Source organism: Panthera leo, chromosome B3 (genome assembly GCF_018350215.1).
Source record: "Panthera leo isolate Ple1 chromosome B3, P.leo_Ple1_pat1.1, whole genome shotgun sequence".
In the NCBI taxonomy this organism is placed as follows: Eukaryota; Metazoa; Chordata; class Mammalia; order Carnivora; family Felidae; genus Panthera; species Panthera leo.
In genome coordinates, this window is record NC_056684.1 from 76843968 (window position 1) to 76988146 (window position 144179).

Consider the following 144179-nt stretch of genomic DNA (forward strand, 5'->3'; position numbering starts at 1 on the left):
GAATAGAACTATTTCTTTCTCCTATCATTAGGGCATCACTCTATCCCTAGTAGTTTTCCTACATGATATCTTTATAGATAATCTCTCCATTGAACCCTTCTGTATTATACTAATTGTATTGTGCCATCGTTTTCCTGATTGGGAATTGTTTTTAAGTCCTGGCCTTGCCACTTATTACTGGACAAACTTGGGGAATTTATTTAATGTTTCGGAGTCTTACTTGGTCATCTGAAATGTGCATTAAGTAATTTCCTGGAAAAGTTGTGTCATATACAATATTCAGTGAATAATATATTATTATTTATAAAATATAAATTCTTTAGCTTTTGATTAAAGATACATCAGAGGGAAATGAAAGGTAAAAAATACTCTCCTATTTCAAAAAATAATATCCAATTCTGGGACACATCCCACAGAGCTGCACAGTACCTCTCCAGTGGAATTGAGCCACAGTTGTCCACAATGAAAACCAGCTCAACAAAGGACCCTTGAACTGGCTCTCCTCTTTGCCTGCTTTGCTATTCTGTATTCCCACTCCTCTATATTTGATCACTTCCCCAAAGAAACACTTTGTATCTGAACCCTTACTTCAGGCTCTTTTGTCGAGGGAATCCCAAACTAGCACAATATACTGGGATTACTTTTTGGATAACATGGTCAAAAGAGTTTTTGGTTGTAAGGTAAAGATCAAGCTCTAGTCACTAACATAGTGTCTGAGAATTGCTGAAGCTAATATTTTACTGTTCTGCAAAAGCATTTCTTGTTCCTTAAACTTTTATAACCAACATTTTATCAACATTTATTACCAATGTTTGGGACTGGGAGAAAATAAAAACTATATGTCTATATGTAATGGTATTGACTCTGTGGTAAAGGTAAAGGTAGTAAAGATGTAAAACTCAGTGTGCAACTTTACCAGGTAAATGATGGAATATTTTGGTATTGGATGTTAATGTTTATTTCTGTTGACATAAATATAGTTGTTTCATTTAGAAATATCTAATTTGTGGTGGTATCAAGCCAGTTTTATATGATTTCATTTATTATGTGGCACACATTTTCCATTACTGTATGAATTTTTATATATACTAAAAAGCAGAGTGCTCTAAATCACAGCAAAAAATCCATAATAAAATGTTACTCTTTTTGAAATTTATACCTCATTTTTGCTAGTTTTGACTGGATTACACTCTAATATGCATTCAGTGTAATTTAACAAATATTTACGGAGTGACAGTGCAGTGTAACTGGATGCCCATACTTCAACAATTCTTTATCCCTGAGCTCAGTATCTGGTTCACGAAGACTGAGCATCTGATTTAAAAATACCATTAAATATATGAAAAGCATAAAGTTCTAACAGACCAGGACCTGTTTTTTTAGTCTGTTAATGCAATAACAAGAGAGTATCAGTGTTACACAGCACAATATATATTATATATTTTTGTGTTTGTGTGTGTGAGATAGACCTCAAGGACTTACATTTCCTTTCCAAAGCCTAATAAAGCACTCTGGGATCCTCCAGTGTGCCACCTATCCTATTCTGTACAGACTACATTTCTCACCAAACTGTTAACACACCTCCATAAACAACTAGACAGTCAATGAGAAGCTATGTTTATTTACTCATTGATAGCCTTTTGTAGTGTACCTTTTTCAGAGCTTCTTTGCTGGTTCAACAGCAAATCAGAGTGAAAACAAGAAATAATTTTTCCTGCTGGTCTTCAGAATGGTGATTACCTCTGGAGAAGGAGAGAGGAAAATATGAAGAGTGAGAGAAGAATAATTCAGTAGTATCTATAGCATTTATTTTGTTAATAAAAATATGAAGCAAATATGGTAAAAGTTAATGCCTAACAGTTTAGCATTGAGTTTTTAAGGGTAAAAATTAGGATATAAGCTAAAAATGTTTTTAGCAAACATTTTTTAAAATGTTTTAGCAAATGGATCCTGAAGACAGAAGCTAAAAAACAGGATGGAAATTTATTTTCCCTACACTACATGACAGTGTAGAGGTAGGCAGTTCTGCTTCACAAACAAGATCAAGAGATAATCTGAATTTCTTAATGTTTTAAGTTCTACCATTCAAATGGGTGCTTGCCTAAATTGCATTGTTGGGGCTGGCACATCAATATCACTTCCATCTCTAGCCTAGGAGAAGACAACTAGAGAGGCAGTGGAAAGCAGGCAATTGTCTTTTAGAGAAATTAAAAGGAAGTTGTACACATCTCTTTTACTCATTCTATTTGTAAAGACTGAGTCCTTGATCACATGCATTACAACCAGATTTTTGCCTGGGCAGCTAGGTATATGTGCACTGCTAAAGCTCTGAGAACAGGACTTGTTTTCTATTATGAAAAGAAAGGTCAGAATGAAATCTGGAGGGAAATTAGTTATTCCCACAATGCATGCCTGTTACATTATGTGTTGTTAGGCTTTTATAGGTTATACATTTCTCTCAATTTTTCTTATGTTTGAACTTTAAAACTTAAAAGATAAACAGTTTGTTAATCATTTAGGGATCTGAATTAATTTACTAAGAACATATCTTGCCATCTAATATGCTTTGTGGTTGTTGCCTTTCATTGCTAAAGCTTTGAAGGAGTGAACATAATATATCTGAATTTCTGGAAGGTGTTAAACAATAGATTTAAAACAATATGGGACTATTGTCCAAATGAATTATAGGTTGGCATATCAAGAGTTAATTAATCACCACTCCCAAGTATATTATTAATAGATCATAGTGAATCTAGAGGACAATTATTGATGGTATCTTATAAAGTTTCATCTTGAATTATTTAATAAATGTTGCAGAGGTGAAAGTGAGGTGGGAAGAGAAAAGTGAAGTGATAGCTGTTAAGGGTCTGCTGTGTAGGCACTGCTGAAATTTAAATGTGTGATACAAGCTATTACACATATAACTTATTAAATTTTACTATTAAGGGCAGACAAATGTTATTATAATTTTATAGGTAAAAGGGATTACATAACTGTCATAAATTTTTTTTGAATCTATGGAAAACAAAGTTTAGGAGAGCCAAAATATTGGTAATCAGAATTATGAACTGAAAGTAGCATATGAATTTAGGTAGATAATTAAATAAGACACTACATTTATATAAAGATCTTTATGTAAAAGATCTTACTGCAATAGGATTTTGAGATATGTATTGTGCGAGAAAAGTATACGTTTTAAAATCAGTTGATAACTCAGTTAACAGTTGTACTTGCCCAAAATAACAGAAGCTTCTGCAAATGTTATCTGTAGAAACCCTGATACTATCCAAAACATGGGGGTTAATATCCTCGTAATTATCTGTGTTAGTCACATAGCTTGACCTATTGCATTCACTTTGAGAGTCTGCGTTATTAAGAGACATGTTAACTGTCTGTAGTGTGTCTGGGCTAAAGGGATCAGAATTGAGAAATATTTGGAAATTATGCTATATGTAGAATGATAGGACCAAGAACATTTAGTATGTAAAAATCTTAATTTTTTAAGTATTTAGTCCTTTAAGTCTTAAAATTTTCAAGGATTTTCCTGGAAAATATGCAGTATATTATTTGTATCCTGTGTCCCTTGGATGTCAAAATTAAAGCCATTTGCTTATAAGTAAGCAGATAATGACTCATATAATGAAAACAATTCTACCAACTTTACAATTATTGTTGTTCAGAAGTGTAAAGTTACTTCCTATCAAGAAAAGAGTTTGAACAGAGAATAAATCCCTCTCCAAAGTGTATCTGAATTTACTCATAAGTGAAAATGGTGGTAGGTGTGTATCCTTTTAACTTCAAATCATAGGAAATATATCCAATTCCATTTGTCTGATATCTGTCATACACTGTTCATTGTTATATATAATCTTATTTCATACATATCATACATATATGATATGTATATTTACACATATACAATATGGTCATGTCATACATATGTGGTATATAATAGATAAACATTAATCCTCTAGACATTTGTTTTTAGATAATTTTGCAGAAGGGAAAAATGGAAAAAGATGATTACAGGAACTACTGTAGCATCTTTTCAATAAAACTTGAAGACACAAAAACTGATTTTTCCCCCCAAAACATTTGATGCAAGAAGAATTCTCAGGCTCCCCACTCTATGGGTGGAAACTTGGACATTTGTAAATGTAAGGAAGGCACTTTTGGTTGCACAATGACCAAGAGATAGCACTAGAATTTATTGGGTAGGAGCCAGGGATGCTGGCTATCCTGTTCCAAATGCTAATGGTGCCATCCAACCCATTAAGAAACACAAGTAGGGCATGTTCCACCTTTGCAACTGACTTTTGTTTCACTTAGTTGTTCAGGGGAAAAAATTGTGGCTGGTTTTGTTCTAGTTACATGTAGTGATAAGCAAGCAAGCACATAGCCAGTGCCCAGGACAGATGTCGTAAAGGTGGAGAGGACTTGGGAGCAGAACATAAAATCCTTTGGCAATGGCAGAGCTGCGCCTTTTCACATCCAGCAAAAGGTGTCCTTTTATCAGTAGTTGTATGCTTAAAAACAAAAATAGCTCTAAGCTTTTTTGAGGAACTTTGAGAGGACTGGGAAATTTGTACTTTCAGGTGGCAATACGCTGCATCACCTCCTTATCTATTTAATCATTTTTCTAAGTTTCTTTATACTTTTCTTTTAAAAAAATGTAAATCCCTTAATTGTGTCTGCTAGTGTCTTTCCATTGTCACACCACTGTTTCTCTGGATTACCCAAATCACTCAGGAAAGGAACTATAAGAAACAGTGTAAAGACATTTTAAAAATCATACTTTTCTTTGAAAAGATAGTCTGTGAAATTATCGTTAGAATTATTAATTGAGGAAATACCAGTTATTTATTCTACCTTGTTGTTCATTTGAATAGAGACCAGGGCTGAGATTCAGGAGAAATGTGTCCTATCAATTCAATTTGATCTCTGAAAAAATATTTTAATACCTCTTTGACTCATATCATTGGAAGGTAGAGAAAATAATTGTTAAATATTGTTTTTATTTAAATAAGATACTTTATGATTGGATTTTTAAGTGCTATATAAAAGTAAGACTTTGTTATTGAAGACAATTTTAGATTGTTCAGAATAACTTAACAGGTGTTTGGTAGTTTTGCTTTCTCATATCAAGATACCAAATGTGTAACTAAAACTCCTTGGAATTATAGGATTATTTTATAATAATGTCAGATATCATAAAGACATACATATCTGTGATAATGCACATTAACTAGCCCAGTAAAAGAAACTAAAGAATAATGGATATTAAACCCACCAACATTGGTCTTTCTCCCCTCAGAAGCAACACACACACACACACACACACACACACACACATGCACACACACAACAGAGCTTGTGACACTTCAAAATTCTCATTGAAATTCAGACTATAATAGTAAATTGTACAGAACAAACCACTGAAATCCATTCAGAGCACAGAAAAACAAATAAACAAAACACCAGGCTCCAGCATTGTCAAAACTGTACTGCTGAGTTAAGAAGTCAGGCAAGAAAATCAATTTTCTCTAACACATGAATTAAATGAATAAAAACTCAATATGAAGACAGAGGAAAAATAACCCAGCATTCCTAAGCCAACCTCAAAATGCCCATATAAAGGGAGGGAGAAACAGTGTTCATCTGCATGTCTTCATTCATTCATTCATTCATTCAATAGACATTTATTAAGCAACTATTAATGGCTAGAAATAGTATTGGGCATTTGAAAAACAGCGCTACCTCCAGTATGTGGCTTCTGTTTTACTGGAAGTGCAAACATATGAGCAAATACAATGTGACAAAGGTTTTGATAAAGGATAAGGTGCATAGGAAACACTTTTAAGAGGCACCTAGTCTAGATTGGGGGCCTAGGAAAGGATTCTTTGACAAGGTGACATCTGTGTTAAACTGTTAAAGTTGAGAATGTATTAATCAGATGAAGTGGTATAAGAGCATCAAGCAGACAAAGTAACAGGTGCACAGATGGGAGGTGAGAACCTGGGCTTGTAACACAAAGATGGAATAATTCAATATGGTCAAAGCATAGGATGATGGAAGCCAAACAAGAGGTGAAGTTGGAAGTGAGCATGGATCATGATGTGTGCCTTTCTGCAGATTGTGAAGGTGATGGAGAGTCAGACGTTTAAGGATCTTTGGCAGGGAGTTGATGTGTGTTAGATAAAGCACTGGTCACCATCTTGGTACAATTGATGAGGATTTTCCAGGTATTGCATGCAAATCTTATTTTTCTTAACTTTTTTTAAAAGTTTATTTGTGAGGAGGAAAGAGAGGGAGAGAGAGAACACATACTCATAAGCAGGGAAGGGGCAGAGAAATAGAGGGAGAGAGAGAATCCCATGTAGGCTGTGCTCTGTCAGCCTATAAAATGTGCTGCATTATCCACATGTGAAATGTGGAATACAAAAAGAAGTCATAACTGCTTTCTATCAATCCACAGAAGTAGTAAGATTAGTATGATAGTAATATACATCTCAGAACTGATGGGCAGCATGTTTACTTAGATGTAGAATATTGATAACCTTACAACTGGATGCGTGTTATTAAGTATACAAATATAACCTACTTCCCCTACCTATTAGATAGAATGCATGGTAAGCTTATGTGTTCTTCTTTTGGGGCCAGTGATTTACAATAAGGATTTGCAACTGTTACTTTGGATTTCTGAATTAAAAAAATTTTAACCACTGGCTTTGTAACAAGATTTTTGTAGTTAAAGTTAATTACTGAAACTGTATGGATACCTCAAATAATAGAAATTATATTTAAAGACAGTTTTTTAAGAGGTAGAAATAAACAACAAAAGCAGTCTGTAAATTCACCTCAGCCTATGGAGTTCACACCAGTCTGTCTTTTCTCTCACATCACAACCTTTCCATGTGTCCATTCTGCCTGGCCCATTTGTCTTCACCTCACTCAGGAAGCTTTGTTTATCCTCTAAGACATCATCAGATGTCCTTTTCTTTGTCCCAGTCTTCTTATAAGACCTGTTTCTCATCACTCTTTAGACAGTGAACTTCTTAAGAAGCCTGTGCATTGTGAAAGAAAGAATAATCAGAACATATATGTGCTTAAAAATATTTGTAGAGTTGAATTGGATTAAGACATATGTCTTTTTATTACCAATAGTTGCCAGCAGTATTCCTCCTTTCCATGTTATTTATCAGAGACAAACCACAACTTGTCAATGTTGAAATCATAAAATGAGAGACTTATTCTATATACTGTACTATTTTAGTAGTTTTAAGGAATATTTTGTGCTTTGAGAGAAAGATGCTGCATGCAGTAAATCATGGCTAGAATATTTAAGGGAGATTATTTTAATTATAGGAACTCTTGCTTCTTCCATCCGCAGATGATGCACATATTTCTTTTTATTTAAAGCCTTATTACAAATGATGTGAACTTTATCTGCCAACTTTTCTCGTCCGTCTGTACAGGGTGGGAATGCTATCACTATGGAGTGAAGCATTCCTTGTGTGTTCACCATCTGGTAAATTTCATGGTCTGTACCTCATAGATTAGGCTAAATCACGCTGAACCTAAGACGTAAACCGAATCCTTCCTCATAAGGGGGGCGCTATTGATTTTTCTGCCATTTTTTTTGTTGTTGGCTCTAACTTTAGCTGTTATTATTCCTTTCATCATTTTGAATATTACTTACAGGTTTTAAGTATATTCGTTGCTATGCTATATAGATTTGATACTCAAAATAATAGAAACACAGCTTGCTTGTCTTCATAGAAGGAATTTAAAGATAGTGTGGTAGTCATGTTTCAGAAATGCTGATGGCAACCACTTAAAGTAAAGAGATGGTTTGCTTTCATAGTTCTTTGGATGTGAAGAGGTCTGTTTCTCCTAAATTTGAGAATTGTCTTTTCTTGGTCAGAGGAAGGGTATGTCTAGGAAGGTCTTTTGTGGAATAAAAGAAATTATGTTTCCTCTTTAGAAAGGACCATTTTTGAATCAACTATAAACTGTTCTCCAGAACTTCCTGCCTCGGTATGCTGACATAGAATATAGAACATCTGCGTAGTTGTTATGTGAGAGTTTCTGATCTCCCTATGTGATACTCACTTCTGTGTTTGCAAGCAGTTTGGAGCAAGTTGAATACTTTTCATGGAAATGTAGTTTATTTACAATCATCAGCACTCGTGCTGTGACATCTCATAGCATCTTACAACCTTTGTACGTGTATTTTGCCTTATTTTTAATTCCAGCCATTAGGATCTAGATTTTCCTATTGCACTACCATTCTACCATGACTAGTTATTTAACTTAAAAATGAAGTAAATGAAGAAAAGAAAGAAAGCATTTAGGCTAAATCAAACCGGAGTATCTTGCAATCTTAAAGTCATATAAAAATGCCAGTAGGGATTTTGAGAACAAATGAATTTTTTTTGAGACAAATGATAACTTAAAAATATTCCTAGGTAGAAACATCCCCCATGCACCCCCATCTTATTAGAATGAGTGTCCTAGTTACTTTGATTTGTGGGAATTTGGGGAGCTTATCCATGGACAGATTGAATATTCTCTTCTATAGTATTTCTTACATATACATGTGCTAACTGATGCAGTGCCTTATGTCAGAAGATAATAGAGCTCAGAGGATTCATAATTTAAGTAAGCAAATTTAGTGTTTTTTTTAAGGAAAAGAGAATCTTGCCCTACGCAAAAACTAGTTCATCCTGGAAAATGTGGGCATTTTTTACTTTACTCACATAAACAAATTTTATCATTCATAATAAAATATGCAGAAAATATATGATGAGAGCTGGCCCGTTTTGAAAGAGCAATAAGTAACCCAACATTGTACAATAAAAAAATGAGGACAGTTCATCAGGAAGAGGTATTTTCAATGGCATATTGTGGGGAAAAAAAACACACTTCATTTCTAAAGCTACTCCACATGCTACAGACTAATTTATTATTACATTGTTATTTCCCTCTAAAATTTGAAATAGTGTGGTTGGTAAAGATTTTATACTTATCAGGAGTTCTAAATCCTTAAATTTTCATTGCTTTGCATTTTCAATTCTTTATATACTAAAAGGAACAAAATGTTCCAAGCTCTCTTTATTTTTATTTCTGTTCGGAGATGCTGCAGAAGCTGTCACAAAGAGGATTATCTAAACATGTCCTGAATTTAAAGCATGTATATGGATAAAGAGATATATGATTCAAGAGGAAAGAACAATACCTCCTGTATGAAAGTGCTTTTATCACTATAACTGATTCCATGCAGTCATTATTATGCAGATAAGTTGGAAGCAGCTAAATATTGTGAGCTCCTAGCACAACATAATTAAATAAACACATTGTTCTTTGTGTTTCCAGGAAAGTGCCTATAGAACTTGCAGCCTTTGGCAGGTCTCCAGGGCTGGTGGGCATCTGTGGCAGGGTATTTTTGTTCTCTGACAAATGAAAACTACAATTAACAAATGGTCTCACACTCTGAAGTGTGAGGGGTAAAAAAAGATATGGTTCAGCGTGCATTAGTTCCCATTAGTTCTTTGGTAAGTATTGATACATTATTCCAACAACATTTTGTAAAATATCCCAGCTGTATAGTGAGGTACGTGTTTGCAGTTGGCACACTATTCCTTGGGATATAGTAAGAACATAGCACAAGGGTGTCCAGATCAAAGTCATTTGCTTGTGTCTGAGGGTACAACAGTGGGACAAAGTGTGAAGTTAGATAAGAAGAGATGGAGGTGGGCTGTGTTGGAAGTAGGAGGCAGGCTATAACATTTTGTAGGGAGAGAGCAGAGTGAGTTCCAGAGAGAGACCAATGATATGACCAAAAAGTGTTATCAGTCCTCAGATAAGAGGAAAGAGAGAACATTTTAAATAATGACTAAAAATCCACATGAATTCAAGGTTGTGTCTCCGTGGTTTATTTGAGGACATTCAAAATGCAACATAAAGAAGAATAACCCTGAATACATGGGAATGGTAAATCCTGTACCCACTCTTCAGTCTTCTTACAAGTGTGGCCACTTGGTTATTATTGAAAACAGAGCTCCTCAGTCTCAGTGATATTGACATTTTGGACCAGATAATCGTTTGTTGTGAGGGTCTCTCCTGTGTTTGATAGGTTGTTTAGTGGAATTTAGAGGGTCTACCCAGTAGATGCCTGGTGCACACCCCCTAGTTATGGTAACAAAAAAACAAAACAAAACAACACATCTGTTTCTGGAGGACAGCTGCTGAATTACAGTTTGTATCTCAAATGCTACACATTTCCTAGGACAGAAAGGCTTAAGGGATTGTATATCAGCATTATTGGTTTTAGCATCAAATGATGCTTCCTCATAGACTGGTCTTCAGCATGCTTTAACTTCATGAGAATCAGACCCCAACCAGTGCTTCAATTTTTTTTTTTTTTAAGTAGATGTCTTTAGTATCCTTTATAACTAAGTATGTGTATTGTTAATTTGAAAATGACTCTACCATTCGAATAAACAGATCACTCCCTTGCTCTTACCAAGGGTTGTTCTACTTTCTTTCCAGAAATACAGTAGATTTTTTTCTCCTCTTGTACTTCAGTGCAGTAATCACCATTTAAATATTCATGATAATTTTTGCTGATATATCTGGCTTGTTTACCTAGGATCCAAAGTAGGATATATATTCCACTGATATGACTGTGAGTAGAGTTTTATGTTTTCTCCAGTGAGAAAAATAGATTTATTGTCAAGGACCAAATGAACAATGAGAACATCCACATCTAGCCTGGCCAAGGCAAAGTCATAAGGCACTCAAGGCAGAGATTGCATCAGAATGCAGATGCTTCCTTTTGGAACCAGAAATAAAATTACTGAGAAAATTTGAGACAGATATATTGGAAGTAGTTTGACATACAATTTTCTTGGGGTAACTTTTTGGTACAAAGACTAGTGGAGAACCATGTGTATGTTTTCACCATGATTCCTTAACAATATCATCTGCAGTTACTCCTGCCCTTCTACATCTTCTGAAAGAACATTTGCTGGTCAGGGTGGATTTTCAGAGCATTTCTTATCTGACTTGAATTAGAATGGGTACAAGAAAAGGTTGGTTTTATATCTATAAGGTTCATTGCTGTGTGCCTTGTCTAAAACATCTGATAGGCTTCACAGCAAGCATTGATATCATATTATTTCCCCTGTATGTTCTATTAGAACCTCCCTCTCTGTTTTTCTCTCCACTGATGACCAAACTTTGTACTTAATTTGAAAAATCAGGAATAATCATGGGTCATGATCTCCTGGTTCTTGGGTTTGAGCCCTGTTCTGGGCTCTGCACTTTGAGCAGAACTTTCGGCGTAGAACCTGCTTGGGATTCTCTCTCTCTCTCCCTCTTTCTCTTTCTGCTCTCTCTCTCAAAATAAATAAATAAGCTTTAAAAAAAAAAGAAATCAGAAATAATCAGACATGTACCTTTTTTACCCTCCATCACAGAACTTTGAACTCACCTGCATCATCTGTAACTACCTACACTGTTTGATTTTTCCACTGTTACTTTGGACAAAGAATCCCTCTTCCAATTAAACATGTCACTCCACCTTCCCAAATGTGACTTCTGTAATTACCCACCTCTCTCCTATTCCTCTAGGGAAGTAAAGGCAGCTTGAACTAAGGTTGTTTGTGGGATCAGAAAGAGCATATAGATAAGAGATGTGGTGAAGTGAATATTGCAGCACATTTTCTAAACAAGTAGATGCCTTGGATCGGACCTGGGGAAATAAGAGAAGGAACATTAATCTTATGATCTTTGATTCATACGCGCACACACACACACACACACACACACACACACACACACACTTACTTCCTATCTTTCCCTCGTAGAGAGAGCTGTTGTGGCTATGTACTTATGAACTTTCTAATATATCCATGAACTCTCCAAAGATGTTATTTCTAGAAGGATCTGATTACTTTTTACCTCTCACCTTTGGCAGAAGCTTTTTTGTATTCTAGTTAAAATTGTACTCTTTGCATAAAGGTGATTCATATATTCACCTCGATAATGAAATCTCTCAGTGTTTTCTCTTTGTGATGGTGGAGCTTCTATTTTCTTAAAATTTTATTCACCTATTCATTCATTCATCCATTCATCTATCTATCTATCTATCTATCTATCTATCTAATCTATCTATCTTTCTGTCTGTAGAGAAAGAACAAGAGCATGCACACCAGTGGGGGAGGGGCAGGGAGAGAGAGAGAGCGAGGGAGGGAGAGGGAGAGAGAATCTCAAGCAGGCTCTACACTCAGCGTGGAGCCTGATGCAGGGCTTGATCCTATGACCCTCATAGCATAACCTGAGTGGAAATCAAGAGTCGAACGCTTAAGAACCTGAGACTGAGGCACCCAGGTGCCCCTGGAGGTTTTATTTTCTTACACTATATTACTACAATAACTGTAAGGGCCTTGGAGGGAGAAATATAAAAAAGAACTCTAAAATGATGGGTGTGACTCAATTTCACATGTTCCAGTGATTATTAATTTTTGCAATATATAGTTTGATAATACTTATTCCTCTCCCCACTGAGTTACTGTATCAAAATATTAAACTTGGTTTTCTTTTTTATAAAGCTTTTTTTTTTCATTTTTGGCAAAATTCACTTACTAGTACATAATATTTGTTTAAGAGATTCTAAGTGTTATAATTGATATAATCTACATTGGTTCTTCTCTGAAATTGATAGCCATTATCTCTATCCCAATTTGAAGCAAAGCATATAAGCAGAATTTAAATCTGTTGGTTTCCACCAGCTGTCAATATCTATTGATTTAATAAATTGAACATACAGCATTGCTTCCACACAAACACTAACATACACATACAATGATTATGCACTTTTGTAACTGTCACAAAATGACAAGATTTCTAAGGTAAATCCCATGAGATCACTTCTTTAGAAGTATCATGAATCGTGTTTACACACATCTTTTTCTCTCAGCTCTACATCATAGACTTGGAAGAGGGCAGCGAAAAAGAACCAATGAAAGGTACAATGGAGGCAAGCCAGTAATATTGCAGTAAGGCAGCAGTGTAAAAAGAAATATTAAAAATTTAGTATCCACTATTTGATCTCTTTGGTTGAATGAGCATATATCAATTTCTTGGGACAGTATTGGTTTCAAATTGTGTGTCATTTTCCCCATGAGCACACTTAAATCGAATTATTAGTTGAAAGTTAGATTTAGAATATATTGCTACTCTATCTCAAATGAACTCAAATTTTAAAGATTTTTATAATCAAATGTGTACTGAATCTATGTTCTAAAACAAGTAGAGGTAAGCACTTTAATGGAGACCCCAAGGTTTGGTGAGTGCACTATGTTTCTTACATTGATTTATTATAACATCCATGTACACTATTCTCAGTGAAACCTGAGTATAAAATGTGAATAATTCTATTTGTAAAAATCATAGAGAAAAGTGAGAAGACTTGAGATTACCAAAATTATTAGCCTTTAGATCTGTCTAGAGATGATCACATCATGGCTAGCAAAGTTTTCTAGGTTTTGTACTGTGTCTTAAGTCTTCATCTGAGCTTTTCTTTTATTCTTCACCTCTATATTCAGGAAAATTTATATATATGAACTATCAAAGTCCTGAACTGTCCCAGTGAGTTTTTAAAAATTAATTTTAATTTTTCTTTGGAAGATTCATAGTAGCAAAACAATTATTGTAAAACTATATTCTGTCTTAAATTTTGGCTCTTGGTTTGACATAGAAACTTCCTGGAATAAGTTCTCTTTAAAACATGCATTCTTTGAAAGTTTCCTTATACAATGAATTATATCAATAATCTCAAATCATGCCATAACCAATTTTTTTCAGTAATAAAATATTCAGATTAGTTATAATCACATAAGGTTCTGCTGTAATAATATGTTGCATCACATACCTATTAAAATGGGTCAAAATTGAATTTTTCTATTTCCTTTGCAACTATTTAGAGGCCTAGTGACTGTGGCTCTTAGTATTGATCGCTATGCAGAGTAATTTCTTGGACCCCCAATTTCAGGTATAAAAAGCATCAAGAATAGAAATCCTATTCATTTTCATTCTCTCAGTCATCCTGTTAAAATAGCATGAACTCTCTTTTTCCAAGGATTATCAGGTATACCTGTTGGGCCAGCAGTGCAACAAAACAGGCATTAGCGTGAAGCAGTGATCTGGCAATTAGAAGATACGGATTTTGTTTCTGCCTTCATCACTTGTTCATTTTGTCACTTGAGCATTGCTTCTCTATGAGCCTGAGCTCTTATGTCTACAAAATACTTTGTGTTGCATACTATATCCAGGGGATCCTCAGGAAATATTAAAAGATGATTACTTATTGACGACAGTATGCTTTGTGACTGAATAAAAAGGCTTTGAAATTGTGGATGGGCTTTTTTTTTTTCCTAGTAGTATTCAGCGCATTATTCTCTGCTTTTTTATGAGTTGGACATAGAAGGAAATATACTTAGAAACAGTGGACATCTAGATCTTTCTTTGATGTGCTTACTATTTCAAGCAGTTTCTCAGTCTCTTCTGCCATTCCTACCCTTCTTAAAGGTTTATGGAAAATAGCAGATATGAAGTTAAATATTTTGTAACTTTTCCTATAGTATAAGATTATTCTAAAGTTGGCTCTCTCCAATAATAGTATTCTTTGAACTTGAATAATTTTCATTTCATTTCCCTGCAGATGTGTGCCTTATATATTGCATGTATTTTATGAGTGGTTTTATCTATTTCTTTGTTTATTTTTGGCATTTGTCTTACGGCACACAAAATAGTATTGTAAATGGGCTGAAAAGGATAATGCATCTTCCCAAAACAAGAATTAAGTTCATACCTGATGAATATGGTTGGCTTTTTCAGATGTAAAATAATTTCATAGATGGGTTGATAGGGAAGCTCTTAAACTTAGTTACTTCTCAAAAATTCAACCTACATTTTAAAATAAATGTACTTACTTTAAAATTTGAAGAGATTTAAATCTCTGTTAAATTAACCATCTATAGAATTTTCTTTTAAATGGCTCTGTTATTTTGCTCTGTTTTATGTGAAGCAATTTCTTAGCCTTACTTTATACTCTCAGGTTATCAAGATAATGGGTTCCATCCTTCTAATTTATCTCACTTCTTACCTTTTTATAGGAATTCATTATTTTTCCAACAATAGGGGGAGAGTCATTCTTTATCAAAATGCCACTGTCTGATATTTATTGAAATAAACATGTATTTTTTGATGCCCTTTCTCAGAATCTAAGAAAAAGAATTGCAATCACTGTGTAGATGTTTTTCCTTTTTTGTTTGTGTTTAATTGTGCTAACTTTGTTTTTGGCATATATTTTCTCATTTTTAAATCAGTTTTATGTTTCTTTATTGACTGGTAATGCTTGTACACAAAAGCAGAACACTGCAAAAATATTCAGCAGATAGTGAAAAGATCTGAAAGTCTTCCTGGAAAGTCAATAGTTGGAATTCAAAAATAGTTAGGTCCTGCATATAACAGGCATTTTTCCTATCTCTAGTATACCTGAGAAAAAATTTCATTTTATATGCATAGAACAAAGCCTACTGTATGTATTAAACCAACTTTATGACAGCAGGGAGTCTTTGTGGGTCTGAAAAATCAATAAAATATTTATAAGAAAAAATAGCTACTGAGAACATGCAGTCCCTGGTTATCATCCCATGCTATAGGTGATGGCTTCGGCCATTTTTGAGTTAGAAAATACAATTTATTACTATAAAATCTTCCTCATCACAAAGCTGAGCTCTTTCCAAATTGATACAAGTTATTGCCCTGCAAGGAGGTAATGCCCATCTCCACTCACAGCTCAAATAGTTAACGTTCAGCACTTGGGACCAATTTGGCTGACATGAACGAGCCCCCGGAGCAGTAATGACTCTACTCTGGTGATCTGTATATCACCGCCCTCAAGTTCTAGAATTCCCAGAGTGCTTCAGATGTGTGTTTATTTTGTTACTGGGCTTAATGCAGCCACTTGAATATTTAGATGAATCACTTTTCTGTCAAACAAATTTGTCTTTTGAATATCGAGCACTTAAAAATAATGCTGATAAATAGGCAATGGATAAAATTGTTTCCTGCTTGATCAGTTTTTATTTTTTCCACTTACCCTGGAACCACTAAGATCTATATAATTCTTCACATCCATTTTGAACTGGAGCAGGTATAGATAAATATGAAATATATAGATAAGAGGGACAAATTGACTTTGGTTTTACATGGCTGGGTTTACACAGCTGTCATGTATGGCCATACAGCTCGGGTATTGCATAACTCTAGAGAGCTCTGGTCACCTCTAGTCTTTGCAGAGGATGTACCCTGTACCTGGATAGTGCACAATGGGCACAACAATAGGTGGAGACATTGACACAGATAAAAAGCAAGGGAGAGTCTGATTAAACCATTATTATGAAATTGCATAACGGTTCCATGGTTGGTTACATGAGTAAATCAGGCCCTTGCCTGATCTGAATTGCTTTCTTAATGGCATTTGATCTTAGACTACAAATACGAGAATTAAGACTTCTAGTCCAGGGACGCCTGAGTGGCTCAGTCAGTTAAGTATCCGACTTCGGCTCAGGTCATGATCTCAGTTTGTGAGTTCAAGCCCACATCAGGCTCTGTGCTGACTGCTCGGAGCCTGGAGCCTGCTTCAGATTCTGTGTTCCCCTGTCTCTGCCCCTCCCCTGCTCTCTCTCTGTCTCTCTCAAAAATAAATACAACATTTTAAAAAATTACTTAAAAAAAAAGAGTTCTCCTAGTCCAAACTTCTTACTATATAGGAATAAACTAAAACTCCTATCATCCAGGGACTGAACTAAGTCATATAACTAGTTAGTGGTTGTCAAAGCTAGATCTAAAATTCAAGTCTATAGACTTCCTTTCCAGTGATCTGATTTCAAAATTCTATGCTCTCTTTAGCTTATTAATGTGTTGACAGCCACCTCTCACCTGAAGATTATAAAAGACATCACAGGGAAGTGACCTTACAATAATAAAATCCTGATTTTATTCTCTTTTCAAGTCCATTCTGCTATAGGGATTCCACAGTTTTGATCTTGGCTTGTTAACCTCATTAGCATTGATTCTCAACACCTGTGCCTGTAGTTAGTTGGGGACCTAGGGTATATGACTTCTTTGTATCAGAGCCCACAACCAATAATCATTTCTCTTGTGACCTCATGGAATATGAATTGCCAGAAATAGTCTGGAATCAGTTATGGATTTTGAACAGGTTATAAAATTTTTGTATGTAAGTGTGTGTGTGTATATATATATATGTGTATATATATAATTATAAGGTATATAATATGTATATATATGTGTATATATATGTGTATATATATGTGTGTGTGTATATATATATATATATATATATATATATATATATATATATATAATATTTCACACAACAGAGGTTTTGGACAATAGATGAAGGCATGGCAAAATAATTTAATTTCTCTTTTCCTTTTTTTTTCTTACTGAGGCCGATTTACCTGTTTTGGAGAACCACTTACTCTGTGTTCTCTGGGTGTGGTTTCACTGTTGCAGAACAGAATTGGAGGCATGAATGAGTCCAGAGCAGATGCGTGCAACTGGGCAAACCATTTTGCCATTGCTCTTCCTTGGAATGATATTCCACATGCCGGGATTTCAAATGAGTTTAATACACATTTTCTTGATTAATGGAAGATGGCAGAGTGTAGGAGACTGAAACAGTTCGTGCTTTGCTTGATTAATTAATAAGGGACTCTCTTTTCCCAGCTTCGACTCATTATGCTAATGAAGTGTCATCAATTAAGGCTTTCCCTTGATTATTGAATCTGTCAGGTAGCGCTCAGTGAAAATGCTGCATTCCTTTGCTGTCTGGGTGGAATTGCCATTATAGCTTTTTATGAACTGCTCCTTCCATTAGCTGCTGTTTGTTCTATTTTCTCATTATTGTGTCCTTTTTTTTTTTTGACCTCAAGAAAGGTGATTATGGAAACCTTGGAATGAACTGGAAAATGTTATCTCTGGGAATATGGATAAAGAAAATGTGGTAACAGAAACATATACACCATTCTTCATTCAGAACTCACTTGTAATTATTAATGATATAGTAAAAAATGAATCAAAAGAATACGGTGAACTTTCTGAAGTAAGTCTTTGACATTAGATTAGATAAGCAGTTCAGAAATAAGTGGTCATTAACAATTTCTCACCCTACTATTCAAATTAAACTTTGAGAGAAAGGGTTTTTCCTAAGGGAAATATCCTGAGAACAAAAAAGTGTGTATTTAAATATTTTATTATCTTCATGTAAAGTTCTAATTTGTTGACAAATATTACTTAGATTTGGGTCTGAGGAAAGGTGACAAAATGTAAACAGAATAGAATATAACCAAGTACTGCCTCTAGGTTAAGTTTAGGAAACAAACATTTTTATGTCTTAGTGGCCTTTGCTCTTCAGCACTGAAGATGAGGCCTTTGGTATGAATGAATTCTGGGTACTCATGTTGCTGAATCCACTCATTAGGGAACATCGTACTTTAAGTTAGGTAGTACCCATTAATGAGTGACTATTAAGCCATCTATAAAGGTTGTAAGTAATGAAAGACCTCAGTAATGCATTTACAATCACCCATTCCATCTCTGTTTTGGTAACTGACATCTTGAGGGAACAAGAGTAATGGATTTGTCTAATTTTCTCATTTCACTTAACCTAAAGTAAGAAACAGTTTTATAGTTTTATGAAACATCTCTGGCCTTGGGGGAAAAATTTAAGCCAGTAGGTGTCATCTGTTTAATTAATCCGTCAATGTCTCAGTTTCCCTAACGGTAGAATGAGGAGATAATGTTCATTCATGGGTAGTTTCCTAGAGATTTGGGGTATAAATAAATGAGAAAGAAAATGGCACACTTTACTACTTGCTTTTAGGGAACACATTTATATTCTGGTGTTGTGAGTTTTAAAATTAGAGGAAGACATTTGATAGAGTTTATTGCAGAGTGTATTGATGCTTAGTTACCCACATCAGTTATACTAAAGTTTAATTCTCTTTGCAGAGAGCACTCTTTTTCTCTGCTTTCAGGAATAATGTTTCCACTTCAGTGGAACTCTACACGTGCTGTCTTCGGGTCACAGCTTTTAACTCCCTCCTGTGTCCCAAACCTGCAACAGTGCTGAGGAAAGACCGATTCATAAAGAGAATGAAGTATGCAGCTGAGCAGAAGCAGTATTGACCGCCTCAACATGGAGTACCTGTATTATCTTCTCAGATTCTGGTAAGAAATATATCTACATCTAAGGGTAGACAAGTGGGGGGTTGGTAATCAGCAGAGTTCAGGCCTGACATTGTAGCAGCACTACTTCTTTAGAGGACCAGTCCCAAACAGCAAATCCTCCACATGCAGTCCTGGGTGAGGGCCATCTGCGCAGCCCTCATGGCCAGTATTTTGTTTGATAGTCAGACTGGCACTTGCGCCATATGGTGTAGAGACATGGTAAAACAACCTTCTAAAACAGAAACTAGCGGAAGAGCAAATCACTCAGGTAAAGAAAAATTGGCTTAACTTTTAAAATACAAGCTGCAATGCATATATTCGTTGGTATCATTTTGATCTTCTATTCATTCTGTTTTGTTTTGATATCCAACTCATGATGATTGACTGGGAAGGATGAGATAGTCTGAAAGAGGTCTATTAGAATACGTTACTTTTCATAAGTTTCTTCTTTTTAACAGTGAAACTTTACTTGCATTGTGAAAAACAACCTAATTTCAACTTTTCAACGAAGGTAGGTGCGTGCTCATGCTGTCATTAAATTTGAAGTTATTTGTAACACTGCAATGTTGGTTGAGTGAGAAAAATAGAAAAGTATCATAGGTTTGAGGATATGAGATATGGCTGTCATTCGTAACTAAAGTCATGCTGCGTGTACAACATAATCTCATTGTGTCTTGCCTGGTTTGAAATACAAACTAAAATCCATGTAGAGAGGAATGCCGTATTTATGAATTTTAATTATTTCTAATGTAATAGACTTTGAGCCTGAATATATATGAAATTTGCAGAGCAACAGATAAACAAAAAGTATTTTTTAGATGGACAATGTTATGTGTTTAGTCAATAACCAACAGTTAACCAAGAGGAAATAGGATATAATCAGTTTAATAGACATGTATTATAAGAAACCACATTACTCTGGATGCCAGTAGGTAATTTGTTCCTCTAGTAAATTTTGTTCTTCATGGGAGTTGAGCAATATGTGAGACAAAGCACAGATAAATGGTTAAATAGCCCCTGGAGCCAAACAGCCATTCTTTTATTTTTTGTTTTTGGGTCTTGGGTAAGTACTAATACTATTGAGCCTCGATTTTCTTATCTGTAAAATAGGCACAATTCTACCATATGTTTCATGAAGATTCAACATATTCTGTTACTCACTGCTTAATAAATATAATCATTATCTTTAATGTTTATGTACACATGGAATATCATTGCCACACTATAGTTTACCCTTGACCACATTCAGGATATATTAAAATCCCTTTTAAATATGTATAAGTTAGAACTAAGTAATATACTCTAGATTCGATATTATATACATATATATACGTGTATATGTATATATGTGTATATATACATGTGTATACGTGTATATACGTACGTATATATACGTGTGTGTATATATATATATACACATGTATATATATATACGTGTATACGGTATTTAGTTTTTATTTTGCAGTCCAGTGCTCTCCTTTGCCACAACAAAATCCTGAATTATATCAGAAAAACAAACATGACAACCCTAACAGAAATGAATTATGTAGACACAGAAAATCCTTTCCACTGTTAAAAGATACTAGTTTTCTTAAAAAATAAAGTAATATTTGCCTTGTGATTGGCATAATTGTATCTAAGTCAGAGTGATCAGAAATTACAGCTTTATTGAAACTTGAAAGTTTTCTTTGTCCTTTTTTTTTTTGTCAAATGCACATTTATCTATGAAACAAAATATAAAAGCTCACAACCTAATAATAATTTCATCATCACTGATATCAAAACATGTATAAGCAAAGAGACAGTGACTAGAGGAATATATATATATATATATATATATATATATATATATATATATGAAAGAAGAAACCTTTCCTCTCAAAGTATAAAGTGCAAATTATGAATGACTATAAATTCCGTGGTTACTGTTGCTTTTTCCATTCAACATATTTTACTTTTCTTTACCCTTACATGCCTTTATATTTTTATATATACTTGATTCCTCATGAGTTATGCAACTACTTTTGAGAAATTCACAAGTGAGGTGAAGACTACCACCTGCTCACCTGCTCTTTTTTTTTTACTGGGTACAAAACTAAGGCTGTTTCCTTGATTTCCTGTGCAGATTGCTGTGAATGTAATCAAGTATCCTCTGGTAGAATGTGAGGAAAGTGATAGGCACATTTCTGGGACCGTCTTATATAAAAAAAAAATCACCAATGAGCACTGCTTCATACTTTTTTTTCCCTTCTGCCCTAAATAGAAATTCCTAGAGTGCCCATATCCTACCACCATGATTGGTCATTGACTTGGAATGTCCCTGGACAGTTTGCATGAGAGTGATACTATTTTACATCATTATATGTGTAGCTCCATTGTGTATAACCCAGCTACCCTAACTCATAGAAAAATGGTAATATTGAAATGGAGTGCTGCTGTAAAACATTAAAATGTGTTGTAAAATTTAGCTGTAACAACAAAAAAGCAAATGGATGTCCTGTGGTAGGTGGTGAGAAAAATGTATACAGTGAGTGACAAAGTGGAATTGGGAGCTATGCGGTAGCAAAACTTCTTGAAAACTGTCACCTGTAATTATTTGGGAGGTAGAACAAACGCCTACTTGACCTGTAGCTCTAGGGTAAGTGATGAGAAAAAGCTAGAAAGTTAATAAATGTGTGACTGTTACTTGCTACACTGAACCATAGATTATGAGAAAGAGCTGAGATCAGGCAAAAATTAGCTAGTTTTAAAGAGAGATTGAAGGGAATAGAGAAAGCTATATTAGAAGCATTTGAAAATGGATTTGAAAATGCAACTGCTCTGAACTCTGAACAGTAAGACAGTAAGACAGTAGACAGCTGTACAGAGCTGTCAGGTAGGACCGAAAAAGGCTATGAGAAGCAAAGGCACATTAGGATAGTATAATCAAAGAGCTTCAGCTTGTGCAAAAATCAGCTTGAGAAGAACTGTCTTCTCATGCACTCCTACTGTTTCAGATGACCTTAAAGCAATATCAACAGGGGAGAGAGGGAGGCAGAGGGAGAGAGATTGAGGAAGAAGAAGAGCAAAGAAATAAAGCCAACTTAATAGAACTGACTTAAAAATTATGGCTAGGAAAAATCTTTGGCAGCATTTACTGGAACATGGAAATGACTGGGACATGGAGCTTATCAGAAGCATACACATTTTTAATGAATTATATTGTCTCGGAAAGCACCAGTCCATAAAGTTATTAATGATTTGGGAATGTCAGTGATATGGATATGGGTATTTTAGCAGTATTCTTTTAACTTTGCTGTAAGTCTGATGTTTTATGAGAAAGTTTAAAAGAAGCCCTCATGTCCCAATAAGGTGGGGTAGGGTAGAATGTGATCATCAATCCAGTGAATGCCAGAAATTTCCCCATCAGGAAAATAATTATCTGAACTGTGAAATTTCCAGGTAAGGTATACTTGACTCCAGCCACTTCAGATGTAGCCATTGAAGACAGCAAGGAGGGACTTCTCAAAGGGCAGAGCCAAGGGCCACAGGATATACTGAAAAGGAAGGGAATATCCATCCAGAGAACAGTCTCTGGATATAGTCAAAAACATTCTCCAGGTCCCTGGGAACGGGCTTTCCACAGTGCCTGCCTTGTAGGATTTTATCCTGCCATGAACTAAGGACAGTGATGTGTTTCTCATTTTTCCCTCTCCAAAACGGGAGTTTTCATACAACAGTCCTACTCTCGCCCTAATGTTGAGTGTGGAGGGACAGCAGTCATAACTTCTCTTTTAATTCAGAGGTCATTAGAGTACGAGAAACCAAATTCAAACCTAACAGACTTCGAACAGACTTCCCTAACGAGCGGATTATGTTGTCTCCTTTGGGAAGAAGTATACGCGGGTGGAGGGACCAACTTGGTAGCAGCTATTTTCAGGCTTCCAAGAAATGTTCTTTCTCCTGAACTCTATTTTCCAGATTCTCTTTCAGACATATATGTACATGTGATTATATTCTCTTCTGTGGAATAGGAATCTCCACCCCTCACACACACCTGATCTCTTTCAAGTCCTCCTCCAAGCTCACTTCCTGTTCTGACAGAGTATAGTCTCCAAGGCAACCTTGCACACTGCATATTGAAGTGAGACAAGTTGCTCTCAGTTTGGATTCTCAAGTGATTTGGGGAAGGAAACATTCCCTGTACTCTAAAAACTTGGAAATTCCATACAGCAAGAAATAACTTCTCATTGCGCTGATCTTTTATGTATCTGGGTCCAGTTGTGTTTTTAGTCTGTCCTATACTGATTAATACAAAGGATAAAATCAATAAAATTTAATTGGAACTGTAAGGATCTAAGAAATGTTTTAATCAAAATTTGTCTAAACTAGTGAGAGGATTAATTGAAAACTCTCAAACTATCTCCAAAATGTTTCAAATTTTAAATAGGAAATGAGAGGTAAAATTAGGCCACAACACCTGTAAAAATGATAGGTTGTTTAGATTTCCTAACACTCTACTGATGGCAGTTAAAACACATCGTTGAGTTGGTCTTTGTCATAATTTTAAATAAGAAAAGCTGAAAGATGTCCCCAAATTAATTTGTGACTATATGTAGAAAGAGCCGAAGACGCTATCACTACTTGTCACCTTGCTATAGTATTCTAGGATACTGAAGTGTTAGAAGTCTATTATGTCACTTGCAAATAATTTTTTTTTGCTGCTGAATCTTCATATACCTGGAAGCAGAATTTTGTCACTGTGATCCAAAATGTATTATAGCAAAGTACTTTTGGCAAACCAAAAAAAAAATGTAATAGAGTTTACCATTCATATTTATGCCTGCTAGATGCACTTGTCCCTTATAAACTTCATTACAGAGAATCAGTAACATGAAAAGGAGGTAAGTCTACCCAAATATTCGCTATTATTCTCATATAGAAATAAAGATATTTAAAACTGAAGTTTTATGTCAGCAAATTGCACTTTTAAAATTTCAATTTCTGATCTATTAAAATTGTTTTTGTTTTCATGGAGAAACTCTTTTACATTTCTCATTGTATTTTTAGGTGATCTGAATTGGAGTCTCAGGTGTCAGGTTTTTTTTTTCTTTTAACTCATTTTATTTTTCTTGATATATCCAGGAAATTGAAAAGTAAATTATGAAACATAATGTTCTGATGAAAAACAACAGGGCTTCTTGTGCTGAGGTAAATGCAAGCAGTAATTCTGCATTGCACTTATTACTACAGAATCAGTAAGTGTAGAACTAGAAAAGAAATGTATCTTGCTGGAGGCTTAATCAACCAGCAATCTCCAGTAGGGTCTTTCTGAGAAATAGTGTCATTTTCATGAAGAATTTATTAACTTACATTTTATTTCTGAAACCGTGCATGCAATAGCACTGTCATTATTTAATAGTTATACTCTGCTAATTTCTATATAGATCATGTTCTAAAGGTACATCCACAAATGAGTAGGCAAAATGGAGAAGGCACCAGATTTCCCCAAAATGTTTATTAAACTTTAAAGAGTTTAATAACTCTTTTAAACAATTAAACTGTGATAAATTATGCAATAAAGTGTATCTCCTAGGGATTTACAACATGTTCTTTTTTAAAAATAATAAACTAATACATATTCATCCTAGGAAGGTTAAAATAAAAGATGAAAAGAAAATTTACCCAGAATTCTACCAAGGTATAACCACTGTCTGTCTGACTACTTTCTATTTGTCTATCTATATCTATTATCTATCTATCTATCTATCTATCTGTCTACCTATTTATCATGTATCCATCTATCATCTATCTCATCTATTCTTTCAGACTTTCTAAGCTTGTATAAGTATATATGTATATATATGATTTATTTTTCTTTATTTTTACCAAATTAGATAATACAATTTATACATTGTTTTTTATTTACTTCACATATATTGTGAGCATTGTTATATCATTACAATATTCTTACAAAATAGAATTTTAGGTAGCTTCATGTAATTTTTTATACAGACATGTACTTACCTGTTACCTATAGTTAAACATTTATGATTTCTAGTTTTGTCTATTACTAATATTATTTCTATAAACATCTTTTTTTTTCACAATACTATGGCTCAGTTTTTACTATTTTATGATTACAGCTCCTTAGAGATGAGATTCCTTGGTCACAAAGGAACAGCTTCTTTTGCTTGTTTTCTTTCAAGTTTTTGTTTAAATTCTAGTTAGTTAACACATGGTGTAATACCAGCACTAGGAGGAGAATTCAGTGATTCGTTACCCACACACAACACCCAGTGTTCATCACAAGTGCCCTCCTTAATACCCATCACCGATTTAACCCATCCCCCTGACATCTCCCCTCCAGCAACCCTCAGTTTATTCTCTATAGTTAAGAGTCTATTTAATGGTTTGCTTCTCTCTCTGTCTCTCTCTCTGTCTCTGTCTCTGTCTCTCTCTTTTTTTTTCTTTTCCCTATGTTCATCTTTTTTTGTTTCTAAATTCCACATATGAGTGAAATCATGTAATATTTGTCTTTCTCTGACTTATTTATTTTGCTTAACATAATTCACTCTAGCTTCATCCACATTGCTGCAAATGGCATGATTTCATTATTTTTATGGCTAAGTAATATTCCATTATATATACACATAATGTATATGTATGTATGTATGTATACATACTTATAGACATACATGTCTATAAGTATGTATACATATATATAGACATACATGTCTATATATATGTACACACACACACACACACACGCACGCACGCACCGCTTCTTCTTTATCCATTTATCAGTTGATGGGCATTTGGGCCCTTTCCATATGGCTATTGTTAATAATGCTGCTGTAACATTGTGTGCATGTACCCCTTTGAATCAATACTTTTGTATCCTTTGGGTAATTACCTAGTAGCGCAGTTGCTTGATTGTAGGGCAGTTCTATTTTTTAACTTTTTGAGGAAACTCCATATTGTTTTCCAGAGTGGCTACACCAGTTTGCATTCCCACCAACAGTGTAAGAGGGTTCCCCTTTCTCCGCATCCTCACCAACATCCATTGTTTCCTGTTTTGTTAATTTTAGAGCAACAGCCTCATTTAAAGCCTCTTGCCATTAACTGCCAAAGTGACTTCAGACTAGATGTACTAATTTAATTCCAACTTACAGTGCCTAAGAGAATTTGTTCACTGTACCCTAGCCAAAATTAAGTATTCTCATTATTAATATATTTGATAATTCATCATTTAAACTGTGTTTTATTACTTTTTAATTGCCTGTTTAACTTAGAGATATTTAACATATATTCATATTTATGTCTTTGTATTTTTTTTTTACAATTTATATTTACATTAGTAAATGTAAATTTACCAAAATAAACCAGAATGATGTTTGGAAATAGAAGTCATACCAGATATATATTTCCTTTGTTTCTGATTTAATGGAACTACCCTAACAGTTTAGCAGTAATGTGTTTTGACTAAAATCAAAGGATTTTAAACATAGCCTTTAACTGAAGAGCAAAGGGAAAATCATATGCTTATTTTACCTGTTTTTCTTTTAGTTGTTTTACTGTTATTTCAGTGTCTCATTTGTTTCAAAGGAAAATGTTCAAAGAATAATTTATATAGAAATTGAAATTTTCTTTTCTATAATGTACAGCTGTATGGAACAAAATACCATCAGGAATATTTTTCCTCACTAAAACATATGTATTTGGTTTGATATAACAAAAATTATCTAAGTTAGATCTCAGTAAACTAAAGTGTAGAATTAATTACTCATTTACAGGATGGACCAAGTTTAATGTTTCATTATCAGTTTTAAAGGTCTGGATATGCAAATTGATTTTATAAATTTTAAGGAGGGTATTCTTAATCTACCTAAAATAAACTATTTTTAAGTATTTTAGAAATACAATTTACATGCAAATGTATTATATGCTAGGTTCAGCTCTTTCTTGTCTGTTTAATAAGCAAATCTGACAGAAGAGGCCTATTCAGCAACTTATTAGCTGCTAGTTTGGTGTATGCTATCAATTTTATTTCTAAATAAATTATACTAAAAAAAACTACAGCAAACATGATGGAACATGTTCAAGTAAGTATTATATTCTTTAATATTGTAATTCTGAAAGTTTCTATGCTGACTCCAATAACACTATCACTGTTTAAAGCATTTTAAAATCTCCTTTGGCACTATCTTCACTTCTCCTAAAATACTCTTCTGAATATCTTTATTAGTTGCAATTTTATTTTGATTTTGCAAATCACAAAACCTTTTGGAGCCATGTAGCTATATTAGGATGTATGGGTGTGTTCAAACACTGTTTCAAAAAAGGTGCAAGAGGAACAAATGACTTTTTGATGAAGAATACTGTCATGAGACATTGCTATACACTTCATTAATTTGCATCAAATGTAATTTTTCAAAGTCCTCAAAATTTAAATGTTACAAACTTGACTGATCATTTGACATTTTTCAGCTTTTTAATGGTATAATTGGCAGATAGAAATTGTGATTTGATATATGTACATATAGTGAAATGATCATCACAATGAAGTTAATTAATATAATTATCACCTCACATAGTTTACCCTTTCTTTTTCTTTCCTTGTTTGTGGTGAGAACATTTGAGATTATCCTCTTAGCAAATTTTTTTTCTCAACACCACCTCTCTTTTATTTTATTATTTATTTTTAAATTTATATCCAAGTTAGCATATAGTGCAACAATGATTTCAGGAGTAGATTCCTTAATGCCCCTTACCTATTTAGCTCATGCCCTCTCCCACAACCCCTCCAGTAACCCTCTGTTTGTTCTTTTTATTTAAGAGTCTCTTATGTTTTGTCCCCCTCCCTGTTTTTATATTATTTTTGCTTCCCTTCCCTTATGTTCATCTGTTTTGTATCTTAAAGTCCTCATGTGAGTGCAGTCATATGATATTTGTCTTTCTCTGACTAATTTCGCTTAGCATAATACCCTCTAGTTCTATCCACGTAATTGCAAATGGCAAGATTTCATTCTTTTTGATGGCTGAGTAATACTCCATTGTGTGTATACCACATCTTCTTTATCCATTCATCCATCAATGGACATTTGGGCTCTATCCATACTCTGGCTATTGTTGATAGCCCTGCTATAACCATAGGGGGTGCATGTGCCCCTTTGAAACAGCATATCTGTATCCCTTGGATAAATACCTAGTAGTGCAATTGCTGGGTCATAGGGTAGTTCTATTTTTAATTTTTGGAGGAAACTCCATACTGTTTTCCAGAGTGGCTGCACCAGTTTGCATTCCCACCAGCAGTGCAAAAAAGATCCTCTTTCTCCACATCCTCACCAACATCTGTCATTGCCTGAGTTGTTAATGTTAGCCATTCTGACTGGAGTAAGGTGGTACCTCACTGTGGTTTTGTTTTGTATTTCCCTGATGATGAGTGATGTTGAGCGTTTTCTCATGTGTCTGTTAGCCATCTCGATGTCTTCTTTGGAAAATTGTCTATTCATGTCTTTTGCCCATGTCTTCACTGGATATTTGTTTTTTTGGTATTGAGTTTGATAAGTTCTTTATAGATTTTGGATACTAACCCTTTATCTGATATGTCATTTGCAAATATCTTCTCCCATTCTGTTGGTTGCCTTTTAGTTTTGCTGATGGTTTCCTTCACTGTGCAGAAGCTTTTTATTTTGATGAGGTGCCAGTAGTTCATTTTTGCTTTTGTTTCCCTTGCCTCTGGAGATGTGTTGAGTAAGAAGTTATTGTGGCCAAGGACAAAGAGGTTTTTTGCCTGTTTTCTCCTGTAGGCTTTTGATGGCTTCCTGTCTTACATTTAGGTCTTTCATCCGTTTTGAGTTTATTTTTGTGTATGGTGTAAGAAAGTGGTCCAGGTTCATTTTTCTCCATGTCACTGTCCAGTTTTCCCAGCACCATTTGCTAAAGAGCCTGTCTTTATTCCATTGTATATTCTTTCCTGCTTTGTCAAAGATGAGTTGGCCATACATTTGTGGGTCCATTTCCAGGTTCTCTAATCTGTTCCCTTGGCTTACGTGTCTGTTTTTGTGCCAGTACCATACTGTCTTGATGATTATAGCTTTGTAATACATCTTTAAGTCCAGGATTGTGATGCCTCAAGCTTTGGTTTTCTTCTTCAGGATTGCTTTGGCTATTTGAGGTCTGTTTTGGTTCCATACAAATTTTAGGATTGTTTGTTCTAGCTCTGTCAAGAATGCTGGTGTTATTTTCATAGGGATCGCTCTTCACAAATTTCAAAAACACAACAAAGCATTATTAACTATATTCACCGTAATGTACATTAGATCTTCAGAACTACTCGACTTGAATTACTGAAACTGTACTCCTAACCAGCATCTCCCCATTCTCTGCAAACCCTGCAGTTGGGAACCACCATGCTGCTGTCTGTTCCTATGAGTTTGACTGTTTTAGATTCCACATGTATAAGTGAGATCATGTACTATTTGTCTTTCTGTATCTGGCTTATTTCACTTAACATAAAGTCTTTTGGATTCATCGATGTCACAAATGGAAAAATTGTCTTCTTTTTTAAGGTTGAATAATTTTCCATTGTATGTATATGTATATATATATCACATTTTCTTTACCCATTCATATTTTGGATATTGAAAATAGAGCTGCTGTGAACATGGGAGTGCAGATATCACTTCATGGTCCTGATTTCAATTCTTGTGAATATGTATGCAGAAGTGGGATTGCTGGGTCATATGGTAGTTCTATTTTTAATTTTTTGAGGAATCTCCATACTATTTTTCATAGCAGCTGTGCCATTTTACATTTCTATCAACAGTGTACAAGGGTGCCAATTTCTTCACATCTTCACCAACACTTGTCATCTGTTACATTTTTTTATAATAGCCATCCTAACAGATAACAGGTGATATCTCATTATAGTTTTGATTTGATATCCAGCATGGCTTGATCCTTAGAGTTTTTGCTCAGTGTTCAAAACATATATCATAATCTTAGCAGAAACTTTGTTCTTATTCAAATGAATTTATATTCTCAAAATGTTTCCATCCTGCCTTTTATGCCTAACTTGGTTTAAAAATATAATTGAGCATAATATGAAAAATAATACAAAATAGTATGTGACTCTTTTTCAAGTGGATGTGGAAATCTTTGGTTACAATTGAGTACTTTTCTTTATGTAATTTAGTGACTTTGGCAGCAACATTGAAAATATGCTAATTTTTAAAATGATCAAATGGCCAGTTAATCACCAATTATCTGCTTAGATGTATAAACAACAGTAAAGATTTGAAAAATGTCCTTAGGAGGTGTAGACTGGAAATTTTTGATAATTTAATAATATCTGGCTTTTTAGGTTGGATAGTTTTATGTAATGATCACTTATTAGGATGATTTAAAGCCGTGATATTATGACAGGGAAGAACATATATTTAGAGTCTTGTACTCATGTTTACCCGACCTTACTCTAATAAAAAGGTTGATACTAATATGTGTATAATATCAAGTGGAATCTTCAAAGCCCACTGATGGTCTTGATAATGATAGAATAGTGGAGTCTTCAGTGAGAGAAATAAGAGGTCAAAGTTACCTCCCTTGACTAGCCATTAGAAAATTAGTATTATTGACTTCAGATTTTTTCTTTAGAGTTAACTTTTCTTTCAAACACCAGACTTCTGAATCAAATTTCTACTGGATATCTTCATAAGAACGTTCCACAATCACCTTCATAAAACTCAGCATCTTTTATTTTTCAAAAATATTTTCTATTACTGTTGACTCTACCTTAGTCTAGATACTTGTCATTATCCATATCCAAAATTACTCAGTGGAATTGTTGGAATTGTCTCGTAACCGATTTCCCTGCTTCTTGCTCTCTGATCAGTTTAAAATCTATACTGAGTTATGCTTCTGACAGACAAATAAAATTGTACCATTTCTGTTTTCAATTGCTTATGTGGCCTCTCAGCTCAGTATGACAAATAATGACAAGTGATATTCATGTCATCCTATAGAGGACTATCTCAACTAGGTACTCTATACTCACGTTTTGGTCAAAGTAGTTGCTCTGCTCAAAACTTGCCAGCTTTCTGATGCCACTTTGCTTTTGCAGATGCCTTTCTTCATGACTGCAAGCTCTCCAACAGTTGTCTGATGAGGAATCCAAGAAATATTTTTTATCTCAGTCAAAACTCATCAGTACCATCATATCTGACTCCTCAAGGTAAGCTTACACTTCTTTCCACACATCAAGAATGCCATTAATTACATATAAATTTGTTATCTCAGCTTTCTTCTCTCAAGATTTAAGTCCTTTTGAAGTAAAAGATCACGTTTTGTTATCTTATATTTTATATCAGGAAGCATAGTGCTTAGCCTGTGCCAGAATTTGGTGCAATGATAGCAGTCTCTTTGGGGACCACTGTGGAATTGGATTTTTTCCCATCATTGGTGGGATCTGAGTTACCCATCGCAGATTCAGTTTGAGAAATTGTCCATTTACCTGCTTTGCTTGTTGGTCTATGGCATAATTTGGGGTATTGGGGGGAAGAAGAGCTATTAAAAAAAATTTTTTTTAAATGTAAAAGGTACAATGTTTAGACTGAAGCCAACTTTGCTATAAATCCTTCTATAGCGTGTTGTCATTATTCTTGGGCAAGTTAATGAATGCTGAATCTTTAAAATAAGACTCACCATCTGTAGGGGCACCTCGGGGCTCAGTCGGTTGAGCATCTGACTTCAGCTCAGGTCATGATCTTATGGTTCTTGAGTTGGAGCCTTGCCTTCAGCTCGGCTTGCTGCTGTCAGTGTGGAGCCAGCTTCAGATCCTCTGTCCCCTCTCTCTCTCTCTCTGCCCCTCCCCCACTCATTTTCTCTCTCTCTCTCTCTCAAAAAAAAAAGAAAGACTCCACATCTGTATACTGAATAATTGTGAAAAGTAAAATGAAAAAGGTACCGTTATTATCATAAGCTGATAGTTATATAACTCATTCATTCTTATTAAGTCATAACTTGAGAACAAAACCAACTTTACAAGTTATATGAATAAATTTACACATAATGAGATATGGATTTATAGGTTTAAGATTCATACCGTAAGATTTTTCTGTATTTTCTTGGATATTAAAATCACTGGAGAAGTCTAAGAAAAAAAATTGTCTTTTTGAACATTTGTGTAAGAAAAGTTGAGCTTGTATATTTACGCCAGAATTTTTCAGTGTCATTTCAAATACACTAATGTACAATATTCTGTGAAACTAATGTGGGCCACTGCATGAAATATTTTCCCAAGATATTTTACTGTAGAACTTTTACCACTTATTTTTCATGGAACTTCTTTTCACATTTCTCAGAACTTATTTTCCTATGAAATTGGGTTTGGAACATCATATTTAACACCAGAATTTCTTTTTAGTGAGATGTAAAATACAATATTGTAACATGAGAGGTATTGAAACAGGACATTTTACCAGCACTGCAAAATAGGACTTCCTCTGGTAATGGAAATGGTCTATAAACTGTTCTGTCCAATATCGCATCTACCGACATCATGAAGCTGTTAAGAACTTGAAATGTGGGGGCGCCTGGGTGGCGCAGTCGGTTAAGCGTCCGACTTCAGCCAGGTCACGATCTCGCGGTCCGTGAGTTCGAGCCCCGCGTCAGGCTCTGGGCTGATGGCTCGGAGCCTGGAGCCTGTTTCCAATTCTGTGTCTCCCTCTCTCTCTGCCCCTCCCCCGTTCATGCTCTGTCTCTCTCTGTCCCAAAAATAAATAAAAAACGTTGGGAAAAAAAATTAAAAAAAAAAAAAAAAAAAAAAAAAAACTTGAAATGTGTATGTTACAAATGAAGAACTGAATATTTTATTTTATTTTGATTGATTTAAATTTAAATTTAAACAGCCATATGTGGCTGGTGACTTTCTAGTAGACATCTCAGTTCCAAGCAATTATTCTGTTGTGAACAATTAACAAGTTACGTCATTAAGTGGTATGGATTAGTTTTCCTTACTCGAACTGAAAGTTTAATCATGCCCCGGTTTTTCTTAGTAACTTTGTATAGTTCTATCCTTAATCAATTTGATGAAAATCATTTTGAATCCAGTTGAATTTCCTGCCACTGCCACTTCTTGAAACAAATAGTTCTTTAAATTTACTACCCACTATGAGTAAGGGCTTCCTGATCCTTATTCTAAGGTAATTTTACTCAATTTCAGTGGTTTACCTTTTACCCACTGTATCACAATTAGGCAAATAAATGCACTGATAGCTTATCATATTCCTGTTTACATAGATTTTGATCTTATTTTTCTGTACCTTCACCTTTTGAATTGAAGGATTACCATCATTATGATTGTACCTAACATTAAGAGGACCATAAGGGAAGGGGAAAGAAAAAGTTACAGAGAGGGAGGGAGGCAAACCATTGAATGCAAAGAACAAAGATGGGGGTTGGGAGAGAGGGGAAGGTGGGTGACGGGCATTGAGGAGGGCACTTGTTGGGATGAGCATTGGGTGTTGCATGGAAGCCAATTTGTCAGTAAATTATATTTTAAAAAATAAAAATAAAAACATATTTTTTTATAAATTTATTTCCTATTATTTTCTTCTTTCTAGTACAGAGGAAGGAGAATAACAAACAACCAAACAAACCTAACAACTATTCTCCCTCTCCCTTCTTAACAACCATCTTATCTCTGTTTTACCAAGGTTGTTTTTCCATCTTTGCAAGGGTCATCCATTCAGGAGTTTGAAAGATGACAAATGGCTAATCTGGTTGTTCATGCTCTATGCTGCTGAGACTGAGCTTTTGAGTGATAATACAGGGAAGCAGAAAGCTACTCTCTACAACATGAACCTTGTTCTTTCCTTGTTCTTTAGAAGCATATTGTTTTATGTTCATTCAGGACATTGTATTTTGGGGTGTTTCTTGCTGTTATCATTAAATACGTAAGAACTTTTTAAATATTTTGGTTGTGACAGCACAGCCTTCAGCCTGAGGGTGAGAGAAGGAATGGCAAACAAAACAAACAGCAATGGCAATTAAAATCTACTACTACAATTCTTTTTTCTGGGTTATAGACAGTTACACACAAATTGAATTGTGTACTTTTGTAATTTTTTTTCTCTGACCTTCCCTGTTCTGGCTTCCCTTTTTCTGCTTATTTTCATTTAATCATGAGGTTTTATAATTTATTTCATTAGTGTCTTCACTTATCAAAAATATTTTATGTTATCCAGCAACTTTAAGATTTCAAATCTTAGAGACTATGAGTTAAAGAGACTATGATGCACCCTGATCTCCATTTGTAATCCCTAATAAAAGCAATAGAAACATGTTTTAAGTGGCTCTACCAAAGCAAATTTCTTTTTTGCAATTGTTCCATAATCCTGAATTTATACAGTGTATTTAACCGACTTTTTAAAAAAAAGACTTTTGAAAGAATTTTTTTAAAAAATTATAAAACTTTGGGGCGCCTGTGTGACTCAGTTGGATAAGCGTCCAACTTTGGCTCAGGTCATGATCTCACGGTTTGTGGGTTTGAGTCGCATGTCAGGATCTGTGCTGACAGCTCAGAGCCTGGAGCCTGCTTCTGACTCTCTGTCTCCCTCTTTTTTCCCTGCTCTTCTCTCTCAAAAATAAATAAACATTAAAAAAAACCCAAAAACTTTAAGTTGGTTAAATTGACCCCTTTCCCTATGATCATTCCCTCTCTCTGATTACAAATTAATAATAAATTAATCCAACATGGTTTAATCTGGTTTTGCAAAGGACTAGATATGTTGCTTTTTTTTTAAAGTTTATTTATTTATTTTGAGAGACAGAGAGAGGAGGGACAGAGAGAGAATCCCAAGCAGACTCCCTGTTGTCAACACAGAGCCTGGCTCAGGGCTCAGTGTCTCTAACTGTGAGAGATCATGACTCAAACCAAAATCAAGAATCAGACCTTTAACCAACTGAGCCAACCAGGTGCCCCTAGATATGTTGCTTTTTGTCAGATCACCATATGTAATTCTAAAACTCATCCATGTCTGGCTCTTCCTTTTTTTCTTGGCACAACCCCAGCCCAATAAATGACTTAGGCACCAATAAATGACTGAATATGTTTAAGATGTTTTGGAGTTCAAGTTTTGCTTGCACCTTGCAGTTACCTCTAGCCTTTGAATTATTAGTAACTTTTGATACTGGGTAAGATCTCTGATATTGAGAGTGTCATATAACTATTCTATCCAGTGTGTCATCTCAGGTAAAAAGCAGAGTTGAGTTCCATGGTCTAAAGGCATAGGTATGTTCAACTTTTTTAGTGGATAATGCCAAACAATTTTCCAAAATGGTTTTATCACCTCATACCCCCACCAGCAGTCCATGAGAGTTCCGTTTGCCCTACATCTCAAAAACGCTTGGTTTTGTTTAAAAACATTAGCCATTTAGTGGGTTTGCAGTAGTGTGGAATTTTGTTTATAATTTACATTTTTGTAAGTCTATATGTGATTTGAAATACCCTCTTTTGAGAATTGCCTAAGTCATTTTCCTCCCCCCCCTTTATTTGGGTTGTCTGACTTTTTCCAATAAATGTATGTAAGTCTCTTGTGGGATGCAGGTATCGAAAAATATCTTCTCCTAATTTGTGGAGTTATCTTTTGATAATTTTAATGAAGTCCAATTAAAATTTTACCTTACAGTTATTGTTTTCAGTGCCCTGTTTAAGAAATCTTTAGCTACTCCAAAGTCATGAAGATTTTCTCCTGTAATAAAGTATTCGTTTCTAATACACATAGCTTAGCTCTGCTTTAGCTTTATTTGGAATTTTGAGTCTGACTTAGATTTCATTATCTTTTATTCCGTATCGTATCATGACACTTTAAGTATTATGGTAATTAAGGGTTTAATATAGCAATTACAACCCACGTGGATATGGGAAGAGATGGAGAAGTGTAAGCCCAGGAGGTTGCAATTGAGGTATTGAAGAAATAGTCACTAAATGGCTCTCACTGGAATATCTGGCTCTATTGGAAAAGCCAAAGCTTGAAGGAAATCCCAGAAGTCTTCACATTTAGCTTTTGAGTTGTATATAATATGCTTCATCTAGAAGCAGAAGCTTCCTTCTAAGTGGTAGAATGCACGAATGTTGATAATCTATTCTTTACTTTGCAGGCATTGTATCAGCAGGTCCCAGACCACTAGACACCTAAAAACTGTACTCATATAGTGGACTCCAGAATTAATGTAATTCTTTTCTGCTACCCTCACAAGTTCATGTGTCTCACCAAGGCCATCAGTGTACTTAGCATTTCTTCTTCATCTGGTTTGATTAACATGATGCCCTCATTGTATAGTGAATCAATATGACCCTATATTGTGACCCTGTGTTCAGTTATCTTTACAATGTTGGGTATTCAATTTTTCTACTGTATCTGAGTAAGTGGCTGTAGGTCCCTTTGGAGGAAATAATGGGAAAGTCACTATTCTATTCACCTGCTCTGGTGTTACAGAGACCTTCCTCTTAGGACTCCATCTTCCTGTGTCCATGAGTTTCAAGGTTGAAACTGGCTCAAGTCAAAGAATTGGGCAAGAGAGTATTTTTGTTGTTGTTATTTTGTTTCTTGTTTTTGTTTATTTAGTAGCTTCAAAACTTATTTAATCATTCTTCTAATTTTAGACATGTATAATTTTTATTTTGAGGGAGATTTTTTTTATTGAAATATAATTAACATAAAGTTTTATGTTAGTTTCAGATGTACAACATAATGATTCAACAATTCTTCTGTACATTACTCAGTGTTCACTATGATAAGGGTAGTCATCATCTGTCACCAAACAACATTATTACAATCTTGTTGACTGCATTTCCTATGCTGTACTTTTCATACCTGTAATTGGAAAATTTTTAAGTTTATTTATTTTGTACTTCATAATCCTCTTTATCTATTTCACCCATTTTCCCACCCAACTGTCTTCTGACAACCACCAGTTTTTTCACAAAAGTCTGTTTTTTATAGGGGCAACTGCCTTCAGTATTTTGGCAGTGTATATTTAATTTTTTTGAATATTTAGATTGAGCAGTTTATTGGCAGCTCATTTTTTCTGCTCAGGGACACAGTGATCTATTAACCATTTCCTTCATTCTAGAAAGGTCATGTTCTGTTGGCTGCTACTTCAACTTTCACACTAATTTAAGCACTGCCATCTGGCCTCTATTACTTAGGGATCCTATCAATCACGCAGCTCTCAGGGATCCCTGTTCTGAAACAGCATTTCTTATTATGTCCTACACCCATGAGTTACCACTGAGCTTTTCAGTGATGGTGGTGCCCCTTTCCCTAGAACATTCATTATTGCTTTGGTTAAAAAGGAAAGTGTCTTTTTTTTAAATGTATTTTTTAGTTACATCCAAGTTAGTTAGCATATAGTGCAACAGTGATTCAGGAGTAGATTCCCTAATGCTCCTTACCCATTTAGCCCATGCCCCTTCCCACAATTCTTCCAGCAACCATCTGTTTGTTTTCTATGTTTAAGAGTCTCTTATGTTTTGTCCCTCTCCCTGTTTTTTATATTATTTTTGCTTCCCTTCCCTTATGTTCATCTGTTTTGTGTCTTAAAGTCCTCATATGAGTGAAGTCATATGATATTTGTCTTTCTCTGACTAATTTCGCTTAGCATAATACCCTCTAGTTCTATCAACGTAGTTGCAAATGGCAAGATTTCATTCTTGTTGATTGCTGAGTAATACTCCATTGTATATGTATACCACATCTTTTTTATCCATTCATCCATCAATGGACATTTGGGCTCTATCCATACTCTGGCTATTGTTGATAGCCCTGCTATAACCATAGGGGGTGCATGTGCCCCTTTGAAACAGCATATCTGTATCCCTTGGATAAATACCTAGTAGTGCAATTGCTGGGTCATAGGGTAGTTCTATTTTTAATTTTTGGAGGAAACTCCATACTGTTTTCCAGAGTGGCTGCACCAGTTTGCATTCCCACCAGCAGTGCAAAAAAGATCCTCTTTCTCCACATCCTCACCAACATCTGTCGTTGCCTGAGTTGTTAATGTTAGCCATTCTGACTGGAGTAAGGTGGTACCTCACTGTGGTTTTGTTTTGTATTTCCCTGATGATGAGTGATGTTGAGCATTTTCTCATGTGTCTGTTAGCCATCTCGATGTCTTCTATGGAAAATTGTCTATTCATGTCTTTTGCCCATGTCTTCACTGGATATTTGTTTTTTTTGGTATTGAGTTTGATAAGTTCTTTATAGATTTTGGATACTAACCCTTTATCTGATATGTCATTTGCAAATATCTTCTCCCATTCTGTTGGTTGCCTTTTAGTTTTGCTGATGGTTTCCTTCACTGTGCAGAAGCTTTTTATTTTGATGAGGTGCCAGTAGTTCATTTTTGCTTTTGTTTCCCTTGCCTCTGGAGATGTGTTGAGTAAGAAGTTATTGTGGCCAAGGACAAAGAGGTTTTTTGCCTGTTTTCTCCTGTAGGCTTTTGATGGCTTCCTGTCTTACATTTAGGTCTTTCATCCGTTTTGAGTTTATTTTTGTGTATGGTGTAAGAAAGTGGTCCAGGTTCATTTTTCTCCATGTCACTGTCCAGTTTTCCCAGCACCATTTGCTAAAGAGCCTGTCTTTATTCCATTGTATATTCTTTCCTGCTTTGTCAAAGATGAGTTGGCCATACATTTGTGGGTCCATTTCCGGGTTCTCTAATCCGTTCCCTTGGCTTACGTGTCTGTTTTTGTGCCAGTACCATACTGTCTTGATGATTATAGCTTTGTAGTACATCTTGAAGTCCAGGATTGTGATGCCTCCAGCTTTGGTTTTCCTTTTCAGGATTGCTTTGGCTATTTGAGGTCTTTTTTGGTTCCATACAAATTTTAGGATTGTTTGTTCTAGCTCTGTGAAGAATGCTGGTGTTATTTTGATAGGGATTGCATTGAATATGTAGATTGCTTTGGGTAATATCAACATTTTAACAATATTTGTTCTTCCAATCCAGGAGAATGGGATATTTTGCCATTTTTTGTGTCGTCTTCAATTTAAAAAGGAAAGTGTCTTTTGAGCCACCTTACACCTTAGACAGCTGATGAGGTTTTTTGCCTCAGGTAGCATATTTATTAAAGTATGTCCATTTCTCTGAGAATTTTAATCTCTTCTTTCACTGTCTTTTATGGAAAATTTGGCATTTCTATTTACTCTTAGCCATCACTTTATCCAACAATCAAGAGCTTTCCCATTTCCAAGAACAGAATATTAATACTATATTCTGGAGGATGTCTTGCTAAGACGATAAAACTTGTATCACGAGAGTGTCTCATATCTATAAATTCCCCATTATGCAACTAAAAATTCTTTCCTTGCTTGCTCAGACCATGTACATTCCCTAGGATCCTGCCAGTATTTGATGGCTACATCTTAAATATTATTTCAGCTATACTTCCTTTGCTCTCTCAGTAGGTCCAACACTTCCCTGTCATGCTCTGTTGTAGCTTCCTTGTACTTACAGGCCTGGTGATCAATAAGAGTAGTGAGGGTAAACCCTGTGGAAGAGACATGCTTTCGTGAAAATCAGAGGCCTCTATTTTGTCTTCAAGCAAGAAGGTACACTCACCTTTAACATGGAGAAATATACCATTTCTGAGCACCACACAGTTCAGACGAATTGGAAGATTCAGAATTTATGAAAGATCAATGTAAATAACTTCCAATTCATTCCTTAATGTCCCTCTCTCTTCCAATCAATGACCGGAATTTGTTAAAACATACTAAATGAGGTTGGTAATTCACACTCTCTTGTAGCTCTTCTTATAAATAAGTTTATAGATAATTCCTGGTTCAAATCTTTATCTTCTCATGCCCTCTGGCTGCTAAAGTTGAGAGTCTCCACATGTTGCTAAGAAAGTTCTTTAGTTTTCACACTAAGACTTTAATTGATAAATAATCATCTTCGGCCTTTCATCCACTTTCTTTAATGCACTAGAACCTAGAGAAAGCCAGTCAATTCCATAAATACTGTGTTACTTACCCATTTTCTTAAATGCCTGTTTTTTGCCCCCACCAGTATCTTTCCTTCCCTGGTATTCCTTATCAAGTCACCATCAATGAGAATTTTAAAAATTGCATGGATACTATATTTTGTTGGCTCTCTATGTTATATCTATTCCCAGCGATGGAGTCTTACTTGCTAGCTGGTCATACAGCACCAAAATCCCAGGTTTTTTTCAGGCTACTTCTGGTACCATTTGTTTTATGTTGCCTTTCAGAGATTGAGATTAAGGTTTTCATTCAGTAAATTAATTGAGTAAATACCCTTGGGGGCATATGTGAGGGAGTAAAGGAGGTAAGATTGAATGGAAGAGAAAATGAATTGTGATTCTGTCTCAACAGAGGTCTTAGCTAGTTCAGGGGGGTATCTAGAGTTTTCCCAACTTTCAGCAAAGTTTATAGCTCTGCTTTAGCTAGTCACTGGATACGGACTCCAGGAGGGACTATGGCCTAGGGCAAGGTTGCATACTTTCACTGAGAGAAATTTTTGGAAAGTCATTCAGCTGTGAGATTTTGGCTATAGAAATGTTCAGCAGCTGGACAATGAGTGTTAGTTCCCAAAGGGTACCTGAGAAGCACACACGGCAACCACTATAAGGCATTTAGGAAAACTAATGGGATTGGGCCAACAGTTTTAGATTTTTTTTATCTTTTCTAATTCTCATCAGAAAGATACCCACCCCAGAGGAAATACTCAAATATCAGATGGAAAGAATGACTTGTCAGTTGGACATAAGATAGGCTGTCTTCTTAGCCACTTTAGTGCGTGCCCAATGACCCCATGAAGAGAGTGTCATTGGTGGCAGGGATGGAGGTTATACATGGACCCAGTGGCCTATGCCCCTTCTTAGTAAAACTGATCCACATACTGTCCTTGGTGAAATAGATGAGAACTAATAGATGAGAACATAACCCTTTCTCCTGTCAATAGCACACCATTGTTTAGGGATGACCAGGTGGCTACTTAGTGGAAAATTAATTGCATGAGTCTCTTTCCACCCTGGAGAGGGTCATGATTCAGACTTAATGGACTGTATACCAATTCTGAAAATGGGTTATTTTCCCAGCCCATAAAATTGCTACCAGCACCACCTTCTGAGGACTTAGAGAATGCCAGATTTGCTGACCTAGGATTCCTATATAATATTGCCAAAGCGAAAAGGGATTATTTTACTGCAAGAGACATGGAATAATGGGCACTTGGTCATAAAATGAACAAAGTTTACTCTATGAAGAATCATCCAGGAGCAGCCAGTGTAATATAATAATTTAATAGCCTATTAAAGGCTCAGTGGATGAGCCAACCTGAGAACATCTATTGGAACACTATATTAAAGTTTTTAGTGGATACATTCAATTAATGGCAAATACATAGTGCTCTGTCTCCACTTTCTAGAATCAACAGTCTATAAATCAAATGACATTGGGATTAATTCCCTTCACCATCACTCCCAATAACCCACTTATGTTATTCAGGTTTTCTATCCTTTTAACTTTAAGTTTTGACCGATTAGAGATCCTGGATAAAACAGTTTGATCAGGTTACATGTATGCGTTCTTCATTTTGGTGGACAAGAAGTCAACTAGGGTCCTGTTTCAAGATTGAAACATACAGAATTATGTCCGGACAAGAGTGTACTCACTCTTACCACTCCTATTCAACATAGTTTAGAAGCCTAGCTAAAGCAATCAGGCAAGAAAAAGAAACAAAAGATAGTGGAATTGGAAAGGAAGAAATAAAATTGTCTCTATTTGCAGATGACATAATTTTATATATAGAAAATTCTAAAGACTCAACCAAAAAACTGTTAAATATAATCAATGAATTCAGTATTTGCAGGATGCCAAATTAACATGCAAACATCAGTAGCATTTCTATGCACTAACAACTAATTTTCTGAAAAAGAAATAAAATCAATCTCATCTGCAATAGAATCAAACACAATAAAATACTTAGGAATAAATTTAACTACGGAGGTGAAAGATTTCTACTCTGAAAACTACAAGACATTGATGAAAAAAAATTGAAGAAGACAAAAATAGATAGAAAGATATTCTATGTTAATGAGCTGGAAAAATTAATATTGTTAAAATGTCAATGCTACCAAAAGTAGGAAAAAAACATTCCTAAAGTGCATGTGGAACCACAAAAGACCCCAAATAGCCAAAGAAATCCTGAGAAATAACAAAGCAGGCAGCATCACACTTCTGGATTTTGATCTATACGGTAAAGCTATAGTCATCAAAATAGTATGAGCCTGGCATAAAAACAGCCACATAGAACAATGGGACAGTATCAAGAGCCCAGAAATAAACTCAAGCATATAAGGTCAAGCATATAAACAAGGATACTCAGTGGAGAAAAGGTAGTCTTTTCAATAAATGGTGCTGGCATAATTGGATATTTATGTGTAAAAAAATGAAGATGGACACATATCTTACACTCCAAAAATTATCTCAAAATGGAGTAAAGACTTAAATGTAAGGCCTGAAATCATGAAACTCCTAAAAGAAAACATAGGAATGAAGCTCCTTGACATGAGTCTTGGTAATGAGGTTTTGGATACAACACCTAAAGCATAAGCAACAAAATAAAAAATAAACATGAGATTACATCCAACTGAAAAGCTTCTGGAGAGCAAAATAAGCCACCAACAATATAAAAAGCTAACCTATGGAATGGGAGGGGCACCTGGGTGGTTCAGTCAGTTAGGCATCTGACTCCTGATTTTGGTTCAGGTTATGATCTCATGGTCATGAGATTGAGCCCCATCTCAGGCTCTGCACTGTTAGCATGGAGCTTGGGATTCTCTGTCTCCCTCTCTCTCTGCCCCTCATGTGGTTGTGTGCATGTGCTCTCTCTCTCACTCAAAATAAGTAAATAAACTAAAAAAAAAAACTATGGAAAGGGAAAAAACATTTGTAATCTATATATCTGATAATGGGTTAATATCCAAAACATATAAAGAGCTCATACAGCTCAATAGCAGAAACAAAACAAACAAACAAACAAACAAAAAACAAATAATGGACAAAGGACCAGAATAGACATTTCTCCAAAGAAGATACACAAAAGGCTACAGGGACATGAAAAAATATTCAACATCACTAGTCATTAGTGAAATGCAAATTAAAACCACAATGAGATAAGGACCTAAGACCTGTTAGAATGGCCATCATGAAAAAGAATAAAAGATAACAAGGACTGCCGTGGATGTGGAAAAAAGAGAACCCTTGTTCACTGTTAGTGGGATTGTAAGTTGGTACACCCACTATTCAAAACAGTATGGACAAAATTTAAAATTAAAAAGTTAAAAATTAACTTTTTAACCCAAAAAGTTAAAATGAATGGGGCACCTGGGTGACTCAGTTGGTTAAGCGTCTGACTTTGGCTCAGGTCATGATCTTGCTGATCCTGTGTTTGAGCCCTGTGGCGGGCTCTGTGCTGACAGCTCAGAGCCTGGAGCCTGTTTCAGATTCTGTGTCTCCCTCTCTCTCTCTACCCCTCCCCTGCTTGCACTCTGTCTCTCTCCCTCTCAAAAATAAATAAACATTTTTTTAAAAAAGTTAAAAAGTTAAAATTAAAACTACCATACAATCCAGTAATTCCACTTTGTGGAATATATCCAAAGGTAATATAAACATTAACTGGAAAATATATCTGCACCCTCGTGTTTATAACAGTATTTATAATAGCCAAGACATGGCTAACCTAAGTGTCCATCAGTGGATGAATGGAAAAAGAAGTTGTAGTATATATTTACAATGGAATATTATTCAGCCATTAAAAATGAGAAAGTCATACCATTTGTGACAACACGGACAGACCTTGAAGGTGTTATGCCAAGTGAAACAAGTCAGATGGAGAAAGATGAACACTGTATGGTCTAATGTATATTTGGAATTAAAAAAAAAAAAAAAAAAAAAAAAAAAAAAAAACCTCTCCAAAAGAGAGATAAGACTTGTGGTTACCAGAGGCACATGGTGAGAGAGGTGGGATTGGAGAAAGTGGTCAAAAGGTACAAACATCCAGTTATGAGATAAATAAGTACTAGGGATGTGATGTACAACATGATGACTATAGCTGTGTGATATATAGGAAAATTGTTAAGAGCTTAAACCCTGAGAGTTCTCATCATAAAGAAATTTTTTTTGTGTGTTTTATTGTTTTCTCTTAATCTGTTTGAGAAAATGGATGTTAGCCAAACCTATTATAATTATTTCACAATATATGCAAATAAAGCCATTGTGCTGTCCTCTTTATTTTTTTTTTAACATTTTTTAAAAAGTTTATTTATTTTGAGAGAGACAGAGACAGTGCAAGTAGGGGAGGGGCAGAAAGAGAGGGAAAGAGAGAGAATCCCAAGTAGGCTCCAAGCTGTGAACACAGAGCCTGATGTGGGGCTGGAACTCTTGAACCTGTGAGATCATCACCTGAGTCGAAATCAAGAGTCAGATGCTTAACCGACTGAGCTACCCAGGCTTTAAACTTATGTAGTGATGTATGCCGGTAATTTCTCAAACTGAAATATATATATATATGGAACTCAGAGGATTTGCTGGTATATTTTTTTTCTTTCTTGTCAAATGATAACAGTGAATGGGCAATTTCATATACCACAGGATGACAGTAAGGGTTCATACCCCTTAGGAATAAAGGTATGAACTTTCCGCTCAGAAAATGTTGGCTATCTAAAATTCTGGCCAAGGATGAAGGAAATATGTGTGAGGGAAATCAGAACTGTGTAAGCACATTGTTTAGTTTCTATCCCAGGGCTTCTCTGATGACATGAAAATCTAAATATTCATTTTTATCTCATTTTGGAAAAGTAAAACATTTCCAGGAGCAGCCCTCAAATAGATGAGAACCTTTGGATAAGTACTTCTTACAATTGATCCTCAGATGGATAGTATTAAGAGACATTACATATACTCTTTGGAAAGTCTCAGGGGGAACTAAGTCACAGCTACCCACAACTGCAACTTTGATAAGTTATTTTTGGCTGTTTTGGGTTACCATTACAAATGCCTAGCTAGTTAAGATTCTTTTTCAGTGAGAACAGATTATGATGCTATTCATAATAGAAAGGATTTAATTTCAACCTGCCATCAGGTGGGTGGAAGATTTCCTACTGTTGGTGCCATGTGTGGAGCTCAGCATTGATGTCTGCTTAAAACAGAGTATAATGAGGACAATTCTAAGGTATTAAGCTTGTTCGTAAACTCTATTATTGCAGCCCTGAGATTTTATACTTGAGTTCATTAAATAAGAAAGGTAGTGCCTGATAAAGTGGTTGTCTGTCCTGTATGGATTGTTTTATCTCATCCACCTGATTATGGAAAGTTTCGTCTTCAGTGGATGCCCTTTGATGAATATTCACATGAGAAACAAATATTTTCACAAACTGTACTCATTTTGAGCAGGATACCATCATACCCCTACTCTAGGCTTTCTAATCTCAGTCTTGCAAACATTCTCTTCATTTTCCTGACTAATTTTAAAAACAAAATGTTAAACACTACCATAAATCAGTATATATACACTTTTATTTAATTATCCTTAACACTGAGTGTGGACAATCAGGAATACCATCTCATATTTTGTCTGCTTGTAGGATCTCTTTACCACTATCCTTCCTACTCATACAGAAAGTGTATGGTGGTAACATATTATATACAACCATCTGTGAATAAGGCCTGGTTTTTTTTTTTTCACTCCATAGACTTGTCATAGGGAACCCTCCATGAGGCCATTGGTGTAAGAAAGAAGAAAAGTGGCAACACAGTAGTGTCTGAGCTGTGTGAACTTGCCATGTCTTCTGGACCTATTGAAGTCTAATTTCACTTATGCTGTATTTTCAAATAATGGATTGTTTCTATACACTTCCCATTTTATGTCCTGGTGGAACGGAAAGCTAGCAGTTCATAATGGATAGCTCATTTTTCAAAAAGAAATGAAAAATCAATTTACAATAAAATTATGATATTTCAATACATAATTATGTATTTCAATACATAAATACTCAGACACAACTGTGCTGGAAGGCATAACAAAGTAGAGATGCTCTGTCTGTGTCTGCCACAGATCTAAACTAATTCGAGGGTATTGTGTGGGTGACTCAAATATCACTAGTAAAATTACCATTGGTGAAGAAATTTTCTGTAATAGTAAACAATTATTGGTACATTCAGAACAAAATAGCGCATAATTTTCTCATGATTTATTTTGGTGTTTTTTTTAAATGTAAGACATAGTTAGATTTTGTCTTTAATTTTTAACCTACAACTGACTCTTAAAGGCAGGAGTTCATTGTTGGAGTTGGGAGAAGTTGAAGAAATAGAAAACCATGTTTCAAAAAATAGCCTGAGTGTGCCTGAGAAAGTTCTGCTTATAAGACAGTATACTGAGGCCCATTGTTTACAAACTTAATTCTCTTCATGCAAAAAATCTCTGTTACTAGTCCATATTTTAATAAAACGTCATACTATCTGGAGCCCAAGAAGCAGATAAATTATGATGTTAAGCCATTCATAACTCAATTTTCTCTGCCAATAATTAGCTTGAGAAAGGAAACGGGGTCAATACTGGCCAATGATAAAATAGTTGAAATTTGATAAAGTTGGGAGTTTCCACTGGTGTAAAAGTTGTCAAGAAGAAACACCCCTTCCTTATTCATTGGAAGTTGTTGGCTCTGTATGGAATTGCAGTAGCCATCGTGATAATACAGAAAACAGGTATACACACTCTTTTTTATAAACAAAAGAAACTGGGACCCTTGATCCTGACACTGAGTATAAATTAACCAATGTTGTAATATTCCTGACATCTGGATTTCTTTTTTCTTGAGATAATATATACTCTCATTATTTAAGCTATTTTATTTAGAATTTCTGTACCTTGATATCATTCTAATTGGTATAGCAAGTATTGAAGAGTTGTTTTAGCATTACATTTATATTTATTGTGTAACCTAGAATCTAACATCAAAAAGTGCTCAAGAACTATATTCAAATTAACCAATAAATGAAATATTTTCACTATTGAACCTAAGCAATCACTTGATATTATTAATAAACATATGAAAGAAGAATTTTTATTTCTTTTTTCCCCAAAGTACTCAGTAGTCCAATAGGGAAAAGAAAGGAGTGACCTATTCTATTTAATATATATAAAATTAAATACTTTTCTAGTATAAAGGTGAATGAAAAATCACGTCTGTTATTCACAATATGTGTAATGCTATTTTTAAAGTGATATTAATGCAGATTACACATTAGTATTTTACCTAAGGATTTGCATAGCATTAGCTTATGTTTCTGGTAATAGTGAATATTGATTTCCCGGCTTTTTCAGGAGTTTTTCAAAAGGTTTTACATACACTCACACACACACACACACACACACACACACACACACACACACACACACTAAAAATCCTCATTTCTAGCTGTCTTTTACTTTGTGGTGAAAAATGAAAGTGTGCTACTTTAAAAATTATCTGAGGGTGCCTGGGTGGCTCAGTCATTTAAACATCTGGCTCTTGATTTCCACTCTGGTCATGATCTAACAGCTCGTGGGGTGGGGCCTTGTGTCGGGCTAGGGGGGGGGGGGGCTGAAAGCAAAGAGCCTGCTTGGGATTCTCTCTTTCCCTCTCTCTCTGCCCCTCTCTCGCTCTCTTGCATGCCTACATATTCTTTCTCTCTCTCTCTCTCTCCCTCCCTCCCTCCCTCTCTCTCTCTCTTAAAATAAACTTAAAAAATGATCTGGGGTAGCCTTATATTAATTTCTGGTAGGTAGCCAATATAAAGAAATTTTAGAGAAAACATAATTATAAAGAATATAGGAGAGTGATAGATCCAGGTTTCCAGTTATGGCAAGAATGAATCTGGAGGATAAAAGGTACAGCATAGGGAATACAGTCAGTGGCATTGTAATAGTATCGTATGGTGACAGATGGTAGCTACTCTTGTGCTGAGCATAGATTAACATATAGACTTGTCAAATTACTATGTTGTACACCTGAAACTAATGTAACATTGTGTGTTAACTATAATTTAAAAGTTTTGCAGTTAAAAAAATAATGAAGTAAGAGCTTTATAGAACTATATGTGCAGCTGTCTTTGCTCTTGCCTACTGTAGGATGATCAGCAAGTGTTTTCATTAAAGCAATTAGATGAATACTCTAAATACTTAAAATTATTAGGTCTACTGTATACATGAAATGATGAGCAAAGCGGGAAAAAAAAAAAAAAAAAACTCAGGAAAGAACTCAGAATTTCCTTCAAAGAAGCCTTATCACAAAAAGATTAGATGGATGGGCCAATTGTCAGTTAAAAGGCAGAGGATGTATAAGGCATAAGGAAATTTTTTTCTGCATCGTATGATTCAGTTCTGTGTTTATTCAAAAGTGTTAAAGCAATAAAGGCTAAACATGTTTTCAAACTTTAATTACTAATGATATGTGTTAAGTGCCAACCCTCTGTCAAATTTGGCATCATCCCTTATACTGGGTAAATGCAGCTTATTTCTTGGATGTATTTCATGTACTTCATATTAGATGTAATATTAATATTTCTAGAAGCACTTGGAAAGAGGTAATTTATATGATGATTAGGAGAAAACTTAAGCATCAGGAGACAGATTTCTCAAAGGACTTTTGTTTTGGGTATAAGTGTGAATCAGGCATTAAGTTGTAAATGCATGCTTCTTAGAAACTTAAGAGAATCGGGGCACCTGGTTAAAGCATCAGTTAAGCGTCTAACTCTTGGTTTTGGCTCAGGTCATGATCTCACAGTTTGTGAGTTCAGGCCGCACATGGGGATCCATGCTGAAAGTGGGAAGCCTGCTTGAGATTCTCACTCTCCCTCTCTATACCCCTCCCCTGTGCACTCTCTTTGTCTCTCAAAAATGAATAAACTTAAAAAAAAACAAACCTTAGAGAATCTTCTATGAGAGAAATAACAACAACAAAACTGACCATTTCTTCTACAGAAGATTAGAATCTAAACCTGAAGAGTACAACATATTAATTGACCTTTTAAATAATTAATTATTTTTAAAGCTTAGTGAGCCATCTTGCTTTGGAAATGAAGGAGACAATATATTTTTTGTTTTTGTTTTTAAAAGTAATTTGTTATGCTTTCTTGCATACTGAAGTCTTCTATTTCTCTTTCTTCAGTTCAGGTAGTAAATAGTAAACCAGAATATTAACTGAATTCTCATAAAACACGTACAATGATGTTTGGACTTGTTTTTATTTGTTTTTTGTTTTGAGTTGAGTTTGTAACACTTTGTATGATCTTATGTGATTTCTGATTGCTAAGTTGATATAAAATAGTAGAAAATGACTTATCATACTAACATTGCCTTTATATCTATATATTATTGCCAGCTGTTAGTTCCAACAGGAAGTTGGAAACTTCCATTTTTAAGTGAATTCATTTTATTTAATACAGTAATTAAATAATAATTCACATATACCTAAATTTCTCGTCAAGTAAAGGAATACTATGTAATATATTAAAAATATAAAACTTTCACATATATATATATATATATATATATATATATATATATGATATGTATATCCCCTTTGCCATTTCTTTATTTTCATTTAGAATGAAAAGGCTTAGAGACTGAAAATAATTTAGTCAAGTTCTTCTCATTTGATCTCATATAATGATCTGAGAGTTTTAAAATTGTAGAGAACTATCATACACATCATATAGTGTCTAAATGGTAATAAGTCTTAATACCAATAATTTGACAACTATATGTAATGCACATATTTCTTAAAAATGCATTACATAAAAACTGACACAAGATAAAATAGAAATCAGAATAGTTCTATAGGTATAATAAAAATTGCATTAATTATCAAAAAACTTTCCAAAGAACTCCAGTCCTAGATGCTTTCACTGAACTGTACTGAACTTTTAAGGAATACATAATAGCAATTTTATATAAGCTTTTTCAGAAAATGGAGAAGAACAAAATAACTTCCAACTCATTTTATGAAGTCATTGGAGTCCTAATAGTAAAACTTGATAAGGATGTTGCCAATTTAAGACTATACAAAAAATTAGAGGGTGGTAATCAAAAACACTTTCTTTTGTTATTAAAATAATGAGATATTTAACTAAGTAAAATCAAGTTTTACTAAAAATACACCTCCATGTCCTGTGACATGATTCAAATTATTTTAAAATCTCCTGACCTTAGGAGGAAAAAAGTGGGAATTTTGATAATCCCATATAAAAGTGCAAATTCTCTATTCTTACTTCCTCTGCTGTTTTAAGTGAGCATTGAGTATTTGCAACACTCTAATTTTAACAATAAAGGACAAGAGATATCTATAGTAATCATCATACAATGTCATTATTTTTATGTTGTAAAGTGTATAATTAGGTGCTACTTACCTGGAAGTTAAATTGCTGATCACTTTGATCATTCAGAGAATATCTTCTACCTTGAAATATGTGAAAAGCCTTCCTAGCAGGACAAGATTATTTAGTGTAGTTAAGGAGAGCTAAAGATAGTTGTGTAGAGTGACATTTGCCTAGAATGTTAATTGGTCTTGTAACAGAAGAAGAGTTTATTTCAAATTAGTTATTTAATAAATATATTGAGAATATGTTATATTCTACAGTTTTGGGAAATGATTGGTTAAAAACAATGAAATTATGTTTATTAAAGCTTCTAAATATTCTTTGTGCTCTATTGTGCTTTGTGAATCACCAAGAAGACAATAAAATATGCAACTAAGGACAGTATATGACTGTGTATTTTTTCAGTGCACAAAATTGTCCAGCTGAGTTTTTAAGTTGTTGCTGAAATCCAATTGTGCTCCATTTAGCAATCATGCGGTGCTTTTTTGAAAGGGAATATCTTTTCTACGTAGTTCAAGTTTGCCTGATTTGCCTTTCTAGAGTGAAGACATTTTTTTTGTCTAATTGGTTAATCTGGAATATTTTTCCAGTTTTACTGAGATACAATTGACATATAACCTTGTATTAGTTTAAAGTGTACAACATGATATATGTGTATATTGCAAAATAATTGATTACCTCAACTAAGTAAACATTCATCACCTTACATAGTTATAATTTTTTTCTTCTGATGAAATCTTTTAAGATCTGTTCTCTGTAATTTTATAATACACAATACAGTATTGTTAACTCTAGTAACTGTCATGTACATGACATCCTCAGAACTTACTTATCTTATAGCCAGAAGTTTGTACCTTTTGACCACCTTCACCTCTTTCCCCCACCTTCCCCAAGTATACAGAAGGTAATTCCTCTTTAAAATTTTTCATTTCCTTTCTTCTCTTTGTCCTCTACCACCCAACCCCCCGCCCCCAACACATGCTTTATTTTCCCCAGTTTTAGAGGAAAACCTTGGTGTTTCACCATTAAGAATGATTTTAGTTCTAGATTTTTTTTTGTAGATGCCTTTTATCAGGTTGAAGAAATTCTCTTCTACTTTTATTTTGTTGAGATGTTTTATCAGGAAAGAATGTGTTGGACTTTGTTAAATGGTTCTTCTGTGTCTATTGAGATAATTATGTGGTTTTCCTTTCTTATTTCATTCATATAATGAATTATATTAAGTTTTGGGTATGAAATCATAATTGCATTGTAATCAACTTTATTGAGATATACTTTACATACAAGAATATACATTCATTTTAAGTTAACAGTTCCATGAATTTTTCAAATATATTCTAATATATTCTTTGTGCCCAATAATTTTAGAATATTTTAGAATATTTTTATTTAGAATATTTTAGAATATTATTGTTACCCCCAAATTTCCTTCATAACTCTTGGTGATTATCTCTTCATAGCCAGCCCTTGCCAGTGCAGTATTTAATGTAATTGCTATTACTGTAGAATCATTTCACCTGTCCTAAAAATTTATGTAAATAGAATCATGCAATTTATACTCTCTTGTATCTTATTTCTTTTACTCACATAATGTTTTAGGATCATGAAATGTTTTGCTTATCTGTAGTTCATTTATTTTCCTACTATCATTTTATTGTATGAATACACCATAATTTATCATTTTGCCTGGCAATGGACATTTGTGTTGTTTTTATGTGGGAGCAATAATTATTTAAATGACTTGCTGTACAAGTCTTTGTATGGCTATGTATTTTTATTTTTCTTCTGAAAATACCTAGGAGTGGAATTTCTGGGTTGTTTGTGTTTTGTATATTAATTAATTAATAATAACTTTCAAGCTGTTTTTTAAAATGGTTGCCATTTAATATTCCCACTAGCAATGTATGAAAATTTCAGTTTCACATCTGCACTAGTTATTGTCAGTCGTTTTAGTTCTCTGTTACTGAATGTATAGAGCTATTTCATTATGATTTTAATTTGGACTTCTTTGATACCTAGGCATGTCAGGCATTTTAACATCTACCTGTAGGCCATTTTTCTATCAATCTATCTATCTATCTATCTATCTATATTTATTTTGTGAATTATCTGTTTAAATGTCACATTTTTCACATTAGTTGAAATGTTCTTTATGTGTTCTGGATACATACCCTTTATCAAGCATTTGTATTGCTAATAATTTCTCCCAGTGTGTGGCGTACATATTCATTATTTTAATGTTGTATTTTGAAGCACATTTTTCAAATCAATTCCAAATTATCATTTTTTTCTTATGATTTGTGCTTCATGTACTCTTAGAAATATTGTTCTATCGTAGATAAAAAAGAATTTCTTCTATGTCTCCTTCTGTACATTTTATTTGTTATTTCTAGAATTTCCACTTGATTCTCTTTTTGTTTCTGTTTCTCTGCTGGAATTTTCCATTTCTTGGCTGAAATATTCAATCTCTAAATACATGGTATTTTATTTCACTGAGGTTGTAGTAGCCACTTCTAAATTCTTGTCTGCTAGTACTAACATCTGGTTTCTCTTAGTTTGGGATTTAATTGATTTTCTTTTCTCTAGTCCTGTGTCCCATTTTTTTTTTTTTTTATTCTTGGTATATCATGACATTTTGGTTTGTATATTAGACATTATGAATATTACATTATGTGGATTCTTGATTCTGTTATTATCCTGTAATGATTACTGTTTCCTTTCTTTTAGTAGGTATTGTTCTTGATCGTACCTGACCTTTACATTTTGGTTCTTGGGGGACAAATCTGGCCTTGATTCAGATATTTTTTCCTTAGTTAACTCTTGTTGAATCTCTTTCGCATGTGGATTCATGAGGGGTCAGTCACAGTCACGGGGAGAAAGTTTGAATACTCCCTTCTCTGGCTGTTTCCTAGTTTTGATTCCACTGCTATCCTTGTAGTTCCAACATTGCTGGCTTCTCTTTTCAAGTTTCTCCAGACCAGAAAAACTATGGCCTTTTCCATGTGTGCATCCTGCTGCCCGTGTGTATGTCTTTCAGACTGTACTTAAGGCTGCAGTATAACCTGAGCTGAAACCAAGAGTCAGATACTTAATTGACTGAGTCACTCAGTTGCCCCAACAGTCTTTTTGCTTCTGTCCACACTGCAGAACAATAAAATATTTGTTTTTTAATTGTATTATGTCTCTGCTAGATTCGCCCAACTTTTGCAGGGTTAGACAGTGTAATGGACAGGTAACTCATCCCTGATGAAATACTTTCATCCATTGAGACAGAAGTGTAATCACTCTCTATTCCCTCATTGAATTATACTAGGTAACTGCACATCAGGGTAAATAGAAGTGGGAGATATTACTTGTACTAAAGAAGGAAAATTGTGTAGAGGATTTCTTTTTCTGCCATTGTGTCAAATTTGTGATGTCACTGATTATCTGGTCCCCAACTGTAACATTTCCTTCTGTGGGTGTGAATTTTCGTCACTTTATTATGTACAAGTCATCATCTTACTTAGAAACTGATAGAATGTACCTTTATTTTTCTTAAAGTTATCTTGAAGTCTGGGCAGTCTGTTTTTAATGTTTATTTTTGAGAGAGAGAGCAAATATGCATGTGCACATGCATGCATGGGGGAGGGGCAGAGAGAGAGAGAGTGAGAATCCCAAGTACCCTTGGTATTGTCGTGACCTAAGCTGAAACCAAGAGTCCAATGTCCCTGAACAGTTTTGTATTCACAAAATTATCTGGTATTATTTAAACCTTTATTATTGTTGATTTTCATTGTGGTTACAATTCAGTTTATTGATTCTTCTGAATTTAGTTTTCATAGTTAAGTGGTAAGTACATTTAAATTTCCATTAGCAATTTTCATTTTTCTCTTGTTTTCCACAAAATATGTTTTTAGTGATAACAGACATTTTTATTTTCCCTTTCTGTTCCTTTCATTTTCCAGCTGCCATTTGCTTTTCATTTTCCATGTTAAATTGTGCTAATAATTAAAGCTGGACTTTTAATTTTCTTTTCTGGGCATGATTCCATTGTTTTATTTTATGAATGCTCAGAGTGGTAAATGTGGACAAAATATCCCTACAGTCTAAAAATTAAAGGCAGACAAATCCTATCCATCTTGTGCTCTAATCAAGCCTTGAACTCTGGCAGTTTACTCCCTCCTAGTAGCAGCCTGCTGTATATCAGGTGTATGTATGTCAGGTGTATGTATGTCAGGTCACAAATTTGCTTTCTCCCTTTTCAACTTTGACAGATAACCAAACTGCATACTTATGTTTTCAGCAAATTATGTATTCTTCATGGGAGCCACTAAAAAATTGCCGGTGTTATTACCAGGTGATAATTTCCACTTAAAGTGTAAGCACAATGCAACTGTTAAATAGAGTCAAAACTATTTGATTCTATATAAACCTGTTTAAAATACTGTGAAGTATTCCAAATGCAGTATTATCCAGTTGGAAGTCACCAAAATGCTTTAAATACTACCATTTGAATATTATAATTGATATTCACTCCTTGTGTTTATTAATCACAGGTAAAGTAAATTTAAATTTAGTTGAAAGTTTATAAAATTATGGGCTGTGATATCTGTACTTGAAAATTAGTTCAGGCCTCCAATGGGGCAGTAAAATACTCAATACCTTGGAAACACAGGGGAGATTAATAATCTGATCTGAATTTGAAATAGTTATAAAGATATGGAACATTTTCAGAGGTACTGAGCAGATGATCTGAGTGACAAATCATTTATAAAACGTAACTTTTTTTCTTATTTTTTTTTTAATGTTCATTTATTTTTGAGAGAGAGAGAGAGAGAGAGACAGCATGAGCAGGGGAGAGGCAGAGAGAGAGGGAGACACAGAATCAGAAACAGGCTCCAGGCTCTGAGCTGTCAGCACAGAGCCCGATGTGGCGCTAGAACTCACTAGACCGTGAGATCATGACCTGAGCTGAAGTTGGAAGCCCAACTGACTGAGCCACCCAGGCGCCCCGTATAGAATATAACTTCTGAAAATATTTAGTAAAGGGGAGCGTTATGCATCAGTTAAGTTGTCGGTTAAGCGTCCAACACTTGATTTTGGCTGAGGTCTTGATCTCGTGGTTTGAGAGATGGAGCCCTGTGTCCAGCTCTGTGCTGACAGCACAGAGCCTGGTTGGGATTCTTTCTCTCCCCCTCTCTCTGCCCTTTGCCCTTCTCATGCATATGCATTATTGGTGTCTCTCTCTCTATCTCAAAATATAAAAACTTTTGGGGTGCCTGGGTGGCTCAGTCAGTTAAGCGTCCGACTTCAGCTCAGGTCATGATCTCGCAGTTTGTGAGTTCGAGTCCCGCGTTGGGCTCTGTGCTGACAGCTCACAGCTCGCAGCTGGGAGTCTGGAGCCTGGAGCCTGTTTCAGATTCTGTGCCTCCATCTCTCTCTGCCCCTCCCCCACTTGTGCTCTGCCTCTGTCTCTCAAAAATGAATAGATGAAAAAAAACATAAAAAAATAAATACATAAAAACTTTAAAAAATATTTAGTAAAGTTCTAAAGTGCAGTCTTACCAGCAAGATTCTTCAGTTATATCAAGTGAGCTGAAATATAATCACCAGCCTCAATTTTTTCCTTTCTAATAGACTGTATTTTGTAACAGACTTTTTTTCACTCTTGATATTGACAAATGTATAATGACATGTAGCTACCATAATAGCATACAGCATACTTTCTCTGACCAAAATCCTATGTGTTTTGCTTGTTTACCCCTCCTTTTCTCCCCTGGCAACCACTGATTTTTACTGTCTCCAGTTTTGAATATCATATGCTTGGAATTATATACTATGTAGCCGTTTCAGGTTGGCTGCTTTCGCTCAGTAAAATTTATTTAACATTTTTCCATGTCTTTTCATGGCCTAAAAACCCATTCTCCTTTATCACCATGTCTGGATATAACACAATTTATCTATTCACCTACTGAAGGACATCTGGTTTATCCAGGTTTTAGATAAAAGCTAAATAATAAAGCTCCTATAAACATCCTTGTGCAGGTTTTTTGGGTGCCTGGGTGGCTCAGTTGGTTAAGTAGGACTTTTGAATTTGGCTCAGGTCATGATCTCACAGTTCATGAATTCAAGCCCCATATCAGACTTTTTGCTGATACTGTGGAGTCCTTTTGGGATCCCCCTCTCTTTCTCCCTCTCCACTGCTTGCTCTCTCTCTCTCCAAAATAAATACATAAACTAAACAAATCCTTGTACAGGTTTTTGTACGGACATAAAATTTCAACTCCTTTGGGTAAATACCAGGGACCATAATTCCTGGATTGCATGGACAGACTGTGTTGAGTTATATAAGAAATAGCCCAACTGTGTTCCAGAGCGTCTGTGCCTTTTTGCAATTCCCACTAGAAATGAATGAGAGTTTGTGTTGCCTCACATTTACACCGGCATTTGATATTATCATTGTCCTGGATTTTGACCGTTCTAGTGTGTAGTGATATGTCATTGTTGTTTTAATTTGCATTTCCCTAATGGCATATAATGTGGAGTATCTTTTCATATGCTTATTTGCCATCTCTGTATCTCCTTTGGCGAAGTGTCTGTTAAAGTCTTTGTCTCATTTTCTAATCAAGTATTTTCTTATTGTTGAGATTTAAGAGTTCTGTGTATATTTTGGATAATAGTCCTTTATCAGATGTGTCTTTGTGAATATTTGCTTCCATTGTGTATCTTGTATATTCATATTCTGGATGGTGTCTTTTACAGAGTAGAAAATTTTAATTTTATTGATCAACTTCAATTTAAAGTTAAAGCATAAGGAAGGTTCAAATTCAGCAGTTCCATACAATTTAACATATCTTTATTTTTGTGTGTTGAGAGTATTATTGCTAGGAGTGAATCCTCAATTCCTTGAACACTGTTTTTATTCCTATCATAAAATTAACAGATTATTTTTGTACCTTCTGGAAAAAGGTAAAAAGCATAAAGTTAGCTGATTCACATATATATCTTTTAAAAATCAACTTATTGGCATAGTTTTCATATAATAAAATGTACCTATTTTAACTGTAAGCTCAGTCAGTGTTGATATATATGTATGTATACATCGTTTAATCATCATTATAATCCATTCTAGGTAATTTCCACCATTCCAAAATGCTTTATCTTGTCCCTTTAACTCTCTCTTTGACCTCTTTTCCCTACTCCCCTCTGCACTAAACAACCATTTGTCTACTATCTCTCAGTATAGATTTTACCTATTTATAGTCACATACACAGAATCCTAATATTGTGATTTGTGTCTGGCTACTTTTGCTTAGCACAACATTTTGAAGACTCACCCATGTTTTTGCATGTACTAAATATTTGTTCCTTTTAATTATTGAGTAGTGTAAATATACAACAGTTTGATTTTTCGTGTTTTTTTTTTGTTTCATATATATAGCTTTTTTTCTCTCAACTTCCTCATTTCTCCTTGGAATCTGAAAGTGAACATGTTTTAAACTTGATTTCTAATATTTCAGAAATATCAAAAATGTGTATCCACTTTCTCATACCAAAACATTTGAGTTTATTCTTGACTCCTCTAGCTCAAATCTTACTATAAATGACCAAGTGTAGATTCCTAAACATGTGTGTTTATTTCACCATATCCACTGATGTAGTTCTAATTTTAACTACCAGCATTTATTGCCTAAGATTTTATAACTTTTGCATAACTCATGTCCTCATATATAGTCTTAGCGTCTCCAATCAATTCTTTCCCCATTTACTGGTGTGTGTTTTTAAACAGAAAATCCTTTCCTGGTTACAATCTTCAATTGCTTCTTTCCATTTTAGAAGAAAATGAATATCATAAATAAGGCATACATGGCTCTTAATTTACCTCAGGAGCCTAGTGGACTCTAATCCTTCTTCACAAAACGTTAGCCCCACTATCTTAATTCAGTACCTTCCTGCCTCAGGGCCTTAAGTTCCCTCCCCTATTCATATGCATAATTCATACTCACATTTCAAATTTCAGCTAAAAATTACTTCATCAGGGAGACCTTTCTTGAGTTTACTGGTTACATGAACCTCTCTTATTAAAGGTCCCATATCATCATGAATCCTACTTTTTTTTTCCCTACTGCTTTTTGACCATTATTTAATTATTAATGCATTTGCTTAATGTCAATGTCTTTATATAAGTGCCTTTATCTGTAAGGGGAGATGCCATGTTTATTTCACCCATTGCTGTATTCATAGCACTTAATAAAGTATTCCAGTATTTCAAGTTCTTAACGTTTGTTGAACTAACTGTGATGGAAATGAGTCTTTGAAATTAGATATAGCAATGATCTGGACTGAGAGATAATGGGAAAGAGAAAGAAGTCAAGACCTAGGGAAATGCAAGGAAAAATACAGAGAGAATAAAACGTATGGCACTGGAGAAGAAAATGTTCTCCTGCTAAAGGAAAAAAAAAATACAGAGAGAATAAAACGTATGGCACTGGAGAAGAAAATGTTCTCCTGCTTAAGGAAAAAAGAAAGTATTCATTTGTTAATATGATCAGAGGAGGAGATGCTCCAAAGCAACTATATCAAACCACCCCAAAAATCCTCATACTAATGAAGGTAAATACTTTTTATATGATATTTAAAGAATAGTAAGATTTTAAATTAGAAAATTATAAAATAATAATTCATGTCTTAAGTACAATATAGACTTTATTATAATATGAACAGTATAATTAGAGGAGACCGGTACCCAGGCTATTTCTAAACTGTGTCTTTTATAGGCAATGTTACCTTGAGAAGAATCTAAGTTAATTTTACTCTGATATTTATGAGCTCTATCATGTAGGAAAGTTATTGAAACCTCTCCCTGCCTCAGTTTCCTGATTTAAGATAAAATTTATTTCATAGCACTGTTATAAGGATTAGATGAGGTGATATATAATCATTAAGTGCACACCATAGGGAGTTTTACATCCATGCTTGGGAACTCAAGATATAAATATTGGTACTGTATTGTTGTAGATGTACTTATTTTATCATCACTGCCATTATTGCTAGAAGAACATTTGGCTAAGGGTAAGGAAATTGTATCTTTTCTCAATAATGGAAAGAAGAATCTTTGGGCAGATGCATTAACTTCAAATTCAATTCTATTATCTCAAAAAATGGGATAATGGCATTCACCTTGTCAGCAGGAAAGGGTTCTTATGAGGCCCAAATGAATAAATGAATGTGAAGGCAATTTGAACATTGTAAATTACTATCATTAAGATTATACCATAACTTGGAAGCACTGATTTGAAGCAAAGTTCTAATGAAGACAAGTTTGTACATTTAATTCCTTTATGGAGAAGTTGATTTTTTGTTTTGTTTTGTTTTTTGTTTTTGTTCAGTGGCATTGAAGGGCGTTCCTTACTGGAGACTAGCCAGTGTTCCTATGTTCTCTCTAGATTACAGAGCAATGGTGATCATTTAAAAATGCATTGTTTGGGGTACCTGGGTGGTTCAGTCAATTAAGTGTCTTGCCTCTTGATTACAGCTCAAGTCATGATCTCATAGTTGTGAGAGGGAGCCTGAGTCAGGCTCTGAACTGGGCAGGGAGCCAGCTTGGGACTTTCTCTCCTTCTCCCACTGCTTCTCCCCCACATGCCCTTGCTCTCTCTCTCGGGGGGAGGGGAAAAAAAGCATTGTTTGACCAGCCAAATGTACAACCATTTTGAGCACAAACAGTATTCTAATTAGAGGTCTGAAAGTATTTAGTCTCCTTGGCTTTAATGTGCTAATTTGATCAACTACATTATTTTATGTAAATTTTCTTGTGTTGTCATATCTGTTCATTCTAAAGTGTTTGCTGGTCTACCTCTGCTTGATGATACCTTTGAAATTATGTCAACAGTTATTATGTTTTACATTAAATATACATACATATATATATATATATATATATATATATACACATATATATGTGTGTATGTATATGGTTTTATATATGGTTTATTTATATGGTTACATTTATTTATATGGTTACGTTTATTTATTTTTGAGAGACAGAGAACTAGCACGAATGAATGTGGGAAGGGCAGAGAGAGGGAGACAGATGATACGAAGCGCACTATGTGTTATGAGCACAGAGTGCAGTAGTACAGGGCTCAAACTCACGAATCCGAGATTATGACCTAAGCAGAAATCAGGAGTGATTTCTGAGCCACCCAGGAGCCCCAACAGTTGCTGTGTTTTACATTTTAACATGCTGCTCAATATAGTATTAGATTAGCATTAGATTCTGTGAACATAGGCTTTTTTTCTTGTAGAAAACAACAACAAAAAAAAGAATTTGGTTTAGTTAAGACCTTTGCAGAATTTAACCTGTTTCATACAAAATCTCTGTACTTAGTCATGGAAGACAATGTAATATGGTGGAAAAACCTAGATTTTAGTGCTAGCTCTGTCACTTAATAGTTTTGTGACCTTTAAGAAGTTATCTATGCTTTTTAAGCTTCTGATCCTTTTTCTGTAATATGGGCATAATAATAGCCACCTTACACATGGATATTGTGGAAATAAATAAGATAATATGAGACACTCAAACAGTGCTATGCAGGAACTAAGACTACTTAGAGAATAAGATAATGGGTTTCCATTTCATTATGTCTTCATGTTATACGCATATATAAGGGAACGGTGGACCCAATTTCCGCCTCTTACCCCCATTTTTTACAAAGCAGTTAAATGCAAGCACAGTTGGCTGTTTAGTTCTGGGGATAAGGGAGTGACATATCATTTTATTGGGCACAGCTGAATCTGTACTGCAAAGAGAAAGAAGAGGGTTAACTGTCATGCATGTAAGTTTTCTGCATGTAATTCAGACAATTGTACTACTTGATATATGTAAATTAATTTTTATATAGAGCTTATTAGTAGACATATGGGGTCTTTGAGTTTGAGTCTGCAATGTGAAAGTTATTGGCAACTTACTGCCTCTAAATGGGAAGGGTCTAATCATTTTAGAGGAATACCCCATTGTGACAAGACCCATCTACTCATTGTAGCTATGCAGATATTAGGAAATTCCCACCACTCTGTGAATCAGCATGTGTCAGGACCAGGGCTATGGATACTTTTGGAGGATATATTTAAAGCTTCCTATGTAGTGATGATTCTACCTTCTATCCCAGAAGGCCTCTGGGCATAAGGGTATCAATACCTATACTGTTTATTCATAAAGCACTTAACAGTATGCCAGGGACTGTACTATGTATGTTTCATGAATTTTATGCTTTATAAAACTTATGAGAAATTATATATTTTTACAGAAGTATAAGCTGAGACTTAGATAAGTTCAATAATATAGCTAAATATCATATGGTGAAAAATGGTGGAGACAAAATTTGAACTCAAGCAACCTTACATGAGATCCCTTTCTTTTGTGCATGGCTACAGGGAAGGTCTTAAAGAGGAAATTCTCTGTAAGAAATAACAGAAGGGGATCAACATCAGGACATAGCTATTTCTGGACACCTAAGTAGCAATTTAAACAAATTATGAAAGACTGACACAGAATAACATACCAACACTATACATATGTGTATGGATCAATATATAAACTATGTTTTCCATGAAAAAAATACAAGATGCCGCTTCATGTTAAAATTTCTATAAGGCAATATTTGTGTAGCATAGAATATTTTTGGAAGTCCATATATGAAATTGATGTGGTTACCTGATTGGAGCAGTGCTTAGTAGATAATAGTGATGGGGTAGGGAGCACTGACTCTTCTCAGATTATGTTTCATATTTGAAATAGTTTAGCTTAAAATAGGTTAACAATGAGAGTGAGAGCACACATTAAACCTTATCTCAAAGTGGTCTACATTAAAAAAAAAACAAAACAACTTTGTGCTTTATGTCCCAAAGAAGATTAGTAATATAGGTAGAGGCAGTATTGATTTATGCATACTGCTATCCCCTTAGTATTCTAGATAATCTCCTGGTTTATTCTGTCTTTGTCAGCAGAAAGTATGATTAACATTCAGTCAAAGTATTATTTTTCATCTAGAAATTGAAAATGTGAATTCTTTAAAAAGGGAAAGGACAGAGCATTCACCTATTTTACTCAAGCAGTTTACACTTTCGAAGTGGTGAACAGATTGATAACACTGAACTGGTATATCAAAATAATTAAGCTTTAATCTCCCATTCAAAGACTTCAGCTTAGGGGTCACAAGGAATCAAGAAAACTTTTTTTCTTTTTAATCAGTCTTGGATGATTAGTGACTTTGTTTGTGGAATGATCATTTTCCAAGTACAGCAATGCAGTGTTAGAGTAAAATAGGGGGAAAAGATTAAGGAGTTTAATTTACTTGGCATGTTATAACTATGATTATTAAAACACTAAGAATTACAGGAAAACTTTATCATTTGTTAATATTACTTTTGCCTCAATGGGGGTTATATTGAGAAAGCAATATTCTAGACATAAAGGCCACTGCCAAGCTGTATTTTTTTAAAAACTTTATACTTTCTTGTAAAATAACCCCCTGGGTACTTAAAATGAAATCTATTTCTTTGTTGGAATGTAATTCCTCCCCCTCCCTCAATAAACTTTCCATCTCTGGTTATTATTGCAATGTTGTTCAAATAAAAAGACAGGTTCAGAATACTAATACATTGATCAGCATGTCTTATACCATAAGAAATAGGATAAAGGGGGCTGTGTATTATTCCTCAATAAGAGTTTTGTTGTATAATACCACACTTGGGATCCTCCTTTTGGTTTTATCATGAGATTGATTGAATTTAGAAAGTATATGCAGGAACTGTATTAAATGTAGAAGATCCATGTCAAAGAAAATGAAAAAAAAATTCCCCAAAATAGAACTGAAGCTTTTATAAAAGAGGTCAATAATTTCATCTTATAATTTGTGCCTGTTTTAGTAGTCAGACCTGTCTTTTTCAGAATCAATAGGTATTCCTTGGTTTCTAAGCATGAATGTTGTCAGAAAGTTGGTTTTGATAGGGTTGAGATGTTCAAAATAAAGACTAAGGAAAATATAGGCAGGTTTCTAAGCATCTGTCATGACAGAGTTGTATTATTTAATAATATTTTGTGATGGAAACCATCTTTTCCATGAGAAAAGTAGTATTGCAGTTAGAAAGGACAAGATCATATTTATCAGGGTCAGAATAGTATTTGGTAGGGTTTCCTGAGAATTTAAAGAAAAAAAAATGATACTAAAAATTTGGACCAAGAAGTATGCTATTTTTCAAACAGCAGCTTGTCTTACTAGCCTGCTTTGAGATCTGTGTCCTGTGTAGTAGAAGTCATAACGTTTTTTTCTGTATTGAAAATTTCATGTTATGTATAAAGTCTTTGAGACACACATCTTTTAGTGGATTAATCACTGTTTATTAGACCTTTTAGGGCACCTGGGTAGCTCAGTTAGTTCAGTGTCTGACTCTGGACTCCAACTCAAGTCATGATCTCACGGTTCTTGAGTTTGAGCCCCAAGTTGGGCTCTATGCTGACAGCACTGAGCCTGCTTGGGATTCTCTGTTTGCCCCTCTCCTGCTTGCGCTTTCTCTCTCTCTTAAAATAAATAAATAAACATTTTAAAAACAAACAAACTTTTAGAATTGCCTAGTACCCTCATGGATGACTTTCTGACAAAAAATAAGGTTAAGATATGGGTATATAAAGAATGTTGCTCAAATTGTCTGTTTGCGTTATGTATAAGATTCATAAATAATTGTTATTTGGGGTCTAACAGATTCAGAAATCAACTTTGAATACCCCCCGACCAATGGCTTATCTTCACATATTGTGAAGGCATCGGAAGGATTATATAAATATTACTAGATTCACATCATTAAATAAGATCAATTTGCTATGTATTCTCATCTTAATACAGTTACTATAAACATTCAAAAAATGTAAATGCTATATAGTTCATTTTTATAAAAAGATATACATATACACTTAAAAAAATCAATAAGGTAAGTGTAAAACTCACCCTATTCCCACAGCAGTTTTCTTGCTCTTTAACCCTATTATTGATAATGTTTAAAAATTTAAATAATATAGGGGCGCCTGGGTGGCTCAGTAGGTTGAGCACCCGACTTCAGCTCAGGTCATGATCTCACAGTTCGTGGGTTCAAGCCCCACGTCAGGCTCTGTGCTGACAGCTTGTAGCCTGGAGGCTGGAGCCTGCTTCAGATTCTTTGTCTTCCTCTCTTTCTCTGCCCCTCTCCTGCTCACACTCTGTCAATCTCTCTCTCAAAAGATAAATAAACATATTTTTAAGTAACATAGTTCAAAATTTCCTTGTTAGTTTTTACACACACATTTTAAATTTATAGATAATAAAATTTACCTTTTTGGTATACAGTTCTTCTGTGAATTTGGACAAATGTACGGAGTTGTGTAACTACCACAATGAGCAACTTATAGGGCAGTCCCATCACCCAGAGTATTCCCCAGTGGTGGCCATTTTTATTCATCCTTTTGCAATTCCTGAAACCTAGCATCTACCATCTTTTCTTATTCGCTACAGTTTTGCCTTTTCCAGTATGTCATACAGATGGAAGCACGAAGTACAAAGCCTTTGGAGACTGGCTTCTTTCCCTTGTTATAATGCATTTGAAATATGGACATACTGTTGCTTGTATCAATAATGCGTTCCCTTTTATTGTCGAGTAATATTGCATTGTATGGATTCACCACAGTCTTTTTATCCTTTTAGTAGCTGAAGGCCATTTAGGTTGTTTTCAGTTTTTGGAGCATATGAATAAAGCTACTGTAAACATCCAGGTACAGGATTTTTATGAATATAAGTTTTATCTCTCTTGGGTGAAAACTAGGTAAGGGATTGTTGAGTCATATGGTAAATACGTGTTTAATTTTATAAGAAAATACTAAATTCTTGACTGTACCAGTTTTGCATTGCTATCATCAGTGTGTGAACTTTATGATTGCCCTGCAAACTGGACAGTGCCTGTGGCTTTATCGGGTTATTGTTTGCCAATCCAGTAGAGGTTCTTTGCCAATCTGTTTCTCTTTGTGGTTTTAACTCATATACCTAATGACTACTAATTTTCATATACTTATTTACCATTCCTATTTCCTTTGGTGAAGTGTCTTTTCAAATATTTTCCTCATTTTTTTTTCCACCGGGTTGTTTTCCTGTTTTTGGGTTTTAAGAGTTCTTTATGTTCTATGGATTCAAGTTCCTTATGAGACCTCACCTTTGCAGATATTTTTCCTAGTCAATAGTTTGCCTTTTAATTCTTTTAAAGTGTCATTCACAGAAAAAAAAAAAAGTTTTAATTTTGATGAAGTAACATCTATCAATACATTCTTTGGAACTCGTTCTCTTCATGTTATATTTAAGAACCCTTGCCTATTTTAAGGGTCACAAAAATGATCACTGTTTTCCTTTAGAAGTTTTAGAGTTTAACATTTTAGGTTTATGATCTGTTTGAGTTCATTATTATACGAGATACCTGGTCAAAGCTTCATTATTTTTTCTTGCATGTGGATATGCAAATGTTCCAGCACCTTTGTTAAAAGGCATGCTTTGCATATTTGACAAAAGTCAATTGATCATAGTTGTGTGGATATTTGTGGATATTTTGTTTTGTCCTATTTATTTATGTGTCTGTCCCTTCACTGATGACACACTGTTTTGATTATTGTAGCTTTATATCAGATAGAATGAGTCTTCCAACTTCCAAAAAACTAGTTGTCAAAAATAAATAAATAAAGTAGAATTAAATAAAAAGTGGAAAAATTCTGCCATGCTAATACCTACGCTAGAACCCCTAGTCCTCCTTGTTAGATTGTTCAGTTTTTTTAGGCTTTTTTAGTTTGGGTCTGGAGGTAACCAGCACTTCTGCTAAGGCAGGGCTTACCTGTGGACGGTGAAGGAGGTCTAGTCATGCAATTTCATAGGAAGACTTTAAGATATTAAAGTGATTTCTGTCCTATTCAGACTCTTAGAACATGAACCACTGTTATTAGGCTTGTACCCTGTTTGAACCTCTTACTCTCCACTGAAGGGTATTGTCCTCATGCCTATTGTTGTGTTCACTTGCTCCTTTTTGAGGATTATGGCTTTTTTTCACTCTGTTTCATCTGTTATTAAGACCATGTCTACTGATCTTCCTATTCACAGTGCTTATGTATGAAATATATATGCTTATTTTCAAAATAGGTATCTTTCACCTCAGTGGGCTTTTAGTAAGGAAGAGGAAAAAACCTATGTGCTGAGTTCCTCATCCTGAACCAGAAATATATAGGGAAGTTCTGATATGAACTCATAACCACTCTTTAATAAGGAATTAGTGCAAATCTTTGGACACTTTTGGCAGATGAAAATCCTTTCGCCCATGTCTGGTGGGTGAACTTTCTTAATTTATTTTTATTAATTTTTTCTTTGTCTCTCATCAAGTTTCCCACCTGTCAGAACTAGTATGTTAATTATGTTGATTCCTCCTATCAAGATTCCTATTGCTAATTGCATACACATTTAATATTTTTCCTAGTTATCATTTCTTATTTTCATTTCAGATAACAAATTTGCTTCTTAATTATCTCAACAATATTCCTATTTGTATGGAATGGAGCAGTGAAATAACTTAAGGCAGAAAGTCAACTTGGAGCTTGCATTATTATTATTATTATTTTTTTTTCTTTAAACCATTTAAATATTTAAAAACAGAGAGTGAGAGAGAGAGAGAGAGAGAGAGAGAGAGAGACAGCATGAGTGGGGGAGGGGCACAGAGAGACAGAGAGAGAGAGACACACACAGAATCTGAAGCAGGCCCCAGGCTCTGAGCTGTTAGCACAGACCCTCACGTGGGGCTTGAACTCACGAACCGCGAGATCATGACCTGAGCCCAAGTCGGACGCTCAACGGACTGAGCCACCCAGGTGCCCCATCATTTAAATATTTTAAAAGAATTCATTTTTATGCCCAGTTTCCTGTCTTTCAATCAGATAAGGATGGGGAGAACACACTTAAATGCATTGACTCCTGAATTTTCATAACTATAAAATATATTGGTGTTTCTGTGACTCAGCCTCACCTTTTCATACATGCTAAACAAAATCGTAGTGGTCAAATAATATGTTGGTAAGCTCAATAACTGGAAGAGCTATACCTAGGTCCTAATCTCCTCATTCTCGTTGTTTTCCTTAAAATTTGTTTTTTTTTAATCTCCCTTTTGAATGCCATTACCACCAAAACAAAGAAAAAATCCATTCATGTTTAGCCTTACTGGCTATTGCTGTATTTTGTGTTGATGTAGAAATGACTGATCTATTAACCATTTGAGGGAAGTGACTTAATTTAGGCCCATATGAGATGTAGTTCTGTCAGTAGTATGCAAAATGTTGATTTACATTTACAGAAAAAGAATCCTGATCTAGTGGTTTTTCTGAACTGCATTAGAATCTGTGTCACGTTTACATGTTTTAGACTTTATGAATATGTTATTTGCAAATGTTTGAGCAATAAAATAATACAATTATAAAACACCTTCTGTCAGGATGCTCAAAGCACTATGTATATATAATAATTACAACAGTATAAAAATATAATAAGCAATCACCCACTAAGATAAATTTAGGAAGAAAAAGTTTGGAATAGTGTTACATAAATGTAAAGAGGATTAATTGTAAATTCAAAAAAGGACTGCAAACATGATTAAATGCAAAGACAAACACAAATCAAGCTGAACACATTTGTCTTTGGGAAAGGAATTATAAAAATGTTTGGCAGTAAAATGAAACTGCTTATAAGTCATTTCAAAATAATGATACACCCTGGATGATTTTATTGGTTTTATAGCTTTAAAGCTGTGACCCAGTGCCTTGTATGTGCTTTCTTGTAAAGTTATAATCTAATTATGAAGTGACCAAATATTAAAGAGCTGCTGTGAATCTGCTGCTGCCTCCAAATGTTACCTCTGATGTTTAAAACTCTTCTAATGGAAATTGCATGCACTAACTATCAATAGAAAAAGATTAAATACTATGGTGCAGTGAAGTGAAACAGAGATTGGTTTTTCTCCCTGTTGAGGTTATGATTGGATTATTGTGAACTCAATATTTGTTCCAAAAGAAAATTATTTCTTTCTTTAAATATACATTGCAATAATTGAAGAGACAAGGTTATTCATGGAAGTTAAGGGGTGTTTTGAAACCATTAGAAATACTTGCATATTGTATCTTTCCTTCTATTCTAAATTCCCCTTTACCTCAATCCCAAATCTGTTGTTATTTTATGAAAAGATTGTGCAGTGCTCCAGGAGACAGAAACAGGTTTCTCACCTCTAGAAACTTGTTAGAATGGTTCGTGTACCTCTGTTTCTGTCTAGGAACTTGTGTGTGTGTGCGCGCGTGTGTATGTGTGCGCGTGTGTGTGTGTGTGTGTGTGTGTGTGTGTGTGTGTTTGTATGTCTGTGTGTGTCTGTGTGGTGCTTAAGTAGTTGGTAAAGGAGGAGGGAAATCTAAGATCTGGTTAGCTTACCTACCTCTTTATAATACTTATAGCCCTTAGGAAGCTGTTTATGGTTCTTCATTGTCTCTGTCCTGCTCACTCCTACTTTGTAGCATCCTACTCCAGAATGCCACACTTTAGTAGTGCACTCAGGCCACTCTTTAGTTTTCTCCTGGGAAATACCTGTCCATGCTATAAAATGACACCATCCTTCTATATTATCCTTTGCATTTCTATAAATCTTATTCCTTAAGTGCACATATTAGTTTTTATTTTTTATTTTATTTATTTATTTTTAATTTTTTTAACGTTTATTTATTTTTGAGACAGAGAGAGACAGAGCGTGAACGGGGGAGGGTCAGAGAGAGGGAAACACAGAATCTGAAACAGGCTCCAGGCTCTGAGCTGTCAGCACAGAGCCTGACACGGGACTCGAACTCACGGACCGTGAGATCATGACCTGAGCCGAAGTCGGCCACTTAACCAACTGAGCCACCCAAGCACCCCAAGTTAGTTTTTAAAAAATTAAAATTCTGACTAATTCACCCTGAAGTATGAATGTGAAAATGACTATATTCTCATCTTTAGGAATAGTGATCTAATAAAATTCTGCTTCCATACTCAAATAAGTATATATTAGAAAATAAAATTTTAGACAAGATAGTTATGGTAGGTGAATTGTAGCCTCTAAGATGATTCTACTCCTTGATCCCTTGACCCATAGACTGTGAATATATTATTTACCATGTCAAAAGGAACTTTGTAGATGTAATTAAATTAACTGATTAGTTGAATTTAAAACAGGGAAATTACCCTGGATTATCCAGCAGCCAGGGTCCAATATAATCACATGATCCCTTAAAAGCAAATTCAGAGAAATTCAAAGCTTAAAAAAATGCAGTGGTCCTTTGTTTGCTTGAATTTGAAGGGAGTAATATGTCAAGAAAACGGAGATCTCAGTTCTACAACCACAAGAGGCTAAATTATGTCAATGATCAGTGATCTTGGAAGATGGTAATAAGAAGCTCCAGATGAGAATTGTCACCCTGACTGATACCCTGAGACCTTATAAGACTATCATTCATTCATTCATTAAAAAGTAACCATTTAGAAAACAAATCTAAATTAACCATTTAGAAAACAAATCAGATAAATCTCCTGCCCTTAAAACTTTCCAGAGGGATAGAAGAGATAAAGTATACAATGAATTATATGGAATGGTTCATGGGTAGTATTTTTTTTTTTCATAAAACAGATATGAATCAATTGCTCTGAGACTTCAGCAAGTAAATTGTCACTTAAAGTTGGGATATGTTGGAAGGCTTCTTGGAGTAATTGGCATCCAGGCTGAGTTGACTCAAATTTTACCACTTTATTTTGACCAGCAATTGAAAGTGTTAATTTCTACATCATTTGCTCATCCAAGATCAGCTTTATGCTTGACAACTATTTAGTAATTATGTTTATTATTTTTATTTTGTTCATGTATTATGCTTCTTTTCATGTTCTAAAATAAGGTTCTAATGCTATTGTCCTTATTAATGTGTACATACGTTTAAAATAATAGAGAGTAGTAAAGTTTCAGGATGAGTGAGGTACATATGGCTATATAATATTGTTAGCATTTAGTTGGTAAAACAAAAGTATTCAATATATTAGCATTCCAAAATATTTTGCACTAAGAATATTAATGATAAAGAAAAAGTGGCATCATTAACTAAATACTATTATTAAAAAATAAAACATGTTCATTCTATATGAACTGAAGATCATTCATGGTATATCCCTAAGATTTTTTATGGATTAATCTTTTCTGTAGTGCAATACAAATTATTATTTAGTAATGGGAGGTAGTGCAATACAAATTATTATTTAGTAACTGGGATTTAACTGGGTACAATAGTGCTAGATTAAAAAGGCACACAGAAGAAGACACATTAACAAATTCATGATTTCTATCTGCCTCTCCCCCGTTTTTTTCATAGAGCTAATTTGTACATCTCAGGTCCAACAACAAGCATAGCCAGGTGAATCTCCTGGATGGTGCCCGCCCCCCCCTCTACATTTTTAACTCCCACTTTACCTTCTGAACAAGATAAGTGTAGATACCTTTGTTTATATTTTCTGAATTTGTCCCTCATGTTTCCATAGGCCTAATTTCTTATTTTTGTTTTCCAACATTATCCTGACCAATGTGTTCATTCAATTGTCATGCATAATGATACATTAAAATGGTGAACATTTATTTATGCCAGTTCATGTTGGCTAATCTATTTATTTTACAGCATACTCATATACTTTTTTAGAACTTTGTCATTTTTCTACTTAGCTGGAAAGACTTATGAACAAAAATCTGAAGACCGATGTTTATGGAACAGAGGGTTTTCATACTACCCATCTCCCTGGCTGCATATTTTCAAATTTTATGCCTCATCTGCTAAATCTCTCAACACAAACCCAGACTGTGCAGCTGTGTAAATCATGTGTTTCTGTGACCAGGTGTGCCAAGGATGACTGTGGAGTTACCTCTGTTAAGTAAACCTCCCACTAGACAAGAAACTGGTAACATTGATTTTCAAATGTTGACAGGCTGGCTGGCTTGGGAACCAGGTAATTCCAGATTGTTCCAGGATTTTTTCATTTAAAGCATGATGGCTAACAGTGTGTTAGAAGCTTTAGGAAGAGCAGGAGCACCTTCTCTACACCAATAAGTACTAGGAAGCATCATCCCTTGCAGACTTCAGGAATCCTTAACATGTAGGCTGTTCTACTCTATTAAGATTTTTGTCTTCCTTCTGCTAATGCAGAAAAAAAAATTTAACCCACATCATAGTTTTGTGTCTAACAAACATCGCTTACTCCACATAATAGGGATACGTTTATTTGTGTATGTGTGTTTGTTTGTTTAAGGTAGAGCTCCCCTGAAGCCATCAGTCATTATGAAGTTGTTGTTTCAATTTGGTTTTAGACATGACTTGAGAGATGGCTACCTTGTTTATGTTTGTGGGGGCTACATTGAAGTGAAATGACTCCACCTTACTGCATTGAGTTGAGAGGAAATCACTGGTTTTTATTGTAAAAAGGTGATTTATGCTAGTGTCCTCTTTCAATTAAGATCTAACATGAAAAGTAGTGTTACAGGAATATTTGAAATTATTGTCACAGATCAGTACATATTATTTCGTTATTCTGATGGTTAGACATATATTACATATTTGTTGTTCAAAAGAGTTAAGAAGAAATAATGTCTTTTGTTTTCTGGATGTTTCTAGCCTATGATAATGGCATCCTAGCTCATATCTCTTTTGCAATGTTGTTTACTCTGAAGTCCTCAGAGGTGATAGAGAAATAATGTTCTTCAGCAGTAGCTGATCATTGTTCAAAGATAACAAACTTTGACATCAGCAAATGGTGAAGTGTGCAGCCACTTGAATAGGGGAAGAAATTGAAAACATTTTGTATAGGTAATACAAGCTAGGAAATAGATTAGTAAATTAAAATTTATGATTGCTTGGATTCTGATTTTACTCAGAAAATTACTGAATTGCTCTATGACTGTCAAATAATGTGACCTGCTTCCATTCCGTATCAGAGACCAGTTGTTGTGTGCATTAATGCAATCATCTCTACCAAGACATTTGGTATATGTAAAATGAGCTGGGTGAATACAAGATAATGCTATTGTTTGTCATGAAATTGTGAGTTTTTAAAAAAATTTTAATGGTATTCGATTACTCTTAAATCCCTCTTTTCTCATTTTTCTTGTTAGTGCTTGTCTCCTTGACTCAGTGGTAGCCTAGAATCTTCTGTCTGTTGATTGCCATTTCTGCTTTTCTACCCGACATCTCGTGTTGAAACAATCTTTAACTCTATAGGCATCAAAGTGTTGCATCTGAAAGCTGAGAAAAACTTTTGCCTGCAGTTCTCATATAACGAAGAGCACTTGGACTTTCAATCACCCCCAAAACATAACTGTATAGAAACTTACAATTAAATTTCTATCAATAGAAGCTGTGGTTAATTTTTGAAGGTATGAATCTGGTTCTTAAATTTTATTTTGAGAAACACTTCCAGTGTAATAGCTAAGGCCTGTACTTTCTGCTTCATATTTATAACCTTATGTCTTATTTGTCTACTGATACTCTTGACCATAATTCATATTGACAGGCTGGGAATTTTCCTATTTTAATATCTGTTCTTCTTGTTTGTATGTCTAAAACTGGACATTACAGACCACTTCCAGAGCTGTAACTAGGATTTTGTACATTACAATTAGTATAGACATGTTAAACAATTTATTGTTTTCTATATCTGTGTCTTTGTCCACTGGTTTTGAAAGTTGGCTAGGGAAGATCACAAGTTATTATGTGTGCTCTTTCAGTGAAAAACTAAGAGGTAAATCTCATCCATTCTTTTAAAAATATTAAGTGTCTTTTGTATATCTTCTACATTTGAGAAAATAATTTTATAATATACAAAGTAATATTTATACTTCATATAAGGATGTATGTTACAGTAATCAGATGTCTCAACTGTGGTCCTTTTATTCAAAAATAAGGAGATTATTTGTCAGAATATTAAGAAATTTTCTGGATAAATGTGGGTTCCTCTTTAATCATATTTTAGAAAGAAATTGTTCACAATTTTTACAAGCCTGATTTCTCCCATATTCTCCTAATTCAGTCTCCTCCCACCATAATACTCTACCACTCATTTGTAAGAGATGTAATTATTATGGAGGTGCTAATGCTGGTGGTGGTACTTTGGGTAGGGGCGGGAGAGATTAACAGGAAGTACTCAAATACAACATTTGTTCTTTCTAGTGAGAGGTTCCTATGTATTATTTTATTAAAAAAAAAAAAAAAAACAGCTGGCAAGCATACCGCTTGCTAAAACCACATGATACACCAAAATCTCAGGTTATCTTGATTTTATATAAACATTAAGGGTCATATAATTGCATTATCCTTTTATCTACATTTGTATTCAAATTAGCTCGGACTTTAAAGCCTAAATGTGTTTGCTTAATATAGGTATAATTAGGCAAGAATGAAAGAAGCAAATAATTAATTCATTCAAAGTTATCCAGTGCTAAAGGGCCTATTCTGAGACTAGAACAAAGCAGCCTATTGGAGTTTTCGGCCTAATTTTATATATACTAGTTTTAACATGGACATATAATATAATAAATATCATGCTTTCTTATGATAATAAAGATGACAATGATTTCCTTTTTTTAATGTTTATTTTTTTTATTTTTGAGAGAGAGCTAGAGAGTACATGTGGGCAGGGGAGGGGCAGAGAGAAAAAGAGTCCCAAGCAGGCCCCACGCTCAGCGCAGAGCCCGACACATGGCTTGATCTCATGAACCATGAGATCATGACATGAGCCAAAATCAAGAATCAGATGCTTAACCAACTGAGCCACCCAGGTGATCCAAGATGACAGTGTTTCTTAGCACTTAGTAGCGCTAACATTTGGAAGGTAACTTAGAGTTTATCTATTAGAACCTCACAGCCCTTGAAAACTGTCTTTTTTCAACATCCTTTGTAGTTTCTTGGTCATTTCTATAAATAAGAAACTCACTACTAGAGTAATATTTGTCTGTCATATACATTTTCCATTAGATTCAAAATGTAGTGAACAGTTTTTTTTGCAATGATACCACTTTTTGCCCCCACTTCTAAGTAACCATGGTGTATAGATCTAGAAACTCTTTTACTGTTCTTATCTATTTTGAAATTGTCAATTTTTCATGTTTGTTTTGCTCTTTTCAGTGTAAAGTTCACTTGGTGAAAACGCAGGTAACCTTACCCTTCCTTCGTTCTTCTACTGAAAAAAGCTAAGATGTGCCTTTTCTTTGTCGTAACTTTTCAAATACTTACTGACTTGTTTGTCAACATAAAAACTCATTCCAACTTCTGATTTTCTGCCTTGCACGACATGATTTGACATCAGAAGTTTTAGATTCTCCCTAGGATGGGTCTGCACGTGTACTAGTTGTGTAGAGTTACTGTTATTTGTCTTTGCTGTAACATGTGCTTCTGTTTGTCAGCTTGACCCAACTTCAGTCCAACATGGGCTAGTTTACAGCCTGGCAAGAATGGTTACAACCACGAAAAATATTGTGTATGGACCTTATGCACACAGGCTAATTGCCAAAGCATAGTTCTAGGAAAAGAGAGCAAAATTGTCAGACCCTATTCCCTGGAAGTATTCTAGATGTAACCAGTCATTCATGCTATCTTCGACCTTCCTATGACAAATTTTTGGTCTCCACTGGTTGCCAGAGCTAAACACTCCAGTTTTCTCTCTCTTCACGGGTACAGGGATCACAGTGGGTACCAAATAGTTGAGCCTCAGCCCCATTCTTTCCTTTTTTTGTGTGGTCATGTTTCCTTGTCTGTGTTCTCTACCAGGAAGTGACTTCAAGCTAGCTATTATTCCCTAATTTTATTTATTACAATAACTATAGTTGGGAAGTGACCTGCAACTCTTCAATGTTTATTTTAAGCATGTAAAAATTTTTCAGCCATGTCTGCTAAGGAGACCCAAGAAAAGAAAGGCCCAAAGAAGGCCCCAGATGATATAAAAACTATGACTTTCTCTCTTTTTTTTTCATCCTCAGACTATTCTTTTCAGGCTTTTGTGCATAATTTCATTCTATCATATTAATATCTCATCATTCTCTACATGATAAACCAGTGAACAGAACATTGCGTCTTAAACCTGTTCACCTACTGGCTTGTATTTGTACCACACATCATGGGTCCCTACCTTAGGCAGGAAAGACTGATGTAGTAAATATCTTGAAGGTCATTGGAATAATAATCGCACTGGTTTCCCACAGGCAACGCCAAAACTACAGTCCTTTGTGGCTTTTCCTGGAGTTCCCAGGGAACATTTTCCTCTAAATCTTGTCATAACATCTTATTTATTTACTTCAACTTTTATTTATTTATTTCCTGGAGGCTTTTTGGCATGCTGTTTTTACTCTGCCCTGGCTCTTTTTCCCCGTTTTATACTGTTAACTTCATATGTCTTAGAGGTTAGTAGCCATTTGCTTAGCTAGACATTATTAGTCATGGTTCTTTGTTACATATGAACACAAAAAGAATACAGACTGAGTGATAATCCTTTCTTTGAGCCAAATGAACACTGGAATTAAGGTTCTGTCTATGTTACCTTGGTCATGCCACTTACTATTTATTTTTCAAGTAATATAACTTAGTGAAACCATATAATTCCTAGGTATATGGTATAATGGAAGTGCAAATGCTTTTGATATATGTACTTGGGTATATATACTCAGTTCCATTTATGGACTGTGTGGTCAAAGAACTTAATTGACATTTCCTTATTTCAGATATAGTAATGGATAATCACAAATCATATAATTAAGCAGAGTAATATTTTTAAAGTATATAATTACTGGCTAAGAATATACATTTAGAAAATAATAAATAGTATAATTATGCTTACTCTCCCCTACAGCTCAATATATTTCTGGTTATTCATTTATTCATGCATTTGAGAGACAGCTGTATTGCAGCCACTGTGCCAAGTGTTATTCATACAAATCCTTTCCATAGGAGGTTATATGTATATTTAAATAAAGTGATTGAATATATTGTAGTAAATGCTATTATGGAGATATATACTGAAATACATGGAAGTATATACATTTTCTATTTCATACTACACTGACTAACCATTACTTTGCTTCTAAAGAATGAATACGGTTTATTAAAGCTAGCTGGGGGGTAAACATCCTAATGTTGAATCTCAACATTAGAAACTGTCACATTTTGTTTCTAACCTTTATGGTAGGTACCTCACGCTCTCTTTTCTTTCTTTTTTTAAAAAATTTTTTTTGACATTTATTTATTTTTGAGACAGAGAGAGACAGAGCATGAATGGAGGAGGGTCAAAAAGAGAGGGAGACACAGAAATCAAAACAGGCTCTAGGCTCTGAGCTGTCAGCACAGAGCCCGACGTGGGGCTCAAACTCATGGACCATGAGATCATGACCTGAGCCAAAGTTGGAAACTTCACCGACTGAGCCACCCAGGTGCCCCTATTTTTTTTTTTTTTTGACATTTATTTATTTTTGAGACAGAGACAGAGCATGAACGGGGGACAGAGAGTGCTCTCTTTTCTTTCTATTTTGCTTATACATGTCTAATTTATTCTAGAATATGAATTAGATATATTTTGGTTTATATTCTATGACAAATCATATTTGTTTAGTGATTTTGATGTGATCATCTATATTTCGGTTAATGTTTTTTCTTACCTTAGATATTGTTTAAAACAGATCCAAGATTGATAGGTAGTCTTACATGAATTATAGTTGATTTGTTGTCTCTGTTTTTGTTCTTCCTTTCTTTTGTAGGGGAATTCATTTTGTAGTAGGACATTTATACATTTTAAAAATTTATTTAAAACTTACTCTTACCTCCAACTGAATGTGCCCAAAGCTAACTCTTTATATAATTATCTAACAAAAATTTCAGTTTCTCTTTTTTTTAATTTTATTTATTTATTTTTTTAATGTTTTTATTTATTTTTGAGAAAGACAGAAAGACAGAGTGCTAGAAGGAGAGGGGCAAAGAGAGAGAAAGACACAGAATCCAAAGCAGGCCTCCGGCTCTGAACTGTCAGCACAGAGTCCGATGTGGGGCTTGAACTCACGGGCCATGACATCATGACCTGAGCTGAAGTTGGACGTTGAACCGACTGAGCCACCCAGGTGTCCCAGTTTATCTTTTTTTTAAAGTATTAAGTTAAACTCTTCTGCCTTATCTTTTAAAAAATAGACTTTATTTTTTAGAGCAGGTTTATATCACAGCAAAATTGAGCAGAAAATACAGAGTTCCCATGTACTCCCACCCCACCCCACCCCCACTATTACCATTCCTCACCAAACTAGTACCGTTCTACAGCTGATAAGCTATGGTGACATAGCATTATGATCCAAAGTCCATAATTCACATTAGGTTTCACTCTTGGTGTTGTACATTCTATGGGTATTGACAAACATATAATGACATGTATCTAATATTGTATCGCACAGAATAGCTTCTTTGCCCTAAAAATTCTATGTGTTCTGCCTATTGATCCCTCCTTCTCCTCTGACCTCTGGAAACCACTGATCTTTTTACTTTGTCCGTAGTTTTGCCTTTTCCAGGTCATAATTTTGGAATCATACGGTATGCAGCCTTTTCAGATGGGCTTCTTTCACTTAGTAATATGTCCTCCAAGTCTTTTTATGGCTTGATAGCTCATTTATTCTTAGCACTGGCTGTTATTGCAGTGTGTTGATATACCATAGTTTATTTATCCATTCACCTACTGAAAGACCTTTTGGTTACTTCCGGGTGGGGCAATTCTGGAAAAGCTACTGAAAACATCTGTGTGCTGATTATTGTGTGGATATGAGTTTTCAGTTCATTTGAGTAAATACCAAGGAGTGTGACTGCTGTATTGTATAGTAAAAGGATGCTCATTTTATCAGAAACTGCCAAACTGTCTTCCAAAATGGCGTTACCATTTTGCATTCCCACCATCAATGAATTAGAGTTCCTATTGCTCTACATCCCCTCCAGCATTTGGTGCTTGTCAGTGTTTTGGAATTTCATCATTTCAATAGGTGTGCAGTGCTATCTCATTGTTTTAATTTGCATTTCCCTGATGGCATATGATGTTTAACATAGTTCATATACTTATTTAGAGTTTGTATATCTTCTTTGGTGAGATGCCTGTTAAGATTTTGGCCCATTTTTAAAAATCAGGTTGTAAGATGAAATGTCTGTGTCTGGATTCTATTTTGTGTTTTGTTTTTTTTTGTTTGTTTGTTTGTTTTTCCTGGCATGTGTATCTACTTGTTCCAACACCATTTGTTGAAAAGACTGAATTTTCTCCATTGTGTTGCCTTTGCTCTGTGTCAAAGATCAGTGTTTTACTTTTAACTGTTTTTATTTGTTCTCTATATCCAAACTCCTACTGTATCCTGCATATTTTTCTTATAATTTAAATTTAATTTAAGCTTGCCTACTGCACTAGCAGTAACTAGGCAAACAGAAACAGCCTTGCTCTTCAGCTTTCACTCTCATTCTGAATTCACTGATCATGTAAGCTCAGTACAGCAGCTAACTAATGGAAGGAGAAGTGCATGAAGAAGCCAACCATGCCTAAAAGGAAAAGATTCTTATTTTTTAATGAAGATTCAAATATTGGTTACTATCTTGAAGCAGCATTTAGTATTTCTGAATTGAAACTGTATGCTGTAACCTGAAATGACTATTGAATGTCTGATATTTAGGAATGAGCTGAAAAATGATGAGGGTTGCTAAGTTTTTGTACGATGGTAGGGGGGAGACATTTTCAAGTGGCAATGGGAGACCAAACACATTTGTATTTTGAGATCATCCAATGTGAAATGCTTGTTCAACATAGCAGTACTAAACTAAAATGTGGTAACTTCATTCAAAGTTAATCAAATCAGATAAGTAATCAGGAACAGAGACAGTGACAAGAGATGAAATGCATTTTCAAGATTGTTAAAAACAGTGAAATGTGATGTGGAACAAAGATTGATCTAGGGGTCAAGAGATGTGGGTTCTAGAACCAATACTCTCTCATTTACAAATATCTCTCATATGGTATTTTTTTCCCACCCATTAAGTGGGGAGTGGATAAGTTGTTTTTTTGGTTTTTGTTTTTGTTGTTTTTTTTTGTTTTTGTTTTTTTTAATCTTCTCTAACTCTAAAGTTCTAAGCTGCCAGTACAAGAAAAGTCAGACACAGTTCTGGCTGAATCTTGTTCAACTAGGTGGCTGGGATGAATAAATTAAATAAATTTTTACTTAAACGCATTCTAGGATGGTGACGTAGGAGGATGCTGGGCTCACCGCGTCCTGCTGATCACTTAGATTCCACCCACACCTGCCTAAATAACCCAGAAAACCACCAGAAGACTAGCAGAACGGATTCTCTGGAGCCAAGCATAGATGAGAGGCCCACTGAGGAGGGTAGGAAGGGCGGAGAGGCGGTGCGCGCTACACGGACTGGCGGGAGGGAGCCGGGGCAGAGGGTGGCCCACCGGCCAAGCAGAGCCCCTGAGTCTGGCTTGCGAGGGCAGAGGGGCCGACGGAGTGTGTTCTGACAGCAAGCGAGCCTTAACATCTGGAAGGTTATAAGTTAACAGATCTGTTTGGAGAGCGGGAGGGCTGGAGGACAACGGGAGGGAGAGTTGTTGAGCCCCGGATGACAGAGCTCAGCTTGGAGGGGAACGAAGGCGCTCGCCAGCGCCATCTCCCCCAGCCAAAATCCCAAAGGGAACCAGTTCCTGTCAGGGAACTTGCTTGCACCGCACAAACACCCAACACTGTGCTTCTGCAGATCCATCCCTCCGGTGGCAGGTCTGACTCCCTCCCAGTGCTGCAGGGCCCCTCCTGAAGTGGATCACCGAAGGAAAAGAGAGCTGAGCCTACCCCTCCCACCCCTGTGCACCTTGCCGATCCACCCCAGCTAATACACCAGATCCCCAGCACCACAAGCGTGGCAGTGTGCAAGTAGCCCAGACGGGCCACGCCACCCCACAGTGAATCCCGCCCCTAGGAGAGGGGAAGAGAAGGCACACACGAGTCTGACTGCGGCCCCAATGGTGGGCTGGGGGCAGACATCAGGTCTGACTGCGGCCCCACCCACAACTCCACTTATACACCACAGCACAGGGGAAGTGCCCTGCAGGTCCGCACCACTCCAGGGACTATCCAAAATGACGAAACGGAAGAATTCCCCTCAAAAGAATCTCCAGGAAATAACGACAGCTAACGAACTGATCAAAAAGGATTTAAACAATATAACAGAAAGTGAATTTAGAATAATAGTCATAAAATTAATCACTGGGCTTGAAAACAGTATACAGGACAGCAGAGAATCTATTGCTGCAGAGATCAAGGGACTAAGGAACAGCCAGGAGGAGCTAAAAAGTGCTATAAATGAGCTGCAAGATAAAATGGAGACAACCACAGCTAGGATTGAAGAGGCAGAGGAGAGAATAGGGGAATGGAAGATAAAATTATGGAAAAAGAGGAAGCTGAGAAAAAGAGAGATAAAAAAATCCAGGAGTATGAGGGGAAAATTAGAGAACTAAGTGATGCACTAAAGAGAAATAATCTATGCATAATTGGTATTTCAGAGGAGGAAGAGAGAGGGAAAGGTTCTGAAGGTGTACTTGAAGAAATCATAGCTGAGAACTTCCCTGATCTGGGGAAGGAAAAAGGCATTGAAATCCAAGAGGCACAGAGAACTCCCTTCAGACATCACTTGAATCCATCTTCTGCACAACATACCATAGTGAAACTGGCAAAATACGGGGATAAAGAGAAAATTCGGAAAGCAGCTAGGGATAAATGTGCTCTAACATATAAAGGGAGACCTATAAAACTCATGACAGATATCTCTACTGAAACTTGGCAGGCCAGAAAGGAATGGCAGGAAATCTTCCATGTGATGAACAAAAAAATATGCAGCTGAGAATCCTTTGGCCAGCATTCTGTCATTTAGAATAGAAGGAGAGATTAAGGTCTTCCAAAATAAACAAAAACTGAAGGAATTCATCACCACTAAACCAGCCCTACAAGAGATCCTAAGGGGGATCCTGTGAGAAAACATACCAGAGATATCGCTACGAGCATGAAACCTACGGACATCACAATGACTCTAAACCCATATCTTTCTATAATAACACTGAATGTAAATGGACTAAATGTGCCAACCAAAAGACACAGGGTATCAGAATGGATAAAAAAACAAGACCCATCTATTTGCTGTCGACAAGAGACTCATTTTAGTGCTGAGGACACCTTCAGATTGAAAGTGAGGGGATGGAGAACTATTTATCATGCTACTGGAAGTCAAAAGAGAGCTGGAGTAGCCATACTTATATCAGACAAACTAGACTTTAAATTAAAGGCTGTAACAAGAGATGAAGAAGGGCATTATATAATAATTACAGGGTCTATCCATCAGGAAGAGCTAACAATTATAAATGTCTATGTGCCAAATACAGGAGCCCCCAAATATATAAAACAATTACTCACAAACATAACCAACCTTAGTGATAAGAATGTGGTAATTGCAGGGGACTTTAACACTCCACTTACAGAAATGGATAGACCATGTAGACACACAGTCAATAAAGAAACAAGGGCCATGAATGATACATTGGATCAGATGGACTTGACAGATATATTTAGAACTCTTCATCCCAAAGCAACAGAATATACTTTCTTCTCAAGTGCACATGCAACATTCTCCAAGATAGATCACCTACTGGGTCACAAAACAGCCCTTCATAAGTATACAAGAATTGAGATCATACCATGCATACTTTCAGACCACAATGCTATGAAGCTTGAAATCAACCACAGGAAAAAGTCTGGAAAACCTCTAAAAGCATGGAGGTTAAAGAACACCCTATTAAAGAATGAATGGGTCAACCAGGCAATTAGAGAAGAAATTTAAAAATATATGGAAACAAACGAAAATGAAAATACAACAATCCAAATGCTTTGGGATGCAGCGAAGGCAGTCCTGAGAGGAAAATACATTGCAATCCAGGTCTATGTCAAGAAACAAGAAAAATCCCAAATACAAAATCTAACAGAACACCTAAAGGAAATAGAAGCAGAGCAGCAAGGCCACCCTAAACCCAGCAGAAGAAGAGAAATAATAAAGATTTGAGCAGAAATAAACGATATAGAATCTAAAAAAACTGTAGAGCAGATCAATGAAACCAAGAGTTGGTTTTTTGAAAAAAATAAACAAAATGGATAAACCTCTAGCCAGGCTTCTCAAAAAGAAAAGGGAGATGACCCAAATAGATAAAATCATGAGTGAAAATGGAATTATTACAACCAATCCCTCAGAAATACAAGCAATTATCAGGGAATACTATGAAAAATTATATGCCAACAAATTGGACAACCTGGAAGAAATGGACAAGTTCCTAAACACCCACACACTTCCAAAACTCAATCAGGAGGAAATAGAAAACTTGAACAGACCCATAACCAGCAAAGAAATGGAATCAGTTATCAAAAATCTCCCAACAAATAAGAGTCCAGGACCAGATGGCTTCCCAGGGGAGTTCTACCAGACGTTTAAAGCAGAGATAATACCTATCCTTCTGAAGCTACTCCAAAAAATAGAAAGGGAAGGAAAACTTCCAGACTCATTCTATGAAGCCAGTATTACTTTGATTCCTGAACCAGACAGAGACCCAGTAAAAAAAGAGAACTAGAGGCCAATATCCCTGATGAATATGGATGCAAAAATTCTCAGTAAGATATTAGCAAATCGAATTTAACAGCATATAAAAAGAATTATTCACCATGATCAAGTGGGATTCATTCTTGGGATGCAGGGCTGGTTCAACATTCGCAAATCAATCAATATGATACATCACATTAATAAAAGAAAAGAGAAGAACCATATGATCCTGTCAATCGATGCAGAAAAAGCATTTGACAAAATTCAGCATCTTTTCTTAATAAAAACCCTCGAGAAAGTCGGGATAGAAGGAACATACTTAAAGATCATAAAAGCCATTTATGAAAAGCCCACAGCTAACATCATCCTCAATGGGGAAAACCTGAGAGCTTTTTCCCTGAGGTCAGGAACATGACAGGGATGTCCACTCTCACCGCTGTTGTTTAACATAGTGTTGGAAATTCTAGTATCAGCAATCAGACAACAAAAGGAAATCAAAGGCATCAATATTGGCAAAGATGAAGTTAAGCTTTCACTTTTTGCAGATGACATGATATTATACATGGAAAATCCAATAGACTCCACCAAAAGTCTGCTAGAACTGATACATGAATTCAACAAAGTTGCAAGATACAAAATCAGTGTACAGAAATCAGTTGCATTCTTATACACTAATAATGAAGCAACAGAAAGACAAAGAAATTGATCCCATTCACAATTGCACCAAGAAGCATAAAATACCTAGGAATAAATCTCACCAAAGATGTAAAAGATCTGTATGCTGAAAACTATAGAAACCTTATGAAGAAAATTGAAGAAAATATAAAGAAATGGAAAAACATTCCGTGCTCATGGGTTGGAAGAATAAATATTGTCAAAATGTCAATACTACCCAAAGCTATCTACACATTCACTGCAATCCCAATCAAAATTGCACCAGCATTCTTCTCAAAGCTAGAACAAGCAATCCTAAAATTAATAGGGAACCCAAAAGGCCCGAATAGCCAAAGTAATTTTGAAGAAGACCAAAGCAGGAGGCATCACAATCCCAGACTTTAGCCTCTACTACAAGGTTGTAATCATCAAGACAGCATGGTATTGGCACAAAAACAGACACATAGACCAATGGAATAGAATAGAAACCCCAGAACTAGACCCACAAACATATGGCCAACTAATCTTTGACAAAGCAGGAAAGAATATCCAATGGAAAAAAGACAGTCTCTTTAACAAATGGTGCTGGGAGAACTGGACAGCAACATGCAGAAGGTTGAAACTAGACCGCTTTCTCACACCATTCACAAAAATAAACTCAAAATGGATAAAGGACCTGAATGTGAGACAGGAAACCATCAAAACCCTAGAGGAGAAAACAGGAAAAGACCTCTCTGACCTCAGCCATAGCAATTTCTTACTTGACGCATCCCCAAAGGCAAGGGAATTAAAAGCAAAAATGAACTATTAGAACCTCATGAAGATAAAAAGCTTCTGCACAGCAAAGGAAACAACCAACAAAACTAAAAGGCAACCAACGGAATGGGAAAAGATATTTGCAAATGACATATCGGACAAAGGGCTAGTATCCAAAATCTATAAAGAGCTCACCAAACTCCACACCCGAGAAACAAATAACCCAGAGAAGAAATGGGCAGAAAACATGAATAGACACTTCTCTAAAGAAGACATCCAGATGGCCAACAGGCTCATGAAAAGATGCTCAACGTCCTTCCTTATCAGGGAAATACAAATCAAAACCACACTCAGATATCATCTCATGCCAGTCAGAGTGGCCAAAATGAACAAAACAGGAGACTATAGGTGCTGGAGGGGATGTGGAGAAACAGGAACCCTCTTGCACTGTTGGTGGGAATGCAAACTGGTGCAGCTGCTCTGGAAAACAGTGTGGAGGTTCCTCAAAAAATTAAAAATAGACCTACCCTATGACCCAGCAATAGCACTGCTAGGAATTTACCTAAGGGATACAGGAGTGTTGATGCATAGGGGCACTTGTACCCCAATGTTTATAGCAGCACTCTCAACAATAGCCAAATTATGGAAAGAGCCTAAATGTCCATCAACTGATGAATGGATAAAGAAATTGTGGTTTATATACACAATGGAGTACTATGTGGCAATGAGAAAGAATGAAATATGGCCCTTTGTAGCAACGTGGGTGGAACTGGAGAGTGTGATGCTAAGTGAAATAAACCATACAGAGAAAGACACAAACCATATGTGTTCACTCTTATGTGGATCCTGAGAAACTTAACAGGAACCCATGGAGGAGGGGAAGGAAAAAAAAGAGGTTAGAGTAGGAGAGAGCCAAAGCATAAGAGACTCTTTAAAACGGAGAACAAACTGAGGGCTGATGGGGGGTGGGAGGGAGGGGAGGGTGGGTGATGGATATTGAGGAGGGCACCTGTTGGGATGAGCACTGGGTGATGTATGGAAACCAATCTGACAATAAATTTCATATATTAAAAAAACACATTCTAATAAAAACATAAACCTTAAGTGGGCTATAAAAGCTGACTTTTTCCACTGTTAAATTTTTATTTTAAGAAATTAGCAATAAACACAGCACATCTAACGGATTGCGATGGTTTCAACATTGTTCTTCTGCAAATATGTGATTTTATATTTTTCTTTTATTTTTTGTAATCTAATGCAAATCCTTGGAATAAGTGGATTTTAGAATTAATATAGTCATTTTAATTCTATCCCCATCCCAACCTCAATTTAGCAAAGCGTAAACTGAGGTCCAGAGAACTTAAATGATTTGTACAGGGTGAAAGCTGGTAGAACAAGCTAGATTTCCTGATCCTCAGCCTGGTGACCTCTCTACAATAAGCTTAAAGTCCTTAGCAATTATTATTATTTCAATAATCCATTGATAAGACATTTAACGTTTTATTTGACAGAAATAAGTTTTGACACCCATTAATTCATTTTATCCTTTCAACATCCATGCACGGTTATTATCAGTCTCATTTTTATACACACACCACTACAGATTAAGTAATATGCCCAAGGTCATATAACTAATAAGAAATGAAGTATGAATTTGAAACATCACTTTTGCCTGACTCCAGATCCCAACCTTTTTCAAGGCATTATGTTAACTTTTTAAAGTTTCCTTTGAGTGTTGGTATTATAATGATTCTTGAGGACCCTTTGTTAAGTCTTTGACATTAGTCTTTTTCAGGTCTTACTTCTAAAGGCCGTCCAAATTTATGATTATTTTCTAGTACTGCTTCGTCATAGGCTTTTCTTAAAGTGAGACTCACATTGGAATATTGCAATAATAAATGTTGGGGGAAATGTATAAGTTTTCAACTAACCTTTGCATTGTTGATTACTTTAGAAGTGATTATCTCATTATTTCATGGTCTGAGCAGATTTTTACTGTATTTGCGTGCACATACATGCATATGAAAATTGTACTGATCATCATTTTGCCCTGTCAAGATGGTCTTAAATGCCTATCCAAGGCCCAATGTGTAACTTTCCCAGGAATCTTAGCATCAACTTTCAGAATAAAAAGTTGTCACTGGAGGTTTCTCAGTGCCTATCTACTGCATTTCTGAATTAACAACAAATGCAGATTTGTCTTTGATGGCTCTTTTATAGCTGTATACAGCTGGAGAAAAACCAACTGCCAAGGGAACTCAATTTTCTTTATCATCAATTTGACATTGGTTAACAGATGGCTTCTGGATACCATGGTAGTCTTCTTAATTTGTCTTTCTATATAGTGCTGCAGATACCCTTGGTTAATTGCTTGATTATTACATTTAATTCTTTGTCAACAATATACCTCATTGTTTTGGAACATATCTTAGGAGATAAGTTATAAAAGGCAGATATTTGAGTGTTGAACTGCTATCATACCTTTGAAACATAAAGCAAAACACCTAAAGGTAGACAAATGTGTTAAAATATCCTGTACTAAAATCCAGTCAGCTTTCTGTGAAGTATGAGATTTCTCTGGAATACAGTGGATTCTCAAGAGCTAATTTATACAAAAAACAAATAAAGGAGATCTATCGAAACATGAAAAAGGAAACAAATGCACTTAAATCAAGACATTTCCAGGTGAACGTTAACCTAAGATTAACTACAACTGAATTTTTATTTATTTTTGTTTGTTTATTTTGTTTTGTATATAACTTCATTAAGTAGAATTTAAATATTGTACTTTGGAGAGTGAAAAATTTTCAACCAATTCAAAAGGTATGGAAAAATACCAGTTGATTGAATATTTTGACATTCCTTAAAACACAAATGTGAATCCTTTTCTAACTGCTTTGGGAATCCAAAGAAATAAACAAACTTAAAATAGAGAGTTTGAGAGAGCTGATCCAGTCAGACATGATTGCATATAAGATTATACACCTACATACTTGTACATACTGCAAAAAGGAGAGTTCAGTGCATGACAAGAATTCATTGATCATTATAAAATCATCTTATGTTGTCAACTCTGAAAGTGGCATGTTAACTACCCAACTATATCAATTAAAACTATTGATTTTGGCTTTTAATCTTAGTTCTTTTTTCATTTATTCATTATGGAATGATAAGGCTGTCTCAAAAAATGATGCAAAATTATACTTGTACATTTACTTTTACTTACATTATACTTGTACTTCTAACAAAATAAATTATTCTCTACTTAGGGGCGCCTGGGTGGCTCCGTCGGTTAAGCGGCCAACTTCGGCTCAGGTCATGATCTCGCGGTCAGTGAGTTCGAGCCCCGCATCGGGCTCTGTGCTGACAGCTCAGAACCTGGAGCCTGTTTCAGATTCTGTGTCTCCCTCTCTCTGACCCTCCACTGTTCATGCTCTGTCTCTCTCTGTCTCAAAAATAAATAAACGTTAAAAAAAATTAAAAAAAAATTATTCTCTACTTAAAACATTTTAAATAGATTCAAAAGATGGACTCAGTGGAATCAGAAAACCCTCAAAATAGTAGTTTGCCATTATGAGAAAAGAAGATCTGAACTAACATTGCTAGTAATGTATATTGTATTGAAGTTTATGCTGCCACCTATGGGAAATGAAAATTTTTAGTAATTAATCCAAAATGTAGAAATTACTGTTGCCAATTACAAGAGAAAATCGAAACTTCTAAGCGGATTTTATTACTATTTAACTGTCAAAGGAAAGTCTATTTGGAGAAAGCTTTAAATTCTTTACCTGTTCCTTAAAACAAACAAACAAACAAAAAACAAACAAACAAAAAACAAGCTTGATTATGTGCCCTTGGATATTAAACTATATAATCCACAAGGCTTATATCTAAGTACTGTCTTTTTAAGTTTCAATGTTGTGTATTTGCCTTCAATAATTACAAATAATATAAACTGAATTCACTTGTGAAATCTTATGTAAGTTGATTTAGTCATGCTTCTGTTAATTTTTTCCATGTCCCCTTCTTTTCACTTCTGCCCATTTAACATGTACTACCTTATGCAAACTGGGGAGCAAAAAAAAACCCCTGTTTTTAGCCCTGTCTTCTAACACAGTAATGTAGTAGAATAGAAATAGAAGAGCTCTGATTAAGGGAAGACTTTTGTTGAAATTCATGCTCTAACACTTGCTACTTGCATCACGTAAGAAAAGTGACTCTAAGTTCTCATCCCAGAGTATAACTGGTAGTATCAGTATTTTATATGAATGCCGTAAGAAATATATACAGAATCTTACAATCCTTAATAGAGTGCCTGACGCAAAAAGAGTCTCAATAAATACCTGTTTCCTTTCAAAATATAATCTGTTATATCAGCAAGATCTACAAAAACCAAGTCCTTGCTCATCCTGTGACTTTCTTCTGATCAATAGAAGATGGTAAAGGTAATAAGATGTCACTCCCACGATTGTGTAATGTAAGACTCCGTTGCCAGCTTTGAAGAAGTAAATACTCATATGGTAAGGAACTGAGGAAGGCCTTTAGGAGCTGAAGGTAGCTTCCAGACAATAGGCAGCAAGAAGTTGGGGACCTCAGCGTACAATCACAAGGAAAGGAATTCTTCCATCAATGTGAGTGAGACTAGAAGTGGACTGTTTCCTAGTTAGTCTGTCTTTTAGATGAGAATTCAGTCTTGGCCATTGCATTAATTACATTCTTTTAAATGATTCAGTTAAGATATATCTGGATCCCAGAACCACAGAAATTTTGAGATAAAAAATGCATGTTTTTTTTAAGTTGCTAAGTTTGTGCTAATTTGTTACACAGCAATAGAAAAACTAATAACTTTTCTTGGATAAGTTAATTTTCTTTCCTTTTATTCTGTAAATAATTTTATTTCCTTTTATTATTTAAAAATGTGAAGATCTGATTATAACACATTTACAATGTAAATAAGCATCCCTCCTGCTCTACACATCTACCTCACCTTCCCACTCCCCAGAGGCAAGCATCATTTACTGTTTCGTGTTTTCACCTCTGATGAAATGGTCTTCCAAATTCATAAATATACATGGAAATTTAAGAATAATTTATTTTCCAGCTGTTCCTGATATTTATCATTTACAAGAGTGAAATGTTTTATTGGCCAGTGGTTTTAAAGTGATTTTAAAGTTAATGCAAGAAACTGTACCGTGCTACATAACATTAAGTCTTAAATTTCATCGCCTATCTGTGGGAATTGAAGTAAAGGGAAACAATAAGCTCAGCCTATAGAAGACTGTTTTTAACCAACCTAGGTTCTTATGCAACACTGCTGCTAACTGGCCATATATCTTTATGGAAAGTACTTCCCCTCTATATATCCTTAATTTACACATTCCAGATTTCAGATTGCATGATTATACGTACTGTATGTGTGTGTTTGTTTCATAATGATACCTGGTGATTCGCAAACCTTATTGATCACAAAAGTCATACTCCAAGTATTTCATCATCACCATCGCCATCATCAGTATCATCAACTAGTCATCAACCCTGGATATTCTGATTCCATGAATTTGGGACACAGTTATGGGAATCCAATGTTACAATATTTTCATGGGTTATTCTGATTCACTTGACTGAGAAGCAATAATTTAGATATTTTATTTACACACAGATAATCCTATATGATAGTGGTCTGAAATTCATTTTAAATTACATGACAGAGAAAGCAATCACTACAGTTGTGTGGACTGTATGAAAAAACAATTGCAAATGAAAAAAGTTTAGAAAAACCTTTATTTAACTTTTGGATCTCTTTTCTCATTTGTTCTATATTCATTCTTGCTTTGGAGGTTACCTTTATGCTTAACAAAGCATAACTTCTTGTCTCATATCCAGAATTCCTCCTTCTTCACTTAGAAGCCCCGATGCTAGGAAGATATGAGAGTTCTTTGGAACTGTCTTAAGTCACCAACCAAAACTGGATCATTCAGGTAAGTGTTTCCATTCTTCCCTTCTTATTTTTGGCTTCCTTTTCTCCTTGTTGGCTTGAACTAGGGAGGTGGCAGCTTCATCTGGCACCTCGATGTAATTAAGTTCTTTAGCAGTATGTCTTATTCAAAAGTTGCTTTTGGCTTATACATTGTTAACTTATGTTAATTTATTTCAACAACACATTCTTCAGACATGTCAAAAAAGTGCCTTTACTTTGTTATTAATATGGAATTTGTTGGCTATGCATGATCAGGAAATGAAAGGCTGTTATGGAGACTGAAGCAATCATATAAAGATCTAACCTCAAATATAAGAAGACTGTACCTGCCTCACTCTCATCTTCCTTAATTATTTTAAGTACAATTCTCATAGCATAAAATCCACCTTTGTAAAATGTACAACTCATTAGTTTTTTAGTATATTCACAGTGTTTTGTAATTCTCACTACTGTCTAATTTTAGGACCTTTTAATCACCCCAAAAGAAAACCCATTATTTGCATGCACTTTCTCTTTCTCTCTCTCCCCACGCCTCTGACCACTAATCTATTTTCTGTCTCTATGGATTTGCCTATTGTGAAAATTTCATATATATTTAATTATACAAATGTGGTCATTTGTGATTGGCTTATTTTAGGATGTTTTCAAGGTTCATCTATATTGTAGTATGTATCATTATATTATTCCTTTGGATGGCTATTACATTGAATGGATATATCACATTTTGTTTATCCATTCATTGGTTGATGGACTTTGATTTGTTTTCATTTTTTGACCATTATGATTAATGCCACTATAAATAGTCATGTGTATGTTTTTATTCTCCTGTATTTTGGCTATATATCTAGTAGTGGAATTGCTGGGTTATACAATACCTCTATTTACAACAATTTTGAGGAAATGCCAAAGAGTTTTGCAAAGTCATTGCACCATTTTGTGTTTCTAGTAAAGTATGTGGATTGCAGTTCTTCCACATCCTTCTCAACACCTGTTTCTGTTCAGTCTAATGGAAGATTAGCGAACCACGTTTTTATTCTGTCAATTTTCTCTATTTTTTCCTATTCTTTATTTAATTTATTTCCACTCTCATTTCTATTATTTCCTTTTTGACCTTGGTTTGAGATTACTTTGCTCTTTTTACTAGTTTCTTAATGTGGAAGAATAAGGTGATTAGAAATCTTTCTTTTATATTCATAGGTATCCATAAATATATTTTTTCCATGTACAGTTTTAACCGCATTCCTTAAGTTTTAGCATATTGTGTATTTATCTTCATACATCTCAAAGTAGTTACTAATTTCCATTTTAATTTCTTCCTTAGCCCGTTAGAAACTTAAGAATGCATTGTTTAGTTTCCACATATTTATGAAATACTCTAATTTGCTTCTTCCATTTCTAATTTCATTTTATTGTGGTAACAGAACACATTTCTTCATGATTTCTAGTATTTTAACTTTGTATCAGTTATACCATTTTACATTTATTGAGTTTTGTTTTATGGCCTGATATATGGTCTGTGTTAGAGAATATTCTATATGCATTTGAGAAGAATGTTTTTCTCTGTTGTTGGGTTGAGTGTTTTATAGATGTCTCTTAGATCTGCTTGGTTTATAATGTTGTTTGAGTCTTCTATTTCCTTGTCACTCTGCCTAGTTTTCTATCTGTTATTCAAAGTGGGATATTGAAGTTTCCAATTATTATTGTTGAATTATCTTTTTATCCCTTTATGTATGTCAGTTTTTGATTTATGCATTGTGAGGGCTCTTTTACTACATGCATAAATGCTTATAATTGTTATATCTTCCTGATGACTTGACCTTTTTTCCATTGGAAAATGTTTTCATTTTCTCTAGTAACAATTTTTGTCTTAAAGTCTATTGGATCTGAGATTAATATAGCCACTTCAGCTCCCTTTTGGTTATTCTTTACATGGTACATCTTTTTCTTTTAAAATGGCTGCCCTGGGGATTATAAAGTAACAACTTAAAACAATCTGGTTTAGGGGTGCCTGGGTAGCTCAAGTCACTTAGGCATCTGACTTCAGTTCAGGTCTTGATCTCGCAATTAGTGAGTTCGAGCCCCACGTGGGGCTCTGTGCTTACAGCTCAGAGCCTGGAGCCTGCTTCAGATTCTGTGTCTCCCTCTCCCTCTGCCCCACCCCTGCTTGTGCTTTGCTCTCAAAAATGAATAAACATTTTTAAAAATTTTAAAAAAAATCTAGTTTAGATTAGTGTCAGTTTAATTTCAATAATATATAAAAACTTTGTGTCCAGGAGTTGAGTGTGGAAATTCTTGGTCAACAGCTTCCTTCAACACTTTGAATCATCCCGTTATCACTTGTCCTTTGCTATTTCTGATAGTGGGTATATTTGGGTATGGATAGCTTTGAGTTTAATCTGTTTGGAGTTGATTGAGCTTCTCACATATGCGAATTAATATTCCTCATCAAATTTTGGTAGTTTTTAGTAATTATTCATTCTAATGTTCTCTCTGCTTGTGTTTTCTGTTTTTCTTGACTACCTTTATGCATACTTTAGTACATTTAAAGGTATCCAGTGGTTCTCTGAGACTTTGATTAGTTTTGTGCATTCTTTTTTTTTCTGTTCCAACAGAAATAATTGAGAAATGTCAACTGAATTATCTTCAAGTTGGTTGATTTTTTCTTCTGTGAGTTCACATCTACTTTTGAGCATTTCTGGTGAAGTTTCATTTTGGTAATTTTACTTTTCCACTAAAAAAATGATATTTGGTACTTTTTGAATTATGTTGGTGTCTTGATTGGCAATTCTTTATACAGTGAGATATTGTTCTCATACTTCCCTTTAATTCTCCAGACATGACTTCCTTTAGTTTCTTGAAAATATTTATAGTAGCAGATTGTTTAAATTTGTCTGGTAAGTCCAACACTTGGTTTTCCTAAAAGATGGTTTTAATAACTTCATTGGGTTCCTTCCTTCCTTCCTTCCTTCCTTCCTTCCTTCCTTCCTTCCTTCCTTCCTTCTTTTCTTCCTATCTTTTTTTTTTTTTTTTGTATATGGGCCATACTTCTTATTTCTTTGCATGTCTCATTTTTTTTGTAGAAAACTGAACATTTGAAATAATATTATGTGGATACTCTAGAAAAAAAAGATTCCTATTCATCATTAGGTTTTGTTGTTGTTACTGTTTGTGTAATGTTTCTCCTTGACTAATTCATGTGTGCCCACTGAAGTACCTGCTACAGTTAACAGTGATCAGCTGATAATTGGACAGATATTTTATTAAATGGCTTGAACCGATAAGTCTCCAACCTTTGCAGAAGGGCCCTGTGTGTGTGATGGGACATGACTTCAACTCTCCAGTTTACAATTATGCATTATTCATTTCTAGCTTGTGCATATCCTGAAGGTCACCTACAGGTGATGGATGGGTTAGGGGACTGTCAGGGATTCTGGGGCATACACACAAACCTAGGATTATTTTGGAGTCTATCAAAGTCCCATATGGGTACCTCATAAACTGTTTTTTTCCTTTTAAAAAATTTTTTGGCTATCCTCTTATTTGGTACACCTGGTATCACTGTCTCTGGCAGCTTCAAGATTAAATAACTGATGCTGACTGCTTTCAACAAACACCTTGAGATAAGACTTTCCACTGGACAAGCTGAGTCAGATCAAATGATGAAAAGCCTTGCAAGAGGGCCTTGTCCAGAGAGCTGCTACAGAGCTCAAATAGTAACACTTCTCTAGGAATGGGACTTTTATGGAAGCTCCAGATCTGTTCCTCTCCCTCCAATGACTCTTAGGTTACTGATTTTTAAGGCTACCACAGATCTGGCAAGAGGAGAATGTGATAGGGCAAGTTAAAACACCACAAATCCACTCTTCTTACTGAGATTCAGACATTTTTCTTGCACAGATACTTCTTGGATTTTGAAAGCTTTTTGTCATTTCCAGAATTCTGAAAAAGTTGACTTAGACAAATTTTTCCTGTATTTTGATCGCTCTTACAAAGGAGCTATTTATCAGAGGTCCTTAGTCTACCATTTCAGAAAGACTTGCCTCTGTTTAGTAACCTAATTATAAAGTAAAGAACAATACATCTTTCCCTACATGTAGGAATTTGAGATCATCACTCAAATGATGTGATAGGAAAGAACTTGGTAGATGATTCAGAGTAAGCCTTATTCTCAAAATTAGGCAGTGAAACAAATCTATTCAGTCACTAGAGTAGTTCAGGAACACTACCATTGCTCTGTGATTTACAACTCCATAAATTAAATAGGACCACATAAGAACTTCATCTGATATTCAAAGTTTATAAATGATAGCTCCAACTATTCTGGTAGGATTTTTTTAGGCTCACCATTTTAGTGCTTCAAAATATGGACTCATGTTTATCTAAATGAACTGCATAGATCTATATTTTATTCTCATTACTAATTAGTTTGATTACTTCTCAGTATCTATGAGCTCTTCCATTAGACTATAATTTCTTTGAGGGCTGAGTCTTCAGTGTATTCCATTTTTAATACTTCATGTCCTATAAAGTGCCTAGTACTTTTTGTTAATTAATCAATTCAGAAAATATATTAAGAATCCAGTACGTACCAAGGGATTGTACCAGGGATATAAGATAAAAGTCCACTCTTGAAGACGTCATGTATCTTATAATTTAAAAATTTTTTTAAGCTTATTCATTTTTGAGAGACAGAGAGAGAGTGTGAGTGAGGGACAGGCAGAGGGAGGGGGAGACCCAGAATCCGAAGGAGGCTCCAGGCTCTGAACTGTCAGCACAGAGACCGAATGGGGGTTGAATTCATAAACCGTGAGATTATGACCTGAGCCGAAGTCTGACGCTTAATTAACTGAGCCCCCCAGCCCCCCAATTTGTATAAATTTTTACCGACACAATTTTATTTCAAATGTTTAAACATTTAACAAGATACTATGCATCAGACCCACAATGGTCAACGAATCTTCGACAAAGCAGGAAAGAATATCCAATGGAAAACAGACAATGTCTTCAACAAATGGTTTTGGGAAAACTGGACAGTGACATGCAGAAGAATAAAACTGGGCCACTTATTTTACACCATACACAAGAATAAATTCAAAATGGGTGACACACCTAAATGTGAGACAGGAAACCATCAAAATCCTACAGGAGAACACAGGCAGCAACCTCTTTGACCTTGGCGGGAACAACTTCTCACTAGACTTAAGTACTTAACTTGACTTTTTATTGGTGTATCATTTGCATGTTCTCTATCATAAAATATAAAACCGTATTGTTTATTAATAAAATCTATTCCCCCTTTGATATTTAGCATATGCTTTATTGTAGGTCTTTCATGGTATCTCTCCATGTATTTATGTGTATGAAACCTAAAATTAAGGGGAGTTGTTATATGAACACTTGAAATGTGGACTCTCAACAAAACTTCCTCTTTCACTAACTCCCTTAGGAGGTAATAGAAAACAACATTATAAGAAGAGCAGTTTAAAACCTCACATTTGTTCATATTAGGACTTGCTTTGATGTGATACCTCTACATTTGGTTTTTTATGTAAATGAATACAATCCAGGATTTGATGATATGCCTCTGGGTTTTCTTGATGCAAATTCATAGAATACTTAAGATGTTTAAAACCACACTTGTTACTTCACTAATTATTGGGACCATTTTTTGAAACCAAGTTAGCTATGAAATACACAAGTGTCTCCAAACTCTATATTTCAACGCTGAGAAAATCTGAGGCATGCTGTGAGCACCTTCATTTTACATGACTTCTTTGAAATGAACACTACAGGATTCTATTAAATAGGAATTGGGGAAAGAGTAGTTTAAAAATTATAGTGAGGGAAAGTCATGGAATTTGATACTACTACTTGTTAACTGCTCTAGGTGATTAGTGTGAAACTTAATTTGTGTTAATCAATGTGAGGTGAAGAGAGCACAAATTAATTTGACATGCAGATTTTGTGCTTTCGTAATGACGCTGTAAGTATTCCGGGCCCATGAAAAACCAGCATATTTGCCACATGGGTCAGCGGATTATACCATGTCCTGCCTCTAGCAACACTGTGCACATCTTCTTTAGGGCCGAATTGTGTAATATCTCTAATCTAGTCCTTTTTGTCTTCTTGATGATAAACTGATGAAGCAAACTGAGCCCTTGCCCTACAGCCATTACGATTAAGGACATCATACCACAGTGTGGGGTGGGGGAAACAACATAGTTATTCTTGAAATAAACTCTACAAAAAGTAATTGCATCTTGCCTAGCAATAGTCCTTAAATTAAATGAAACCTGAGCCTTTTTTCATGACTTTCTGAGACTGTAGTGAAAATAAAGATATTCTTGACTTCCATAGTTCTGATGTCTGCAGATATAAGCATGTGATAAAACTGTTGCTTTTCCACTATAGACAGACTGTTACATTAGTAATTATGTGTGTGTATTTCTGTTAAGAAAACGTTACTGTGAACTGTCTTTCAGAGCTCAGTGTTTTGAAATCTGTACTCCCTTACAAAATATTGCAGTGATTTTATTAATGTCTCTGACTCAGTTTTTCTCTTTCAGAAAAATAGAGCTAAAAATAATTTGCAAACAACAGACCTATCTAACATAATGCCTGCTCAGTTAACAACTATTTACCATAATAGCCCTTGAATATTTCTGTGTTTTTGACCAAGAGTCCTTTTGTTCCAGTACGATGACTTTTCAGTTAGAGGCACACTAAATTAATATGCTATAAAAAGTGATACTTTGACATTTTAATTTCAGGCAAAGACATACTCAATAATTTACTTGACAAAACAGTTCCTAGAAAAATTATAGAAAAATTTGAATTGTGTCCCATGTTTGGATGAACCCCAAATGTTTTTCTTTTGTATGCATGCCAATAAAAGGAATGGAGAGATAACATCTCTTTTACTCTTAAATCTCTTGTGCACATGAACAATTTCCATGTATTTCAGAGTCCTTTTATGATTGATTAGCTTTTCTATTTTGTTTTAAATGTACTAAATGGAGTTTGAACATGAGATAACCATGAGCTACAAAAAGGATGAAAAATTGGTAATGAAAGTGGTGCTGTAAAAGAATGCACCATCCAAAGAATAATTCTTTCTCCTATCTTTTCTACCACTATGACCAACACTTTTCCTTCTCAAGAGTAAGAAACGTATATTACATTACTTTTATGTAAAAACTGTATTCTTTTGGAAATTGTCTTTTCCTTATAAAACATGTTTTATTATCAATGGATATTTCTATTTGTGTTTTTTTTTTTATCTGTGAATATATTTGTGTGTGTGTGTACACAATTTCTTAAACTTTTTGTCTAATGAATTGAGACTCTTAAGCAAGGAAAGAGTGAATTTCCATTAGTCGTGGTAGAGAATTTTTTTTATTCCTTTTTATCCAGAGTCCATTTTGACAGTCTAAAACACTCTTTATAAAAGAATTTGTGGACATAATTCTTGCATGCCTAGTTCACATGGAACTATTTCGATGCATCATTTCTGATTGGCCAAACAGAAGGCAGAATACAATTTAAACATGTTTTAGGTGAATCTTTTGCTTTTTAAAGGCAGGATAGTTTATAAGAAGGCAAGAGGAAGCTTAAAATGAAAATCTGCATTCAGCCATCAAAGTTTGGAGCTCACACTTTGTGCTGTCTGGATGAGCGCCTGTCCCTTCAGTTCAGCACCTCTTAACAGAAGCATCATCTCTTTGAATCAAATAGCTGTAAACATGTTGGAAAAGCCAATGACGCTGTGCCTTGTTCCAATGTGATAAGATGCACCAGAGTTTAAAGATACAGGGTTATCTCTCTCCAGAAATGTTCTGTGAACTTGTTGGTATGACTTAAACATTGACACCCTCGGCTCTATAGTGCAAAATTCATCATTATATACAACACACATTTAGTTGGGCTCATTAATATCATTGCCATGGTGATTTATTTGCTCCTTGATGAAAATACTTAGAGATACATTACTGATGCTCAGTAGGTGCAATTGTTTGACTTTTAGACCTGGTAGGTTACTAAGCTTCCTTGGGATCTTTAATGTCTTGGTAAAGAATGTAAGTGCATACAGCAAAGGAAACAATCAACAAAACTAAAAGGCAACCAATGGAATGGGAAAAGATATTTGCAAATGACATATTGGACAAAGGGCTAGTATCCAAAATCTATAAAGAGCTCACCAAACTCCACACCCGAAAAACAAATAATCCAGTGAAGAAATGGGCAGAAAACATGAATAGACACTTCTCTAAAGAAGACATCCAGATGGCCAACAGGCACATGAAAAGATGCTCAACGTCGCTCCTCATCAGGGAAATACAAATCAAAACCACACTCAGATATCACCCTACACCAGTCAGAGTGGCCAAAATGAACAAATCAGGAAACTATAGGTGCTGGAGGAGATGTGGAGAAACAGCAACCCTCTTGCACTGTTGGTGGGAATGCAAACTGGTGCAGCCGCTCTGGAAAACAGTGTGGAGGTTCCTCAAAAAAGTAAAAATAGACCTACCCTATGACCCAGCAGTAGCACTGCTAGGAATTTATCCAAGGGATACAGGAGTACTGATGCATAGGGGCACTTGTACCCCAATGTTTATAGCAGCACTCTCAACAATAGCCAAATTATGGAAAGAGCCTAAATGTCCATCAACTGATGAATGGATAAAGAAATTGTGGTTTATATACACAATGGAGTACTATGTGGCAATGAGAAAGAATGAAATATGGCCCTTTGTAGCGACGTGGGTGGAACTGGAGAGTGTGATGCTAAGTGAAATAAACCATACAGAGAAAAACACATACCATATGTGTTCACTCTTATGTGGATCCTGAGAAACTTAACAGGAACCCATGGGGGAGGGGAAGGAAAAAAAAGAAAAAGAGGTTAGAGTAGGAGAGAGCCAAAGCATAAGAGACTCTTAAAAATGGAGAACAAACTGAGGGCTGATGGGGGGTGGGAGGGAGGGGAGGGTGGGTGATGGATATTGAGGAGGATATCTCTGTTGGGATGAGCACTGGGTGATGTATGGAAACCAATTTGACAATAAATTTCATATATTAAAAAAAAAGAAAATAAGTGCATAAAAGGGGAATGTAGATTATACCACAGTAATTTGAGGAGCATTTGAAAATACCTAAAATATTATGAGCATTCCTTATATGAGGAATGCAAAGTGAGTGTGTACTCATCCTCATATGAGATGCAAAGTGAGTGTGTACTTTTATCTAACTGTATCCTCACAAAAATGTTAAAAAGGTGTTAGTCCTTTTTGTGAATGAGAAAATGGGAGTTCACAATAATTAAGTTCAGTATCCTACTGCTAATGCATTGTGGAGCCAGCACCAAGTAGGTTATTTAAAATTTACTCCAGGGGTCTACCTGTGAACTAATATATAGTAGCACATCTTCTACGAATGAGATGCTCTATTAAACTCTCCTGTCAGTGTTTCCCTTTTATTTCTCTCAGGTGAAGGCCTTTTACTTTTGTAAACCCTTTCATCCAGTTTATTGCCCACAACAAGATTCATACCACCAATGAAATCTTAATTCCAACAATTCTTCAGAAATTCAAAAATAATTATTGAATACTCTTGCTGTGCCACTAGCCACTCTAGGTGATGAGGATGCATCAGTAAATGACACAAACAAAATTCCAGTCTGAAGAAAAAAGAAAATACTATGTATTAATAGGTACTGAAAACAATGAGTAGTGAGATAGGGAATAACTGAGTGCATGTAAGAAGTTAATTTCTAATCATATTCTCTTATTCTTGCGACTTTCTCCCTTCATTCCCATCCCTTTGGTCACATCAGATTTTCATCTCCCAGATACTTTCATTTTCACATATTCTAGTTTCACTTATTATCCAGTAGTTTCTATAATTCAATGTCAACCACTTTCTAGCTAGCTTTTTCATTTCCTCTATGATTTTTATGTTTATTTCTTTTTCCTTTGCCGCACTCACACCCAGCCTTGGGCTAACTAAGAACTTCTTTCTAGAGAAGAATTATACCAGGTTGATTGAGCCATTACAGTGTATTCTCTCCGTCTTTAATTAGGCCCTCAGCATTCCTCAGCCAACTATGGTCTTCAGTTTGTTTTTGATCAGTTTCTTGTTTCTTATTCCCATATAGCTGTTCAATGTTACTGCTTTTCTCGTAATCCCTACCCCTGCTCCTCAAAGTAACTCATCATTTTCCTACTTCACTTTCAACAAAAAGAGATGTAACATAAACTTTCTCAATGATGTGCTCTACCATCAATGGCATCTTCATTTTTGTCTAATTTCCTTCGTTCTGCCTGATCTGCAAATTTTAGATGAAGCATTGTCCTTCCTTCAAAATACTTATACTATAATAGCTCTGTGACCTTACCCTTCTCAGGCCTTTCACCATTCATTATGCAATTATTTTTCTAAGCAAGTACATATACCTGTGCACTCTCCAAAAATAAATAATAATGATAATGAAATCCTCAAAATTTAGTCCCCTTTTATTTTGGTCTTTTTCCCTTCATTTTTCCTTCAAATTAAATGTAATTGGGAGGAGTGTTTGTTGAGTGACCTTAAGCCTGGGGCTATTAAGTATGCAAGCCAGATGCTTCTGTGGTCACTGTAGGGTGGAGTCTTTTAAGCTGACCTGAGACTTGGGGCTGTTGGCTAGCACCTGCCTCCCCTGGGCAATGTTGGAGGAAAACAGAGTAACCCTTGCTTTTTGGCTGAACCTTTTATAACCCCACCCCTTCTCCAGATAGCACACACTGCATGCCTTGAAACCTCACTAAACTAATGGGTATTCCTAAAATTCCAAGCTCATTTGTTTATAGATAACCACTTTATTTACATTTATGACTACCTATAATTTTGCATAAAAATTATTGTTATGATACTTTTAGCTGTAACTTTTTTCATTTTTACAGCTATATAGTTTGAGATTACATACACATTCAAATATTTATTTACTAAATTTCCTGATGATGGATTTAGGATATCTCCTTTTTTCTGTTTCTTTTCTTTTTTTTTTTTTTTTTTTTGGTAATAGAAAAACCACTCAATTGTAAAGATTCTTGTTCATGAACACTCAAATATCTGCTTTCACTGTAGATTTTCAGTTGTTTATAGGTAATCTGTCTTTTCCCTTCAGCTATTTTCAAACTTTGCCACTGTCTTTGGTTTCTGTAGTTATATTAATCTTTGTCTAGGTATCTGTCTTGCTTGTGTGTTTATCTCTCAGATCTACAAATTCATGTTTTTATTCCATTATGAAAAATTCTTAGTCATTTTTTTCTAAAAATGGTTCTTTTATCTCAGCCATTTAGAACTTCTCATTCTGTTTTCTTGTTTGTTAATCTCACTTTAGTTTGGTTAGTTTACAACTTAATGTTAGATCTTAGAAAATTTCTTCAGACTTATTTTTTACCTCATTGTTTCTATTTTTTAGTTATCTCCAATCTGCTCTTTCATTCAGCTATTTAGTTAAAAATTTTAAAGCAGTATTTTTAATGTCTAGATTTTTATTTTGCTTCTTTTGAAATTTCTAAAACTGAAGGGTGAACTTTCTTCATTTGTGGAAATGTATTTTAAAACTCTGATGTAACTTTATTTTCTCCTTTTATACTCTGCATCATAGGTGCCAGATAGAATTTCTGAAACTATCCTCTATGAGGCTCCATCTTTAATTTTTTTGTTTTTGTTATGTTAACCATTTTGGGTTTTTCCATCTTGTTTTTCCAGAAACATTCATTTAAATTTTCTAAGTTACTAATCTTTTTCAGTACCTAAGTACTAATCTTTTTATACCTAAGATATTTATTTGCAAGTTATTGTATATTTTTAGTTCTAAAGTCCATATTAAAAAAACTAGAGTATTATGAATTTAATGTTCTCTTTTATCTACTAGGTGTATTATTTACAGTTTATATTTTTGTTATTCTAATAACTATTTTCTCTGTTAGCTTTCTGATTATTGAGTTTGGTGCTCCTCTAATAATATTTTTTAGAACTTTGTTTGTATGCTCATCTTTGTTTTTGAGTTTTCTACTAGTTATTTTCTGATGCTCTGCTAGTTTCTCGAATCCTATTTTAATGAGCCATGGGTACTGGTGAGATATGCTACCATATACCAAAATTTTGACTTCTGGGTATGAGGCCATATTACTCTTCTAGAGTCTTGCCACTGGCCTGTACCATCAGTGCAAATTGCTATAGCTGTTGTTCCAGTGTCAAAATCAGGTGTTTCTGTTACCAGTAGTAGGTACAATGTTCAGAAAGGGGCCTAACCTACTCAGCTTATGGGCTTTCAAACTGTAGTCTTCTGATAGCATATTGTTTACTGGTATTTGACAGTTATTACAGAATTTTTTAATAAAAAAATACTATGTACTTTTAACACCAGAGTTAAGACTGTGTTACAGTTTTGCAATTGTTTTGCCATTAAAATTTTTTTTTCTTAATGTTTATTTTTGAGAGAGAGAGAGCATGAATGGGGGAGGGACAGAGAATCATTTTACCGTTTTTAATCTGTTCTCTTTTTTGTGTTTTCATCACAATATTGCTAAGGAAAATTAAATAATCCTTTATTCTATAACATAATTGTTTTTTTTTATTATAAGTCCTCTTAAATTGTCTTCTAATTTCCAAAGCTTCTTTAGCACTCATTTTCTTTCTTTGACCCATGTGACTATTAAATTCTCCCTCCCCAATTCTTTTTTAGTTGGTTTTACTTTTACTTCTGACACAATTCTTTCTTTATCTCTTTCTCTCTGCTTTCTAGTAATTTTTATTTTTATGTATTTTTTGAAATTTTAAAGGATGGGCATGTTTAATGTATATAACTCAGTATGCTATGATGATAACCATACACCCATGAAATCATCGCTACCATCAAGTCCATTGACATATCCATCAACTCCCAAAGCTTTCTCTTGCCCCTATTATTAGTATTAATTTTTTCGTTGCAAAACACTTAACATAAAGTCTACTCTGTTAGAATATTTTAAAGATAAAACATATTATTATTAGCTATATGCTGTATATTATGCAGATCTTTAGACTTATTTATTTGCATAACTGAAACTCCAAATCAAAAGGGGAGGCATAAAATTGTCTCTTTTTGTAGTTGACATGGTCACATATAGAAAATCCTAAGTATTCCACTAAAAACTCACACTGCTAAACGAATTCAGTAAAGTTACAGGATACATCAACATACAAAAATCAGATGCATTTTTTACATAATAAAAATGAACGATCCAAAAAAGATGAGAAAACACTCTCGTGATAATATCAAAAATAAAGTACATAGGAATACATTTAACCAAGGAAATGAAAGATCTGTACAGTAAAAGTTATAAAAGTATGATGAAAGAAATTGAAGAACCACAAATAATTAGAAGGGTACCCCATGTTGATGGATTGGAAGAACTAATATTGTTAAAATGTCCATACTACCTAAAGTAATTTGCAGACTGAAAGTAATCCCTATCAAAATCCCAATGGCATTTTTCTGAGATTAAGAGATTAAGAGAAAAAGTTAAATCTAAAATTCATGTGGAACCACAAGAGATACTGAATAGACAAAGCAATCCTGGGCAAGAAAAACAGCTGGAGACATTACATTTCCTTATTTCAAATTATATCACAAAGCTATAGTAATGAAAACAGTATGGTATTGCCATAAAAGTTGACACATAGATCATTGGAACAGAATAGAAAGTCCAGAAATATACCAATATATGTACAGTCAATTAATTTTTAACAAGGGCTCCAAAAATACAAAAAGGGGAAAGGATAATTTCTTCAATAAATAAGTTTGGAAAAATTGGATATCTACTTAAATAATGTTTGAGACATATCTTTTGCTATGCACAAAAATCAACTCAAATTGGATTAAACACTTAAATGTAAGATCTGAAACCATAAAACTTCTAGAAGAAAATTTAGGGAAAAAGTTCCTTGACATTGATTTCAGCAATGATTTTTGAATGGTGCTAAAAGCACAGTAACAAGAAAAAAAAAGTGAGACTATATCAAACTAAAAAACCTCTGCACAACAAAGGAAGTAATCAACAAAATAAATAAGCATCTCCAAAAAGGAAGAGGATATTTGAAAACCATCTATATGCCAAGGAGTTTATATCTAAAATATAAAAGAAACTATTATAAATCAACAAAACAGAAAAACAACCTGTTAAAAATTGGTCTAGAGACCTAAATAGGTATTTCTCAAAGAAGACACACAAATAGCCAACAAGTGTGTGTATATATGCTCAACATCAGTAATCAAAATGCAAGTCAAAACCAAAATGAGTTACACTTCACACTTGTTAAGATGAGCATCAAAAAAAAAAAAAAAAAAAGAAAAAGAAAAAGATACAAGTGTTGGAAAGAATGTGGAGTAAAGGGGATGGATCCTGGTATATTGTTGATGAGAATGTCAGTTGGTATTGCCCTTATGAAAAATAGTATAGAGGGTTTTTTTTGTTTTGTTTTTTCAAAATTAAAAAGTAAGACTATCATATGATTAGCAATCTCATTCCTGGATATATATCCAAAGAAAATGAAATTGGGACCCTGAAGAGGTATCTGCCTTCCCATGTCCATAGTAGCATTATTCACAATAGCCAAGATATGAAAACCTAAGTTTCCATCATGGGTGAATGGAAAGAAAATGTGGTATATACATATGAGGGAATATTATTCAGCCTTTAAAAAGAAGAAGATCGTAGGGGCGCCTAGGTGGCTCAGTTATTAGTTAAGCATCTGACTCTTGATTTCAGTTCAGGTCATGATCTCACAGTTATGGAACCTGCTTAAGATTCTCTCTCTCTCTCTCTCTCTCTCTCTCTGTCTGTCTCTCTCTTTCTCTCTCCCTCCTTCCCTCTCCCTCTTACTCTGCCCCTCCCCCGCTTATGCTTGCATGCTCTCTTTCTCTTACACTCTGTCTCTCAAAAGAAAGAAGAAAGAAAGAAAGAAAGAAAGAAAGAAAGAAAAAAGAAAGGAAGAAGGAAGGGAAGGGAAGAAAAAGAAAAGAAACTCCTGCCATTTGCAACAACATTAATGGACCTGGAGGACATTATGGTAAGTGAAATAAACCAGACACAGAGAGGCAGACGCTGTATGATCTCACTTCTATGTGGAATCTAAAATGGTCAAACTCCTAGAAGCAGAGAGTTGAATGGTGATTTCCAGGGTTTGAGGAAGGCAGAAATGGGGAGGTGATGGTCACTGCATACAAAGTGACATGACTCTTAAATCACCTAATTTTTTTCTCAGAAGTTTTTCTCACCAAATTTTTTCCATGTTAATAAATGATAAAAATCATCAGTCTTATTTCTCAATTGGTCATCATTGTTTCTCGTGCTCAACAATTACCCATGTGATTTGCTCAATGCATATGGATTACCACCTAAGCCTACATCTTAGTATCTAGTGTACCTCCAACTCAGTACATACTCTAGATTATTATCCATTAGCCCTGAGCATTTATTTTAAATATGTGATCATCTAGAACTTTCCAATTTCTAAGCTTCTTTTCTCATTTTAGAATCTGAGATTGTGAGACTTCATCCATAAATGCTTAGAACAACAAAGTAACAGAAATAAAACAATAATAATATGCTGTTATTATAGTTAATGTCGGAGGAGTTCATGAGATCTGAGTTTTGTCTGTGGATAGAAATGGACTTAATGCATAGCACAGAAAATCTCCAAGTATTTCTGTTTTTCAGTTTCTGTAGTGGAAACTGCTTTTATAATATTTCAGGCATAAAACATCAGAATAAAGCCACGGTTATCAATAATAAATATTATTCTAGATAGCAAAGGTCATGCCATATTTTGAGCATATTTTAACTTTACATGAAAAAAACAGTAACTGGGAGATACTGGTGTAACATAGGTGGTATTTTCCAGGCATCTTGGTTTGTGGCAAATTATGCCTCATAGATAGTACTGTTTTTTCATTCAAAATGCCATCCAGAATATTCATCACTAATGTTCATGTATTCCTTGCATACAATTCTTGCATCTGAGTAGAATACTCTAGGTGGGGTTTTCAGGAACAGAATATTTGCATTCTTTATATGAGGGACACTCTCATTTCATTTCTGAGTCTCTGTGGTTTTCTCTTCTCTCTCATTATAAACTGTTTGCAATTTTGGAGGCATTGAGCTATTCTGGTGTGGTGTGTAATTTGTTTTGTTCAGCGGTTTCTTATCATGCATAGATGAAATGCCTTTTTTATCACTCATTTAAATTATTGTTTTCCTCTGGTGATAGATTTTTGCAGCTTCTGTATTTACTTTATTACTTGTGGCTGAGGCATGTTTTCATACTGGGAACTGAGCAGAGGTTCGCGTTTAGTATTACTTCATCATCATTCAGCACTATGCTCTCAGCCATATCTCTACTCAAAGAAAGAGGGAAGGAGTCTATAGGTTAAACAGTTTCAGGGAAATAACTCCTGCCTTCCTCATAGCCTCAGCCTGCATTGCAAATGATGTTAGACTTTTACAACCTATATTAACATAGTCTATTTCCCGTGCCCTATATTTCATATGGTTATGTTTTTGCCTTGAGCAGAAAGGGGAAAGTGATAAAATGACATGAGCAGTTTTCTTCCCATCCTTTCTTTCCAAACTCAAATATGGATGTAAAATTTTTATGGAATGTCAAACTTATCCTTGAAGATTTAAGTGAGTGAATAAACTATAGTCAAATTTCTCTAAATCTTTTGAGGCACTTACATCGCTCAAAAAGAAAATGAAAACAAAACAAACACAAAAATGTACAGATGTGTCCTTAGTAGCGTATTTCCTCTAATTTTCTGCATAGTTAATGCCAATGGACCCAAACTTCTTTATTCATTCATAAAGTTAAATAATTGGAAAATACTTTTAGTTGGTTTTAAATCCCATCCCCATTCTCCAGGAACCACTTGGAAATTCTCAGAGAAGATAAAAATCTATCCTGTTTGTTAAGATTCTCAGAGGAGAAACGTCCACTTATGTCCTTGTTAACTATCCTACATTGTTCACCTCTTATACTGTTTTCTAAGGCTTAAGTAAATTCCTGAAAATAATTTATATCTACTTCATTTGTTGATTCAGAAGCAACTAACAATTATTTTAGCAAGTCACAGTGCTAGTCTCTGTAAAGCATGCATATTTTAATCAGACACTGGTCTTGCTGTTACAAAATGTTTTAGTCTTCTAGGTGAACCTGGTTGGCTCGGTCAATAGAGCATATGACATTTGATCTCAGGGTTGTGAATTCAAGCCCCACGTTGCTTAAAAATAAAATATTTTAAAAAATAAAATGGTTTAGCCTTCCAAAAGAGATGATAAGCTAGGTAATGAAACACCTGTGGAAAGTAACTAATGACAAAAATATGCACATAGTGGTATTACTGTTCAGAAAAAATGTCCAGTTTCTTTTAGTTGGAGAGACATGGACTCTCTTGAGAAGAGCTGAGCTCAAGATGTGTTAATGTTTGAAGGAGAGTTGTATGAAACCCAGGGCATTGGGACACATTATTTAAGATTGTAGATGCCAGAAGAAAGAGCTTGGAGTTTATTCTTGCAGGAGCAGAGCAAAAGCTTGTTTGAACCCAAGTTCTGTCTTCTGGATTTGGGTCAGCTACAGAAACATCTCTGAGCCTCAGTTTCTCATCTATAAGATCATGATCGCGACATATAGATTTCGAATTTTTGTGAAGATAAAATGAGACAGAATGTACAAAGTGTTTACCATAATTCTTGGCACATAGAAGGTGCTCGGTAAAAAAAAAAAAAAAAAAGAAATCTGAACTAGATAATGATGGCAATTATAATAATATTTTATTGTGTCAAGAGGACATGACCAAGAAATTTTGAGCAGTGCAGTGTGATTATAGTCCTATTTCAAGAAAATTAATTTAAGAATGGTATATAAGTGTAACTAAGCAATAGAGATATAGGAAGTAAGGAGATTCGTTTCATGAAAAATATTTTACACATTTTAAAAAATTTTTAATGTTGATTTATTTTTGAGAGAGAGAGCACGAGCAGAGGAAGGGCAGAGAGTGAGAGAGTGAGACACAGAATCTGAAGCACGCTGCAGGCTCTGAGTGGTCAGCACAGAGCTCGATGCGGGGCTTGAACCCACAAACCACAAGATCATGACATGAGCCAGAGTTGAAGGCTTAACCGACTGAGCCACCCAGGCGCCCCTAGATAATTTTTTTAAAGGCTTGATTAAGGGTAGGGATAATAATGAAGAATGACTGTGGGGAAGATAATGGAGACACTATTGAGTCAAGGAGAAATTTTTTCATTCTAAATACAGTGAAGTTTTATATATTAGTCTTTAATTCATTTTTTAAGAAGTCTGGTTCCTTTTGCTTACCACTTATATTTTACAAAGTATTTGGCACTCTTGTAACTCTAGCGATGTCTCTCTTGTGTTCTGCATTAAAGTAATTAAAACCTTCATCTCAATGAATTTCCATAAGGCTTTTCAAAGGTTGGCAGGTGGCAAGTAATAATCCTATCAATTAAATAATTGAATTTTACAAATTTTAATTTAGAACACATGTTAAATATAGTGTAAACACATCATTATAAATTGTAATTTTACTTTGCTTCCATTTCTTTAAGAAATAGTCACATCTAGCACCTGAATGGCAGGAAGAATTTGTCTGGAAAATTTCTCCCATGATAGAGGAGTATAGACTTCATTGGATTTTGGTAAATGCATTTCATAGCAGTTGAGAATTTGCACTCAGGAACAAAAAGAACTGTGTTCAATTCAGAGACTGTTATTTACTGAATATGTGACCTTATGCAAATTACCTTTTTATCTAAGATTATTTATCTGTAAGTTAGAGGTAATGGAAGTACTCAACTCATAAGGTTATTGTGAAGATTAAAAAAATAAAATATATATTTATCACATTGCCTGGTATATAACATAATATTATTATAATTGCTACTATTACCATTAACATGAAGCTTCAGAAATGGCATATAAATCTCCATTTGTTGTGCCTGAATTGTTCATGATCCCATTTTGCCCCATTTACTTCAGTTCTTAATACCCAACCTATAACAGAATGAGAAATAAGCTAGTTTTGTGTTATCAAGTTTGTTTCTAAAAGGCTCAACTTCGAGGCCATATGTTACCAGTTGTCAGGATCCAAGATCTGTTGAAGAATTGCTTAGATATCCAGAGTTCATTAATCAGATTTCTTCCATAACAGCTAGGACAGGAGTTAGCCTCCAAATAATCTTGAAAACTACAGTAAAGAAATTTTTAAGACATGAGCTCAGCTAATTTTGCATTCAGCTCCTATTCTGTGTCTTGAGGGCATATATGAAATCATTATTATTGTTTTGAAATATGTTGCTTTTTTTCCTTTTCTGACTGCTTAAGTCTTACTACTAGTTGGGTTTCTAGCTAATCTTTTCCCAAGAAATCTTGTTGCAAATGTTGTATGCAAATAATCAGAGATATATAAGGCAGGAGGGACCCTCAAACAGAGCTATATCTGAACAGTATGTGGCAGATGTCAGAAACCGCATAATTTCTTTTGGTGGTCTGCTCTTGTGCTTATCTTCCCTTATTTTCTGAAAGTTATATCTATCCTTGATCTCTCTGGCTGCACTTTAAACTGATTTAATCTTTTCTTTCCACTTTAGAGATCAAGAACATCTGGTTACCATCTCCTCCTCACTAATCCTTTACACATTTGAAAACTACTAATAAATTACCACCAAATTCTCTCTCTTGCAAGCTAAATTATATCAATTTCTTCAGTCTCATCATTACTCAAAAGACCAATTTGCCAGCTCTAAAATCATTTTTATGTCTTGTGCATCGCCTCTTGTTTACTTCTCCAAAGTCACTTAAAATTAGAATCTTAAAAAAAAGACACAGTTTTATAAAAATGATAGTCATCACTGATGAACACATAGAGAAATCATGCTTTTCAGAGTTTATGCTCTGGAAAAGTTCTAAATTGTGACCCCAAATGCTATATCAATTCCAAGATAATTCTTTCCAATACGGGCTTAAAAATATTCTCTACTTCTACTTGTCTTCCATCTCTAAATTCCATAAGCTTCAATCGATGCACAGTCTGTAGAATGAGCTACACACTTAGAGGGAAGACTACTTTTGCTGGAAATGTGAGATGCTTATATCAATGTATAAGTTTTATAATATTAAATCCCAGAGTATGAAGTAGAAAAGACCAGATATGCACACTAGGTAGAAGTTTTAGTAAAAGAAAAAAATACATATATACTTGTATGAAGAACAGAGGTGTTTATGAGTAAATCTCTTTCTGTTCTTCTGTCCCCCAAAGTCTCACCTGTAAGATTGCTCGTAAAAACCTGTGTTTTATATGTATGGAATTCAGCACAGTTTGGAATGTTCTGTTTCTTTGTGTGGCTAGCATCTAATCTTCCACCACACTCTAGACTCCATAAGAGCAGACACCTTATCTATTTTTCTTGAAATTGCATCTCTGGTGTTTGGCATATGGTAGACAATCTAGAAATATTTGTGGATTGCATAAATGCATCATGTGTTATTTGTTGATTATACCTGAAGAGATGAGCAATTGCTACCTCCCTATTGAAGTCTGAAATCCCATTTTATTCTATTAAAATATAGGATTAAAAACAAAAATTGTCTAGGAGGAGATAATGTATCATGTCATTATTTTTTTTTATTTTTTTTTCAACGTTTTTTATTTATTTTTGGGACAGAGAGAGACAGAGCATGAACGGGGGAGGGGCAGAGAAAGAGGGAGACACAGAATCGGAAACAGGCTCCAGGCTCCGAGCCATCAGCCCAGAGCCCGACGCGGGGCTCGAACTCACGGACCGCGAGATCGTGACCTGGCTGAAGTCGGACGCTTAACCGACTGCGCCACCCAGGCGCCCCTGTATCATGTCATTATTGAAAGTAAACCTGTTAAATTTATTGGCATATTCTTTTTTTAATTAATTCATTTTTTAATTTACATCCAATTTAGCTAACATATAGTGTAATAATGATTTCAGGAGTAGAATTTAGTGATTCATCACATACATGTAACACCCAGTGTTCATCCCACCAAGTGTCCTCATTAATGCCCCTTGCCCATTTAGCCCATTCCCCCTTCCCAAACCCCTCCAGCAACGCTGAGTTGCTCCCTGTCCCTGTTTTTATATTATTTTTGCTTCCCTTCCCTTGTGTTCATCTGTTTTGTATCTTAAATTCCACATATGAGTGAAATCATATATTATTTGTCTTTCTCTGACTAATTTTGCTTAGCATAGTACCCTCTAGTTCCATCCACATAGTTGCAAATGACAAAATTTCTTTCTTTTTGATTGCCAAGTAATTTTGCAGTGTGTGTGTGTGTGTGTGTGTGTGTGTGTGTGTGTGTGTGTGTGTGTACACCACATCTTCTTTATCCATTCATCAGTGGATGGACATTTGGGCTTTTTCCATACTTTGGCCATTGTCAGTAGTGCTGCTCTAAACATTGGGGTGCATGTGCCCCTTCAAAACAGCACACCTGTATCCTTAGGATAAATACCTAGTAGTGCAACTGCTGGGTCATAGGGTACTTCTATTTTTAATTTTTTGCGGAACCTCCATACTATTTTCCAGAGTTACTGCACCAGTTTGCATTCCTACCAGCAATGCAAAAGGATTCCCCTTTCTCCGCATCTTTGCCAACATCTGTTGTTGCCTGAATTGTTAATTTTAGCCATTCTGACAAGTATAAAGTATTACCTTGTTGCAGTTTCGATTTGTATTTCCCTGATGATGAGTGATGTTGAACATTTTTTCAGGTATCTTTTAGCCATCTGAATATCTTCTTTGGAAAAGTGTTTATTGACCTATTCTTAAGAGGAAAGCAAAGGCCTAAGAAAATGGGAGATAGGAGAAGTCAGTTTTGCTGAATGGAAGGTGAGCATAGGATTTGGGGAAGATGGGAAATCAGCAGTCCTTTACCACTTTAGCTGGAGTATATCGCAGGAAAACCTGGATAATAAGATAGGTCTTCTGTGAAATGTCTATTCTCTTTGGAATAAACGGTCTGCAGAGTTTTAGAGATGGGGAGACACAATAGGGCAGGTGAATACAGGGAAAACAAGTAAAGTAAATACTGTAAAAGTGAATGGCTTTTTATCAAAGAACTAATACCAGCACTTAAACTTTTTTTTTAATGTTTATTTGTTTTTGACAGAGAGAGACAGAGACAGAGCTTGAGGGGGGGAGGGGCAGAGAGAAAGGGAGACAGAATCCAAAGCAGGCTCCAGGCTCTGAGCTGTCAGCACAGAGCCTGACACGGGGCTCAAACTCACAGACCGCGAGATCATGACCTGAGCTGAAGTCCGACAGTTAACCGACTGAGACACCCAGGCACCCCAATACCGGGACTTTAAAAATAACACCTCTAGAATAATTTCTTTCCTGACGCAACTTTTCTATGATAAATATGCAAATAACAACATTCTCAATTTGTATCAGTACAGGATAATTCTCTTCACTTTCTAATCATTTACAGGGAGCCTATGCGTCTTATCTCGTTTAGTTCTTATTTCTGCAGGCTAGAAATATAATTTCTAGCAATATTCTTATAGTAGCAGAAGCACTATAACTATTTTTAATATGATATAAGAAATAGTAATAAAAATAATCTAAATCTACTAGACTTTCTAGATTCCTAAATCTTCATGCAACTCCAAAGAACTTACTATATAAAATATAAATTATTATTAAAATTTATATAATTATTTAAAGTATATATAATATAACAAAATATGTCATGGGAATGACATTTAAAATTACATAGTACTGGACAGAGAATTAGACAATGAGTTTGCTCCAAGGTGTGTCACCGATGCCTTGTAACATGGAACTCATCTCTGGCCTTTCCTGTGTTTTAGTTTTCAAATCGGGAAACTGGTCTTACAAATAATTCTTAAATTTTTTCAAGGCTGAAAAATGCATAACATTTAATATGCACTGTCCTTCAACACCTGTGTAAAATAGTACCTGTTCGGATACGTAGATGGCTCCTTTCTTTCCCATTTCTACTGTCAGTACCCAAACGCAGGCTCTCATTACATTTTCTGTGAGACTGCAGCATTGTTCTAGGTCCTTCCCCTTTCTCCTTCCATGACTGCCTCTCTTTGCTCCATATTGCTGCCAAACTGAGTTTAATGAAGTGGAAGTTCTCTGCCAAATTGCCTTGTTAAGGAACTTACAATAGTTCATTATTACCTATCACATTTGCATCTTATTTTTTCTTTGAAACTTTTGGACCAATCTTAAGCAGATACTGCATGTTGCTTTCCAAATATACATTCCCCCCTTATTCTTTCTTCTCTGATATGTAAGTATACCACTGTGGCCAGTTGAAAATAAAATAGAACATGATTTCCCAGATCCCTTGTACATGGAAGTGACCATGTGACATGATGTTGGATAAAAAGAGGTGAGTTTACTGGAAGCTTTCCAGAGTGGTAGGTTTCATTTTGCCCTTCATCTGCCTCGAGCACAGATACTCAGCTCACAATGCAGGAACTGTGTTGCAACCAGCATGCTGATGATGGTAAGACTGGCAGAACAGAAAAAGAAAAAAGATCTGGAATCTAATAGTGCCTTAAAGCTGCCATGCTATCCGTGAGCTGTCCACTGCCAGGTTCTTTGTTTTGCAGCGGAAATAATCAGTTCTACGGTTAAGCCACTGCAGTCAAGTCTCTGTTACATGCAACTGAACTTTATAATACACTGATACATGCTCTACTACGTCAGCCTTATTTTTCACTAGCTTCCTTAGCCCATCTTTCAGTTAGGCCAATGCAATTCCCTCCTATCTGTTTCCATGTTTTGGGTTATGTACTTTCATCCCTTACTACCCACTGTGAAGAAAGGTTCTTTTATTGACATTAGCTCTTCCATATCTTAGACATTCTTCAAGTCCACTCAAGTCTCACCTTCTCCACGAAGCCTCCTCTCACAAACCGACCAAAACTTAAATTTCTTTTTTTTAATGTTTTTATTTATTTTTGAGAGAGAGAGAGAGAGAGAGAGCAAGTAGGGGAGGGGCAGAGAGAGAGGGAGACACAGAATCCGAAGCAGGCTCCAGGCTCCCAGCTGTCAGCACAGAGCCCGATGCAGGGCTTGAACCCACAAACTGTGAGATCATGACCAGAGCCAAAGTCGGATGCTTAACTGACTGAGGCACCCAGGCGCCCCAAAACTTGAATTTCTACAGCACATATGCTTTCCGCTGCACTGCACTAAACTGTCATTTGTTCTGTAATTTTGTTCACTTGCATTAACACTTTAGAGTTTATATTCGTTAAGGGCTGGGCTATTCCTAAATTTATTACAATATATGTTCCTGAAAGACAGAGCCAAGTTTCACATCTGTTCACTACTTTCTTCTTCTTCTAGCACCACTGTGCATCACAAGTGCTCAAAAATATCCGTTGGGTATATGCATGTATACATACAGAGACTTATGAGATTTTAAATGACTCAATGATTAATGATTAATTATATTCTAAATTTATCTTTTTAATCAAGAAATTCATCCTTTAGCAGTATCCTTTATTGGGAATGTTCTCACTCTGAAACGTTGTGTAGATAATTTAAAACAAAACAAAACCTGTGTGATCATTTTTCTCCAAACCAACTTCTTGTCATTGTATAAGAATTTTGTGGGGGAACATTTATGAGGTTGAGACAAACTTAACCTTTGTGTCTAGTTATTGCCAAAAGTCAGGAAGAATGTAATGCAAAAGCAATAAATTACACGTTTGTTTATACATCTATCCTCAGTCAATTACATATGAATAAAGGGATACTTAGAAAACAACCCTTTGGAGTGAAATAGTTACAACTTAAAGATTTTCTGACAATCTTAAATCTTTTTAATAAAGAATCTTGTATATTATTTTAAAACTCTAATCACTCTCTCTCCTAGGTCTGGGTGAACAGATTGTGTTAGTATTAAAATCACAGCAGTCATTCCAACATAAAAATCACCAGGGGAAAAATAAAGATATGAATGCAATAGGATTTTTTCACACTCTATAAAGTTTTCCTCTTGTTAAGCTTTAAAGATTTTCTAGTGTTTGCCCATATTAGCACTATTTCTAAAATATCTGACAGTTGTTAGACTGCGTACAATAAATGAAATAGTACTGAGGATAAAGAATGTGCCTACACTAGCCATTTGAAATGAAGTACTTTGGGGAAAGTGGAATTGCTCTCATTCTAAGGAAGCATTTACAGTCTACATAGGCATTTAGTGTTTTATATGCTTTGTATTATGCAAGTTTGGAATATGTTCTTTCCATTCAGTCTCTTAATTTTCTGAAGCACACTCCTGCTCTTGTTGGAAGAGAGTGCTCTGAAGTTCATGGCGATGCTAACATAAGCTTGCATCGCACTATATGGGCCTTCCCTCGTTGTCTGGGTAATTACCTGTGAATGCCAACTCAGGCATTCTTTTCCTGTACCCATCAGCTTCTGTACCTCCTCTTTCATGTTTGTCCTGGCTTAGAACCAAACTACAAACTTTATACTGTTACAGTGTTAGCTTGACATTTGAACTTGTATCGTCCTGAAAAAAAGTGCCTTTTGGGTTCTGTAGATGGGTAATGCATGAGTAAAATATGAGAACGTTTTCCTGGCACAATATTCCAAGGGAGGGTAGAGGTTACGATGAGGCATTATTGGCCTTCCCTCCTAGGACTGGCTATCTGTGGCACTTCTGTGGCTCCCTGGTTTCATGGTCTCTATGGAGACCAGATGGCAGATCTGTCTGGGGGAGCTTCATTGTTTTGTATAGCAGCTCTGATTGGTTGAAATGCCTTTGCTTTGGAAAGCTGAAATGAATCACTCATCTATTATATCAGATTTGAAGTTTTATACAGCAATCTACTCCTCCATGTATTTTAAAAAAGGGAACGTTTGTATTGATAACGTAAGAGTATGAATTTAAGGAATAAAGTAGTCTTTAATTAAATTTCCTAAATTTAAAGTACTCAAAAGTCCATATGATTTTACTCCTTACCTTGGCCTTTGGTGATGAGTAAGAGGTCATTACGAATCCATAGCACAGGATATTCACAGATCCTTACAGAATTAAGCAGATTTGGGTCATTAAGAAGTTCTGGCCACAGAACCCAGATTCAGATGGAAGACTCCAGTCCTTGAAGTGGCCCTGTTCAGATAACAAATCCTCCATCCCAGAAAGAGACTTGGTTGGTTGGTGGGTTACGAAATCAGATAATCAGGCACAAGAACTTAAAACACCAGAAGGGGATTTTTTCAGCTGTGTGCCCAGAGCATAAAGTCAAGGTCAGATTAGGAGCCACAAGACTTCAGTTTTGAAAGAGAGCTCAATAAATTCATCCGTATATAAACATGACTGATTTGCGAGTATATACTTGGGATGAACGTGCTGAGAGATTCAACAGCTAAAACTAAGGTTTGTATATATGTGTGTTTATGTCCCTGTCTGGGAATATTGCACATGTGTAGGCCTTTGAGTGCTTCTACTCCCTGTCAAATATGCAGCTCGGGTAGAGAGGTCTATTTTACCAGGGTATATACATGTTGCCTGTGACCTCTACTTGATAGCATAATATTTGGAAATAAACTTAATTTTTTGAAAATAAACCATTTGTGTTAAACTCTTAAGTTTTTCTCAGATTTTTAAGTGTGTATAAATCATTGTTATTATCTCTAAATGCTGGCTCTTAAGGTCAAATTCTGTCAGCAAAACAGCAACAGAGACAGAGTGCATGGTAAGTATAGCTGCGCCCTAAAGCCACATAGGTCTTTAATGCTTTCCTTTTGTACTCTTTGTTGAGGACCAATATTGAGGGAAAGCCTGGCTTTCTTTTGTCAGATTCTATTTGTGTGCTAAACTTTGCTTTCTTATCTTTCCTAATTTACTAGCCACAATGAGTTTAGCTTACTTGCTGATGATTGTACAATTTTCTTACTTCCTATAATGTTATCTGTGGTAACAGGGATGATCATGAAGATATGAAAGTACTTTCTGTAATTTAAAAATAAAAACAAATTCTGTTAATTTAGGGCTTTGCAACTCTCCCAGCTTTCTTCTATTTTACTTCTCCCATATGCATGGCATACAGTGCCATCCACATTGGTTTAAATTTTTTAAGTGTTTGTTTTACTTATGAGACTCATCATTAAACTGTAAACATCTCAAGGGTAAAAAGTTAATGTATTTGATGTGAGTGGGATAAATAAGATTTTATCCACATACCTTGGTGCTTGAAAACCTAGACCTAACCCTCTCCAAAAGGAGTAAATAGTAGGCTCACCAAAAGATTCTAAGATAATTGAAGATAAAATAAACTGGTGCTACTTTCATTGTTCACTACTGTTTGATAATCACACTGTGTTTTGCTCAAATATTGGTCAAAAATCAATTCTTCAAGGCAAATCCAAACGCCTTATTTTCTATATACATGCATAGGACACAGTCCTACGTACTGCAGTTCAATACCTGACTGTTGTCTTTAGACAATATAAGTTGTCTCTCTAAAAACTAACTAAAAACAATAATGAGTTGTAACTTTTGCTTTTCTAACAGATTAGCAGAAATAAAAAGAAAGGTTTTATGACACTTCTTTTTTAAATTGGGGAGAAATAGAAATAGGTATTCCAGTTTAGTTTTGATAGGAGTATATGTTGGAACAATAATTTTTTTTTTATTTTTTTAAATGTTTCTTTATTTTTGAGAGAGGGAGACAGAGCATGAGTGGGAAGGGGTAGAGAGAGGGGAGACACAGAATCTGAAGCAGGCTCCAGGCTCTGAACTGTCAGCATAGAGCCTGACCTGGGGCTCAAACCCATGAACCATGAGATCATGACCTGAGCCAAAGTTGGACACCTAACTGACTGAGCCACCCGGGCACCCCTATAGTTTATTTATTTTTAAATGCTTATTTATTTTGAGAGAGAGAGAGAGAGAGGATCCCAAGCAGGCCCCATGCTCAACACATAGCCTGATGTGGGGCTCTGTCTTATGAACTGTGAGATCATGACCTGAGATGAAATCAAGAGTTGGATGCTTAACTGACTGAACCACCCAGGCACCCTTGGAACAATATTTTAAAATGCAATTTTCATCTGTAAAAATTTCTCAGATTTTATGATCCAGTGATCCTAAGAAGCTGTTCTACGAAAAGAAGAGCATGACAAATAAAAATACAGAAAAATATATGCATCACAGCATTTGTTGCAATCTTGTGTTTAACAAAAATTGGAACCTGCCTCAATTGACTTCATTAGGAAAATGGTTGAGTAAAATATGATACACACATGGAATGTACTATCTCAAAATGAATTATTTGTAGACACAATAATCTGAAAATACGTACATGAAAAGGTTTTAGCTTTAAAAAGCATCAAGGGGCACCTGGGTGGCTTGGGCAGTTGAGCGTCCGACTTCAGCTCAGGTCATGATCTCGTGGTCCATGAGTTCAAGCCCCGCATCACACTCTGTGCTGACAGCTCAGAGCCTGGAGCCCACTTCGGATTCTGTGTCTCCCTCTGTCTCTGTTCTTCCCCCGCTCACACTGTCTCTCTCTCCCTCAAAAATAAACATTAAAAAAATTTTTTAATTAAAAAAAAAACCATCGAGAAATGTAGTTGGTTTACATTGTGTTAAAAATCTTTGGAAAAATATTTGTATATATATGTAAATATGCATATATCTGACTCCAATTATAAATACACAAGAAACATAAAATTTGGAGGCCGAGAGAGAAATACTGTCTAACATATCAAAAACTTAGAAATGTTTCCTTTTGTGGAGAGACACCAAGGCAAATTTTACTTCTTTTACTTTAATGGGTAATTTTTACTTTTGGAGGCATTTTAGTATGTTAATATGTGTGTGGGGGAGTATACTTTTGAATAATAATAATAAAAATAATAAATCCTACCAATTCTGTACTATTTAAAAATGTAGATAAGACACCTGTTTTCAGCATTTTTATGAGTAAAATCAATTTTATGTGTAAAATGCATGGCAGGTATTTGGCTTTCAAATTCACAAACTGCATTATTATGAAACTGTTGTTCCCAATTATAGTTATGATGAGGACAATCTTATAATCATTTTGCTGTTTAAACAATTCACAATCATTATCAAATACCCACAGTACAAAATTCTTTTGTAATTCTTCAGATGATTATTAGAAGCTTCCCTCATTTTCCTTAGGACCTCACGAGTTTATAAGTATGATTCTGAGAGTGTGCTGAGTCTATCTGGAGAATAATCATACATCTGTTCTGACCTTTTGACCTCTTGATCCCCACTGGCGACCTTAGAATTCACTTCTAAGAATGTCTGTTAACTGTTACAAATTCAGTTGACTTTAGCTATCCAGTTGGTAAGAATTATTTAGTGAAATTCCAAGGCTCGGTTTTTCTTAAATTTCATCTCTCCTACAACCTAAATGCTCACCAAACACTCAGTACATTCATTCAATCCATTATTCGTACATCCTATATTTTGCCATTCGTATCTTTATCCCTTGACCAAAGTATCCAGTCACCTCCCCACACCCATTTATTGCTTCCATTGAATTCATCAGTTGTGATTTTTTGGTCCTTTGAAAAAATGTATTTATAATTTTTCATTCTCCCTAAGAATTAACTTCCGTGACAGCTAAGATAACGTCCATCTCATTCACCATTGCGTTCTCCACCTTTATTTAGCACAGTTCTTGATGTATGTGCAAGTGTGTATTTGAGTGTGTACTGATATTTGGGTAAATATTGGGCAAACATTTTAAAATTCAATTAAATTTTTAATGTATTTCTTGAACACATGTTTAAGACTTCTGAGATTTCTGTTTTGCCTGGACTTAGGTTTGGCACTGAAGATTCAAAATGTATATTAGATCCACCTAGAGTAGCACTCCAAATATGAGTGAGAAGTGGAATTATTGAAAGGTTCTGCCAATGTCAAAACTGAATATTTTGCAGTCTAATCAAACTCATTACTTTTCCCCAAAAGTATTTGAGGTTTTTTTTTTTCTTCTCAGCCTGAGATGTAGTATAGAATGCTCAAAACCTAGGTCACAATTTTCTTTTGTCTTTGTTTTCTATCACTTATGAATATTATTTAAGAAACAGTGATACACTAAGTTAACTTCCTGCTCGAAGCAAAAACATCTATGAAAGATCTGTAAGTAAACACATAGAGCATATTAAAGAGAGCATAATAATTTTTTTATGTAAACCTCAAATCAGCTAATTACCTATCTCAAATGCTTGTTTTATGTTAAGGCTTCAAAAATGAAAGAGAATAAGTGTTAGAAGGTGACAAACTTAGAGGACTTTTCTTGTTTCTGAATTTTTTTTCTTTAAAATGATGGGCTTATGAGAAACCCTCTATAATTAGAGAAAAACTGACTTCTGTCTAGATTAAAGTCAATAAAACAGATTAAAAAGAAACCTTCCACATCTCCCAAATACTTTATTTGGGGGACATATCTTACATAGCCTAGAATTTTTTTTCTTTCCTTCCAAAGATACTGAATTGAAAAGGAAATAGATACCTACTGACTAATGCAGGAAGAATACCTTAGGCATACATTTCATGTGATAATTGCTTTTCTTCTGCATTTAGGAACTACAGGCAAAAGTGAGAGAAATGTAGCTGGTTTTATTACCCAGAGGGAAAGCAATCACTATGCTTGTCAGGTCTATGAACATTCCTCCCATCCTGGGAAATCTTTGAAAAATAAAATCATGTTGGTGGCTATCTTTCAGTGCACTCAATTAAAGTTAAGTTGTTAGATTTTTCCCTAAGAAATGCCAGCTACTAGCATTACCAAGTGTCTGACCAGGTCACATGGAAAATAAACGTGTTCACGTTATACTATCTGCATTTGTCAGGGACTGAGCTAAAAAGAAAGACTGATGAGTATCTCATGGATATTCATTCTAGTTTTCCTCGGGGCAAATTATATTCATCCTGCAAACTCTTTGACCACAAACTGTTCTCTTCTGCTGCTTGATGTGCCTCTAAAGTATAGCACAATACAGAATTTTATAATTTAAAAGTGTAGATCAAATGCAACTGGTTTGTGCATGGGCTGGATGGAAATTTGAAGAAATCTGCTTCATCAAACATTCATAGAGAAAAGATACAGTGAGAGTGTTGAGACTGTAACTAAACCTCTGATGTTAGTTTCTGTGAAGGAGAGAGTGGTAGAGAGAATGAGTGAGATGGTAATTGGGTTTCTCAGATTGTTCTATTTGGGAAATGTCACATTTCAGAGATTCTGCTTCCTTTCTTTCCAGGATAGAAGGTTAGATTCAAGAAAGCTTTCGTGGGCATAGAGAGGGCAAATTGCCTCATCAGTCATCCACTCCATCTTCAACTACTCTAATAACTTTCATTCCAGTATTCAGGTGAGGCACAGACTCAAGGCCAAAGTCTACTCCTGAGTTATAGGAACAGTAGCATAGATTTTTTAGACCAGAGAATTCGGCAAAAATCGAAACAAAATCTAATGTTCTAGCTCAATATATGTTTTCAGAATGAGTTTGTCATGATACTTTCTGAATCCCAAATTCTCTGTTTGCCAACATTTGCCTTTTGTGATTGAATTATCTCTAATTTAGCCATTTGTACCATATATATTGTTTCCAATTATTTCAAAGAGCTATGAAAATTGCCAAAGCCATTCAAGGAACATTTCTGGTTTTTTTTAAATGTTTATTTATTTATTTTGAGACAGAGAGAATGTATGAGCTGGGAGAAGGGCAGAGAGAGGGAAGAGAGAGGATCCCAATGCAGGGCTGGATCTCAGGAGCCTTGAGATAATGACCTGAGCGGAAATCAAGTCAGGCACTCAACCCACTGAGCCACGCAGGTGCGCCCCCAGCGGTCATTTCTTATAGGCTGAATAACTTTATCTGCCCTGCCTCTAAATTTTTATCAAATGGGTGGTGACAATACCTGAAAATCATGACTTAGATTCTAATATTTTCTACTATAGATTTTGTTAAAGATGTCTATTTAATTCTTAGAGAGATGCAACTATGAATATTCTTTGATGATTTGTTAATTGAACTTTTACTTTACTAGAAGTTCATGTCCATAGAAGGAGCTATCCTATCACTATTTTGTCCTCATGTTTGCAAAGGTCTTCCAGATGAAGGAATATCCACCATAATTAGTTTTACAATTATCCAAACTATAATTAGTTTTTTACAACATTTTATACCATCTTGACTATATTTTAATTTTTTACAATATTTTTCTTACCTCAGGTTTTATATATATGAGAAACACAAAGAAGTTTGCACAAGTCACATCCTTGACGTATCTGATTATATTAAACTCATTGCACAGTAGGTACAGTAGTGACCAAAACAGAGCAAGGATGAAAAGAAGGACAAGTTCTTTATTATTTTATTCTTTCCTCTCAAATCCTTTAATCACAAAAAATTAAATACAAATTATGGTGATTTTAAGGCTTTGCTTATTATTCTTTGCTTATAAATTTCTTTACATTTTTAAAAATATATAATCATAGAACTATAGAAAATTAAGGCTGAAATGGCAGCTACCAAATCTAGTGTTTTTTCATTCTGGAGGTGAACGTACCAAAACTGCTTGTGTTTACTTTAATTCTGCAGGTGTCAAATATGATTTCAAACACTCTTCAAATATATGTCTATTTGTCCATTAAATATATATAATTCTGTTTCAAACTTACAATGCACATATCTTTCTAATAATGTAGTATTTATTTGTTTGTTTTATCCTAAAGGCAATCTCCAAATGTTTCCATCATCTTTGTTAAATAGGGACATGATTTCAAATGGGGAAAGAGAGAGTGTGCGTAAGTAACTTGCCTTAAGAACGGTAATTGCTAATTTCCAGGTTACAGATTGGGCCTATATTACTTTCCAGGTAGTATTTTATTGAAATATCATACAGAATGTCCTTTATAGTGTAACTACAGAAACAGACAGAAATCTGTTTAAGTAACCATCTCTGCATGCTGCCTGCTTGAAGTAGGGCCATTTGGGGTAACTGACTATATGAGGCAGTAAGAGCTGGAGAGAATATCTTACATTTCCACACAGGATTTATTTTGTGGATTGAGTTGTGCAAAAGAAGAGAAGCTGGTAAGCAACAGTACCAAAAATGCTTTGGAGTGTATTTTTGTTACTCTTTCAAGTATTTTTTTTTTCTGGACTATATCTTTAAAGAGTTTAAATCTGTATTTCATACCTGTGTTGCATAGACCAGGTAAAAACACTATGTCAGAAAATATAAAGTGGATATAGGTGAAAAACAATGATATGATTGGGAAATACCCCTTTTATTGTAATACCATATCATGGAACTTTCCCTGAAGATTGATGTTTATAGTGAAAGTAGTTATTCTTTGTCAAGAGCCATGAAAAACTGAGATTTTAATTCTGTGGGTACCTGCTCTGCCTACCTGTAAAGGTGTTGGCAGTCAACATGGGTTTCTATCATCTGGATTAAAAAGAGTCTCTTTCTTTAGCAAGATTACTGCTCCTTCCCAGCTATACAGTTTCTATCTAGTACTGTGAAGTATTTCACTTACCAATTCCATTTTTTATATCCTATTTTGCATAGATTTCTAGTTTACTCTCTATGAAAATTATATTGGTATATAAATATTCAACTGTATGAATTAAAGTGGAAAGGCTCACCAGCTTACTCAGGACTGTTTTTCTTTGAAAGAAACGCATAGCTCTGTCCTTGAGCACAGGCAACTGGGCAGATTTGTTTGAGGTACTATTGTATAGTTCTAGAGTGCCATATGAAAACAAAAAAGAAAAGTGAGTCACCATTGGTGAGTGGAATGAGAATATAGAAACTGGCCTAGTTTATAATTAGGGAAAAAGCAGAATATCATCTTAACTATCTTTTATGTTGGTAGGCCAGGGAACATACTCTTTAATTAGAAGAATATGAACTCTCTTATCTACAACATATTTTTAAAAATTTAAGCTACTTTATTAAAAACATTACTTTCCTATTTTTATATATTTCTGTGTATGTGGAGAACAAGTTGACATAGAACTACCAGCGTAAACACAAGATTTCAGGAATTTTGGAATGCCACTGTATTTTTGTCTTAAATCTTTCCTACAGATGATAACCACTTCAATTTTTTTTGATAAAGTCACATGGCAAATTAATATAAGGAAATGCATAATAAAAGACTTATGCCAACATCACACATCTAAGTCCTTTTTAATCCATGTAAAAGCAGACTTTCCTCCCTTTACTTTTAACAAGGTTAATTCATAGAAATCTCTATAGGACATTTCTCTTGATTGAGAAAGACTTGTAGCCCTTTAAATATTAGAGCTGTGCCGGAATGTCCATAAATAATTCCTACTCCCACAAACCAGAGTGCTAGTAAATGTGCAGACACTGCAGATTTTTACTGTTTTCCCTGCTTGCGTTCATATTACAACAAATGAGAATAGATTTCTAATATCCATTTCTATTACATGCATTAACTGAAGCTGTGGGGGTAAAATGAAAAATTTCCTATGATTTGAGACACAAGGAAAGCCCATATGCTTATGTGTGGGCAGAACATTCAGTATTTCTGCCTTTTTTTTTTCTTGAGTAGCTTAAAATGTTCTAGTGTTTGCTAAAGGTTGCAGAGCATTCAAGCACCATTTTGTTAGTTTAATTGTAGCCCTTCCTGTTAATATTTTTGGAAGGATGAACCAGTTTCAATTAAAAGCCTGAAATGAGAGGAAAATTAAGCCAAATTGAAATGTACATGAACAAGTTTAGATTGTGTACTTCTTGGCATTATTTTCGTTCCAGTGGATAATTAACATGAAAATGCACTGTAAAATTGAGTTTTAAAGAAGTTGTCTTTCTATCCACAAGTGAAATTAAAATAAATCTGGTATTTAGGACAATATAATTTTTTTTTATATATATAAATGATTTGCCTATGTCTCGGTTGATTTCTTTACTATGGAGGAGTTTAAAGATGTAAGTTTCCATACCAGAAACTTTTTGGTGGAATGTATACCTGTCTATCCCCATTATTTGGTGACACACATTATAAATAATTGCCAAAAAGGAATTAGATAATCAATGACAAAGTTGTTATGCAGTCTCTGAAGACTTAAATTGATGGAATTCTGCTAGAGACATAAAAGTTGTTTCCCTGCTGTTCACATCTGTTGCATCCTGGGGAAAAAAAGAAAGAAAGAAAGAAAGAAAATGTTATGTAAAGAGCTGATGCTTGCATAGCTGGCTCTTCCTGATTTGTGCTGATGGTAGCTGAAGCTTCAATCTTGGCATCTTCCACTGAACATTGTCATCAGCAAGGTGGGAACATATCCCTGAATTAAATTAGAATTCAATGTGAAAATCTGATTTGTTTGACAGAAATTCACTTTCTAGTCTAATCTGTAGAAATGCAACTGTTTTGAAAGTTACTACAACAATATTTGAAAATATTACTAAAGGTAATCTACCTGCAAAAAAAGAGTGATTTTTGAAAAGTTTCCTCAAAGAGAGGAAAAGAAATCATAAATACTGTATGAAAACTAAGACCTCAGTGAAGGTGAGGGAAAATCCTGCAGCCACAAAATCCTGATGAAAGGACACAATTAAATGTTCTACAAACCTTGAGATTATAACCAGCTCTGACGCACACTATTTTTTCCCTTTCCTTATCTCTTTTTTTCTCTTACTCTTCTTTTACATTTTAGAAAGATCCGTGCTATTCTTCTACTTCTTAAAAATAAACATGGTTATTAGTTTCAGGAAATGCTAAAGGCATTTACATCTATTATTTCAATTAACACTTTATACTATGACTTAATGTCATATTATTTTCATTTTACAGATAAGGAGACTGAGATTGAAAGAAGTTAAATACATTGCTTAAGTACTGCACTAACAGGTATAGAGCTGGGATACCAATCATAAATCCCTGCCAAAGCATCTGCTGTAGGATTGGAAAGGAGTAGGTAACAGAGAAAGTCTTTGATAGAGTGTAGGCACCCTGCAAAGAGGAACATGAGAAAAAAAGTAGTTCAGAATTACTCCATCTCTAGGGATTTCTGTAATAGGATAAGGAACATTGAAGGAGGAGAAGTTTGGACAAACTGATAAATTAAGAATGAGAATTCTGTGGGACAGCCAAATTCTCACCTGAAGGTAATGGGAAATCCCTGACTTGAGATACAGACAAGAGAGTGAATAAAATTAGGTAGCATTTAGAACTGTGGAGGTAGGTGAGATCATTCAGGAAAAAAAAAAAAGATAAAGGGGTTAAGTAAAGAAGAAAAATACCCAGCAAGGATACTGAGAATAAATAGCAATAGTGTCAGGAAAAGAATCAGTGTCCTAGAAATTATGAAGTGAGAATTTAAAGTAAAAGGGAATAGTTACTAGGGTCACATGCCACAGAGAAGTTAAGTCAAAGAGTTAGAAAGAATTGAAAGTGGCTACATGATTTGAATATTACCAGCTTATTAGATTATTATTGGAGAGAAAAGTGACTCGGAAGGAGATTTTCAGGATAGAAGTAAATGAACATTAACTAACAACTTGAAAATAGTGAGACTGGGGTGTCTGTGTGGCTCAGTAGGTTGAGCCTCCGACTTTGGCTCAGGTCATGATCTCATGGTCTGTGAGTTCCAGCCCCACATCAGGATCTGTGCTGACAGCTCAGAGTCTGGAGCCTGCTTTGGATTCTGTGTCTCCCTCTCTCTCTCTGATCCCTCTCTGATCCTCCCCCGTTCATGCTCTGTCTGTCTCAAAAATAAGTAAACATTAAAAAAAATTAAAAAAAAAGAAAATAGTGAGACTAACCTCTTAGCAAATGACATAGAAAGATAAACATGAGGATGATAGATTGAATCTAACCATGATCTTTTAACAATGTGCTCCCTATCAACCAAAGAGGGGAAAAAGAAATAAAATTCATTGTTCTCTTTCACTTTATATTATGGCGATAGTCAAAAGAGAATTCTCTTCAATCATATTTTCCACCTCTACATGGATGTCTGTAAGAAGTATAAGAAAAAATAAATATGGTATTCTATGGAAAAATAAGTATTTAATTGTAATCATAGCTTATCATGCCCTATCTAAAAGTAATTTGAGAAAGCCAACAGAATTTTCTGTACTTTTCCATCTTATTAGTCTTCTCTATAGTTTACTCCGCTGTCTAAATAGTGTTTGGGAGGCACTCAAGATGAAACCTCTTTCAGAACCTTTGGAACTCCCATAGTAAGAGTCTGCAAAAAGCATTAATGAACTTTTCTAATTTTTACTTCAAAGGGAATTACAGGAACTTTTAGGACCAGGGGGAACATGTAATATTTTAAGTCTTTATTTAAATTCCGGTAAATTAACATAGAGTGTAATATTAGTTTCAAGTGTACAATACAGTGATTCAACACTTTTGCACGACCCCCGATGCCTATCTCAGCAAGTGCACTCCTGAATCCTCATCACCTATTTTACCACCTCTTCTCTGGTAACCATGTATAGTTAAGAGTATGTTTCTTGGGGTGCCTGGGTGGCTCAGTCGGTTGAGCGTCAGACTTCAGCTCAGGTCACGATCTCACGGTTGGTGAGTTCAAGCCCCGCATCAGGCTCTGGGCTGATGGCTCAGAACCTGGAGCCTGCTTCTGATTCTGTGTCTCCCTCTCTCTGACCCTCCCCCATTCATGCTCTGTCTCTCTCTGTCTCAAAAATAAATAAACATTAAAAAAATTTTTTTTTAAAAAAAGTATGTTTCTTGATTTGTCTCTGTCTCTTGATCTGTCTCTCTCTAAACTGGATCCAAACTGCCTAATTTATACTTGAGTCTATCACTTACTAGCTCTGTGACCCCGATCAACTTGCTAAATGTCTCTGTTTCTGTTTATTCATTCACATGCTTATTAAGGATAATATTAGTTTTTACACCATGTTGTCTTTATGATGAATTATTCAATTTATTGTTAACTCTTTGACAATGTTGATATTATTATAACTAAAATATTAATTGCTTTTGATTACTTTCACCAGTGTTTTATAATTTTCAGAGTACAGGTCTTTCACCTCTTTGATTAGGTTTATTCCTAGATATCTTATTCTTTTTGGTGCAATTGTAAATGGGATGGACTCCTTAATTTCTCTTTCTGATCTTCATGATTGGTGTATAGAAATGAGACAGATTTCTTTACATTGATTTTGCATCCTGCTACTTTACTGAATTCATTTATCAGTTCTGCCAGTTTTTTGGTGGAATCTTCTGGGTTTTCTATATCTACTATCATGTCATCTGCAAATAGTGAAAGTTTTACTTCTTCCTTGCTGATCTGGATTCCTTTTATTTCTTTTTGTTGCCTGATACCAAAACCATATAAACAGTCCCACAAAAAGAGAGAGAGAGAGAGAGAGAGAGAGAACTACAGGCCAATATCCCTGATGTATATGGATGAAATTCTCAATAAAATACTAGTAAACCAAATCCAATAATACATTAAAAAAATCATTCACCACAACCAAATAGAATTTATTCCTGGGTTGCAAGAGTAGTTCAAAATTTGCAAATCAATCACTGTGATAAACCACATTGTAAAAGAAAGACCATGAACCGTATGTTCACTTCAATAGATGCAGAAAAAGCATTTGACCAAGTACCACATCATGATAAAAAACTTCAACAAAGCAGGGTTAGAGGGAACATACCTCAACATAATAAAGGTCATATATGAAAAACCCACAACTAATATCCTCAAGGGAGAAAAACTGAGAGCTTTCCCTCTACGGTCAGGAATAAAACAGATCCAGATATCCACTCTCACCATTGTTAATTAACATAGTACTGGAATTCATAGCCACAACTATCAGGGAAGATGTATCTAAATAGTTTTATTTATACCTATTTCCTGAAGTGAAAAAAATGTCACTGGTGAGATAACCAGGAAAAGAAAAACACAAAAAAGCAAAGTTACCATTAGTATTGTGTTCACTCTCAAGCATCCTCGAAACCAAAAACAAACCTCAAATGCTAGATATAAATTTTGATTAAAGAAATGGTAATATATTTTACTATTTACTTTTTTCCCCTAAATAAGTATTTTATTAAGTGTAGTATTTGCAGTGGACTCTTTTGTTTCCCATGTAGTTCTCTGACTCTCTGAGAAAGGGTATTTACAGGTAAATTTTTGCAACTTTGTACATATTAAAATATTTTTATTTTCCAGACACACTTAATTGATAAGTTGAGTCATCATAGAATTTTAGGTACATAGTACTTTCTGAAGTCATTTCTAGTGTGGTAGACGAATAATGCCAAGTTTGGTTTCTCATGTTTTGCCTAAGACTTGTTTTCTTTCTGTAGAATCTTTTAGAAGCTTCTCTTTATTACCCAGTTTTCAGACATTCTGGAATGATGTGCCTCGGGTGTGGGTCTGTCTTCCTTGAACAGAACACTTAGTGGGCACTTTCAATCTGGACCTTACATCCTAGATTCTGGAATAATTAGCATTATGAATGTTAGTAATGTATTCCCTCACATCTTTTTTTCTTTTTCTTTTCTCCAGAAGCCCAGCTACGTGGTTGTTATTTATGCCCTTTGAGAAGGTTCTCTAATTTTTTGCTCTTTTATCTCCTACAATTCATTTCTTTTTTAAATTTTTTTTAATGTTTATTTATTTTTGATACCAAGAGTGTGTGAGCAGGCAAGGGGCAGAGAGAGAGAGAGAGGGAGACACAGAAGCCAGAGCCGGCTCCAGGTTCTGAGCTGTCAGCACAGGGCCCAATGTGGGGCTCTAACTCATGAACCGTGAGATCATGACCTGAGCCAAAGTCTGATGCTTAACTGACTGAGCCACCCAGGCACCCCATCCTACAATTCATTTTTGTGTCTCGGTGTTGTCATATCTAGGAGATATCTTCAGGATTTTCTTCTAATACTTACTATTGAATTTTTAACCCTGCCACCAATATGTTAATGTCCAGAAGTTTCTTTTAAATTTACTGAATGTGGAGCACCTGGGTGGCTCAGTTGGTTAAGCTTCCAGCTTCAGCTCAGGTCATGATCTCACGGTTCATGAGTTTTAGTCCTGCATCAGGCTCTGAGCTCATAGCCTGCTTCAGATTCTGTGTCTCCCTCTCTCTCTTCCCCTCCCCCACTCATGCTCTGCCTGTCTCATCTCTCAAAAATAAAAATAAACATTAAATTTTTAGAAATTCACTGAATGTCTCTTTGCCAAAGCACTCTTTTCTTGTTTCAGAATTCCTGAATGTTCTCTTATCCTTTCTAATAGATTTTATTTTTATATTTTCTTTCCTCCCTAGGCAATGATTTTTGTCAAATGTTTTCTTTTTGCCTGTTTTGGTCCACATCTTTCATATTGGTATGTTTCCAATCTTTTTAATTATCCTTTATTGTTTGCTCAGATTTAAAACTGCAACACTGAAGTTTTTTTTAACTTAAAAAAAAATTTTTTTGATGTTTATTTTTGAGAGAGACAGAATGCACATGGGTTGGGGCAGAGAGAGAGAGGGAGGCACAGAATCTGAAGCAGGCTGCAGGCTCCGAGCTGTCAGCACAGAGCCTGATTCAGGGCTTGAACTCACGAGCTGTGAGATCATGACCTGAGCCAAAGTCGGACGCTCAACCGACTGAGCCACCCAGGCACCCCAACACTAAAGCTTTTGAAAGCACTGAGCTTGTCAGTGGAAAGGGCAGATATGTGCTTTACTTCTTAAGGGGTGATCTAACTTGATATTTTAGTTGAGAATGTGCTATCATGGGCTCTCTTTTCTTTTCCTTTTTCTCCCTTCCTTCCTCTTTCTCTCTTTTCCTTTCTCCCTTTCCCTCCTTCTCCCTCCCTCTCCCTCTCCATTTCTGTGTGTCTGTCTGTCTGTCTCTCTCTCTCTCTCTCTGTGTTTGCCTGTGTGTCTTGTCATAAGCTACTAAAACTCAAGCTACAATGATTCAAATGTTTCTTAGATAACAATTATCTGTCTCATGTTTCGGTAATTAAAGGAAGCAATGAAGAAAGGGTACTGAGTGTACATCAGCACCCTTTCTGTGCATCCTCATATTTTTCTTCAGTCTGAAGTATGGTGCCTAGTTTGCCTATAATGAGACTCCATTATTACTTATTCTGTTTAACTTTTTTACTCACAAAATAAATTTCCAGTTGTTTTCCAAAATATCGAAGGAGAAATCATCTTGTTGAACAAAGCAGAGGAAGGAATTGGATGCTAGAGTGTTTCTTGGACAGGTTTTCAGTTAGGCCTTCTTAGTGTAGCCTTCTTGTCCTTCAAATCCAGGATTGCCCTGTGACTTTCCAGATCCTGTGGAAAAAAAAAATTAAGTTAACTCTGAGTTGTCCCATTATGGATTTATGATTCAGATTTCTTCACTGTATTAGGCATTTCTACTCATTCATATGCTTTCCAGCTTCCACAGTTGTGATGCTAGTGTCTTTTTTCTCTTTCTTTTCATTTTTATGGGTTAATGACTGAAAAATTCACTTTGTTGTTGGTTTCGTAGAATTTCATTAGGTAACAAAATAGACATATGTATATTCAGCCAACTATCCCTTCCTTAATTTCTACTCATCTTCAGCTTTTCTTGAAATATATTGGAAAGATTATACTAAGCAACACCATTACGATGTCTGGCAGTGTTGATATTCAATACACATTTGCTAAATTAAGTAATACATGAAGAATGAATGAATAAAGAGAACTTGACTGTCTTTCGAGTGATATTGATGAGCAAATTAGTAAATATAATAGTAAATAGAAGCATTTGGGAACATATGTGGACTATTTGCCACTTGCAATTGAAGGTTAAAATTTGAAAGAACACGTATTTATGAGCAGTGAACAGATGGCTGTGGATATGAAGTTAAAAATAGGATTTTAAAATTCTTATTGCCAAAGACATTGGATCTTACAGTACTCAGAGTAATGTGGTTAGCAAAACATTCCTATTTGACCAGGATAATTTTAAATGAAATAGCAGAGGAGGGAATTCTCAAAAACAAAAACAAAAACAAACCCACAAACTAGATTTTATAAAAGAAGGAGGTGTGTCATATTAATAATCATTGTAGAGAGAATGCATAGGAAATACATATAGAGATAAAAGATATTGATATGTGGAGCTTCAATAACTGTTTGCAAAACTGCAAATAAAGTAAGGACCTGATACTTTAGTAAAAGTGGCTAGTAGGTATATACCAGAAATTCAGTGGAATAGTATTCATAATTGGAATGTGGCTGTTACTTTTAGGAAATAATTCTAATCAAAGGAGCTGGAGGTAAGAAGTATATAGATGCAAAGTAATCCACAAACTAGGTGGGGGTAATGGTTCTCACCAAATATCCGATTTATATGCCAATTCTTGTCATTAGGCAAAATCGTATACTTGGTTCTGAGCAATGAATTACGGGCAGAAGTGATATGAACATGATTCTCTGGTTGACGTGCAATGAATTGGGACATTCCAGGTAATTGAGATCTTGGTCATCCTGGGACCCTGAATGAGTACATGGAGCAGAAGACTCTTCCCACTACCAAGCCTACTTGAGCACCTGTCGTGAACTAGAAATAAGCTATCCATGTTGTTTTTAAGCACTTTATATGTCATAGTGCTCCATAGCCACGTTATCAAGGTAAATACATTAATGAATTTAGTGATGATAGAGTGATGGAAAGCACACTTTAGCAAAATGTTAGCGAAGAAGGAAAACATAGATGTGAAATGAGAAAAACTTATCCACATTTTGACGGGAACTTTTATTCAGTTAAAACAAAAAGAAGTGGTCCTTTCTTATTTGCCTGGCTGAAAAGTTAAGAGTTTGAATATCTGTCTGCCATGGTGATGAACAATTTTTAAAGGGTAGTTAGGGCATGGAACTCTATTATTGGCACAAAGTGATCATGATTAAAAAATACAAATAAAAATTAGGACGTGCCATCAAATATATGAACTTCAGAAAATATGTTAAAAACTATAGAAATAGTAGCCATTACACCATGGGTTGAAATAATAAAAAAGAGACACAGATTCAAGATTGGCAAATGTTTGTTTAAAAAAAAGTAAAAACCAAAAAGGAAATATTAAAATATCAAAGAAATACTAAAAGGAAAAACAAGCAGCTAAAAATATTACTGTAACTATGTAGATTGCTACTCTGTCAGTTCAGATTTTAAAAGAATGAGCAAGAAACATACCAGCAAGTTAAGAACACTGACTTAAACCTCTAAGGATATTGACAACGAGATTAGACCTAGAAGTGAGCCAAGGGTACCAGAAACAAAGAGCATTTTTAAGTTTGTTTTGATCATAAAAAAGAGAGACCCACAACTGAAGCAATGTTTGCAGAAAACGAAATTAAGTAGAATCAGTTGTATTTTTCTACATCAAGGATGGTCTTGAAATTGATTAATATAGTATATCATGCTTTAATGAGAAGAATACGTGAGACAGGTAAGAGTATATGCAAAGGCTACCCATGAAGTTTGATTTCATCATAAATACCAGGCCTGTATAAATTAATAGAATAGTGTAAGAAGTATAGAGAAATCATAGAGAACGGGGATAGAATAAAAAAAAAAAAAATGAGGGCACCTGTGTGGCTCACTCAGTTGAGCATCTGACTCTTGATTTCAACTTGGGTCATGATCCCAGGGTCATGAGATAGAACCCTGAGTCAGACTCCACACTGAGCGTGGATCCTGCTTAAGATTCTCTCTCTCTCTCTCTCTCTCTCTCTCTCTCTCTCTGTCTCTCTCCCCCCTCCCCCACCCCCTCTGTTGCTTGCAAACACTCTGTCTCTCTCTAAAATAAAAAAATAGAAAAACAGAAAAGAAAATGAAGATAGGCTAAGATTGCAGTTTTCAAAAAAATGGATTCTGAGAATTATAAACCAAGTATAATGAGCATCTCCAGAAAAAAAAATTAGAAAATGGAGTATTAAGCACAAGAATAATCATAAAGGAATATTAGGGTTGCTAGAACCAGCACCAGTTCCATAATATAACAAGTCTTGCTGAACTGATTTTACTTATTTATTTGGAGTGTATTTCAGAAATTAGGAAAAATTTTAATATTTTAATATTCTCATATGTATAGTGGCAAAGTTTTTAAAACAAAAACGTTGATGAGTAGATGGGATTACATGGATTCTGATATCTTTGCCAAATATTAGTGAGAGAGTAAGAGACAGGTGTCTGTTGTCTCATTGTCCTATAGTGGACCTCTTCAAAAATTTTATCATGATTTTAATGAAACATAAAAAGCATGCTTATTGAATTTGATAATGATGCAGCTCAGAAGTCATTTTAATGATCTGAAATACTGAATCCTTTATTTGAATAAATTTGGAATGACTGGGGTAAAGCCGAACGAGAAAAATTCCAAGATTTCTCAGATGACCCAAATTCAAATTTACAAATACAAGCATATTGAGCATAGGAAGCAGGTTTTATTTCCACCCTACATGATCTGAGGAAGCTGTCATTCCTCCAGTAAATATGTATAAACTTCCCACTATGTGCCAGGAGCTTAGTCTACTAAGGATCTGTCAAATAATGAAAAAGAGATCTTAAGCCTGGAAAAGGAAGAAAAAAGTTTAAAATATTTCAGAATCTGTAGTTCAGATAAGACATTATACTTTTCTCTTTAGTTCTAAGAGATAAGAACTAGCGGCCAAAAGCACAAGATATATTAGATACAAAGAAATACTTTCTATTCATAGAAACTATTCATCAATAGACTGGGATGCCTGGTGAGATTAGGTCCCACCTCTTTTTGATCAAACAGGCCTTGGAGTGCCTGGGTGGCTCAATAGATTAAGCATAGGACTCGGCTTAGGTCATGATTCATGGTTTGTGGGTTTGAGCCCCACGTTGGGCTCTGCACTGATGGTGTGGAGCCTACTTGGGATTTTCTCTCTCCCTCTCTTTGCCTCTCTCTCTGCCTCTCTCTCTCTCCCTCAAAACAAATAAACTTAACATCAACAACAAAAGGCCAGATTATGTGGTGTGAATGTTCATCTGTTGTGGAAGATGCTGCTTGAGTTTCTCAAAGGATAATGTCTATTATCCTCCCAAGACTCTATAGTTAACATTATTCTTAGCAGGCAGGTACTAGAGTATATATAGTATTGATGCTTCTATTGCTTTAAAAATATTGGCTCATGTCTGGAGGAAAATTGAGGAGATAGGGTAATGGTGGATACATTAAATTTAAGTAACTTGGGTTTCAGTTACAAGAACAGTAGAGCTGTTGTGAGAAATAAAGCAAGCAGTACATGTGTAGCTGAACTAATGCGAGTTCGCTCCTTGGTGAGTTACAGGTAGAGACTGCACCAGATGGAGTTGTCACACCAAGGAAACTTTATTTGCAGCAGTTAAGGAGATCACAGCAATAACTTTTAAAGTCAGAACTCCTCAGGTGGGAGTAGGTGTGTTTCTTTTATTTAGGGTTAGGATGAATATTCACAAAAGGGAGCTTTGTCATCCATGTGAAGGTGGGCAGGGGTTGCACAGGCACACTTACAAAACATGCCTATACATGCATCCTGTGTTATGGTAATGAAGCTTGTGCCCTTCTCGGGATGGAGACTAACATAGGTGGGGGCCTAAAATGACTTCTCTTTCTGGGGACCCCTGACTCTGCTTACACATGAAGATTACAGTTGGCATACTTTTATACAACACTGGAAGTGTTATTGTCTCATTTTGTTATTACTGCAACATGTGCATTTAAAGAAAGACACATAAATTAGGCTAGGCTGAAGATGCAGGGTTTTCAATTCTTTTATTTTCTTACAAAAACACTGCATCTCTAAATGAGAGTCTATTGGGACAGGAATAAGTTGCTTGTTTTAGTTAAGGGAAAAATCTGCTATAGGAAGGGAGTCAGATGTATGATTTTGATTCCCTGCAGGATGGAAAGGATATCATTAGTATTAAAAACCCATCAACACCCAGCATGTTACTGAGGTTGTGGTTGGAAATGCTAAGTGATGCTGACACACAAATGTTTTCAGGGTCATTTGCAGAAAGAGTGTAGAATCAGAACTATATACTTTTAGACTTGCTGAACAGAAAAAGGAATTTGAAAAACAAAATAGTTGAGTTTGCAGAGGAATAGTCCTATTTCAAGGTTACTGCTGGTTAAATGATTGACACCTACTCTACATCTTTCCCCTGTTAAATAACAAAAATTCAATTGAATATATTTTAAAGATCTAATTGGCTCTATGGAATCATTCATGAATCAGTCAGCATCCCCTTTAGCAAATGGAAAAGAGCTCAAGAGAGCTACCAAAAGGGAAAGGTTTTAAAAGGTGGGACAAGGAAGTCATAAACAACCAAACAAAAGGATAATTTTGGGCCAGATCCTTTTGGGGGACAAAAGAATCTTTTCAGATTACATTCCTGGGGAATGGTGAAATTGCAAATAGGTTAGGTGTTAAACCTCAGTTTGGTGATATGGGTCTAACACCAGGGACTCCATTTTAGGCCTGTGGTTTTCTTTGTAACCTCCCATAAAGAGCACAGGAGAGACATGAAGTATGTTAGCTGTTTACTCTTTTAAAAGTTTAAGCTGGGGCGCCTGGGTGGCTCAGTCGGTTGAGCGGCCAACTTCGGCTCAGGTCATGATCTCGCGGTCAGTGAGTTCAAGCCCTGCATCGGGCTCTGTGCTGACAGCTCAGAGCCTGGAGCCTGTTTCAGATTCTGTGTGTCCCTCTCTCTGACCCTTCCCCGTTCATGCTGTGTCTCTCTCTGTCTCAAAAATAAATAAATGTTAAAAAAAAAAAAAAAAAAAAAAAGTTTAAGCAATTGATTCCATAGAGATTCTGGTTTAAAGGGTTAGAAAAACCTTGCTACTCTTAATTCTTAGTTCCCAGAGTGACCACTAGAAGATTAAGGTGAAAAAGAGCAATATTGAAAACGGAAGCCTGAAATATCTGAGTAATAATTCCACTTTAATTAGACAGGTTTATATTTGAAACAGAAAATCCAATGGGAGAATCAATTACTCTACAACAGTTTATATTATTTTTAAGTTCATACATTTTAATTTTAACTCCTTTACAAAACATGCCAATAGTAATTTAATTAATTTAATCCTAGATCTTTTAAAGGGAAGCTTCTTGGATCAATATTTCCAATGCTTTGATTTAATATGTTAAAATCTTGAGGTTCCGGAAGATGGCGGCGTAGGAGGACGCGGGGCTCACAGCGCGTCCTGCCGATCACTTAGATTCCACCTACACCTGCCTAAAGAACCCAGAAAACCGCCAGAGGATTAGCAGAAGGGAGTCTCCGGAGTCAAGCGCAGACTAGAGGCCCACGGAAGAGGGTAGGAAGGGCGGCGAGGCGTTGTGCGCTCCACGGACTGGCGGGAGGGAGCCGGGGCGGAGGGGCGGCTCGCCGGCCAAGCAGAGCCCCCGAGTCTGGCTGGCAAAAGCGGAGGGGCCGGACAGACTGTGTTCCGACAGCAAGCGCGACTTAGCGTCTGGGAGGTCAGAAGTTAACAGCTCTGCTCGGAAAGCGGGAAGGCTGGAGGACAAAGGGAGGGAGAGCTGCTGAGCCCCCGGACGGCAGAGCTCAGCTTGGCGGGGAACAAAGGCGCCAGCGCCATCTCCCCCGCCCATCCCCCAGCCAAAATCCCAAAGGGAACCAGTTCCTGCCAGGGAACTTGCTCGCTCCGAGCAAACACCCAACTCTGTGCTTCTGCGGAGCCAAACCTCCGGCAGCGGATCTGACTCCCTCCCGCTGCCACAGGGCTCCTCCTGAAGTGGATCACCTAAGGAGAAGCGAGCTAAGCCTGCCCCTCCAGCCCCCGTGCACCTTGCCTACCCACCCCAGCTAATACGCCAGATCCCCAGCAACACAAGCCTGGCAGTGTGCAAGTAGCCCAGAGGGGACACGCCACCCCACAGTGAATCCCGCCCCTAGGAGAGGGGAAGAGAAGGCACACACCAGTCTGACTGTGGCCCCAGCAGTGGGCTGGGGGCAGACATCGGGTCGGACTGCGGCCCCGCCCACTAACTCCAGTTATACACCACAGCACAGGGGAAGTGCACTGCAGGTCCTCACCACGCCAGGGACTCTCCAAAATGACCAAACGGAAGAATTCCCCTCAGAAGAATCTCCAGGAAATAACAACAGCTAATGAACTGATCAAAAAGGATTTAAATAATATAACAGAAAGTGAATTTAGAATAATAGTCATAAAATTAATCGCTGGGCTTGAAAACAGTATACAGGACAGCAGAGAATCTCTTGCCACAAAGATCGAGGGACTAAGGAACAGTCACGAGGAATTGAAAAACGCTTTAAACGAATTGCAAAACAAAATGGAATCCACGATGGCTCGGCTTGAAGAGGCAGAGGAGAGAATAGGTGAACTAGAAGATAAAGTTATGGAGAAAGAGGAAGCTGAAAGAAAGAGAGATAAAAAAATCCAGGAGTATGAGGGGAAAATTAGAGAACTAAGTGATACACTAAAAAAAAATAATATACGCATAATTGGTATCCCAGAGGAGGAAGAGAGAGGGAAGGGTGCTGAAGGGGTACTTGAACAAATTATAGCTGAGAACTTCCCTGAACTGGGGAAGGAAAAAGGCATTGAAATCCAAGAGGCACAGAGAACTCCCTTCAGACGTAACTTGAATCGATCTTCTGCACGACATATCATAGTCAAACTGGCAAAATACAAGGATAAAGAGAAAATTCTGAAAGCAGCAAGGGATAAACGTGCCCTCACATATAAAGGGAGACCTATAAGACTCGTGACTGATCTCTCCTTTGAAACTTGGCAGGCCAGAAAGGCTTGGCACGATATCTACAGTGTGCTAAACAGAAAAAATATGCAGCCGAGAATCCTTTATCCAGCAAGTCTGTCATTTAGAATAGAAGGAGAGATAAAGGTCTTCCCAAACAAACAAAAACTGAAGGAATTTGTCACCACGAAACCAGCCCTACAAGAGATCCTAAGGGGGATCCTGTGAGACAAAGTACCAGAGACATCACTACAAGCATAAAACATACAGACATCACAATGACTCTAAACCCATATCTTTCTATAATAACACTGAATGTAAATGGATTAAATGCGCCAACTAAAAGACATAGGGTATCAGAATGGATAAAAAAAACAAGACCCATCTATTTGCTGTCTACAAGAGACTCATTTTAGATCTGAGGACACCTTTAGATTGAGAGTGAGGGGATGGAGAACTATTTGTCATGCTTCTGGAAGCCAAAAGAAAGCTGGAGTAGCCATACTTATATCAGACAAACTAGACTTTAAATTAAAGGCTGTAACAAGAGATGAAGAAGGGCATTATATAATAATCACAGGGTCTATCCACCAGGAAGAGCTAACTATTATAAATGTCTATGCGCCAAATACCCGAGCCCCCAGATATATAAAACAATTACTCATAAACATAAGCAACCTTATTGATAAGAATGTGGTCATTGCGGGGGACTTTAACACCCCACTTACAGAAATGGATAGATCATCTAGACACACAGTCAATAAAGAAACAAGGGCCCTGAATGATACATTGGATCAGATGGACTTGACAGATATATTTAGAACTCTGCATCCCAAAGCAACAGAATATACTTTCTTCTCGAGTGCACATGGAACATTCTCCAAGATAGATCATATACTGGGTCACAAAACAGCCCTTCATAAGTTTACAAGAATTGAAATTATACCATGCATACTTTCAGACCACAATGCTATGAAGCTTGAAATCAACCACAGGAAAAAGTCTGGAAAACCTCCAAAAGCATGGAGGTTAAAGAACACCCTACTAACGAATGAGTGGGTCAACCAGGCAATTAGAGAAGAAATTAAAATATACATGGAAACAAACGAAAATGAAAATACAACAATCCAAACGCTTTGGGATGCAGCGAAGGCAGTCCTGAGAGGAAAATACATTGCAATCCAGGCCTATCTCAAGAAACAAGAAAAATCCCAAATACAAAATCTAACAGCACACCTAAAGGAAATAGAAGCAGAACAGCAAAGGCAGCCTAAACCCAGCAGAAGAAGAGAAATAATAAAGATCAGAGCAGAAATAAACAATATAGAATCTAAAAAAACTGTAGAGCAGATCAACGAAACCAAGAGTTGGTTTTTTGAAAAAATAAACAAAATTGACAAACCTCTAGCCAGGCTTCTCAAAAAGAAAAGGGAGATGACCCAAATAGATAAAATCATGAATGAAAATGGAATGATTACAACCAATCCCTCAGAGATACAAACAATTATCAGGGAATACTATGAAAAATTATATGCCAGCAAATTGGACAACCTGGAAGAAATGGACAAATTTCTAAACACCCACACTCTTCCAAAACTCAATCAGGAGGAAATAGAAAGCTTGAACAGACCCATAACCAGCGAAGAAATTGAATCGGTTATCAAAAATCTCCCAACAAATAAGAGTCCAGGACCAGATGGCTTCCCAGGGGAGTTCTACCAGACATTTAAAGCAGAGATAATACCTATCCTTCTCAAGCTATTCCAAGAAATAGAAAGGGAAGGAAAACTTCCAGACTCATTCTATGAAGCCAGTATTACTTTGATTCCTAAACCAGACAGAGACCCAGTAAAAAAAGAGAACTACAGGCCAATATCCCTGATGAATATGGATGCAAAAATTCTTAATAAGATACTAGCAAATCGAATTCAACAGCATATAAAAAGAATTATTCACCATGATCAAGTGGGATTCATTCCTGGGATGCAGGGCTGGTTCAACATTCGCAAATCGATCAACGTGATACATCACATTAACAAAAAAAAAGAGAAGAACCATATGATCCTGTCAATCGATGCAGAAAAGGCCTTTGACAAAATCCAGCACCCTTTCTTAATAAAAACCCTTGAGAAAGTCGGGATAGAAGGAACATACTTAAAGATCATAAAGGCCATTTATGAAAAGCCCACAGCTAACATCATCCTCAACGGGGAAAAACTGAGAGCTTTTTCCCTGAGATCAGGAACACGACAGGGATGCCCACTGTCACCGCTGCTGTTCAATATAGTGCTGGAAGTTCTAGCATCAGCAATCAGACAACAAAAGGAAATCAAAGGCATCAAAATTGGCAAAGATGAAGTCAAGCTTTCGCTTTTTGCAGATGACATGATATTATACATGGAAAATCCGATAGACTCCACCAAAAGTCTGCTAGAACTGATACATGAATTCAGCAAAGTTGCAGGATACAAAATCAATGTGCAGAAATCAGTTGCATTCTTATACACTAACAATGAAGCAACAGAAAGACAAATGAAGAAACTGATCCCATTCACAATTGCACCAAGAAGCATAAAATACCTAGGAATAAATCTAACCAAAGATGTAAAAGATCTGTATGCTGAAAACTATAGAAAGCTTATGCAGGTAATTGAAGAAGATATAAGGAAATGGAAAGACATTCCCTGCTCATGGATTGGAAGAATAAATATTGTCAAAATGTCAATACTACCCAAAGCTCTCTACACATTCAATGCAATCCCAATCAAAATTGCACCAGCATTCTTCTCGAAACTAGAACAAGCAATCCTAAAATTCATATGGAACCACAAAAGGCCCCGAATAGCCAAAGTAATTTTGAAGAAGAAGACCAAAGCAGGAGGCATCACAATCCCAGACTTTCGCCTCTACTACAAAGCTGTCATCATCAAGACAGCATGGTATTGGCATAAAAACAGACACATAGACTAATGGAATAGAATAGAAACCCCAGAACTAGACCCACAAACGTATGGCCAACTCATCTTTGACAAAGCAGGAAAGAACATCCAATGGAAAAAAGACAGTCTCTTTAACAAATGGTGCTGGGAGAACTGGACAGCAACATGCAGAAGGTTGAAACTAGACCACTTTCTCACACCATTCACAAAAATAAACTCAAAATGGATAAAGGACCTGAATGTGAGACAGGAAACCATCAAAACCTTAGAGGAGAAAGCAGGAAAAGACCTCTCTGACCTCAGCCGTAGCAATCTCTTACTCGGCACATCCCCAAAGGCAAGGGAATTAAAAGCAAAAGTGAATTACTGGGACCTTATGAAGATAAAAAGCTTCTGCACAGCAAAGGAAACAACCAACAAAACTAAAAGGCAACCAACGGAATGGGAAAAGATATTTGCAAATGACACATCGGACAAAGGGCTAGTATCCAAAATCTATAAAGAGCTCATCAAACTCCACACCCGAAAAACAAATAACCCAGTGAAGAAATGGGCAGAAAACATGAATAGACACTTCTCTAAAGAAGACATCCGGATGGCCAACAGGCACATGAAAAGATGTTCAACGTCGCTCCTTATCAGGGAAATACAAATCAAAACCACACTCAGATACCACCTCACGCCAGTCAGAGTGGCCAAAATGAAGAAATCAGGAGACTATAGATGCTGGAGAGGATGTGGAGAAACAGGAACCCTCTTGCACTGTTGGTGGGAATGCAAATTGGTGCAGCCGCTCTGGAAAGCAGTGTGGAGGTTCCTCAGAAAATTAAAAATAGACCTACCTTATGACCCAGCAATAGCACTGCTAGGAATTTATCCAAGGGATACAGGAGTACTGATGCATAGGGGCACCTGTACCCCAATGTTTATAGCGGCACTCTCAACAATAGCCAAATTATGGAAAGAGCCTAAATGTCCATCAACTGATGAATGGATAAAGAAATTGTGGTTTATATACACAATGGAATACTACGTGGCAATGAGAAAAAATGAAATATGGCCTTTTGTAGCAACATGGATGGAACTGGAGAGTGTGATGCTAAGTGAAATAAGCCATACAGAGAAAGACAGATACCATATGGTTTCACTCTTATGTGGATCCTGAGAAACATAACAGAAACCCATGGGGGAGGGGAAGGAAAAAAAAAAAAAAAAAAAAAGAGGTTAGAGTGGGAGAGAGCCAAAGCATAAGAGACTGTTAAAAACTGAGAACAAACTGAGGGTTGATGGGGGGTGGGAGGGAGGGCAGGGTGGGTGATGGGTATTGAGGAGGGCACCTTTTGGGATGAGCACTGGGTGTTGTATGGAAACCAATTTGACAGTAAATTTCATATATTAAAAAATAAAAATAAAAAAAAAAATATGTTAAAATCTTACCCTATAGTTCTCTTTGCAGTTTTCCAGCCCCCAA

The 144179-nt window shown here is 35.4% G+C and overlaps 1 long non-coding RNA gene across 1 annotated transcript; it reads left to right on the top strand.

The window, feature by feature from the left end:
* The first annotated feature begins 19141 nt into the window (after positions 1 to 19141).
* LOC122222413 lies at positions 19142 to 90878 on the top strand. The gene is made up of 3 exons (XR_006203741.1): positions 19142 to 19326; positions 31430 to 31540; positions 90805 to 90878. It is a non-coding gene; the product is annotated as an uncharacterized LOC122222413 (long non-coding RNA).
* Positions 90879 to 144179: the final 53301 nt, after the last annotated feature.